The sequence below is a fragment of the Nomascus leucogenys genome, chromosome 8 (genome assembly GCF_006542625.1).
Source record: "Nomascus leucogenys isolate Asia chromosome 8, Asia_NLE_v1, whole genome shotgun sequence".
In the NCBI taxonomy this organism is placed as follows: Eukaryota; Metazoa; Chordata; class Mammalia; order Primates; family Hylobatidae; genus Nomascus; species Nomascus leucogenys.
The window spans coordinates 111,823,731-111,963,098 of record NC_044388.1 but is presented as its reverse complement, the minus strand read 5'-3'; the positions used below and the strand labels follow the sequence as shown (position 1 = coordinate 111,963,098).

Below are 139,368 nucleotides of genomic sequence, written 5' to 3'. Positions count from 1 at the left end.
AACCAAACAACCAGCCATACAAAAAAACCAACCATTCAACAAGCCAACCAACCAACCAGCCAGCCAACCATCCAACCAACCAACCATCCAACCAACTAGCCAACCACCCAACTAACCAACCAACCATTCAACCAACCAACCAACCATCCATCTAATCAACCAACTATCCAACCAACCAACCAACCATCCAACCAACCAACCATCCAACCTACCAACCAATCATCCAACCAACCAACCATCCAACCAACCAACCAACCATCCAAACAACCAACCAACCAACCAACCATCCAACCATCCAACCAACCAGCCATCCATCCAACCAACCAGCCATCCATCCAACCAACCAACCAACCAACCAAGCAATCATCCGACCAACCAATCATCCAACTAACCATCCAACCAACCAACCATCCAACCATCCAACCAACCAGCCATCCATCCAACCAACCAACCAACCAACCAACCAAGCAATCATCCGACCAACCAATCATCCAACTAACCATCCAACCAACCAACCATCCAACCAACCAAGCAAGTACACCCTGGGCCCTACCGCCTGCCAGGTACCAGGAACTCAGGGAAACAGAGGAGGGCACCTCCTTTCAGGGCTTGAGCTCCAGAGAGGCCGGACAAGAAAGCGCAAGCATGAAAGTAACAAAGACCCTGAGATGGCAAAGGCAGCGGGGCCTCTGCACCCAGCACTCAGCACTGAGACCGAGTGATGTAGCCGGGCTTGGAAAGATCTGGACAGTGCCGGCAGGCTGAGGGGACTGCAGGGAGGGGACGAACTGGGCTCTGCGGCTGCCTACCCTCTCCCTAACCTGAGTGTCTGCCTCCGTCAGGGAAGAGGATTCTCCCACAGGGGCTCCGAGGGGCCCGCTGCTCCCCATCCTTCCGAAGAGGACACCATGGGGAGCTTGTGTCCAGACCAACAGGGTACAGAAAGCCCTGGTCCAAGTGCTGCCCCCCAGCCCCCATCTGATGGCCCAAGTGACCTTGAGCAAGTTGCTGTACCCCCTGACCCCTGTAAACAGGGAGGGACAGCCACAGCACACTTTCCCAGGTCGCTGTGACCAAGGCCCCGGCCATGCTCAGTGGAGTGCCTGGTACACAGTTCCCCATCACTCCCCATCAGAGAACATCCAGAATGGGACGCCTTCAAACAGTAAGTACCCCTTGGATTGCCTTGCCCCGTGGCCGTAACAAAGGACCACCGATTCCGTGGCCTTAACAGCATGCATTTATTTACCCTCTCACAGTCATGGAGACTGGAAGTCCAAGATCAAGGTGTGGGCAGGGTTGAGTCCTCCCAAGGCCTCTCTTCTGGGCTTGTAGATGCTGTCTTCTCCCTGTGTCCTCACGGTGTCATCCCTCTGTGTATGTCTGTGTTCTAATCTCCCCTTTGTATATGGACACCAGTCAGATTTGGGCCCACCCTAATTACTTCATTTTACCTCCATGGCCCTTCCTCCCTCCCTCCCTCCCTTCCTTCCTTTCTCTTCTCCCCCCCGCCAGCCCCACACCATCACCTCCCTGTCTCTTTTTCTTTCACTCTTTGTTTTTCTTTTGTAGAGACAAGCTCTGGCTATGTTGCCAGGTTGATTCAGAACTCCTGGACTCAAGTGATCCTCCGGCCCCAGCCTCCCAAAGTGTTGGGATTACAGGCATGAGCTGCTCCTGGCCTTCCTTAGTAACCTCTTTAAAGACACTGTCTCCAAATAGTCATATTCTGAGGTGCTGGGGGATTAGGATTTCAACATAAGATTTTGGGGTCCCACAACTCAAACCCTAACACTTCATATCTTGGTCTGTAGGTCAGGACCAAGCCATGGCCAAGCTAAGGGTCTGGCTCAGAGTCACTTATGAGGTTGCAGAAAGGATGTCCCCAGGGCTGCAGCCCTGTAGAGGCCCAGCAGGAACTAGAGAGTCTGTTTCTGAGGTGCTCGCCCACACGGCCAGTGAGTTGGCACTGGCCGCTGGCGGGAGCCTCAGTTCCTCCCAAGAGGGCCTCCCCCAGGGATGCTTGAGCATCATTACAACATGGCGGCTGTAGTGCGCTCACTCGGCTTCTCCCATGGGTTATCCGAGACAGCAAGATGGAAGCCTTGAGGGATTGCGTGACCCGGCCTCGAAGTCACACCACCCTCCTGCCTTGCCCTGTGGCTCACACAGGGCAGGGAGCCGTCGTGGGCCACCTTGGGGGCTGCCTCCCCATAAGCTGGGGACAGGCCCTCTTCTGCAGGCTCTGTGCAGGCTGGCAAAGCTGGTTCCCACAACATCCCTCTGAGGCTTATGTGTCCTTATCCCCACTTTACAGATGAAGGGAGGAGGCCCAGAGAGGCTGAGATTTTGCCCATGGTGAGGAAGTGGTGGAGCCATGGTGGAAGTGGCAATGGCAGGCTGAGTCTGGAATATTTGCTCTGGGTCACTCTGCACAGCCCTCCATTAATACAGTCTGCTCTTTCTTCGGCAAATAAAACATCTGCCTGACATGGGAACATCTGCCAGGGGAGGCAAAGCCATTTCCCCTGAAGGTGGCTATGAGGATTTGAAGTGACACATTCTTCCACTCAAGCCATCTGGGCACATCACAGACCACCGCAGACTCAGTGGCACAAAACAGCAACCATTTGGTTACACTCAAAGAGTCTGCAGGGAAGGGACAGGCAGGACTTCTCTGCTCCACGCTGCCTGGGGCTCGGCTGGGAAGGCACAGGGTGGTGGGTGCTCCGGTCTCCTGGAGGCTTGTCCATGCTGAGGCCAGCTTCTCCCAGCAGGCACTAAGAGCTAAGAGGAGGCAGCATGCAGGAGGTGGAGGGGAAGCCATAGGGCTTCTTCTGCCTCAGCCCAGAAACAGTGCAGAGTCCCTCAGGCCTCTGTCTGGTTGCAGGACAGTCACAGAGGCCAGCCCAGTTTCGCAGGATAGAATTGGCTTGGCCGGGCACGGTGGCTCATGCCTGTAATCCCAGCACTTTGGGAGGCCGAGGCAGGTGGATCACGAGGTCGGGAGATCGAGACCATCCTGGCTAACACAGTGAAACCCCGTCTCTACTAAAAATACAAAAAATTAGCCGGGCGTGGTGGCGGGCGCCTGTAGTCCCAGCTACTCGGGAGGCTGAGGCAGGAGAATGGTGTGAACCCGGGAGGCGGAGCTTGCAGTGAGCCAAGATGGTGCCACTGCACTACAGCCTGGGCGACAGAGCGAGACTCCATCTCAAAAAAAAAAAAAAAAAGAATTGGCTTGGTCTCCTGCTGGGTAAGTGGGGAGGTGGCTGCAGAAGGGTCTGGGTAGAGATGTCCATGCACCCGAGAGGATGCTGGGCTCCTGTGTACTGCATCTCCTTCCCTGGCCTCCTGGGTGGCTCAGTTCTGTGGGGCCACAGGCCCCACCCCACCCCAGAGACATGGAGAGGGGGTTTGTCATTGAACTTGAAGTCACACTGGCTCTGTCCAACGACCAGCTGAAATGACCCTGGAGGCTTCCATTCTCTCCCGTCCCTTCCCCTTCCCTGGCCCGAACCCTGCAAGGTGGCTGCTGTCAGAGATCAGGCCTCTGGCAAGGTGGCTGGTGTCAGAGATAGGACTCTCTAGGCCTCTACTGTCCTGGCAGCAAGAGCCACTCCCTGCCAGGATCCTGAAGTCAACCAGCTGGATAAAGTCCTCACAGTGACCCCATCCTCGGCCCCCAGTGCCAGCAAGTGGAGGGAGAGAGGGACGGTACTGGAGGGGTTAGGGGTGGGCTTCAACATGTCCCACAAGCAGGGGTTGCATTCTTTCCACCCACTCAACATACCTGCTTAGCACACGCCCTGGGCCGGCCTCTGTGGGCAAAGCGCTCCTTCCAAGCAGGGGTTGGCTTGCTGTCCCTGTGAGAGGTGACAGCATGCTGGCAGTCCTCACAGCCCTTGCTCGCTCTCGGCGCCTCCTCTGCCTGGGCTCCCACTTTGGCGGCACTTGAGGAGCCCTTCAGCCCACCGCTGCACTGTGGGAGCCCCTTTATGGTCTGGCCAAGACCGGAGCTGGCTCCCTCAGCTTGCAGGGAGGTGTGGAAGGAGAGGCGCGAGCGGGAACCGGGCTGCACGCGGCGCTTGCAGGCCGGCAGGAGTTCCGGGTGGGCGTGGGCTTGGCGGGCCCCGCACTTGGAGCAGCCAGCCGGCCCTGCCAGCCCCGGGCAATGAGGGGCTTAGCACCTGGGCCAGCGGCTGCAGAGGGTGTACTGGGTCCCCCAGCAGTGCCGACCCACAGGCACTGCGCTCGATTTCTCACTGGACCTTAGCTGCCTTCCCACGGGGCAGGGCTCGGGACCTGCAGCCCACCATGCCTGAGCCTCCCACCCCCTCCATGGGCTCCTGTGCGGCCGGAGCCTCCCAGACGAGCGCCACCCCCTGCTGAACGGTGCCCAGTCCCATCGACCACCGAAGGGCTGAGGAGTGCGAGCACACCGCACGGGACTGGCAGGCAGCTCCACCTGCTGCCCCGGTGCGGGATCCACTGGGTGAAGCCAGCTGGACTCCTGAGTCTGGTGGAGATGTGGAGAACCTTTATGTCCAGCTCAGGGATTGTAAATACACCAATCAGCACCCTGTGTCTAGCTCAAGGTTTGTAAACACACCAATCAGCACCCTGTGTCTAGCTCAGGGTTTGTGAGTGCACCAGTTGACACTCTGCATCTAGCTGCTCTGGTGGGGCCTTGGAGAACCTTTATGTCTAGCTCAGGGATTGTGAATACACCAATCAGCACTCTGTATCTAGCTCAGGGATTGTACACACACCAATCAGCGTCCTGTCAAAACAGACCACCTGGCTCTACCAATCAGCAGGATGTGGGTGGGGCCAGATAAGAGAATAAAAGCAGGCTGCCTGAGCCAGCAGTGGCAACCCGCGCAGGTCCCCTTCCACCCTGTGGCAGCTTTGTTCTTTCGCTCTATGGGTCCACGCTGCCTTAAGAGCTGTAACACTCACCATGAAGGTCTGGAGCTTCACTCTTGAAGCCAGCGAGACCAGGAGCCCACCAGGAGGAACGAACAACTGCAGACGCGCCGCCTAAGAGCTGTAACACACACCGCAAGGGTCTGCGGCTTCATTCTTGAAGTCAGTGAAACCAAGAACCCACCAATTCCGGACACACCTGCAAAGGTAGGACAACCCCAGGGGGTCCCGTCCAGCTTGGGGGCTCTGCGTCGGCAGCGAGCACCACATTCGGCCCCAACTTAGTCTCCCACAGACCTGGAGCCGCGGGGTCCCTCCTGCGCTTGGCGGCACCACAGGCACCAGCCCAGCAGATGGCGCCAGGCCACTGCCCACAGCGCAGACGGAGGACTGACGGGGACAGGGAGGCTGATGGGGACCCTGGCTGGGCGTCACGTGCTGGGGCAAACCCGCGGCAAATGCCCAGCACACGGTGGTCCTGGGGTGACTGAGCTGTGGCCAGGCCGGGGGCGCAGGAGGGCGCAGAACTCAGGGAGTGGGCAGAGGACCAGAAGCAGCCACGGCCGGGGAGGAAATTGGTGTCCTGGGAAGCTACTTGAGCTGTGCACGCATGGACTGGGTCATGAGGCCAAAACCCACGGTGGCCACAGCAAGAGAGCCCTGGGCGGGCCAGCGGAGACACAGGCCACCAACAGGCGGGGGCGGCTTTGCGTGTGGAGGGGGAGGCAGGAGACTGTCAGATGTCCCCCACCGCCCAGGGACAGGGGGTGTGACGGAAGGGGCAGCCCAAGATTGAAGGTGCCTCCCAGAGATGGGGCATTCGAGCTGGGTCCTGAAGGGCGAGTAGGAGCTCGGAAGATGGAGAAGGGACAGAGAGAGAGAAAAGGCAACTGTAAAGGGGTCCAGGCTCTTGCCCTGCACTGATTTCACAGGGAGTTAGGGGAGGCTGGCGGTTCTGGAGGGTCAGCCAGGGAAGGGCGACCCCCACTGTCTTCTGTGAAGCGTGCCAAGGGGCGGCCTCAAGGACAGCGTCCAGCCGCGAACACAATCAAGACCAGAACCCACACCCGGGGCACAGACGCTTCCACGTGTGTGGAGCTTGCAGATTCTCCAAACCGAAATTCGAGGCAGACAGACGGGACTTGCCCTATAACCCAAGGTGCGTGAAGCGTTTCCCCGACCGTGGCACCTCTGTTGAAGTCAAATAATAAACAATTCCGCCCTGAAATTCTCATTCTCCTGGAAAGGGCAACCAGGGCTTCCCCTTACTGTCCCCTCACCCCAAACCCCAAGTGATATCCCAACCTTGGAAGCAATGGGCAGCAGGCAGCAGGGTCAGCCCGGGAAGCCACCCTCACAGCTAGAGTGGCCATCCCCATCCGTGGGCGAGCAGAGACTGGTGGGGCAGATGGCCGACCAGAGAGTGTGGAACCATCAACACAGACAACGTGACAAGGGGACAGCTGCACCCTTTGGGAATTCAGGACACAGAACCCTCCCGTAGGGAGAAGCACGTGACTGCGGGCCCAGCCTGAGGCAGTGGCGAGTGAGGGCCCCAGCTTTCCTGGAGATTCTATACAGGAACGTGTTTGAGGCCACTCGGGCTGACATGCACTTCTTTTTATTTGTCTAAATCCAGCTTTTTTTTTTTTTTTTTTTTTGGTTCATGCTGAAAAAACAAAATCAGAAAGTACAGAAATGTTAAAAAAGAAAGTAAAATATATTCATCTCTTTAATCCCACCACACACAGATCACCTCTGCAAACATTTATCTGCTTCCAGGACTTCACCCAGAAACGGACATCTAAGAATATGTTTGTGCTGATGAGGGGTCACACTAGACGTGACTCTGTGAACCACTTTTTTTTTTTTTTCTGAGACGGAGTCTTGCTCTGTCACCCAGGCTGGAGTGCAGTGGTGCGATCTCGGCTCACTGCAAGCTCCGCCTCCCGGGTTCATGCCATTCTCCTGCCTCAGCCTCCCCACTAGTTGAGACTACAGGCGCCCGCCAGCACACTCGGCTAATTTTTTTTTATTTTTATTTTTTTAGTAGAGATGGGGTTTCACCATGTTAGCCAGGATGGTCTTGATCTCCTGACCTCGTGATCCGCCCACCTTGGCCTCCCAAAGTGCTGGGATTACAGGCGTGAGCCACCGCGCCCGGCCTATGAACCACTTTTGACTCAGCCTGGGGGGCTGTCTTCTGGGCACAGTTGGCAATGGGTTCACCTGACCCTAAGTTTAGCAGCAGAAGCTTCAAGGTCTGTTCCTAATTCTGTATTATCCTTAAGGAAGGTCCCTTAAACCACAGAAGCCTCAGGCCCCACAAAACCTGTGTCCACCCCCGGCTGCAGGACACCCCAGGGTCTGGATGCAGCCAGGGCCAGCCACAGCCTCACTAGCTGGCAGCTCCTTTAAGGGTATGCTCATTGGCAGCTTTGTTCTGACGGCCACACCCCCCAAGGGACCTCCTTGGCCTTTGGCTTGGGTGACGCTGACCCACATGGAGGGGTCTCTGGCCCAGCAGTCCTGGGACATCCCCTGTATGAAGACCATATGTCTGACATGGCACTTGCCACCCTTTCCGGTCATTTGCCCCCAGCCTGTCCCTGTCACAAGATGGCAGGTGCCTTGAGGGTGGGGGGGCTCTGCTGTGCCTGTGTCCTTGGTACCCAGAGCAGGGTAGCAGCGTGGGGGCAAGTGCGGGTACTCACGCTGCGCTTTTGTGGGTGGGTGCACAGTGGGAAGCAGGGGGCATCTATTCCAGAGCTGGAGCCAGGGGACTGCAGGGCAGGGAGGACGCGGGAAACCCACAGCAAGGAGGGGGGCTGTGGATCTGCTCCTCCCGTTGTGCAGCCACCAGATAGGCCAGGTGTGAGCCCTGATCCATGGACACGTGACCACCCTCACCAGCACGCAAGAAGCCAAGTGACGGGTGACCACCTGGTTTACACACCACCCTCTTTCTGGCCACGGGCGCCGTCTCACGGCGTCAGTGTCCCAGCATGAGCCGCGTGGGACGGGAGAATTCTCTTTGGTTAGTTTGTCTCTAATGGTCCTTAAAACAGAAAACAAAAAATGAAGGCAGGCATCAAGATGCTTTCCATTATCTCAATGTTTATATATTAAAAATGTTTTATTTATTTTTGTGGAGGCCATGTTGCCAGCCAGGTCGCCCAGGCTAGTCTTCAAACTCCCGGGCACGAGATCTCAGGCCGGAATGACAGGTGTGAGCCACCACGCCCAGCCTTATCTCAATAGCTAAACGTGTGGATCTGCCTCACATCTGGAGAGGCAGAGAGGTGAGCCAGCAACAGGGCTATTGAGGAAGGAAGGAGACCTGTTTATTGATTTTAAATTTTTTGTAGAGACAGGGGCCTCACTATGTTGCCCAGGCTGGTCTCAAACTTCTGGGGCAAGTGATCCCCCTGCCTTGGCCTCCCAAAGCAGTGGAATGACAGGCGTGAACCAACACTTCTTGCCTGACACCTGTTTCTTTCGGAATATTTGCCGCCAGCCATCGGTAAAGAAAACAGGCTCTTGGCCCTTTTGCTGTGCTACCTCCTGGTGGCCTTTGCTCGCCCAGATGTTCCTCGAACTCCTGCTCATGTCGGATAAAGGCGGCTCTCTCTCCTGTGGCGGGGACCGGGCCACAGTGGAGAAGGTAGCTGCGCCAGCCCTCAGGGCGGCCCTGGTCCAAAGGACGTGGGCCCAGGAGCCAGCTCGCCGTCCCGGGAGGCCTGCAGCCAATGACGGGCCTGGTGGGCAGGAGGGCCCAGCCCCCTTGTTCCAGTGCCATGAATCTGAAGGGCCACCCACTTTCCGGTCGCCCCAGGGGCTGCTGACCCTGCCTTCCCCTCCTACCCAGCAGCCACACCCAGGAGCGCTCCCCAACACACTCCTTGCTGGAAACCCAGGACAACCGCCAGCCTGTACGAACCAGGCGTGAGAACACTAACACAAGTCCCCTTCCTTCACTGGGGAGGGGGCCTGGGGCTGCTGCTGCTGGGCCTGCTCGTTCTCCGGGGCTGTCCCTACTTCGGCTGCCGACGTCGCCGCCGGCCCACCGGGCCTCGCAGCTACCCACCCGCTCCGTGCCGCCCGGGTCCGCGTGGCGTCGGCCGTCTCACCCTTCTCCGCCCTCCTGGAGGCTGGAGGGCGCCCCCATTCCCGCCGCCGCCCGGTCCTCCCAGCCCCAGGCCTGGGCCACGCAGGGCGCCTTCGCACACGGCCCCGCGAGGACCAGACCTGCTCCCGGTCCCTGGGCCGCCCACCCCCGCCGGTAAGGCGGCTTCCTCGGGGGCCCGGCCCCACCCCAGCGATGGCAGCAGCGCGCTGGGTCGCAGACACTTCAGTCCGGGGCCAGGACCAGGGTCAAGCCCTCTTCTGGGGCCAAACGACTACTCCACGGGAGCGCGCCTGCGCACCGCCCCTCCTCGGGGCCCGGTGGCGCGTGCGCGGAGGCGCGACCCAGGAACGGCTTGCGCAGGACAGCCATCTGCGCCTGCGCAAGACCAGGCGCGGCACCGCGGGCGTTCGCGGGAGGGAACGCTACGGACTGCTCGCAGCGTGCGCACGCACGCACGCCCGCACGCTCTCGGGAAGCGTCGAGTCCGGGACGCCCAGCGCGGGCCCGGAGCAGGGGGAAGGGAAGTGCGGCTCGGTCGGCGCGGGTGGAGGGGGGCGTGAGGCCACCCTACGGTGGCCGTCGAGGGACGGCGCTACGGCTCCCACGCTGGGTCAAACGCCTCCGGCGGCCGCGCCCGGGAGCCCCGTCACCTGCAGGGCGACCCCGGCCGGGGACGCGTGAACCACGCCCTCAGCCGCCCTGCCAGCGCCCCCAGCTGCGCGCCCCGGCACCATGCGGCCGCCCTGCGCACGGAGCCCCGAGGGACAGAGGCGCCCGCAGGTCCGGCCCCTAGCACCGCCGGCCGGCCCCGAGGTCCGGGACGCCGGCGCCGCCGCGGAGAGGGCACCGGGTGAGCTGCGGGCGGGGACCCGGCCTCGGCGGGGGCCGTCTCCAGGGCAACGCGCGGCGCGGGACCCGGAAGTGGCTCTGGCAGGGGCTCTGCAGCCTGGGGGCCCGGCGCGGCGCAGGCCCGGTGCTCACGAGGCGTTGGTCGGGGCCCGGGGCCCGTCGCGTCTCTGAGGCCCGGAGGAGACAGTCCTGGGTCCATGGGCCGGGCCGAGCGGGCGTCTGCAGAAAGACGGGGACCCGGATGGAGCCGCGGGCCGCGAGACCCCGCGGGGACACAACTCCGCCCAGCCGCGTTTGAGTGGCAGCGGCATGGCTGGTGTCCCGGCCGGGGCGAGCTCCAGGCCGAGGCCGGCCTTAAATAGAGCCGCTCTGGCCCCTGCAGCGCGTGGAGGAGACGGGCGGAGGGAGAAGGCGAGGCCGGGCCCCTGCGGGCACCGGAGGGTCAGGCGGCCCCGGCCCCTCCCGCCTCCGCCCCGGCCAGGTCCCCACGGCAGGGCCCCAGGCTGAATCTGACGGCAGGCGAAGCTCTTGGCAGCAGTCGCCTGTAGTGTTACCAACTTTCATGCTCCGATTTTATTTCCTGACCTTTGAGTTCATTCCATCTACAGATTATTTAGGCAAGCCATAAACGGCATTTACTAGGTGAAGCTAGAGAGCCAAATGCCGTGTCTGCTCTTTGCAGCCCAGTCTGTAGGGCCGCTGTCAGGCCCCGGGCCCACCCCACTGTGCACACCAGGCCCAGCCCCTTCCCTCTCACAGCTACCCACAAGGGCAATGTTATTGGCACCCCCATTGGACAGAGCAGGAGCCGACTTGGGGTCAGGTGACCTGCCCAAAGTCACTGCTAGGGAAGGACAGTGCCAGGGTTCAGGCCCAGCAAGGTGACCCCAGGGCCCCCGAGCCGTCCATCTGGCACCCAGCACTTGTCAGGTTGCTGGAGTCATCTGCTCCCGCCAGGCTCGTTCTCGGTTCACCTGCGAGCCCTCGAGTCCCTTTTCGCGGCCTTGTGGTGGCTTCTTGCAGTGGCTTCTTGCAGATGACATTTAAGGGCTTGCGTCAGCCTTGGGTCAGGCAGCTGCAGAAGACCAGGGCAGTAACGGGCAAACTGCCTAAGAGCAGAGTGTGGTCCAGCTAGTGGGGGGCTGCGAGGATCCTGCAGGAAAGAGCCACTCTTGCCCCTTCCATCCGTTTTGGCATTGACCACCTCCGGGGGCCTCCCCTGGCCACTGCCCCGAAGGCCCCCCTTCCCCAGTGCTGCCCTAGAACAAGCAGTTTGGCTTCCCCAGGTGGTGGACCCCTTGGCAGTATCCTTGGGAGGGTTTGTGAAAAGAGTAAGCCCAGGAGTGCCCGCAGATCCCGCCCTGGACTCCATCTATCCGTAGTCCTGGCGCTGGAGTTTGTGTCCGCTTTCGCCTGCTGATTGCCTGGGGAGGGATCCGCATGGTGTCCTCACACTGACGTGGGTTTTGCGGCTCTTCCCGCAGGCCGACGCCTCCCCCCAGGCTCAGCTGCGGGCTCCCAGGCCTAGGTGCCCATGACCCCTACGCTGATCGCCGCCTGGACGCCGCCACCGCCGCCACTGCGAGCTACCGCCGCCACCGGGGCCCAATGCCGGTCATGCCCATTCCGCGGCGGGTGCGCTCCTTCCACGGCCCGCACACCACCTGCCTGCATGCAGCCTGCGGGCCCGTGCGCGCCTCCCACCTGGCCCGCACCAAGTACAACAACTTCGACGTGTATATCAAGACGCGCTGGCTGTACGGCTTCATCCGCTTCCTACTCTACTTCAGCTGCAGCCTGTTCACCGCGGCGCTCTGGGGTGCGCTGGCCGCCCTCTTCTGCCTACAGTACCTGGGCGTTCGCGTACTGCTGCGCTTCCAGCGCAAGCTGTCGGTGCTGCTGCTGCTGCTGGGCCGCCGGCGCGTGGACTTCCGCCTAGTGAACGAGCTGCTCATCTACGGCATCCACGTCACTATGCTGCTGGTCGGGGGCCTGGGCTGGTGCTTCATGGTCTTCGTGGACATGTGAGGGCCCTGGGCGCGAGCTTGATGTATCGTCCTGGCCTGTGGCTGTGTTCTCTCCATGGGTGGGGTCGGCCAGCGCCTTCCCTTCTGCTCATCCCCCAGGCAGTCGCTGCTGCCCGGCGCCCACGGAGAGAAAAGAAAGGGCTGAGACTTCCCTGATGGGGTTGCGGACACCGCCCCTAGGCTGGCTTCCTGTGCCCACCCTCCCCGTGTGCACTCTCGGGGGCGGCGCCCACCTGCCGGTGGTTCCTGCTCACACGTCTTCAGGTCATACTGTGGGGTGGGCCCTCCGTTCGCCTCTCTCCAGGACCACAGCTGCCAGGGACTTTAGACATCACCCTGGGAGGCCCCTGGACACAGAGGGCTGTGTGCCCAGGAGCAAATCCGGAGGGGGGGGCCCTCCTGGCTGCATAGCCCCTTCTGCGTGCCCTGGTCCCAGCCCCAGCCAACAGGACAGGGAAGGCTCCCCTCGCTGACACACCACACTGCCACAAAGCTGCTTACTCTGCCCTGGGCCGCCTGAGGCCTGGCACTGCCTGCGGACCACCCTGTGTGTGTCACCCTGAGGGGTTGTGTGGGTCCTGAGTCCCCAGCCAGCCTTCAGGGTCCCCTTGGATTGCGTAGATGCAGTCTAGCAGGGGGCGGAGAGGGGCTCAGGTGGGAGGGGCCTCAGCAGGCTCCCAGCTCAGGGGCTGGCCTGGGGGAGCCCTGGGAGCCAGGGGCTGACTCCACTGGCCTGTCTGCCTGTTCTGGGAGAGCTGTGAGGATGTCCTGCAGATGCTCTGGATTTCTGCAGCGGCACCTCCATTCCTTTCTGGCTTTTTTTGCGGGGGAGGGCTTTGGGCCTCCTTCTTTGAGGGAACACCCTCAAAGAAAGCCTGGGACATCAAGGCTACAGTGAACTGGGATGGAGACTTTGCGTGTCCCAAGTGTCCGGAGCAGGCGGCAGAGGCCTCAGTGCAGCAAACACAGCCCCAGAGCCTGTGTGGCACCAGCAGCATCTTAGAGCCCCGGGTATATGCTGAGATCCTATCCCACGCTGTCCTCCAGTGACTGGGGGGCCCAAATGATGGCACAGGGGCAGGTGGGCTGGAGGGGCGCAGATGCCTGTGTTCAGGGAGGGCAGCCACCATGGGCCGAGGTCTCACCCAGGACCCCTTGCTCTGCTCCTTGGCCTTGCAGTCAAGGCAACACTGTGGTGGACTGCCCATGGCCGTGTGACTTTGGGGCCGAGTGGGAGGGTGCCCTGAGTAATGATTGCAAGGACAACAGGCAGAGGCTGCCCTAGAGCAGGACACAGGGTGCAGTACTGACAACCCTAGCGTCACCTCAAATCCACGTCCCCACACTCCGGGCATGGGTGGGACTTGTGACCCTGCCCTGTCAGGTGGACCAGTGGCCCAGGAGCCATGAGGACAGTTGTGTGCCACTGGAAGAGAAACTTTTTGAAAAACCCTAAATCAGGTAGAGAAAGCAAAAAATCTTTGGCCGTAAACCGTGCTCTCTAATTTATCGGCAGCTTCTGTGGATGACCTCTGATGAGCCCAGGCTGCGTCCAGGCCCCGGACAGGCGGGCGGGCGCTTCCCTGCGTGGGCCTCATTTCTTGCTGCAGAGAATCTTTTGCACTAAGTCACGCTGTTTCCTCAAAGAAGCTTTGTTTTTTGTTAACATGTTACTCAGAATCACCCAGGCCTCTTGGCTGAGGGTGAAGGTGGGATGGGAGGCCGGAGGGGGCTGGCTGTGCCACTCGTGCGGTGTCAACGCTGCAGGGAGTTGTGGTACCTTGTGCCCTCTGAGCACCTGGCCGCCTGCTGTCCCCGGTGCCCGTGATATTCATCATGTGATGACCCACCTGCATTAAACCTATTTTTTTAATGTGTTGATGGAGTGATTGCTTAAAGCTCAATTGTTTTATTCCTTTTTGAAGGACATAATAATCACCTAGGGCACCATAGAAACCATCTCTTCCTGTAAGGTGGGAAAGTTTTCACAAACACCTGTGATGCTGGGGAAGGAGCCCCTGAGGCCAGGGTTCCCCTTGTGGGAAGCTGCCCTGGGGAGGTGGCCCAGCTGACAGGCAAGGATTTGTCAGCAGGGCAGTCACTGGGACACTGCCGTGCAGGCCAGTGGAGGTTGCATTTGGCTCACTGGCCCGTTCAGAGTCTTTTTTTTTTATACGGAGTTTTGGTTTTGTCACCTGGGCTGGAGTGCATTGACACGGTCTCGGCTCACTGCAAACTCCACCTCCCGGGTTCAAGTGATTCTCATGCCTCAGCTTCCCAAGTAGCTGGGATTACAGGCGCCCGCCCCCACGCCTGGCTAATTTTTGTATTTGTAGTAGAGATGGAGTTTCACCATGTTGGCCGGGCTGGTCTGGAACTCCTGATCTCAGGTGATTCACCTGCCTCAGCCTCCCAAAGTGCTGAGATTGCAGGTGTGAGCCCCTCCACCCAGCCTCGTTCAGTCTTAAAGCTGGGGTGGTGTTTCCGACGCTGCTGAGAGGAAAGAGGTCTCAGGGCTATGAGCAAGCACAGCGCCATCCACCTCGGGAGGATGCACACACATAAAAAAAGATTGGAAGAAAAATAAAACCAAAGTTCTTATTTATCCAAAAAAAAACCGTTTGAGGCCAGGTGCAGTGGCTCACGCCTGTAATCCCAGCACTTTGGGAGGCCAAGGCAGGAGGATCACTTGAGCCAGGAGTTCAAGACCAGCCTGGGCAACATAGTGAGACCCCCATCTCTACAGAAAATTTTAAAATGAGCTGGCCGTGGTGGTGTGCGCCTACGAGATCGAGGCTGCAGTGAGCTGTGATTGCACCACTGCACTCCAGCCTGGTGACAGAGTGAGACTCTGTCTTAAAAAAAAAACACAGTTTGAAGATTGAGAGACGTACTTTTCATACTATTGTAGGATCTTTGCTTTGTAAAGGCTTCCTTAGCTTCTGTGAAGGGAGGAAGTTCACGTTTCTCATTTTTTCACTCGCAAAGGCTTCTAACAAGATGAAGATGACAACGATTTCCTCCCAGGCAGTCATTATGGCCAGAAAGTGTCACTTAAAGGGAAACCAGCCGGGTGCAGTGGCTCACACCTGTAATTCCAACACTTTGGGAGGCCAAAGCGGGAGGGTCGCTTGAACCCAGGAGTTCCGGATCAGCCTGGGCAGCAGGGAGACCCCATCTCTACAGAAAAATATTTTTAAATGAGTCGGGCATAGTGGTGCTCACCTCTAGTTCCAGCTACTCTGGAGGCTGAGTGGGGAGAATTGTTTGAGCCCAGGCCGGGGAGGGGTTGAGGCTACAGTGAACCATGATTTTGTCACTGCTCTCCAGCCTTGGTGACAGAGCAAGACCCCTTCTCAAGAAAATAAAGGAAAACTTTAGATTCCATTATGTAACAACCTATCCATTATAGAGTTTTGTGGAACTGTTTCTCCAAACTTCCGGGGTTTTGTTTTTGACGGCAGAGTTTGTGAAATCCTTACAAAAATGTTTGCCCCTGAAAAGCTTAGGAGGGTGACGCTTGTTTTACCAAACCCAGGGCTGAAGCTTGGTGTGGAGCAGTGCTTCACAGACCAGGCCTCTGATCCGAAGGTCTGGGGGCTCTGTGTGCCCCACAGGGAATGCCAGGCCACAGCCGAGTCCTGAGGTGGGTGCAGGGCCTGGACACGCAGCCTTACCTGTGCACACAAAGCTGGGGCAGTTAGCAGACGGGCTGTCTGAGGCTCGGCCTGGGAGAGCAGCCTGGTCTTGCTTTGCCAGGTGTGGGCTATGCCCTTGACTGTGGTCACGCCCGGCCACGCACCACACCAGAGAGGCTGCACAAGGGCTCCTGCCTTCCCTGAGGGCTTCCCTGGCCCTCCCCGCCCGGCTTCACCCTGGTCTTCCGTGGATTTGGCATGTTTTCCGTTGTTCCTTGCCTGGGCCATCTCCATCTGATAGAACTCCCCGCGACAGTGGCAACGCCTCATCCACACTGCCGTGCACAGGAGCCACCAGCCCATGGGACCACTGAGTACAGGGACAGGTGCCACCGTGACCACTGAATGTCTCATTAGACCCAAGGAAGCAGTTCCCACAGAAGGAGCCACTCATAGCTGGATTATAACAAGGGCTTTTTTTTTTTTCCCGTTTTTCCTTTTTTTTTTTTTTTTTTTCCAGAGATGGGGGTCTCGCTCTGTTGCCAAGGCTGCAGTGGCCACGATCACGGCTCACTGCAGCCTCGACCTCCTGGGCTCAGGCCATTCCCCGGGCAGGGGCATGTCACAGGCTCCAAGAGCCAAGGAGCTTCCCCATGGCCACAGTGTGTGTCTTGCGGGAGCCCCGCTAACCTGGCTCCCCTGGGTGGCTGAAGAGCCCTGTGGGGGATCTGAGGGGCGGTGGAGCTGCTTACGACCGCTCCCCAGCAGACCTGCCATCCTCGGGCTGTGTTAACCAGGCATTTCCCCTGTTTGACAGGTTCTGTTTTCAAAGCTATTCTCCCCTTGAGGTCCCAGATGACCGGCTGAGCTGTGCAAGGGCCACGGCTCCAGGGAAGGCCGGAGCTCCTTGGAGGTTGTCCCCAGGTCCTTTGTCCACAGTGACAGACACCCAGACCAGACCATGCTGCAGTGACTGGCAAGGGTGCCACCCAGACAGGGATCTCCAGGGACCGCCGATGGTGCTGTATGTCTGGGGCTGTCTGTCCTGGGCAGCCTGGGCCCTCCCAGCAGCAGCTGTGTTTCTGCTGGGTTGGGGAGACATGCCAGGACCACTGCTGGGGGACCAGCACATTCCACGGAAACGTCACATTTAGAGCAGCCTGATTTGCTGGTGGTGGGCTCCACATGTCTGAAAACGTAGGAGTGACCTGCATGCCTGGAGGCTTCCAGGGGCTTCCAGCAGTGGTGAGGAGTCAAGGACTGGGAAGGTGTTGAGATAGAACCTAAGCACGTGGCCGCTGCGGCTTCCTGCAGCGATCTCAGGCGGTGCGCAGCTGCTTTGGAGGGAGTTGGGAGCTGGTTAGGAGACAGGATCTATCCTTACGAGGCGGCTGGTCCATACGGCGGCTCCCCTCCCGCTGCAAGTGGTTGCCTGTGAAGGAGGGAAGTGGCCCCAGGGACTCAGGGTGGTGGCCGGACCTGAGTGAACGGGGAAGGACAAGTGTGGGCAGGGAGGGCCGCTGGCTGCTCCTGGGGACGGTGGGAAGTGGAGGTAGCTGCAGACCGGCCTGGAGGTCAGGATCGTGCTAGGAAGTTTCTGGAATCAGAGCTGCCCGGCACTGGCTGGATGAGAGGCCCCCAGTGACAGCAGTGGGCTTGGGAGTCATGGGTTTGGGAGTGAGGAGCCTGGCACCAGAGCTCAGTGTTCAGCTTGGAGGATGGGGGAAGGTGGGTGGCCCTGGACCAGTCCCTGAGTCTGGACCACGGAGAAGGTCTCCAGCCCAAGGGAGGGGCGAAGCTGAGGGGGAGCTGGGCAGGCCGGGAGGGAGGAGTCGGGGGGCTCTGGGGAGGGCAGCCCCTGGGTAGAGACGGGTGGGAGGGAGGCTTGGAGGTGGGGAGCGGCTCCAACTCAGGCTGAACAGAGTGCTGAGTCAGGAAGTCACAGCCAGGCGCGGGGTGTGGAGGAAGCCACCAAGGCCAGCCCGGGGCTGTTGACTTAGTGGGGTCTGCTTTTCAGTCTGTGCCTGGCCCAGGGGGATTGTGCTGAGTGCCTCCCAGAGCCCCCCTTTCCCTGTCGTCCACCACATGGGGACACCAGCTTGGGCACCAGACCGGGGGTCTCTGTTGCTGAAAAGTGGAATCCAAGCCGAGGAGCCAGCAGAGGGCAGGCGATGGCTGGAAGGGGGTGGTGCTGGGGATTTCAAGATCTAAGATGCTCTGTCAAGATGGGCCACGTGCTGTCCTGTCCCCAGCGCAGGGTGGACCAGGTGGCCTCGGAAGGCTGCCCTGGCAGAGCCCCCCTGTGCAGCCTCCACAGGCAAAACCACCCCAAATGCACACACACAGGAATGTCCTCCACCTCCCGCCCGTCCCCAGGGGGCAGGACAGGACAGCAGGGGCTGAGGGGGAAGGTGCCAAGCTCCAGACACAGCCCCCAGCGGAAAGGATGGCAGGGCCAGGCACGGCCCCCACTCTGGACCAGAGCACGCCCTCCCGCACCGATGCCTCGGTGTCGATGGTGATATTGATGCTCTGTGACCTTGGAAGGGCCTGTCCCCTCCAGCGTGCAATCAGAGGAGGGCGCCGGCCCTGGCAGTGCTGTGAGTGCTGATTCAGCATTTTCTGGGGGAGACAAACGTGCTTCGGATCTGCAGAGGCCAGTGCGTTTCTCTTCTTCCTTATGGGTCTCTTTTGGAAAGGGCCCGTCTCTGCCCAGGCCCTCCCTGCAGGCCTCCACTCATGCCCTCAGAGGCGGGGGCTGCCCTGCACCCAGGCCCGGTGAGCCGCACTTCCCATGCAGCAGGCTGCAGAGACCACAGTCCAGAAACACCCCCACCCCCCACCACCGCCTGGCGCGCCTCCTGACAGTTCCCAAAAGAGAGAGCGCCCCGCCGCACCAGCATCCTTGCCCAGGCGGGGCCGTCCGGGTGCAGCTGATTCAGCGGCTCCTGGCCTGGCGCCCCTCCCCCAGCCCAGCTGGGCAGCGTGCCCGGGCATGCCGGCAGCTGTGTCACACGGGCTCTGGCAGGGCTGCTGTGGCGCGAGGTGTGTGGCCCGCACTGCGCATGGGGGCGGGGTGGCAGGCTGCTGCGGCGGGCGGGCTGCCAGGCGCCCCCTCCCTGCGGGGCCGCTCCCCTTCCGTGCAGTCCTTGTATGGCCTCCTGCAGAGAAGAGGCCCCGTGGGAGGTGGAAGGCAGAGCTGGGTCTTGGTGCTCCTGGGCTACCGTCAGCCCCCCAGGAAATAGTCACATCCGAAGCCCCATCAGCGGATCCACCGCCACATCCAGAGTCTCCCCATAGCCCGAGTCAGAGCCGCATTCCTCCATCTCAGGCCAGCCCTGCTGGGGCCACCTGCCATCCTGACCTGGGTGGAGACTGCAAGGGGCAGGTGGGGCGGGGCCCCAGAGTCCCACCCAACCAATGGGGACAGCCGGGGCCAAGGGGCTCTCAGGGCAGCAGGAGGGCCGGGCAGGGGTGAGCCACAGTCCCCAGGGCCCCTCCTGCCAGCTTCACCGCGCCCATGCGCTCGGGTTTGCCTCTAGCTGAGGGCATGGGGCAGGCCTGGGGAGCTGGTAGGCTCTGACCCAGCCCCAGGGCCCAGGGGAGGAGGGTGCCAGCTCCGTTTGGGAAGTGGGCTTTGTAAAGGGGCTTGGTTAATTTATGCGAGGACCTGGGTGTCCCCATCCTGTGAGGGCTGTGGGTGTGGGGTAAATGCAGGGCAAAGAGGGGAGAGGGGTCAGGACTGAGCAGGAGAAGCAGGGGCAGGATCGGTGAGGAAGAGGGGCAGTTGGTCAAGATTGGGTCAGGTAGGGACACGGTGGTAGGCAAAGGCCAGGGGGCAGGTGGGGTGTCTGGGAGGTCCATGGTCAGAGGACGGGTGCGGGTGGGGCCTGGAGATGGCGGTGCTGCCTCCACCCTCCCGAGCCTGGAGGCCTGACAATTGCATCCGAAAAATCCATAGCCACCATCGTGTCAGCAGCACGGTGACCATGGCTCACGACGTGGGGATGGGCATTCATGCTGCTTCCTCAGAATATTAATGACGGTCCCTGCAGAATGCTGTATGAATATTCATATGGATATCAATCAAGCCTGGGCTGGCGGATGGCACAGGGAGAGGGGCTGTGACGGGCTGGGCCCAGGTCCCAGCGGGCACACCTTGGCAGGGTGTGGCCGTATAAGTCTCCGTCAGCTCCAGCCAGGATCTGCCTCCCTCAGGATGGGACAGGCCTGGGCCTGTTGTACGGCCACAGGCAGAAGAGGCCGATGGCTGACATGACATCACCACCTAGTGACTGCCCTCATCCTGGGAGCCCAGAGGCTGGGGCGGGGCTCTTTCCCGAGGGACCCAGAGAAGTTCGTATCGAGTTTAGCGGGGGCACCTGCTGCCTCAGATGCTGGGCAGTGGGCGGTGACGTCCCTGTCCTCACTGGGGTCTGCAGCCAAGGACTGGCCACCGAGGCCCAGGCCAGGCACAGGGATGCTGGATGGCCACGGCCAGTCCTCCCGGGAGCCCCTAGCACCTTGGGCCTGCCCCCAGCTCTCATGGCAGGAGAGGTTTCTTCCCACGCCACTGTCCGACGCCCTGGTGAAGGGATTCGCAGAACGGGAGCACATGGATTTCCAGTTCTTCCCAGCGGGCGCACGCAGGCCAGCACCCTCTCCCTTTCCAGTTCTTCCCAGCGGGCACGCAGGCCAGCACCCTCTCCCTTTCCAGTTCTTCCCAGCGGGCGCACGCAGGCCAGCACCCTCTCCCTTTCCAGTTCTTCCCAGTGGGCGCACGCAGGCCAGCACCCTCTCCCTTTCCAGTTCTTCCCAGCGGGCGCACGCAGGCCAGCACCCTCTCCCTTGCCTTTAGGCAAAACTCGAGTGCTGCTAGACCCTTGGCCCTGCTCACTGCGCTGGGCTGCGCTGCACCCATTTCCTCCCAGCAAGGGTGGTCCCTGGGCTCCTCTGACCTAAACTGCTTCCGAGTTTCCTTCTCAGAACCAAGAGGGGCTGGCTCTGCGCCCTGCCTACCTGTCCAGGGGTGGGGGCTGCCCTTTGAAGCTATCAATCTGGGTTTTAAGTGTGGATTCATTATTGACAACACCATGACATCATGCTGACATGAATTATTTGTATGTTTTTCAAATTGTGCTGTGATAACCCTGGCTGTCTTCCTTCTCCCATAGTGGATAAAAGCGTCTGAAAGAATGCTGCCATCTCCCTTCTCCCCACAGCCTGGAGCTGGGCCAGCCGTAGCTCAGCCACCACCTGTGCTCAGTGCAGCCTGCTTTGAACCCCACCCTCCTCCACCTAGCTGGGGTGCATGCCTGATACATGTATGTGTGCACGTATGTGCGTGTGGGTGTGTGGCATTTGTGTGCCCGAGTGTTTTCTGCTGTCGTGTCTCACGTCCTGGCCCTGCCGCCCTCCACATCCACGGCTCCTTCCCGTGCTCCCTCAGATGTTCCCCCAAATAATGGAGGGACTCCGGCCCCTTGAGGAACAGGGAAGCCCCTGCCTGGGTAGCCACTGGCAGGTGAGTCCCGTGTTCCTGCCGAGAAAAAGTCTGCTTTCAAGACGGGCAAGCACTCCCTTTGTGGTCGCCGCACTTGGGGTCACCAGTTGCTGGGTTGATTGGCAGGAAGAGGTGCAGCTCCCCGGCCGCTTGTGGGGCTGTGCAGCCATCTGCCCCTCTCCAGGCCCAGCTCTTCCTGTGAGATAAGGGGGCGGGAACCCAGGGAGGCTGGGCCTACAGCCTGCAGTAGGGTGAGGCACTGGACTAGCTGTTCCCAGGTCACCCCCAGGGAAAGCCCTAGGCCTGCATTCTGTCCCCAGGTGGGAAGTTCAGGGAGAAGGAACCACGGCTGGGGCTGGACTCGGGGCGGGGGGCGGGGCTCACGATGTCACCTGTGGCGTGGCTGCTGCAGTGGGCCAGGAGCTCCAGATTCCCTGGGTCACCATCTTACCAGGGCCTAGGTTAGGGCCTGGGTCGGGGCCATGGGATCGCAGAAGCAGCACTGGAGGCTCTCCTCAAGGGAAGGTGCCAGGGGCTGGCTGCAGGCCCTGCCTGAGGCAGATCTGATGACCTTGGGCCAGGGCAGCAAGGCCATCTATGGCCCAGACCCTTTCCTGGGGCTTATTCTCAAGGATGTATCCTGGTGGGGGGTGTCTCCAGGGGTCGGTCTGTAGAAGGATGCTAGACCCTCTCTGGGAGCTCCGAGCCTAACATGAACAAACGAAGGAACAGGTTGCTGCCCCACAGGTTCCTGGGGCTGGGTGCAGAGCAGGCCTTCACACTTGCTGAATGACTGTGCCAAGGACCAGCTGAGGCCCCCGGAAGTACGTCTTCCGATGTCCCTCGAGAGCTGTGCTTGCCTCTCACCAACTTACAACTAACCCCACCCCCAGGCCAGGCACGGTGGCTCACACCTGTAATCCCAGCACTTTGGGAGGCCGAGGCGGGCGGATCACCTGAGGTCAAGAGTTCGAGACCAGCCTGGCCAACATAGTGAAACCCCCGAGTCTACTAAAAATACAAAAATTAGCTGGGCGTGGTGGCAGGCGCCTGTAATCCCAGCTACTCGGGAGGCTGAGGCAGGAGAATCACTTGAATCTGGGAGGTGGAGGTTGCAGTGAGCCGTGATGTCGCCACTGCATTCCAGCCCCGGGGGACAGAGCAAGACTCCATCTCAAAAACAAACAAACAAACAAACAAAAAAGCCAACTGCCCCCTGCCCCCCAACAACACACCCCGGAAAGGCAGCCCTGCTGTTTGGGACCTGACCCCTTAAAGTCCTTCTGTCTGTCCTACCTGGGAGCCTCTATCTGCTGCCGAAGGCTTTCCCAAGCCCAGCTCTCACACGTATCCTGCAAGGGTCAGGGGCTGTCCCCTGAGCCTGACTTGGCCAAGGGGCTCTGCAGTGCCTCCCGGGAGGAGGTGAGTCACTGCAGTCGCCCGACCCTCAGGCTTCTCTGGAGCAGGAGGCAGCAGCTGCTTTACAGCTGCATAAAACATTAGAGGGAAATTTAGGACAAAAGAGGAAGACGATTAGAGCATCCAATTTAAACCGAGGGAGGGCATACGCAACCCAAAACGGCACTGCCCTAATTCAGGAGCAGAGGGAGGCACGGGCTCTGCAACCGCTGACAAGAACCAAAATACTCACCCAGTTTTCTTCTGCGAAAGAGACCCAAACTCGCCTGACAAGGCGCCCACAGATGTCCCAGGCCCTGCGGGAGCTGACCTCCTCCCCAGGGGATGATGCAGCCCACACCGTGCCCATGCCAGCTGGCCCAGGGCACAGCAGATGCCCCAGGTCACCATCCTTCCAGGGACCTGGCTCAGAGCCGTGGGATGTTCTGTTCTTTCCGCCAAGACTCTGTGGGCACCACTGTGGCAGGCCAGAGCAAGGCTGAGAAGTGGCAGGGAAGGAGCCACATCCAACTGTGCAGGCAGCTCCCCCCCAGCTCCATCCCTGCTCTCTGCTCTCCCTGGACCAACTGGCCCAGCCTAAGGCCGTGCAGGGCCTGGACAGCGGGGTCTGACCCCAACCTTCCTGGGCCTGGGTCACAACACTCTTGCTTTTGGGTCAGCATCTGCAATGGTGCTTCCTCCTGGGGACAGGGGTGCGGCCCCCTTGGCTGGTCAGCTCTGCCATGCCCCTTGGCTCTTGCTGTCCGCTGGAGAAGATGGTCCCAGGGAAGCAGAGGCTGCCCAGAGACGGGGGCTTTCCATGTGGGGCTTTCAGTGTGGGACCAGATAAGCAGGTCTCTATCTCCAGACCAGCCTTCAGCAACTTCCAGCTGCGAGATGAGGACACCCGGTCCTCACTTTAACCACAGGACCACAGAGACGAGGGGAAAAGCAAAACAAGGCAGGCCAGTGGTTTGGGGACCCTGGCTCTGCCCTCAGGAGCACACTGGGCCTGCCTGCCGGGTTGGTCTGTAAGCCAGTGAGCACTCCCCACCCACCCCACCATGCACCCAGCATCTGAGCTGCCAGGGTCCCCTTTGACCCCCGCAGTGCAGGTGTGTTGGTACCATCGGCCAGATCCACTGTACCAGTCCCTGGCTTAGCCTCCAGTGGAGCAGGGTCTACCAGATGACAACAGACCCGGGCCGGAGAAACTGAGGAAAGTGAGACTGTCTCAGTGGGGCAGAGCTGCAGGCCCACCCAGATGCTGCTTTCTTGGAGGAATTTAGGAATCTCTGAAGCAAATGAATGCTTCAATTATAGAGTAGTGCTTGAGCAGATTAGCAGGACTTGAAACAGGCAGACATTCCTGCCCTGGTCCTGGTAAGGGGAATTAGCATCAGGAAAGCAAACGTGCTCTGCCCAGGGTTTTTGGAAGTGAGGTGGTTTACGTGATCTTTAGCTGCCTGTTCCGTCCTTCAGTTTTGTATGTAAGAAGCACCAGAAAACACCCTCCCCCATGGACACCAAAGCAGGGGCCGTTCTGTCACGGAGCAGCCACCTCCAGATGGCTGTGCACCTGCACACCTGCTGGCACGCCCTGCCCGGAGCCAGGTGAGCTCCCTGTACCTGAAGAAGCGCTGGGCTTGCATGGGCAGGCTGCAGGGGTGGAGGGGGGCGAGCTGCAGGGTGGGGTGGGACACCAGTGCTCACTCTGTCCTGAGACCACATTCCTGGGCATCCGGCACGAAGGTCACAGAAACGGGCAGTGTTCGGCTGCACTTGCTGGGGGCTCAGGGGCTGCTCTAGCAGCAGCAGGGCAGTGCCCCGAGCCCAGCGTCCGGGCAGGCGCTCAGCAGGGTGGCTTCCTGGCCCTACGTTGTTACTAGGGAATTGAAGCCCAAGTCCCTGGCGACGCCCCGCTTCCCCATCCCTCCACTGCACGGAGGCACCGGTTCCTTTGCAAGATGCTCCGGATTGCTCTGGGGTGCATTCCTGGGACCTTGGCCTCCCCTCCAGCCCTTCCGAGCTCCCTGAACCCCGGCAGACACATGGCCATGAAGCTGGCTGGCAGGAGGCCAGGGGTGCAGCGTGGACACCTCGGGGCTTCCTCCCCGCCCCGGAGGCCCCTATGCATGGGGTGTGGGGGCGGCATTCATCCCACTGGGGTGCACCAGGGTGGACAGGCGGAGTGTGGCCTGACTGTGGGCACCTGGAGGAAAGGGCTGTGCTGGCACCCGTGCCGCACCGTCTGCACCCCCGGCCCGGAGGTGCGCCACGTGCCATGTTCCTCTTCTCATGGTGGGGACCTTCCCGCCACCTCTGCCGCCCTGGGATGCTCTTCTCCCTCATTCACCCTCACACCATGGCACCTTCGGATGACCAAGAGCCTCCCTTTCCTCCCAGGGCCAGATGCTGAGCCAGCTCCACAGGCACCAGCAGGTCCCAGGACCTGCAGCTTGGAGCAGAGGATGGGCTGGGCTCAGGGGCTGCCCCCCAGATTCCATCGTGGACTCCAGTGTGCACACTGGTTGCCTGAGATTCGGATTCAGCAGGTCTGGCCCCGGGACCTTGTGATTCCAAGGGCTCCACCTCTCTTAGAGGCAGCTGCTCTGCCCTGGGGATCTTGAGGGACAGAGGGTGGGCAGAGCATCCAGGAGGCACGAAAGCCCAGGAGAGCAGCGAGGCTCCAGAGCCACTAGAAGAAGGTGGAGGAGGGCGAGGCAGCTGTGGCCAGATGCAAGAGATTAAGACCGGACCAGGGCTGGGCACGGTGGCTCATGCCTATAATCCCAGGACTTTGGGAGGCCGAGGCAGGCGGATCATGAGGTCAGGAGATCGAGACCATCCTGGCTAACACGGTGAAACCCCATCTCTACTAAAAATACAAAAAAATGGCTGAGCACGGTGGCTCAGCCTGTAATCCCAGCACTTTGGGAGGCCAAGGTGGGTGGATCACAAGGTCAGGAGATCGAGACCATCCTGTGAATGGTGAAACCCCGTCTCTACTAAAAATGAAAAAAAAAAAATTAGCCGGGCATGGTGGTGGGCGCCTGTGGTCCCAGCTACTCGGGAGGCTGAGGCAGGAGAATGCCGTGAACCCGGGAGGCGGAGCTTGCAGTGAGTTGAGATCGCGTCACTGCACTCCAGCCTGGGTGACAGAGCAAGACTCCATCGCAAAAAAAAAAAAAAAAAAAGACTGGACCAGGAACTGGGGGCGGATTTGGAGCAATGGTTACTCTGAGTGACCTCCAGCCCCTAGTGACCTTGTCCAGCCATAGAGACCATCCCTGCATCATTGACCCCAGCCCAGTCTGGCCCTCACTCCCTGGACACTTGAGAATCCAGCAGCAACTGCCTGTCCCTACTTGGGTGGCCACATCGGCCCATTCATCCCGATCTTCCCTATCCCAGGACACGGCGTGGCCTTCACAGGCCCACCTGCCCGGCCTCAGTCCGAACGCTCCCCACCTCTCCTTCCCTCCCAGCCCTCCTCATTCCTCCTGGTTCCACCTTCACAGCCCCTGCACCACCACGCCCACCCTTGCTGGACCCCAGGGAGGGTACCCAGCAGGTCTCATAGAGCCCTCTCCCCGGCAGCCAGACCTCAGGAGGCTCCCCTCCAGCCGCTAGCTCCAATGAGGCCGAGTCCTGGCCCAGGCTCTTCCTTCGCCACCTCCTGCCTCCTCCATGGCAGACCTGGATTTCTTTTTTAACCAGCCTGCCACCCCTGCTACTAGAACAGAAGCCCCAGATGAGCAGGGGCCTGTGACTTTGTTCTCAAGGGGGCCAAATGCCTTCCTGTCACTCCTGGGAGTCAGGGGTGCTGGCCAGCCCACGTAGCCCAGAGGGACGGAGGGCCTCACCTGCCGCCCTGCTGGCCACTTTCCCTCTGAGCCAGCTGGACCCCAAATCTGGCCCTTCAGGGAACCCACAGAGGCCTCTGCTGTGTCTACCGGGTTCCTGGCTCCTCCAGCAAGTGGTGCCTCCTTGTCTGGGGTACGGGGGGGATGTAAATTCAGCTGCATCAAGGGCCCTGAGCAGGGAGCCTGGTGCTGGGAGAGCCACCGGAGCTCAGAGACAGCTTTCCTGAAGTCCTGAGTTGGGCCCTGGGGATGAGCCGGAGCTCACCTGCCGCTGCAGGGAGACGGGGTCGTGGCAGAGGAGCTGCGGGTGCAAAGGCCCTGTGTCTGTCAGTGGGTGCAAGGGTCCTGTGTCTGTCAGTGGGTGCAAGGGCCCTGTGTCTGTCAGTGGGGGCAAGGGCCCTGTGTCTGTCAGTGGGTGCGAGGGCCCTGTGTCTGTCAGTGGGTGCGAGGGCCCTGTGTCTGTCAGTGGGTGCGAGGGCCCTGTGTCTGTCAGTGGGTGCGAGGGCCCTGTGTCTGTCAGTGGGTGCGAGGGCCCTGTGTCTGTCAGTGGGTGCGAGGGCCCTGTGTCAGCAGCTCAGGGAGAGCCCAGTGTGCCGCAAGGGACAGCGTGGGTGGGGGGACCAAGGCTGAGGAGTAGGTGAGATCAGCAACTCAGGCTGGGAGGGACATCTCTGAGCACAGAGGGACAGTTTCACTACAGGGCAAGCTGGGTCCTTCTGGCCTCCTGGAGCTAGCCCTGTCCCCTCCACGCAGCCCAGTGCCTGGTGTGGACACAGGCCTCAAAGGGTCAGCCCAGCAGGCAGAGGCGGGAGCTGCTGGGATCAGCACGCTGGGCTTTGTGGTGGTCACAGCAGGGACACCCGAAAGAGCTGCCAGGATGGCAAGTGTCCTTGGCATCTGAGGCCCATAGAAGTGCCCTTTGCCCAGCAGGATCGTAGACAGGATGGGGACCCCCTAAGGGGTGGAGGGCCCAGGGTGGTCCGGCCCAGGCTTTGAACCCATTCACTAGAATAACCGTCCTAAAGAAAGAAATGGCAGTAGGGGAGTGACCAGGGGCCCGGGCCAGCTCTGCGGGAGATGCAGGGCCTTGGGGAGTCACAAACACCTGCCTGCATCTCCCATTGTCCTGCAGATGGGCGGAACCGCACCCAGTGCAGCCGGTGGTGGGGGCAGGGCCAGCTGGGCTTGGTCTTGCAAACTGCACATCTCCTAGGAGCTGGCTCCAGAACCAAAGCGGAGGTGGTTTCCCCAGAGCTGCCTCAGGACCCCGAGGGGGTGGTGTTCAAGGTGGACTCCCCGGGGGCCTGCGAAGGCCTGATGTTCTGAGTGGGGCTTTGACTGGAGTGTGGCCTCGGTCCCTGGGTGGACAGGCGGGTGAGGCCCTGTCCAGTGTCCTGGGCCACTCTGCTGTGCACAGCCCTCGTCCCCTGGGCTCTGGGGGCCCCTGGCCCCTCACTCTCCTCCAGGACTCAGCAGGCACCACCCTGGGCTCCTGGGCTGACTTCCTACAGTGGGAGGAGGCTGCCCCCGGAGCAGCCTGGGGGCTACAGGATTGGGAATGTTTTAGTAAAAAAAGGGAGCAATGGGCTCAATTTGAACCCCACGCTGGAGGTACCAGCTAAAACCCCAACTGCAGAAACACAGGGCCTGGCTTCTACTACAAGTATGGGGGCTCCATCCAGGGCCCAGGGTGAGGCTGGTAGGCCCAGCTTAGCCCCCAGTCGCAAGGGCCGGCTCAGCCACTCCACTCTCGTCCCCCTCAGGCTGGCACAGAGCGGGGCCCTGACAAGGGGGCTGTGGGAGCAGCCAGGGCTTTCCTGGAGCCTCTCTCTAGGGTGGATGGGAGCGAAATCAACACACTGATATGTAACCACGTATTATGATGGAAGAAAGGAACGAGCACTCAGAAAACAAAAAGGGGACCTCGCGCAGGGCATGGAGGCGGCGCTGCCGGTAAAATCCTGAGCACTGGGAAGCAGGGGAGACGGCACGGGGACGAAGGCTGCTTGGGAGCTGGGCGCGGCCGACGCACAGCCCCGGGAATGTGCTAAATGCCACGGAGTTGTTCAGTTGATAGTGGTTGCTGTCAGTTAGGTGAATCTCACCTCGATTTAGGAAAAAAGGCAAAAAAAAAAAAAAAAAAAAAGAAGGAAAGAGCCCACCCCAAGTCAGTCCCTGTCTTTCTGGTCCGGAGGCCATGGCCCTGGGCCGGCCCCCGCCGCCCCGCACCCCCACCCCCGGCGCCCCGCACACAATCCCCGCCGCCCCGCACACCCCCTCCCGCCGCCCCGCACACCCCCTCCCGCCGCCCCGCACATCCCCCCCGCGCCCCGCACAATCAGCCCCCCGCCGCCCACGCACCCCCCCCTCCCGCCGCCCCGCACATCCCCCCCCGCCCCGCACAATCAGCCCCCGCCGCCCCAGCACCCACCCCCCCACCCCGCCACCCCGCACACACACCACCGCTCTTCATCAACTCTGCCACATCTTCCCTGTGCTGCCTGCTGGACCACAAGCCCTCTGAGGCCAGGCGTTGGGGCAGCTTCACAGGACAGGGCCCCCTTGGGTGGAGGTGAGGGTGCAGGCCCTGGCAGGCCCGGCTTCCTGTCACCCCCCGACCCCTGAGGGTCCCCCACTCCCTCGTTTCCTTCTCAGCCCATCCGTCGAGTAGGAGCAGCCTTCTCCGGCTGTCTCACTGAGCGCATGTGTCTTCAAGGGGCGTTTATCATCTGCTGCACATAAGCTACAAGGCCAGGGGCCTGGCCACGTCTTCTCCAACCCCACTGTTGGGACTGGGGTGTCTGTGGGGGACCACGGAGGCTCCCAGTGAACAGGAAAGTCCTCCCCCACAGGCAAGCCCTGCCCCAGGAAGGCAGAGGACCGGACTGAAATCAGATGGTTTCTCTTGCCCCCCCGTGAACTGCTCTTCAGACAATGAAAGCGGCTTCCTCCCGAGACAGCGGCACCACTGGCCGTCTCACCAAAGGCTGTTCTGCACCTCTCTTCTGTGTTGACAGGTGAGATGCAAGCGATAGAGTGGGCAGAGAAGCCCTCTGGCTGTCCTCCTGCCGCAGGGGTGCAGGGGCGCACTCTGACTCTGGGCAGCTGTCCCGGAAGTAAAGCCGAGAGAGCCTGTGCTCGGCTGGTGAGAGGCTCCAGGTCCTCCTGGGGTCTTCTTAGCCCAACAGCCCTGGCCAAGGGCTGACCCAAACAGCAGCACCAGGGAGGCACCTGAGGCCCCCCCCGCCTGCTACTTCCCTTTCTGCTGACCGAGCTCCCAGGACGCTCTGAGGACCGGGAAGAGGCGCCAGAACTCGGGCAGGTGTGGGGGAGGGGCACAGCATCCCCCAGCAGCCCCGGGAAACAGGGTGGAGACAGATGGAGCCTAGGCTCCAATTCTGAGAGTCCTCAGGGCACCTGCTCTGTGCCAGGCACCACACTGAGCCAGTGATGAGACAGTGGACAAAGCGGGAGACTGTGCCCATGGAAGCCAAGGGCAGACCAGCGTCAGGATGGGGTCCGGGTGCCCGTTGCCGATGGTCATGTGGCTCTTTCATAAGGAAGGGTCAGGGAAGGCTTCGTAAGCCAGGGATATTGGGGTGGAGACTCAAAGAAAGTGACAGAGCAAGCCTTGGAGACACAGGGGCAGAAGGTTCAGTCAGTGAGAACAGCGGGTGCAAGGGCCCTGGGGCAGAAGGTGCAGCAGAAGCCAGCCTGGCTACAGCTGAGCAGGCACTGGCATGCGCAAGGGTACCACGGGGGTGGGACGTGGGGTGGGGAAGGATGTGGGGCATGGGTGGGGTGGGGTATGAGGCGGGGGTGGGGAGCTGGGTCCTGGTCACCCAATCACCCGGGCTTGTGCTCTGAGCAAGAAGCACATTGGGGAGCTCTTGGGGGTTCTGAGCGGGTGGGAATAATCCAACAGGTTTAGAAGCAGCCCTGTGCTGCTGTGTGGTGACAGGCTGGGGCAGGGCTGGAGGGGAGGCTAGAGACCGGGGTGGGGAAGGGGGCTGTGGCAATCACTGGAGAACAGGGCAGTTGCGGACCAGGAGGGTGGCTCCGACATGACTTTCACACAGAGCTGTTAGGATGGGCACAGACTGGATCTGGCGTGAGACTGGGGTGGGATGTCACCACCTGCACAATGGCAGCAGCACCTGGAGAGCCACCAAAGGCTTCTGCCATCCAGGGGAGGACATGCAGGTGTCCAGGCCAACAGGTTGGTCCTCTGTGTATGGCTGAGTGCCCCCAGGGGCTCTGCAGTGTCGGCGGATGTGGCTTGTGACCTCCCCTTACCCCCTGCCCAGTGCTTTCTGGATGGAAGGGGAAAAATCAAACTACAAGGCCGTGAGAACTCAGGCCCGGGTCCCGGACAGGCCCTCCCTGGGCTGCAGACCCATAGCGGTGCTGCTATGCTCAGTTGAGACTGTGGCCACCAGGCCCTCGTACCAGCCAGGAACCAACAAGATCAAACGTAGGGAGGAGATGCGGAGGATGCACCCAGGGTGAGCTCCACTCAGCCCAGGCCCTGCTGGGGACCCCTGAGTGAGCCCCAGGCTATGCTGTAAAACGGGAATAAGGCTGGGCGCGGTGGCTCACGCCTGTAATCCCAGCACCTTGGGAGGTCGGGGCAGGTGGATCGCCTGAGGTCAGGAGTTCAAGACCAGCCTGGCCAACATGGTGAAACCCCGTCTCTACTAAAAATACAAAAATTAACTGGGTGTGGTGGCGCATGCCTGTAATCCCAGCTACTTTGGAGGCTGAGGCAGGAGAATCGCTTGAACCTGGGAGGTGGAGGTTGCAGTGAGCTGAGATCGCGCCACTGCACCCCAGCCTGGGCAACAGTGTGAGACTCTGTCTCAAAAAAAAAAAAAAAAAAAAAGGAATAAACTGAGAGCTCACCTCATGGTACTGTTGTGAACATTAAATGCGGTAAGGCATACATACTCAGTAGCACGGGCCTGGAATTCAGCAGGGATGCAGGGTTTGCTTTAAACGGTGCAAATATATGTTGGTGTACATACGTATAGACACACAGAAATTGGGGAATTGATTTCTGGGTATCCGCTATCTTCTAAACACTTTTCAATGCTTTCCAAATATCCCTCACTAAAGAAGAATGTCTTTAATATTTAGAAAATAAGAGTGATTAAAACAATCAGTCCCATCCCTGGAGGGCCAGAGGTCCTAGTGGGTAGCCCCTTGAGGCCTGCCCCAGGGCTGGAAGCAGCTCCAGGCATCTGTCTCTGGGATTCACGATTCTCAGGGGCTTGGGGTAGATGTGCTCACTAGGAGATCCTGCAGAGATTGTCAAGTCAGGCTTAGGAACCACCGGAACCCTGAGGCTGCTGAGCTCATGCCCTGGGTGTGAGAGGTGCTCGGAACCCTCCTCCCCCACCTGGTGCCCAGGGCCTTCTGCCTTCACCTGTGCTGAGCAGGTGACACCACTGCACAGCTGCTGTCTTTCCACCTGTCCCTCTCACTCTGCCCCTCGTAGGCCAGGACCACAAGCCCACACACCAAGCCACGTGTGGCCAAGTATCTCCAGCCTGTAGAGTCATGCCTCCTTCCCATAGCAGACTGCAGGGCGGGTTTGGAAGTGGCAGTGGTGGTGGTGGTGGTGGAGGGGGGTTGGGGTGTGGGACCTCCGACTGCATTTAGGTCTAGGTGGGACTCTGTGGGGAGAGCCCAGAGTCCCTGCGGGGTTCCATACTCACCCCCATAGAAGGCAAGCCAGGGAGTGAGCTCTGTGTGTGTGTGTGTGTGTTCTGGACGCAGAGCTGAGTAGAACCTAAAGTTAGGGTCAAGGGCCAGTCTGTGGCCAAGATCAAAGGCCTAGCTTGAGGTTGGAGTGACAAGAACCTGGCCAAGCTTCTGATGATTTGTCCAGGGCATGACCTTGGCTGACTGTGCCAGGAGGGCTGTAGCCCCAGGTTTCTGATCCCCAGAGCCCCAAAGGCGTTCTCTGGGACGCTGGTGGCCATCTCGTTCTCATCCCTTCTCCCAGCGCCTTCACTCGGGACGACGGAGGTGGTATCACTCCTTTCTCCTGCAAGGACCCGTGAGCGTGCTACGGAAATGAGGCTGCCTCAGCCTCTGAGGACCACTGCAGCCTGTCCTGACCTCAGGCCCCAGGTTAGGAGGCAGCTGAGGAGGGGTCTCTGGGTCCTTTCGGGTGTGTAGCCGGCTTTATTTCCGTGCCCTTGTTTTAAAACTACACCTCTGTCCTCAGGAGCGTGGCCTTGGGCAGATGGAGAGCTGCGTGGCCGGTGCCGGAATGACTGCCAACGCGCCAGTGCGCCCGGATCACACCAGGCCTGAAGGCAGCACCAGGCCCAGTCCAGGCAGCTTGCAGTTCCCGGGCCGCAGGGACGGGCGCCTGAGCCCCGCAGAGGTTCGCCCAAGGGCGCTCCCGCACCCGTGTCTTCCACGGCCCGCCTGAGCGTCCAGGGCGGCTGCGGATGCGCGCACTTCCCCCGCCCGGATCCCGGAGGCTGCACCGTGCGGACGCGGCCGCCGCGGGCAGGGCGCGCGCCGGGGGCGGCGTAGGGGGGCCCGGGGGCTCTCCCGGGCTTAGCGAGTCCGGCCGAGGCTGGGGCCCGGGGAGGGGGAGGGGGAGGCCGGTGCTCCAGGTCCTTTCCCGGCCCGTCCGCCGAGCCCCGTCCTCGGCGCCGCGGCGTCCGGCTCCCGCCGGGTGTCCCGCGCAGGGTCGACCGCCGGCAGCTCCGGAAGGAGGACGCGCGGCGGGCGAGGAGCTGCCGCCTTCCCTCCCCCGCGCTCGGGGTTCCCCACGCCCCGCCAGCCCCCACTCGGGACCCTCCCGGCCCCCGGACCCCAGCCCCGACCCCGGGCGCCCACCTGGCTGCCAATGCGCGCGCGCGCGGCCGGCGCGCTGTCCCTTTAACGGCCCGCGGGCACCTCCCCCGCCGCCGCCCCGCCCCCGCCGCGGTGCGGCCGCCGGTGCTGGGCGAGGTCGGAGAAAGTCCATGGGAGCCGGAGCGCCGGGACGCCGAGCACTTCCTGCCGCGGGCGGCGCGCCGCAGCTGCCCAGGCCGGACCGGGCCGGGCGCCCGCAGGTACCGCCAACTTGGCGCGCGCGGCCGCCCCCGGGTTACGCCGCCGGGCGGGGTCGTCCCGCGGGCCGGGCCCGCACTTCCCGCAAACTCCGCGGCCGCCCAACTTGGCGCGGGCCCCCTGCCGCAGTGCCGGCCGCGCGGGGCGGGTGCGGCCGAGTTCCGCCTCCGGCCCGGGCGTGCGCGCGGGAACCGGCCTCGGGAGCCCGCGGAGGGGGGCCGGGGGGTCCCGGCGGAGGCGCCCGCGACCCCGGGCCGGGACGCCGCGCCGCGCGTTCGGGGAGACCTCGGCTCCGGGCGTCCCGGGGCGCTCCCCGCCGCCTGCTGCGTTTCCCTGGATTTCTGGGGACCCACGCGGCCTCCCCAGGGACCCGACTGGCCGATCCAGCCCTCCGGGCGGGGAAGCCTGGGCAGGACTGGCCCGGGGCCAGGGCGGAGGGACCCACCCCTCCCGGGGCATCTGCGCAGCTGCCTGGCCCAGCCGGGCCCGCGCCTCGCCCTCCCGGTCCAGGTGGGCCCGTTCGTGGGTCGTCACCGCCTCCCGCTCCTCCCCCACGCGGGCCCCAGCCTGGGGAGAAACTGGGGTCCCGCCGCAGGGGGAGGGGACTCCGCCTCTTGCCAGCTTTTGTGCCTCTGCGGACCTGAGGTCGGGGGGCCGCAGCCCCTTCTCTAAGAAACTCAGCGGAGCCCGGGGCCGGCCGCGCACCCTGCACGGCCAGGGCGGACCGAGGCCTTCCGACGGAGTTTCCTGCTTCTCTTGCTGGGATCGTGTGGGGTCGGAGGTCAGAGGTCACCTCCCAGCCCTTCTGCCAGGCTCTGGGGGAAGTCTGGTCTTGGACTCTCGTCGTGGAGCCGTTTAAACCTGTGGGTCTGAAGGCCGTGAGGCCCGGTCCCTGGAGTTGGCCTCCCAGGCCGTTCCACTCCCTGCCCCAACCCCCGCGCGGGGCCTCCGGATTGGAGGTGTTTCACCCACGTGCTGGTGGGCCCGTCTCCCTGGGCCGCTGGGTGCCCTGAGCTGTGTTCTCTGCTGCGCGTTCCTTTCTGTGTGTGGCGGGGGTGCTGACCCGGGGGTGCCCAAGGCAGCCCGGACTCCCATCCCGTGGAGCTGCCTCCGGGAGCGCGTGCACCTTGGTGTTCCCGCCCGCCAGCGCGGCCGCCCTCTCCTGCCATAGTCCGTGTCCTTCCAGGTCGCCCCTTCTTCTCACCCACTCCTCTTTTCGTCTGGCAGGCTCCTGACCTCCTTCCCTCCTGTTCTCCGGTGGGACACTCAGCTCACCGTTCTGCAGGGTGTTTTAGCCTGTAGCACCCCCAGCAGGGGCGCCTAGAGTTAGGTCAAGGTTCAGGCAGCCCCCCCCACCCGCCACCTCTCAGCCACCCACCCCTTCTTCTCCCGGCCACCGTTGGAGCACCCCTCTGGTCCTCTGTGGGGCCTTTCCCAGCCCCTCCCTTCAAGAGGCCTCTTGGCATTTTCCCCTGGGGTCACCGTTGGGTGGTAGCTGGGCCAGAGTCCAAGGGGAGGAAATAAAAGGAGGTGCCACCCAAGGTGGTGGCCCCCCGTCCTTTCTGCAAAGCCACTTGGAATGGGCACAGAAAGTGCAACAAGATATCACTTGTCACCTCTTAGTGGCCAGGGATCCTTTCGCAGTGGTCACACCCAGGGCTCCATGGTGCTGGCCCCGGCCTGGCGGGAAGGCGGCCGCTGCGGCGGAGGAGCCACCCGGGAGCTCTCATGCTGGGAGCAGTGGGAGCTGGGCTGCTACAGGCTGCGAGAACAGGCTCTGTTCTTTACCACCGGCTGCTGGAAGGGTGCGCAGGGCTGCTCTGCCCCGGACAGGGGGCTAGTGGTGACTTTTAAAAAATTCTTCAATCCTCCCCGTGTTTTCCAATTAAAGCACGAGGCTGCATTCTTCATGAAACAACAGCGACGATCTTGGTGCTGAGCGGTTCTTCCAGGCCTGCGCTCCTCTTGGCCTCTGCCTCCGGAGTCCTGCTTTCCTGGTTTGTGGGCAGTGTGGTTGCCCAGGCCTGAGGGATGGAACAGGGAACCAAGGTGTTGTCCTTTCCCGGATGTTGAGTTCCCAGGGTTCCACCCGGTGCCCCTTCCTCTGAGGTCTGTGCCTCTGACCTGTGTCCCTGGAACGCACAGGGCACCAAGTGCCCAGGGGCCCCAGCCACTGTCAGTGGGGCAGAGCCCATGTTCCTTCCTCAGCCAGCCCTGTCCTGGCCACCTCCACACACTGTCCCCAGGCTGCCTCTCTGCATCTCACAGCCCCTTGGGGTCACTCCATCCCCTTTGCAGGGTCACACAGTGGGTTCTGAGATCCAGTTGGACTGTGGCCGGTGGGATGAGGGTCCGAGTCCACAGGGGGGGCAGCAGGTGGCACCTCTTACCCCAGGATACACCAGCATGTTTCTCCGGAGAACCAAGGCCTTCTGCAGACCCCAGTGTAACGAACACATCTGGGAACTTGACTATGGGGCCCCGTGACTCTGCTGCTCCTCTGACCCAGTCCACCTTCACCTTGGTAGCACATGTTCCTGCCTCAGTGGCCCAGGCTGACCAGCCTCCCATTGTGGTTCTAAGGACAAGGTAGGCCACCTTCCACTTCAGGGTGACGTTTCTGGCCTGGGCTGAGGAAACCTGGGGCTGGGCTTCCAGGCCTGGCTCGAAGGAGAAGCAAAGCCCCGTGGCGTGAGGCCGTGGAGCGTCCTCCAAGGCAGGGGAGAAGTAGCGCTAGCCCGTCTGGATGCTGGACCTGAGCCGCCGTCTGATGCATGTGGGCAGGTGCGGGAGTTTGTGAGGTCTGACTGGGTCTGGTCTGACTGGGGGCTGATGAGGGGGCTTGGGAACCTGTGTAGAGCTGGCTCACTGGGGCCTCTCACCCCATCTCCGGTCAGGCTCCCCAACGGTGAGTGTCTGCAGACCCAGCTCCCTGGGTCCTGGGCCTTCCCCAAAGTGCCCTCTCCCCGGCATTTTGTTCCTTTCCTGGCACCCTCTCTGGGCACGCCCTTGGTCCTCCCGGAGGTGGGCAGTCGGGCCTTGGGTGGGGGAGCTTGGCCAGTGTTTCTCTACTCTTGTCTCCCCACTGGGCCCCAGTTCAGAGCTGTGTGTGGCCCCCACGCCGGCCTCCCTGAGGCGCCCCCTAATCCCCAGGTGGATCTCGTTTCCCTTTCAGCCTGTCCAGAGTCACCAAGGAGATGTGACTGGAAGGTTGTTTGGGCCTTGGCTCTGGGGGCCGGGGAGTGGGGTTACCCAGGCCAGGGGCTGCTGCTCCACGCCTGCCCCTGCCTCTCACAGGGCAGGGATCCTGGCGACCTGTTTTTTTGTTTTTGTTTTTTGTTTTTTTTTAGCAAGTCCTTGCTGTCACCAGCCCTGGCTCTTGGTGAGATGAGATCATTTGTAAAATATGCTTCCTGGCTGGCTGGGGCTCCCTTACTGTGTCACCTGCAGCTGCCCATTTGCTGGGAGCCCCAGCTCCCTCAGCTGTGGCTTTCCTGCCTTTGCTGTTTACAGTTTGGGTTTTGGAAGCACACACCCTTGTATAGGGTCTCAGCAGGGCGCAGTGGAGGGGTGTGAAGGCATCTGTCTGGAAGTATTGGATGCTTGTCATTCGGGGACATGAACTCCGGGACCGGCACTCACCCCTGTCCACACAGAGGATCAGCCTGGAAGCTAGTCAGAGTAGGGGAGGGCATTTGGGACCCTGACCTAGGGCTCCTGGGGCCCCACCACATCCCCAGTGTCTGCTTGCTGGGCCTGGGTCCTCATTGGAGCACTTGGCAGCCAGAACCCTGGGCTCAGGTCTCCTGGGAGAATGCCCAACCCAGGCTGTGTGACCTTGAGTGAGGAACCCGCCCTCCCTGAGGCCATCCTGCTACAGAGTAGCATCCTCTGCCTCCTCCAAGGAGCTGGAGGCTGAATGTGGGCAGCCCGGCCTTTCCACCTTCACGCCGGCTGGGGCTGGCCTGGGGGCTGTTGGGCCAGTGAAGCCGCTGAATCCCATGTGAGGCTCATTACCCTTTAAGAGGAGGCCGCCATGGAGTCTCCCGGGAGAACGAGAGGCAGGCTTTTCTCCAGACGTTGTTTGCAGGGACCCACGGGGAGGAGAGGCTGGCTCCGGGTCTCTCTAAAGGAATCTCCCCTCCCCCAGTGCGGGGCCCTGGCATCCAGGAGGGCACAGGGCCATGGATGGCCGCGAGCTCCTGGGCCCGCCCAGCTCCTGCCCCTGTGCCTGGGAAGCAGGCAGGGCTGGGGGCGGGGAACAAAGGGGCCTGAAAGTGCCCATATATAGTCACTGGGGTGAACAGCAAGCCACGCTGCAGGGATGTCTCCCAATCCCAGGGCTGGCCAGCCCCAGCCCAGCCACCGGGGCCCCGAGGGCAGCCTGGCCCTGGGCTGGGGGTGGCCTCCCTGGTAGTCTGTGAAGGGGTAGAGCATCAACCTCAGCAAAGTCATGCCTCAAGAAATGCTTGTTGATTGAAAATAAAAGTCCCCCCAGCCCTCCATAGTCAGGCTTGAGTACATTTCAGGAGCTGATGCTGGAAGCTGGAGGCTGGAATCCGGGCTGTGCTGTTGGCCAGAGCTGCCTGGGGTCCCTCACGGAGGGCGTTGGGAGCTGGGGGCCTGCTGAGAGGAGAATTGCTAGCAACCCAGCCCCCACCCCACAAAATGCTAGTGCCCCCTTCATTACAGTGACACTTTAGATGCCCCCTCCCCACCCCTGCTGTCCTGGGGCCTCCTCCCAGTGGGCTGGTGTTTTCTGGAGGAGTTACCCCCTCACTCCTGGGCACTGCCTGGACTCGGGGGGCAGCTGTGGACCTTCCTTGGTTCTTCTGGGGCGGCCTTTGAGGGAGTCAGTGTTGGTCCCGCCTTTGGATCAGAGCAGAAGGAAGTTGTCCCGCATCTTTCTCCTCCCAGGGACCCCTAAGGTATCACCTCTGGCCAGGGCCCCTACCCAGGGCCTGGGCATCTGCCCCAGGGGCTGTGCCTGTCTCCCTTCTACCACCCAGTTGGTGTCTGTGCCAAGAAAGGGGAATTACCATCTTTGCTGAATTCTTGACTTTTGTGCTGTTAAAAAATCAGCTTTAACAGAGATTTGCTCATTTAATTTCATTTCCATTGCACAGCTAAGCGCCTTTGTTAAATTTTGTATATTGATACTTTTTGTTGTTGTCAGCAGTTTTTTCTGGGTTTTTTTTTTTTGGATATAAAGCCATTAGGGTGAGAGAAGATTAAAAAGATACATTACAATTAAAATGTTAATGAAATCCGCATCACACAACTTTTGAAACCCTTTAGGCATTAATCTTGCCTGTGTCATGTCCATTAACTTTGGCTATTCTTATTCCACACTGACCCCTGCTGAGAGATTTGTGCTATAATTGGATTTTTTTTTAATAAAAAAGGAAAAAAAAAGCTTTTAAGAAAATAGAAGTTGAGTGGTCGGCCGTGGCTCCTAAATGAAGAGGGATGGTAGAAGAACATGACTCACTTTGTTGGGGCTGGGGTCCCCCGTTCTGAATGGGGACAAGGGTCGCCCGGGGCCTCCCCCAACTGTGGATGTGCCAACTGGTGTAGAGGTACATGAGTTGGGGGAGCCTCAGAGGAGGGAGGGAGGGCACCCCGAGGCTGGGTTCACCTTCTTGGGGAGAGGCCCCCAGTGCTGGGGGAGGGGCTAACAGGAGCCCCCCACCAGGCGGGGTTGGGGGGGTGACATGGAGGCTCAGGCAGAGCAGAACCTGAAGGGCCTTGAGTTCTCTGAAATCTGTACCCCGCTACCCTTCGCCTGGAAGTCAGGCCTTCGCGGGTGCTAGGTTTCCAGCAAAGAGGGGTGGCTATGGGGAGGGGGAGCCCCCTTGTCTCCCTCCTAGGGCCGTGGGGACCTCAGGAAGACGTGGGCTGTGCATCCTCCTTTGAGGCCCTGGGCCCTGGCCAGAGCCTGGCTCAGATCTGGGTGGGGTCCCCAGCTGGGAGGGTCCCCAGGCAGGGGGAGGCTCTGGGTGGGGGCCTGGGGGTAGCCTGTGGCTGCCGCCCCGCTGCTTCTCCCGGGCTGCAGTGCTGCAAACGTAACCGCGTAACCGAAAGCTGGTCAGGTGGTTGGCAGCGGGGCTGCAACAGACAGATTTCGTGTCTGTGTGTTTTTGCAACACCTTTCTATAAAGGGAAACATAATTTAAAATATGATTACTTAGTGTTGTAACAGCCGCCTCAGCCGCTCCACGCGATGCCGAGATCATTATCAGAGGCTGATATTAACTTGCAAAGAATATTATGCAAATTGCCTGCTGTCTCCTCTGGGAAACCTTCTCCCAGGATGCTGGGGGCTGGGCTGGCTCCCCTCAGGGCTTGCGTAGGTCCCTTTGTGGGACAGCCCAGCCCTTGTCCTTTCTGCCCATCCCACCCTCAACGCCCAGGCCTGAGCCCTCATCTGTGTCGAGGGGACCCTAGGAGGCATGAAGCAGTGGGTCAGGAAAGACCAAGTCCTTTGCCTCCCTGTGTCTCAGTGACCCCAGACCACGGTGCCTCCTGGCCGGCTGGGTGGGGGCCTCAACAAGGCCATCGTGGTTGGGATGGCAGTGAGGCCCCTGCTGATGGTTAACCATGGCTGACTGCGGTGGTCACCGGACCTGGGTCCTCACGAGCCCCAAGTGCCCCCGAGAAAGGGTCCCTGGCCACAGACTGGGCCATGTCCATGCGCAGTGGCTCGTCCTGCTGACTGACCATTGTGGCTTTGCAGCTTCCAGGGGCTCAGGGGCAGCTACTGGGAAAGATGTGGACGGTGGCTTGGATCCAGCATTGCTGTGTGGACTCAAATTTGTGCCCTAGGGGAGAGAGGCAGGGAGTGGGGTCTGAGGGTCCCTCCCACCCTGATGAGTACAGTGTGTCCCCTGCCCCCATCATCCCTTCCAACTGGGCCTGATGTGGGCAGTGGTACAGTTCCCAGCTTGAAGATTCTCCCCAGAGGCTCCGTCCCACTGTAAGGGAGCCGGACAGAGCATGTTTAGAGCAAAATTCCCCTGACCCTGCACAGCCAAGGGGCTGCCGATGCTCTCTCTGAACCAGTGTCCACCTGGAGACCGTACAAGCCCGACAGTCCCCGAATACCGCTCACCTCCGTGCATGAGATGACAGCCACTGGGGGTGCCCATCTTCCAGGTCGCCTCCGGAACTTCTCAGCAGAGTCCCCAGGTCACCTCCCGGAACTTCCCAGCAGACTCCCCAGGGTGGGAAACTGGGCCTGCCTGGGCCATGGCCGGCCTTAGGCCGCAGACGAGGGATGGGGAGGGCTTGCCCTCCCTCGAGCAGCTCAGACCGGGGAGGACAGGGCGCTTGGGGCCTCGTTGGGGATCTTGCCGGTGCCGTCCTGGGCTGTCCTCAGCTGAGCAGCCACTAACAGGGTTGCAGAGCAAGTGTTCTCTTGGGATTCGAGCCCCATTTCCCCCGTGCTGCGGTGGAAGCTGGGCAAACACCGTGGCCTCCCTGGGTCTCAGTTTTCCCACTGTGAGCTCCGAATGGGGTACAGTACCCTGCTTTCTGGTCACCAGGAAGGTCTTGGGCCAGCCCAAGGCAGACCCAGAGAGGGCTCCCAGGCGGCCCCAGAAGCGGCAGGGCCCTTCCCCAGCCGGGCCCTGTGAGGGCTGGCTCGGTCACCCTCCCTTCCTGTGGGGCTGGCCCGACCCCTTCGAATGCCACTCTGGGGGTCCCCGTGGGGGTCTGCCAGCGCCAGGAGGGCAGGGTGTGTATTTGCAGCTGTGCAGGTGAGAGGCCAGGAGGAGGGAAGGGGCTTTTCCAGCACCCTGGGGTGTGTTGGAGGGGGGCAGAGTATCCATCTCCTGGGGCCCCCACGACAGAGGCCACAGGTTTGGTGGTGGGAAGCCTCAGAGAGTGCTCCTGTCCCAGTTCTGCAGGCCCGGAGTCGACACTCTGTGCATCTTCAGGGCTGGTTCCTCCAGAAGCTTTGAGGGAGACTCCGTCCCACGCTGCCCTCCAGCTCCCGAGGCTGCCGCTGTCCTGGGCCTTTCTTGGCATGTGGGAGCATCGGCCCAGTCTCTGCCTCCGTCCTCACACGGCCACCTTCCTTCTGTGCATCTGTGTCCAAACTGCTCCCTTCTATTAAGGATGCGTGTTAGGGTCCACCCTAAATCCAGTATGATCTCATCTTACCTCCTTTTACTAATGGTATCTGTAAAGACCCTGTTTCCAAAAAAGGCCACATTCAAAGGGTCAGGTAGATGCGAACCCCCGGTGTGGTGTGGGAGGGGCAGAAAGCCTTTAGTGCATAGAGGGCACTGGGGGGCTGGCTCTGCGCTTGCCCAGGACAGTGGGAGGAGCCAGGCACAGACAGCAGCCGCTCCTGGGACGGCACCTGGACGGGCGTGAAACCAGTGCAGCTGGCCAGCTCCAGGCCCAAGCTGAGCGGGGGTCGTGGGAGGGAAACCGGGCCACTGGTGGGGGAGGGTTTTCCTAGGAGTCGGCGTTGTCGTCTGCGGTTATGTAAGTTTGGGAACAGGATTCGTGTTAATTATTGTAACCCAGTTTAGGTGGTGAGTCCATGTCATAGGAAGTGGCCTGGAAATGACAGCGTGTGGGTCACAGTGGAGCCCGGGGTGGGGCTGTGGCTGGGTGCTGGCAGGCAGACGGCTGTCGGGAAGCTGGGGGCATGCGACGTCCCTGGGGCCCACACCAAGCCAGACCTCAGGGAAGCCCAGCCGTTCCCAGACCTGGGACCTCAAGAGCCAGGCCCGGTGCCATCCAGACCAGCAGCTGCCCCAGGGCTCAGCCCTAGGCCTCGCCAGGCTCCTGATGATGCAGGAAAACAGAGGCACCCCCACCCCCAAACCCCTCCCAGCTCTGAGTGGGAGGCCTCGGGGGGCGTGTGCCCTTCGTCCTCTCCCCAGCTGCATGGCGTGGGGGTTCTCTCATGGGAAGGCAGGCACTGCGCTTTGCTGCTCTGAAGGCCCATGGAGGGTCCTGGCCACATTCAGGGAGTGGCTTCTGAAGGTTTTTAGAATGTCCAACAAGGGTCCCCAGGGGTGATTTGGTTTTCTCCAGCCCGAGGTGAAGGGCCTGGAGGCAGCTCCTGCCCGTCGGAGCTGCCCTGCGTGGTGCCTGGACTCCGGGCTCTGCCAACCCCTCCCATCGGAGCTGCCCTGCGCAGTGCCCAGCCTCTGGGCTCTGCCAGCCCCTCCCATCGGAGCCGTTCTGCATGGCGCCCAACCTCCGGGCTCTGCTAACCCCTCCCATTGGAGCTGCCCTGCACGGCGCCCGGCCTCTGGGCTCTGCCAACCCCTTGCTTCCACAGTGAGTCCAGGATTGTGGAAGGACCTACCCCACCTGGCTACCCAGCATTGGCAGGTGGGGACTTTGCTTCAGATGTTTAAGAAAAAAGGTGAAAGATAAGTAATTAAACTTACAGAAAAATGGCACATATTGTATAAAGAACATTTTCCCAAACAATTTAAGAGTAAACCTCCCCTGCATACCTGTGTGTCTTGTTCCAGTGTGGGCTGAGGGCTGCCCGCCACCCGCCTGTACCCACCCCTAGCAGCCGCCCCCCAGGCCCCTCCTGGCCTTACACCAGCAGATCCAGTGCAGACCCCTCAGTACAGTTACTTGTTGAGTCTCTTTAAATTTAATTAAAAACTTTTTTTTTTTTTTGAGAGTCTTGCTCTGTTGCCCATGCTGGAGTGCAGTGGTGCAATCGCAGCCTCAAACTCTTGGGCTCAGGTGATCTCCCCGCCTCAGCCTCTGGAGTAGCTGGGACTATAGGTGTGGATCCCCACACACGGCTGATGTAAAAAAAATTTTGTGCATCATCACCACATCTAGCTAATTAAAAAAAATTTTTTTGGGCCGGGCACAGTGGTTCACACCTGTAATCCAGCTACACGGGAGGCTGAGGCACAAGAATCACTTGAACCCTGGAGGCAGAGGTTGCAGTGAGCTGAGATGGCACCACTGCATTCCAGCCTGGGCAAGAAGAGCGAAACTCAGTCTCGCAAAAAAAATAAATAAATAAATAAATTGTAGAAATGGAGTCTTCCTATGTTGCCCAGGCTATAAATTCAAATTTTAAAAAACTTTCTAATTAATTATACATAAAATTTACTGTTTTAGCTTTTTCAGTGGAATGAAGCATGCACATTTTTGCACTGCCCTCAGCACCATCTCTAATACTGTTTAATCTTCCCAAACTGAACCTCTTTCCCCATTAGACACAAACTCCCCATCTTTGCCCCAGCCCCTGGCAGGCACCTTTCTACTTCCTGTCTCTGTGGGCCTGCTTCCAGGACTGCATGGGAGTGGAGTCCCACAGGGGGTGTCCTCGTGTGACTGGCTCATTTGCTCCGCACCCTGTCCCCACGGCTCCTCCGGGTTGCAGGGAGTGGCGGAGCCCGTCCCTCCTCCAGGCTGCGTGATGTACGTGTGTGTGTGCGCCCGCCGCCATTTCCTTTGACTGTCACCCATTGGGAGACCCTGGGGCCACTTGCCTCTTGGCTGTCGGGTGCTGCTGCTATGGACGTGGCGTGCGTGTCTGTTTGAGTCTTGCTGTGTCTCTGGGCTCTTCCAGCCTGGTGTATTCTGTGGCCTTTCTGTGGCCTTCATGACCCTGCCAGTTGGACAGATTTGATAGATGGACCCTCGAGGTAGGTTTGTCTGTGGCCTCCTGGTGATTTGCGTCTTGGGCGGGGACGTCAGAGATACCGCCTCCTTGGACATTGCCCCACCAGCTGGAGACCGGACATTGCATAGGAAGTGTCTGTGTGATGGATGAGTCTCAGAAGCAACCCTCCAGCAACCCCACCTTTGGTGAAGGCCCCAGGTGTGCATGGGGGCAGGGCTGGGCACAGGAGGGGCTGGGGCATGCAGCAGGGGAGGGGTTGGCTACCCAGGACCAGGTCTGGGTGTGGAGGTCTTTGGCCTGGGAACGGGGAGGCTGCAGGTTGGTGAGTGGGTGTTGAGGGTCTCATCGGAACCCACTGCTCCCGGAAAGACGGGTCACCTCCTGGCTGGATCCTTGTCCCTCAGCCGTCCCTGGAGCCACTGCGAGTGAGGGACACCCCCGGCAGGCACCGCCTTCCCCACCTCCCCGCTCTTCCTCGGGCTGTGGGGCTGTAGAGGAACTAGGAGATGGGGTTGTGGCCAGGTCTGGGTCTCCATGCCCAGTGATGAGGGAGAAGTTGGGGTGAGGCTGAGAGGCTTTTTCAGCTTTGACTGCATCTGTCTCTGGACCCCAGAGCTGCCTGGGCCAGCCAGGTTCTTGGTGGACATCGTCTGTCTGGGAAGATCTGCCCTCAACCCAGCCGGGCCCAGGGTCCCCTCAGCAGCAGTCGAGGTGAATGTCATGGGCCGCCGGAACATGGCACCACTAACAGGTGGAAGGGTGGGGAGGCTTGAAACAGCAGGAATTTCTTCTTGCACAGCTGTGGAGGCCAGAAGTCGGAGGCCAGTGTCTCGGGGCCCCCACCTGCCTCCGCAGTGTGGTGCCGGCCGCCTGTGGTGCCCTGGGCTCGTGCCCGTCTCGTGCCAGTCTCGGCCTGGTCTCTGCACGGCGCTTTTCACAGGTGTCCACGTTTTCCCTTCCCAGAAGACACCTCCGGACCTGCCCTAAATCTGGGAAGCTCTCATGTGAACTTGATCTTACATCTGCAAAGACCCTGGTTCCAAATATAGTCACATTCGAGTTTGGGGTGCATGTGGATTTTGGGGAGATGCTATTCCTAGTACAGGGGTGAAGGCCAAAGTGCCCACCTGCCCCACTCCCTCTTCTCTGCGGCTGCCTCCTCTCCCCAACCCAGCCTGGGAAGGAAGGGGGAGGGCGGTGCTGCCTCCCTGAGCAAGGAGATGACCTCTGTGTGCCTAGGCTCAGGTTGAGGTGAAGTGCTGAACGTGCCTGGACTCAAGAGAGCAGCTCCCCACGGGCTCTGACCCCCACCAGCTCCCCTGAGCCCTGTGGCCACTGGCTCTTCTGTTGGGAGTGTGTGATGCCCATAGCGTCTGCTCCAGCAGAGTGGCCCCGTTTCTGGCATTGAGGAAGAGGGCCCTCAGGTTTCTGTTGCGGTGCCAGAAAGGTTCTGCCGTGTGAAGTGCTTGGTCGTCAGGAGATCAATCTGGTCACTTTCACGTGAGTGTAGATGTCTAATGAGGCAGAAGTTATGGCAGTCGTAAAACACGGCGTCTTCCCCCTCACCCTGAAATCTGGCAGGAGTGAGGCAGGCAGCACAAAATCCTAGGCATAGAGAGGGCCATGCACGGTGGGAAATGAGCAGAAATACACTCAGCTGCTTGTAGAAGATGGCGTCTGTCTTTCCTTCTGGGGAGAGGGGAGGCAGTCAACACCAGAGAACGGGGCATCCGTGAGATCCGCTGGCCAAGAGCCAGCCCCACCCGCCGGCGAGAGGGGGCTGTGATCTGATGGTGCACACGCGGGATTGAGGGCTGCACCCCTGTTGGGGTTGGGTGCTGGCAGGAGGGGGTGCTTCGTGGGAGGCAGGTCCGTGGAGGCAGCGTGGGCCTGGCGGGTGGAAGGTCTTCATCAGCCCAGCAGCACAGTGCTTCATGGATGGTGACCCCGTTGAGATGTGGGCCACTGTCACCTCCGCCCTGTGCACACCTTCCCAGACTTCTCACAGGTGAGGGCCACCGGGCCACTGTCACCTCCGCCCTGTGCACACCTTCCCAGACCTCTCACAGGTGAGGGCCACCATCAGCTCCGCCCTATGCACACCTGCCCAGACCTCTCACAGGTGAGGGCCACCATCAGCTCGGCACTGTGCACACCTGCCCAGACCTCTCACAGGCATGGTGGGGAGGCAGGTGAACCTGAGCATCCCGGAGGCCCAGCCCCCGGCTCAGCACGTGGCACAGGCGGGGCAGAGCCCGGAACGGGCCTTGGGGTGGCCTCTGCTTCCCGGGCCTGTGCGGGACCTGAGGCTCCCCGCCCCCTTCCGTCAGGCTGTGGCATGGTCACACCGATGGTCCTGAGGGTGAAGACCCTGGGGAGACAGGCAGAGGGGGCATCCCTCAGCCCCACCTCTTCCTTCTGCTGGGAGTCCTGGGCAGTCCCCAGCAGGTCGTGTTCGGGTGGAGAGTCTTTGGAGAATGACTGGTGCCCCCATTTTGTGAAAGGAGAAATGGGCCTAGGGAGGTTGGGAGGCCCTGGCCCGGTTAGATCGGCCTTGCTGCAGCCTGGCTGTCATGTCAGCTCCACCCTGATCTCTGAGTTCTGCAGGGGCCCTGGGGTTTTGGGGTGCTGCTGCAGGCGGGCTGGACTGGGAGAAGCGGTGCAAAGACAGCAGGGGTCTGGTGGGCGGGTGTGGGGGCTGGCTGCCCTCCCCGCCTTGCCCTCGGCCTGGTGTTGCCTGGTTACCTGGGCCAGGTGCCATCCAGGTAGAGGGAGCTTGGTCAGGGGCCAGCTGCTGTCGCCACTTGGTGGGGATGGTGCCCCGGGGCCCGAGCCGGGACGGGCTGTGTGTGTTCCTGGCCTGGGGGCTGCAGCTGCCCTCCCTGGGCCCTTGGGTTTTCCCAGAGGCTTCGGCTCATCCTCACTTTAACTGCGCTTTCGTAATAATTACACCAAAACCCAGCAGCTGAGAGGCCTTTGCAGCGATTCGGCAGCTGTGATTACAGCCACTGATTTCCAAGAAACGTCACGAGGGAATTCTGTTACAGCCCGAGGTGGAAGCGGACGCCCGGCACCGCCTTCCTGGGCACCCCGCGCTCAGAGAGCAGGTCCGAATGCCGAGTTCCCAGCTGGGAGGACGCGTGGAGGTTGGGAACCACGGTGTGAGCGGGCGGGGCCGGGCCATGGGGAGCCCAGCGGGTGGCTGGCTTCACCTTGGTTGGGGGATTGTGGCGTGCAGGTCGTTCGGTCACTCTGCAGGCCAAGCCCAGGCATGCTGACCCCTGCCCTGTCCTGCGGAGCCCCCAGCGCCCGTCGGGCCTGAGTCCACCTGGCTCCTTCCCCTGGGTTTCCAGCGGCCTGGGCGGCTGGAGAGTCCCAGGGTGGCCACTGAGGGTCCCTTTGGTCTGGCCTTCCTCCTCTGGGAACGGTTTCCTGTGTTACGAGAATGTGGCAAACGCGCGTTTCTTCTCCCCACAGCCGTTTGTGATCCGTGACCCTGGGCCTGTGGTGTTCTGGGATGAAAACTTCCTCCTCTGTCACCTCCGTTAATCCGAATGCGCTTGGGGTGGGAGACAGCGGGAGGGGCTGCCACCTTGGGCCTGTCCCAGGCCTGTGTCCCCCCGACCTACTTTTGAGCGGCTGGGTCCTGGCACCCTAGCACGCAGGGGTGGCTCTGCCAAGGGCCTGATGCAGCTGGCTGGAGTTTGCGCCGGGCACAGGCCGGCCTGTGGTCGTCTGCCGCCTGCTCTCCCTGCATCCTCTGCAGTGACTCCGCTGGGGTCTGGGTGTGTGTCATGGCCCCCTGTCTCCAGGAGACCCCCAGCTACCCCACACTCCACGGCCTCCAAATCACACTCCACGGACTCCGAATCAGATAAGCAAGAGCTCCACGGAGCATCCTTCCCGGGCTGATTCTGTGCGGTCTGTGGGGTGGGGGACGGTGTGCTGGCAGTAGCGTTGGAGTTGTTTTTTTTGGAGCGGGGGAGTGGGGAGATGGAGTTTCGCTCTTGTTACCCAGGCTGGAGTGCAGTGGCACGATCTCAGCACGCAACCTCTGCCTCCCAGGTTGAAGCAATTCTCCTGTCTCAGCCTCCCGAGTAGCTGGGATTACAGGCGTGCGCCACCATGCCCAGCTAATTTTGTATTTTTAATAGAGACGTTTTTAATACCCCACTGCAGTGGGCTGCTGGGCGGATTTTCCTAGAACCTGGGTTGGGTTTTGGATGCCCTGAGAGGTGGCATCCCATGTAGGGGCAGCGAAGGGGCCTGGGCTCAGAGGAGAAGAGCACGGAGATGGGTGCGGGGGCCCTGCTGGGATGAGGCTGTACAGGCTGGGGGTGCAGTGCCGCTCTGGCAGCATCCCTGGTGTGGCGTGGCTACAGGGCCCTGCTAGGAGGCCCCTGTGGTCAAACCGTTGGCTTTTGTGGGGCACAGTAGCATGGGCTTTGGCTGGCAGCCACGCCCTGGGTAGGGACTGTGTGTCTCTGCCAGCTGGGCCGTGACTACAGTGGGTGGCCAAGGGTGTGGGCTATCAGATCAGCCCCAGGCCTGGCCCAGGCAGCCACATGGCCAGCAGAGCCCATCTGTCGCTCTCCAGGAGGGCCCCCTCTCCGTGGGGAACAGCTCTAAAAGCTTTCCCTGGGGAACAGGTGGCAGGGCTAGCGGCTCCTTCCACAGCACGGCTGTGGCCTGGCCCCTGGGGCCTTGGGGTCCTGGAAAGTTGAGACTTCCCCGGCTGCCGCCTGTCCTGGTGGCCTGAAATCTTACAGGCTTCAAGATTTCAGTAACTTTCCTATTCCTAGTAGCAGAATGGGTAGTGGGAGGCCTGAGACCCATCTGGCTTCTGCAGCCACACTCTAGGGCTCTCGTGACCCTGGAGGGCATTCGGGGAGTGCTGGCCACGGCAGGGCCCCAGGAAGGAGCTCTGGGGGACCTCTGGCCTCTCTTCTGCCCTCGGTTGAGGGCCAAGTGGCCTTTCCACTCAGTCAGCCTGTTCCTTCGTGTCATTCTCAGCAGGCCGTGGGGTGCCCATGCCTGTGGGTGAGGAGGGGCTTGCTGCCCCACCTGCTGGCTTCCAGCCTGTGCAGCCTGGGGCCTGTCTGGAGATTGTGGTTCCTTGGCTGCACCTGCAGGGCCCCTGGAGTCCACACACTGGCTTCTGCAGTTGGCATCTTGTGCTTGTAGGAGTGTCTCCTGCCTGGAAGCCAGAGGATGGCACCCCATTGCATCAGGCCTGAAGGTGGCTGGGTGCCAGGCAGCCCTTCCTGGGTGTGGGACTCTGGGCAAGTGCCCTGCCTCTCCCTGGTCTCCCCGTCAGCTCAGAGAGTGCAGTGCCCACCCTGGGGGGGATGTCTGCCCCTTGTAGCCTCTCAGCCCCTAGCCCTCTTGGCAGGAGCTCAAGCCTTCTCTTAAGGATGGGACGCACAGACATACGTGAGTAGATTTCAGGTTATGTGCCCTAAACTAATACCGCGTGCACTTAAAAAAAAAAAAAAAAGCTATGATTGAAGTCAAATTAACATATTTACCTTCAGTGCTCCCTCGGGAACCGTTAGGGAATCGGAGAGGGGCGGCGGTGGCGCGGCATCATGCCGGTGACGGTGCCAAGGGCGCCTGCTCCCCGCGGGGATGGGTGTGTGCTCCTGAGTCTGCCTTAGCTTCCCGTGCTGCCCACAGGGTCGCCTGGACAAGGGGCGAGAGGCCCGGCCCCTGAGAGCCTCAGTTCCTGGAGGGGACCACGCTGGGGGTGCATACTGGGGACCAGGACGCAGCGGTGGCTGTGGTGCCGCACTCGTGATGACACCCTGCCTGAGGGGCTCGCTTTGCTCAGCTCTGATGTGGCTGAGACTCAGGCACCTGACCTGTCCCCCGGCCATTCCCACGCCCCTTTCTGTCCCGCTCTCAGGGCTGGGCTGGCCCCTCTGGCCTTGCACAGGTTTATGGCCTAGGAGTACATTCCCCTGGAGTCCTGTCTATGCACCCAGGTGCGGTTCCAGGGCCAGTGAGCGGGCCACGTCCCAACTCCAGGCCTCAGTTTTCTCATCTGTGCAGTAGGGTAATGGTTTTTCTCCTGAGCTTACTTTACAGATTAAATGGAAAAACCTGTATTAAGGATTGCCATTTAAAGATTAAATGGAAAAGCCTGGGCCTTTAGCTCCTGAAATGAGAGAGCCGGAATTATTTGGAGAACCTGCCCCCAGGTGTGCCCGTCCCCCTCGTGAATTCTGCATTCCGAGGGACTGAGCTTCATGGAATTCTGGCGTCTTCTGGCCTGCAGGCGAGTGGGGCTGGCCACAAGGTTGCGGGGGGTGGGGGTCCTGGGGACCCCCTGCTAGGTGGTGGGTGTGCACCCGGCCTTGGGGATGAGGGTTTGAGTGGGTGCCTGATCCATGCCACTGTCTACCACTGTGGCTGTAAACTCGTGCATGGATTGTTTACAGATAGCAAACCTTGTGATTATAAAACTATGATTGGGCTGGACGTGGTGGCTCTCACACCTATAATCCCAGCACTTTGGGAGGCCGAGGCGAGTGGATCACGAGGTCAGGAGTTTGAGACCAGCCTGGCTAACATGGTGAAACCCCGTCTCTACTAAAAAAAAGTACAAAAAAAAAACCAAACTGTGATTGGACTAATATCATTTACGTGGTTTTCACTCTTAAAAGCACACCTTTGTGTATAAAGCACAAGCCAGTGTTCATCATTGATTCCTTACTCAGTTTTCAAACTACTTTCACTTATCTTTTATTACTTTATAAATAATTTTAAGCACAATTTTATTGCCTCCTTGCCTGCTCCCTGGTGTGGGTGTGGCCGGAGTCCTTGGGGTCCCCTCGCATTTCCTGGGTGACCGCACAGCTGCCCCCTGCTCAGGTGTCACCGCCTGGGGACCTTCTCCTCTGTGAAAGGCCTGTTCTGGGCTCTTGCCACTCCTTCCTCTGTGCGTTTCCCTTTTCTTGATTGATTTGTAGAATTTGTAGAATTCTTTCCATACTCTGACCACACACCCTTTGCTGAAGATACGCATGTTGCAAAGGTCTGTCCTTCTCGGCTTGTTTTTTCTCTTATTGTTGGTCTTTATTTTTCTCTATTTTAATGAAGTGCGATTTATCAACAATGTCCTTTGTGCCCTCTTAGGGTTTTTGTTGTTTGTTTGTTTTGCCAAAGGCAATATTTCTCTTCTGCTTTTTTGTTTTCTTTTGTTTTGTTTTTTGAGACAGAGTCTTGCTCTGTCGCCCAGGCTGGAGTGCAATGGCACGATCTCAGCTCACTGCAACCTTCACCTCTGGGTTCAAGCGATTCTCCCGCCTCAGCCTCCCAAGTGGCTGGGACTACAGGCGCCCGCCACCACACCCGGCTAATTTATTTATTTATTTATGTTTGAGACGAAGTCTGGCTCTGTCGCCCAGGCTGGAGTGCAGTGGCGCGATCTTGGCTCACTGCAAGTTCCGCCTCCTGGGTTCATGCCGTTCTCCGCCTAGTCCCAAGTAGCTGGAACTATAGGCGCCCGCCACCATGCCAGGCTAATTTTTTTGTATTTTTAGTAGAGAAGGGGTTTCACCGTGTTAGCCAGGATGGTCTCGATCTCCTGACCTCATGATCCGCCCGCCTCAGCCTCCCAAAGTGCTGAGATTACAGGCGTGAGCCACCACCAGGCCAATACATTTTTTAAAAATTGTAGTCAAATATACACAACATGAAATTTACCATTTTAACCATTTTTAAGTGCACAGTTCAGCGGCAATAAGAACATTCACATGGTTGTCAACCCTCACCTCTGTTTGCAGAACTTTTTCATCATCCCTGACCAAAACTGCACCCGTTGAACACCAACCCCCCTCTGCCGTCCCCCAGCCCCTGGAAACCTCCGTTCTGCTTCCTGTCTCTGAACCGTCCTGCTCTGGGCCCGCATGTGAGTGGAACCCCGTGGCGTTGTCTGTGTGTGCCTGGTGGCTTTCGCTCGGCGTGATGTCTTTGAGGTTCACCGGGCTGGGGGGTGCATCAGAATTTCATTTCATTTTTGTCATAGTATGGACAGGAAACCTGGCTCAGAGAACATCTGAGGAACTGGGTGTTCAGAGTCACTGAGGAGAGGAGGCTGGACAGATTGTTCGCTTAGTTACAGCACTTCTTCGAGTTCCGCAGGGCCGGGAAACGCTGCCTCTTGGGGTTCTCTTCGCTACTGGACGGAAATCATTTGCTTCTCCTTTGGTTGCATATATGAGACTTAGGATGTCATGGAGTACCGGGTGTCATCGCTACTGAGTTGCAAATCAGGCAGAGGCCGCGAAGGGTGCCTGTTTGCTTTATTTCCAAGTTTTTGATGACTGTTCTTTGCAGGATCTCTTTGTGACCACAAATAACCTTCAGGCAGGGCTTTGAGAAGCAGGTGTCTCCGAGTTTTGTCACAGATGCAGCAGAGGAACAGGCAGCGGCGCTAGGGCCACAGGCACTGAGCACATGGAGGGCTGCGGGGCTGCTCCTGGGCGCTTCATAGGAAAGCCTGGGTTCCGTTTTCAGCAGCCTCTCACTCTAGAGGAGATGACTTTGCTCTTATTGAATCTTGTGTCCCGAGCCTCAGAGCCCAAACCCAAGACCCCTGTCTCTGAGGTTTCACCGACAGGGCCTGTGGGTGTTGGGTGAGTCTCCTCCCCTCGGCGCAGTCTGCACGGGGGTGGCCTCCCCGCGTGTGGAAGGCCAGGCACAGGGAGCTCAGGACAGCATCAGCACAGGTTTCCCAGGGGGGCCCTGCAGGCTCTGCTCCCACAGGACCTGCCACCCTGAACCCTGAACGTGGGCCTGTGCCCCATAAAAGAAGATGCGTCCTCAGGCACAACAGCCCGGGCTTGGCCCCAGCTGCGCGGTCTGTTTGAGAAACTGTACCGTGATGTAGGAGACGGCAGGTTCACACGGAGCCGCTGCCGACGGCTACGAAAGGGAAACAGGCTCGGGGAGACATTTGCTTCCGAGTTCCAAGCCTGGGAGAGTGGACACCCTGTAACGAGCGCTTCAGTCACTTTGCAGCAGCCGGCCTCGGGGGAGCTAGGGAGGGCTTTCCCCCCAAGTATCCCAGCCAGGAGGCTGCAGCCAGCTCGCCCTCATCCCGGTCAGCGCCGGACTGGACCAGAATGTGTCCTGGAGTCCTGGCCACCTCCCTGGTGCCGTGTGACAGCTGTCTGAGGCCAAGTCTGTGTGTGAGGGGCGTTGCAGCCTGATGCACCCACACCTGGGGCTCCCCGCTTCCTGGCCTGCCTCTTTGAAGGGAGCAGAAGCCGCCGTTAAGGACAAGGTGGAATCGGTTCATTTCACGCAGAACCAAGAGCGTCGGCCTGGAGGAGGTCATGTCCTCTACTGGGCCTCACGTCACTGTTTTGTGAGGATCCGATTGCTGTTCCCCCAGCCCCATACGCAACAGTGAGTGGGGGACAGAGGTCCCGGGCTCCCAGAAGGAGACCATGGGAGAACCCTTTCCCTCCATCATCCCCCGGCCCTGCCGACTCCGCCCCGGCTGGGAAGACGCGCTTCCTGCCGCTCTGTGTGAGATGTAGGTACTGAGGCTGAGTGACACATCCCCGAGCCCCGCAGGGGAGCTGGGAACAGAATGTGACCACCCACATGGGCCCTCTGGGAGTCACAGAGGATGGTCGTTCGGAAGGTCCAGCTTTGTCTGTCAGTGCAGTTTAGGGTCTGACTTGGCCGAGGAACAGTCACTATTGAGTCAATATTGAACCAGAGATGGGGTCCTTGAGGAAGGCAGGCAGCCTTGCCGTGACTGAGAACGAGGAATGGTTTTGACCTGCCTGTCTGTGTTAATTGAAGGGATAATACATAGTTTTAAATAACCTCAGAAATTATTAACATCTTTATAAGGAACCTTAATGTTTCTGGAATGAAGAACTTTTTGTTTTTGTTTTTGTTTTTGTTTTGAGACGGAGTCTTGCTCTGGCGCCCAGGCTGGAGTGCAGTGGCACGATCTTGGCTCACTGCAAGCTCCGCCTCCCGGGTTCACGCCATTCTCCTGCCTCAGCCTCCCAAGTAGCTGGGACTACAGGTGCCCGGCACCACGCCCGGCTAATTTTTGTTTTTTTAGTAGAGACGGGGTTTCACCATGTTAGCCAGGATGGTCTTGATCTCCTGACCTCATGATCCACCCGCCTTGGCCTCCCAAAGTGCTGGGATTACAGGTGTGAGCCACCGTGCCTGGCCTGTTTTCTTTTTTCTTTTTTTTTTTTGAGACAGGGTCTTGCTTTGTGGCCCCAGGTTAGAGTGCGGTGGCAGGATCATAGCTCACTGCAGCCTCGAATTCCTGGCTTCAAGGGAGCCTCCTCCCTCAGCCTCCCGAGTAGCTGGGATGACAGGTGTGTCCCACCATGCCTGGCTAATTTTTTTTTTTTTTTTTTTTTTTTGTGACAGAGTCTTGCTCTGTCGCCTGGGCTGGAGTACAGTGGCGCAACCTCGGCTCACTGCAAGCTCCGCCTCCCGGGTTCATGCCATTCTCCTGCCTCAGCCTCCCGAGTAGCTGGGACTACAGGGGCCCGCCACCATGCCCGGCTAATTTTTTTGTATTTTTTTAGTAGAGACAGAGTTTCACCGTGTTAGCCAGGATGGTCTCAATCTCATGACCTCGTGATCCGCCCTCCTCGGCCTCCTAAAGTTAGCTGGGATTACAGGCGTGAGCCACCATGCCCGCCCATGCCTGGCTAATTTTTTAACAAATTATTTGTGGAGACTATAATCTCACCATCTCTCTGGTCTCTCACTCCTGGACTCAAGTGATCCTTCTGCTTCAGCCTCCCAAAGTGCTGGGATTCCAGGCATGAGCCACGGTGCCCAGCCAAGATCTTAATTTAAAAAAAAAAATAGTCAAGGACATGAGGGAGTCTGTGCAAAGCCCTGTTGGTTACTTCGGTGACAGCCAGGGTCTGCTTTCAGGGCAGAGGGAAGGATCACCACTTACTGCTGATCCTGCTTCTGGGCAGACCAGATACTCCGAGACCAGGCAGCATTTTAGCAGACAGAACACCAAATCCTGCTTGGACGCGAATGCAGTACTTGGCAGTAGAGGATGCATAAGCACCTTTAAAACAATTAGGAATAGACCCATCGAAACGGGGCAAATTGTGCCAACATTGTAGCACACACGCGGCTGCTTTTCATACTCCTTATTTCCAGGTATTATGAACCGAGGGAAATAAGTCGACTTTCTGCAAACATTCTTGGGTGGTCCACACGTCCATTGGAGTCTTTCGTCTTTTCCTGTTCTCTTTGGAATTTGAGACCAATTGTGCATTTCACTTTGAGACAAACGCCTCTTCTCCCCCGATGGGCAGAACTGTACTCTGATACAGTTGGATCCACACTCACACCCCCTGTCCACTGCAGCTCCTACTGGGGTCCTCATTTTTTATTTTTTATTCAATTTTTTTTTTTTTTGAGACAGTCTTGCTCTGTCACCCAGGCTGGAGTGCAGTGGTGAGACCACAGCTCACTGCAGCCTTGACCTCCTAGGCTCAAGCGATCCTCCCACCTCAGCCTCCCAAGTAGCTGGGACCACAGGAGCGCTCCACCATGCCCAGTTAGTTTATTTTTATTTTTTGTACAGACGAAGTCTCCCTATGTTGCCTAGGCTGGTTTTGGACTCTTGGGCTCAAGTGATCCTCACACCCCAGCCTCCCGTGTAGCTGAGACTACAAGCACGTGCCACCATACCTGGCCAATTAATTCTTTATGTAGCCTAGGTATTAGTCCTTTGTTAAATGTGTTCCTGGCATGTTTTTTCTACCAGCCTGTGTCTTGTCTTTTCATCCCATTACCTGTGTCTTGTGCTGAGCAAAAGTTTTTAAATTTTGATAAAGTCCAGTTTATCAGTTTTTTCTTTTATGGAAGAACTCTCTGGCTAGCTCCAGATTCTGCAGATATTTTATTCTCTTGTGTGTTTTTTTCTTTCCCCTCTAGTTTTATGTTTAAATCTCCAATTCATTTTGGGGTTATTTATTTATTTATTTGAGACGGAGTTTCACTCTTGTTGCCTAGGCTGGAATGCAATGGCGTGATCGAGGCTAACCACAACCTCCACCTCCTGAGTTCAAGCGGTTCTCCTGCCTCAGCCTCCCAAGCAGCTGGGATTATAGGCATGTACCATACTCAGCTAATTTTTTGTATTTTTAGTAGAAACAGGGTTTCTCCATGTTGGTCAGGCTGGTCTTGAACTCCTGACCTCAGGTGATCCGCCCACCTCGGCATCCCAAAGTGCTGGGATTACAGGCATAAGCCACCACACCCAGCCTTTTTTTTTCTTTTCTGTTCTGCTTTGAGACAGAGTTTTGCTCTGTTGTGCAGGCTGGAGTGCAGTGATGTGATCTTGGCTCACTGCAATCTCTGCCTTCTGGGTTCAAGCAATTCTTGTGCCTCAGCCTCCCAAGTAGCTAGGATTATAGGTGTACACCACTACGCCCGGCTAATTTTGTATTTTCAGTAGCGACAGGGTTTCACTGTGTTGGCCATTCTGATCTCAAACTCCTGGCCTCAAGTGATCTGCCCACCATGGCCTCCCAATGTGCTGGGATTACAGACATGAGCCACCATGCCCTGCCTTTGGGTATTTTTTTTTTCTTTTTGAGACAGAGTTTCACTCTTGTTGCCCAGGCTAGAGTGCAATGGCACGATCTCAGCTCACCGCGACCTCTGCCTCCCGGTTTCAAGTAATTCTCCTGCCTCAGCCTCCCGAGTGGCTGGGATTATAGGCGCACATCACCAGGCCCAGCTAATTTTTACATTTTTAGTACAGACGGGGTTTCACCATGTTGGCCAGGCTGGTCTCAAACTCCTGACCTCAGGTGATCCACCCACCTGGGCCTCCGGAAGTGCTGGGATTACGGACTTGAACCACCATGCCTGGCCTTTGGGTAATTTTGAATGGGGTGTGAGGCTTGGGTGGAGTTCAGCACATTTGCATCTGGACGTTCAGTTGCCCCAGCTCCGTCTTCAAAGGCTGGCTCTTCTCCCCTGAATTGTTTTTGCCTCTTTTTAAAAAAATCAGTTGGGCAAATTTTGTGTGGGTCTATTTTGGGTTTTTTGTAATTCTGTTCCATCGATCCATATGTCTGTCCCTCTGTCCATACCACACAGTCTTGATCACTATAGTTTATAATAAGCCTTGAAATCAGGTAGCCTGATTTCTCCCACTTAATTCTCTCTCAAAATTGTCTTAGCTATTTTCATTTCTTTGCCTTTTCATATATATTTAAGAATGAGCTCATCTATATTTACAAAAGGTCTTGCTGGTTTTTTTTGGTTTTTTTTGTTTGTTTGTTTGTTTTTTGAGATGGAGTCTCACTCTATCATCCAGGCCGGAGTGCAGTGGCATGGTTTCAGCTCAGTGCAACCTCCACCTCCCAGGTCCAAGTGATTCTCCTACCTCAGCCTCCTGAGTAGCTGGGATTACAGGCACGTGCCACCATGCCCAGCTAATTTTTGTATTTTTAGTAGAGACGGGGTTTCACCACGTTGGTCAGGCTGGTCTCGAACTCCTGACCTCATGATCCACCCACCTCAGCCTCCCAAAGTGCTGGGATTACAGGCGTGAGCCACTGCACCCATGCGCCCCCCCCCCTTTTTTTTTAAACAAAGGTTCTCACTCCATCACCCAGACAAGAGTGCAGTGGCATGATCATAGCTCACTGTAACCTTGAACTCCTGGGCTCAAGTGATCTTCCCACTTCCATCTCCTGAGTAGCTAGGACTACAAATGCATGCCAGCATGCCCAGCTAATTATTTTTCATTTATTTCATTTTGTAGAGATAGGGTCTTGCTATGTTGGCCAAGCTGGTCTTGAACTCCTGGGCTCAAGTGATCTTCCTGCCTTGGCCTCCCAAGGTGTTGGGATTACATGTGTGAGCCACTGCACCTGGTCCTTGCTGGAATTTTGATAGGAATTGTGTTAAACTCACCTATCGGTTTGGGGAGACTTGACATCTTTACTACATTGAATCTTCCAATCCATGAACATGGTACATCTCTTTATTTGGATCTCAATTTCTTTCATCAGCATTTTGTAGTTTTCAGCATACAGATTCTATTCATGTTTTGCTAGATTTACATGTAGATGTTGCCCTTTTTTTGCATGATCGTAAATGGCATTTCAAGTTTTGGCTATTGCTAGTATGTAGAAACAATTGTTTATTTTGCAGCCTGTGACCTTGGTTAGCTTATTAATTCTTGGAGGTTTTTTTGTGGATTTCTTGGGATTTTCTACATGGACAATTCTGTCATCTGCAAAAAGGACGGGATTATTTCCCCTCTTCCGTTCTGTGTGCATCTTCTTCACTTGTTGCACTGGATAAAACTTACAGTACTGTGTTCAGTGAGAATGGTGTGAACACACTCTTGCCTTGCCTCCTCCTGATCTTAAGGAGAGAGCTTTAGCTGTAGGATTTTTTGTAGATGCTCCCTATGAAGTATGTGAAGTTCCTATCCTTATTTCTTGGAGAGGTGGAGTGCGGTGGCACATCATGGCCCACTGCAGCCTTGACTTCCTGGGCTCAAGTGATCCTTCCACCTCAGCCTCCTGAGTAGCTGGGACTGCAGGTGTGCCACCATGACTGGCTTTTTTTTTTTTTTTTTTTTTTTTTTAATGAGACGGAGTCTCGCTTTGTTGCCCAGGCTGGAGTGCAGTGGCACGATCTTCGCTCACTGCAACCTCCACCTCCCAGGTTCAAGTGATTCTCCTGCTTCAGCCTCCTGAGTAGCTGGGATTACAGGCGCCTACCACCACGCTCAGCTAATTTTCGTATCTTTAGTAGAGACGGGGTTTCACCATGTTGTCCAGGCTGGTCTCAAACTCCTGACCTGGTGATCCACCTGCCTCAGCCTCCCAAAGTGCTGGGATTACAGGCGTGAGCCACCATGCCGGCGGTCAAATTGTTCTTATTGTTTTCACATTGTCCTTTTGCTATCTGCAGGGTCTGTAATTATGTCTCCTGTTTCATTTCTGATACTAAAATTAATTTGTGTCTACTCTTTTTTGTTTGTCAGTCTTGCTAGATGTTTGTCAATTTTATTGATCTTTTCAAAAACCCAGCTGTTTCATTGATTTTTTTTCCTCCTCTATTCTTGTTTTCAATTTTATTGATTTATGTTCTTATTTTTATCATTTCTTTTCTTCTGCTTGCTTCAAGTTTTTGGTTTTTTTTTTTCTGATTTCTTGAGAGCTTATATGATTGATTTGAGACTTTTCCTTTTTTTTAAATACATCCATTAATGCTATAAATTTTCCTCTCAGCCCCACTTAAGTGGTGTCCCACAAATTTTGGTATGTTGTATTTTTCCTTTCATTGTATTTTCTTTTCTTTTTTTTTTGCTTCTTTTTTTTTTTTTTTTGAGACGAGTCTCGCTCTGTCGCCCAGGCTGGAGTGCAGTGGCGCGATCTCGGCTCACTGCAACCTCCGCCTCCCGGGTTCAAGCAATTCTGTGCCTCAGCCTCCCAAGTGGCTGGGATTACAGGTGCCCACAACCACGCCTGGCTAATTTTTTTGTATTTTTAGTAGAGACGGGGTTTCACCATCTTGGCCAGGCTGGTCTTGAACTCCTGACCTTGTGATCCACCTGCCTCGGCCTCCCGAAGTGCTAGGATTACAGGCATGAGCCACTGCGCCCGGCCCGTATTTGATTTTCTTGAGACTTCTTCTTTGACATATGGATTATCTTAGATGTATGGTTGTTTATTTCCATTTCTAGATTTCCCTGTTACGTTTATGTTACGATTTCTAGTTTGATTCTACTGTGGTTGGAGAACACACTCTGTGTAATTTTAAGTCTTGTAAAGTTCTTGAAGTTTTCTTTCTGGGCCGGAATATTGTCTGTCTTGGCATATGTTCCACAGGCACGTGAAAAGAACATATGTTCTGCTGTTGTTGAGTGGAGAGTTCTGTAATGTCAATTAGATCCTGTTGGTGTTATTTAATTCACTCTATCTCTGCTGATTTTCTATCTAGTTGTTCTATCATTGTTTAGAGAAGGTTGTTGAAGTCTCTACTAGAATTGTGGATTTGTCTTTAGTTCTATCAGTTTGTGCTTCATGTATTTTGTAGTTCTGTTGTCTACATGGACATTTAGGATTGCTGTGTTGTAGTGGATTGATGCTTTAATTATGTCACATCCTACTCTATCTCTGATAATTTTATTTGCTCTGAAATATGCTTTATTTGATGTAAATAAAACAACTCTTGCTTTCTTTTATGTTTGCATAATTTATCTTTTTCTATTCATTTTAACCTACCTATATCATTATATTTGAAGTGAGGTTTTTTTTTGTTTGTTTGTTTGTTTGTTTGTTTTTTTTTTTTTTTTGACAGAGTTTCGCTCTTTCACCCAGGCTGCAATGCAGTGGCATGGTCTTGGCTCACTGCAACGTCCGCCTTCTGGTTTCACTCAATTCTCCTGCCTCAGCCTCCCAAGTAGCTGGGATTATAGGTGCCTGCCACCACACCCAGCTAATTTTTGTATTTTTAGTAGAGACGGGGTTTCACCATGTTGGCCAGGCTGGTCTCAAACTCCTGACCTCAGGTGAGATGTACCTGCCTCAGCCTCCCAAAGTGCTGGGATTACAGGTATGAGCCACCATACCTGGTTGATATAATACATTTTAAAATAGGACTCAGCTATGTGCTATCTAAAAGAAACTCACTTCAGGCCGGGCATGGCAGTTCACGCCTATAATCCCAGCACTTTGGGAGGCCGAGGCGGGCGGATCACAAGGTCAGGAGTTTGAGACCAGCCTGGCCAACATGGTGAAAACCCGTCTTTACTAAAAATACAAAAAATTAGTTGGGCGTGGTGGCACACGCCTGTAATCCTGGCTACGTGGGAGGCTGAGGCAGGAGAATTGCTTGAACCTGGGAGACAGAGGTCTCAGTGAGCTGAGATCATGCCATTGCATTCCAGCCTGGGCAACAAGAGTAAAATTCCATCTTTAAAAAAAAAAAAGTATTCTATCAACCTCTGTCTTTTAATGGGTGTATTTAGATCATTTATATTTAATGGAATTATTGATGTGCTGAGGCCTTGTCTCCTATTTTAGTTTTTGATTCTGTTCTGTCTTTTGTTTCTTTTTTCTGCCCTCCTGTGAGCCACTCGATTTTTTAAATTTCATTTTGGTTTATCTGTATTTTTATTTTTGAAATAACATCTTTATTGAGACAATTTACATGCCATACAATTCACTCATACACTGTACAATTTAGTGGTTTTTAGTATATCGTCACTGCATAACAGCAGTTCAGTCAGTGGACAGCATATACAGTGGTGCCCTCATGAGATTATAATAGAGCTGAAAAATTCTATTGCCTAGTGACATTGTAGCCATCATAATGTCATTGCACAATTACTTTTTTTTTTTTTTTTTTTGAGGCGGAGTTTCACTCGTTGCCCAGTCCAGAGTGCAATAGTGTGATCGCGGCTCACTGCAGCCTCTGCCTGCTGGGTTCAAGCGATCCTCCTGCCTCAGCCTCTTGAGTAGCTGGGATTCCATGCACGCACCACTATGTCCAACTAATTTTTGTATTTTTTGGTAGAGACAGGGTTTTGCGACATTGACCAGACTGGTCTTGAACTGACCTCAGGTGATCTGCCTGCCTCGGCCTTCCAAAGTGCTGGGGTTACAGGCATGAGCCACCATGCCCAGCCACACAATTAATTTTTTAAAAAAGACAAATGTAGTGTAGCCTAAATGTACAGTGTTTATACAATCTTTAGTAGTGTCTAGTAATGTCCCAGACCTTCACATTCTGTCACTACTCACTCACCCAGAGCAACGCCCAGTCCCGCAAGTTCCATTCATGATAAGTGCCCTATACAATTGTACCATGTTTAACCTTTTATCCTGTATTTTTACTGAACTTTACTATGTTTCAATACACAAATGCTTCCCATTGTGTTACAGTTGCCTACGCTATTCAGTACAGTAACATGCTCCATAGGTTTGTAGCCCAGGAGCACTAGGCTATGCCATATGGCCTAACTGTGCAGTAGGCTGTACCATCTAGCTTTGTTTTTGTTTTTTTGAGATGGCATCTCGCTCTGTTGCCAGGCTGGAGTGCAGGGGCACAATCTCGGCTCACCACAACCACTGCCTCCTGGGTTCAAGTGATTCTCCTGCCTCAGCCTTCCGAGTAGCTGGGACTACAGGTGCCCGACACCACGCTCAGCTAATTTTTGTATTTTTAGTAGAGACGGGGTTTCACCATGTTAGCCAGGATGGTCTCGATCTCTTGACCTCGTGATCCACCCGCCTCGGCCTCCCAAAGTGCTGGGATCACAGGCGTGAGCCACCATACCCGGCCCATCTAGCGTTGTTTAAGTGCATTCTGTGATGTTCACAGAACAACAAAATCACCTATGGTGTTCAGACAACAACAACATCATCTAATGATGCATTTCTCAGAATATATCCCCATCGTTAATCAACACATCTGTATTCAGAGTTATGCAACCATTGCCATCAAGAATTTTAGAACATCTTCATCACTCCAAAAACCACACCCTTTAGTAGCCATTCTCATTCCCCCATCCCTCCCTCACCCCCACTGCTCCCGGCTCTAGGCAACAACACATGTTTTTTTTTTTTGAGACAGAGTTTCGTTCTTGTTGCCTAGGCAAGATCTTGGCTGTGTGCGATCTTGGTGCGATCTCGGCTCACCGCAACCTCCGCCTCCCGGGTTCAAGCGATTCTCCTGCCTCAGCCTCCCGAGTAGCCGGGATTACAGGCATGTACCACCACACCTGGCTAATTTTGTATTTTTAGGAGAGACGGGATTTCGCCATGTTGCTTGCCGAGGCTGGTCTCGAACTCCTGACCTCATGTGATCCACCTGCCTTGACCTCCCAAAGTGCTGGGATTCCAGGCTTGAGCCACTGCATCCCGCTAAATCTTTTTTTTTTAAAAAAACGAATCTTTTTAAATGATCTGTTCTGGACATTTTATATAAATGGAATCTCATAATGTGTGCCCTCTTGTGACCAGCATTTTTTTCACACTTAGCGTAATGTTTCGCTTAGCGTAGGGCTCATCTGTGCTCTCTCAGTACTTCATTCCTATCATTGCCGAATGACATTGTATGGATATTCCACATTTTACTTATCCATTCAGCCCGTGATAGACATTTGTGTATTTCCACTTCTTGGCTATTGCAAATGATACTGCCAGGAATACTCGGAACAAGTTTCCGTGTGGATGCGTGCTCTCCTTTCTCTTGGCTGCATACCTAGGGTTGGAATTGCTGGGTCATGTAGGAATTCTATTTGACCTTTTGAGGAAATTCCAGACTGTTTTCCATAAGTGGCCCTAACATTTTGCATTCCCGATCGCTACATCTTTTTACATTTCCACCAACCTTTGTTTTCCGTCTTTGTTAGCCATCCTAGTGGGTATGAAGTGGTATCTCTTTGTGGTTTTGATTTGGATTTCCCTGATGGCTAATGATGCTGAGTATTTTTGCGTGTGTACATTGGATATTTGTGTATAGTATTTGGAGAAGTATCTTTTCAGATGCCTTGCCTATTTTTAAATTGGGTTATTTGTCTTTTTATTGTTCAGTTGTCAAAATTCTTTATATATTCTAGATATAAGTATCTTGTATGGCTGGCAGATATTCCCTTCTATTCTTTGGTTTGTTTTTATTTTTTGGGGGGATGGGGTTTCACTCTATTGCCCAGGCTAGAGTGCAGTGGCACGTTTGTGGCTCACTGCAACCTCTGCCTCGTGAGTTCAGGTGATTCTCCTGTTTCAGCCTCCCGAGTAGCTGGGGTTACAGGCACCCACCACCACACCCAGCTAGTTTTGTATTTTTAGTAGAGATGGGTTTTCATCATGTTGGCCAGGCTGGTCTCAAACTCCTGACCTCAGGTTATCCACCTGCCTTGGCCTCCCAAAGTGTTAGGATTACAAGCATGAGCCACCATGCCCGGCCTCTTTTTACTTTCTTTATGGTATTCTTTGAAGCACAAGATTTTTAAATTTTGAGGAAGTCTAATATATCTGGTTTTTCTTTTCTTTTCTTACTTTTTATTTTTTTTTTTGGAGGCAGGGTCTCTGTCACCCAGGCTGGAGGACAGTGGCGTGATCACAGCTCCAGCCCCTTCCTGCAGCCTCAACCTCCTAGGTTAAAGTGATTCTCGCACCTCAGTGGTAGCTGGGACTACAGGCACATGCCACCACTCCCGGCTAATTTTTTATTGTTTGTTTGTTTATTTATGTATTTGAAACCGCGTCTCGCTTTGTCACCCCGGCTGGAGTGCAGTGGCGCAATCTTGGCTCACCGCAACCTCTGCCTCTCAGGTTCAAGCAGTTATCCTGCCTCAACCACCTGAGTAGATGGGACTACTGGTGTGTGCCACCACATCTGGCTGACTTTTGTATTTTTTAGTAGAGATGAGATCTCACCATGTTGGCCAGGCTGGTCTTGAACTTCTGACCTCAAGTGATCTGCCCGCCTCGGCCTCCCAAAGTGCTGGGATTATAGGCATGAGCCACTGCGCCCAGCCTAATTTTTTATTTTTTGTAGATACAAGGTCCCACTATGTTGCCCAGGCTGGTGTTGAACTCCTGGGCTCAAGCAATACTCCTGCCTCAGCCTCCCAAAGTGTTGGATTACAGGCGTGAGCCACCACACCTGGTCTGGTTTGTTCTTTCCTTTTGTTGCTTTGGACTTTGGTGTCATATCTAACAATCCATTGTTTAACCCAAGATCACAAAGGTTTATCCTGTATTTTCTTGTAAGAATTTTATAGTTTTAGCTCTTACATTTAGGTCTTTGAAATATTTTAATTTTTGTATATGGTGTGAGGGAAGGGTCCTGCCTCATTCTTTTGCATGTGGCTATCCAGTCGTCCCAGCACCATATTTTGAAAAGACTGCTCTTTCCCCATTGAATGGTCTTGGCACCCTTGTTAAATTAATTGGCTTCAGACACATGAATACATTTATAGATTCATCTGTTCCATTGATCTAAGTCTATCCTTAGATCAGCACCACACTGTCTTGATTACAGTGGCTTTATAGCAGGTTTTGAAATTGGGAGGTGTGACTGCTCTAACTTCGCTCCTCTTTTTCAATATTGTTTTGGCTCTCCTGGGTCCCTTGCATTTCCATGTGAATTTTTAGCATCAGCTCATCAATGTTGGCAAAGAAATTAACTGGAATTTTGATAGAGATTGCATTGAATCTATAGATCAATTTGGGACATATTCCTTAATTAACATTATTAAGGAAAACTTTAATAATGTTAGGTCTTCCCATCCCATGAATATGGATATTTTACTTATTTAGATCTTTCATTTCTTTCAACAAAATTTTGAAGCTTTCAAAGTATGAGTTTTACACTACTTTTGTTAAATGTATTCCTATGTATTTTATGCTTTTTGATGCCGTTGTAAATGGAATTGTTTACTTGATTTTATTTTTAGGTTGTTCATTGCAAGCGTAGAGAAATACTTGTGATTTTTGTATACTGAGTTTATATTTTGCAATCTTGCTGTGCTTGTTCATTCTTCCAGGAATTTTTAAGGATTAGGATTTACTTTTGTCTTTTTTTTGAGACAGGGTCTCACTCTGTCACTCAGGCTGGAGTGCAGTAGTGCAGTCATAGTTCACTGCAGCCTCGATCTCCTGGGCTCAAGTGATTCTCCCGCCTCAGCCTCCTGAGTAGCTGGGACCACAGGTACACAACACAATGCCCAGCTCATGTTTGAATTTTTTGTAGAGATGAGGTCTTGCCGTGTTGTCCAGGCTTGTCTCAAACTCCTGGACTCAAGTGGTCTTCCAGCCTTGACCTCCCAAAGTGCTGGGATTATGGGCCTGAGTTACCACACCTGGCCTGCAGTTGCATTAGATTCCAGGAGCTCTAACAGTGTTAGATTTGTAAAGTTGCATAGTATCTGCTAGCCGATGAGGGCACAGCTGTTTTTTTGAGATGGAGTCTCGCTCTGTTTCCCGGGCTGAGGTGCAGGTGGTATGATCTGGGCTCACTGCAACCTCCACCTCTCGGATTCAAGCGATTCTCCTACCTCGGCCTCCTGAGTAGCTGAGATAATAGGCACCCACCACCACACCTGGCTAATTTTTCTATTTTTAGTAGAGACATGATTTCACTTTGTTGGTCAGGCTGGTCTAGAACTCCTGGCCTCAGGTGATCCACCCGCCTCGGCCTCCCAAAGTGCTGGGATTACAGGCGTGAGCCACTGTGCTTGGCCTCTTTAAGAGATTTCATAATATTGTTTGTGCGTACCCTTCCCAGGTAGGAAAAACTATACTTTGTGGGAGGGAAAGGCTTGTCCTGGTGATGGACATGCAGAGAACTTGCAGGCTCAGCCACAGGTCAAATGTAAATCTGGAAAATGGCCCCTCTTCTTATCTCAGAGGGAAGTGTTTGCTTCTGCAATGTACATGACCTCTTTCCTGGATTGAAGAACAAAGATGACCAATAGGGACAGGACTCGAGCCCCTCATTGGCCCTGCAGGCATCTCCACAGGGTCAGCCCACAGAGTCAGACCCCAGCCTCCAGGGCCCCCTCGCTGGCACATTGCTCCCAGGTGCTCTGCACAGCATGGCCGAGACCAGCCCAGGGGTCCTGGGAGCTGCTCATCCCTAGTCCCCGCCATGTAATGGGAATGCGGCTCAAACCACACGTTTAACAGGATAGAGACAGATCGACAGACTTGGCCCACAACCAGACACAAACAGTCCCGGGGTAAAAGGGTTCAACAACAACAACAAACAGAAGAAAACAGTGATGACAAAGTCTGGGTTCTTCTTTCGTGGACGCACGAGAAGACAGGCATGGGGTTGAACATGGGCCATGTACCTCATGTTTCTGGGATGTACCATCAACGTATAATTTTATTTATTTACTTATTTAGAGACAAGGTCTTGCCCTATTGCCCAGACTGGAGTGCAGTGGCGCGATCACGACACACTGCGGCCTCGGCCTCCCAGGCTCAGGTGATCCTCCCACCTCAGCCTCCCAAGCAGCTGGGACTACAGTCATGCACCACCATACTCGGCTAATTCTTTGTATTTTTTTGTAGAGATGGGGTTTCGCCATGTTGCCCAGGCTAGTCTTGAACTGCTGGGCTCAAGCAGTCCACCCCTGCTGGCCTCCCAAAATGTTGGGATTACAGGCACGGGCCACTGTGCCCAGCCTGTATAATTTTTAAAGTGACAAATGAGGCTGGTGTGAACGTACAGAGAACATGCAGTATGTATTTAACTCATTGATGAAGGAGCAGGTAGGATGGTCACTGGCTGGAAGAGTGCCAGCGGAGCCTCTGGGCCTAGGCACTGAAGATGAAGTGCTACCAGATCTTGCTAGACAAGGTCTAAAACTGGTTAATGCCCCCCGGGCCAAAACCTCACTGTCTTTGGGATTGTCTTTTCTATAGAGAGAAATCTTTGCATGTTTCCTGGACAAAAGTTGACACGTATACCTGTAACTTGCCAGGGTCTGGGTAGATGGCAGGTCAAAGGTGTGTCCTCCTAGGTAAGCGAGTGACTGCTGGGTGGTCCCTTGGCATTGGGGGGAAGGATTTGCAGTCATCGTGTTGCTTAGTTGCTAATTTCTTGCTAACTTTTCTTTCTTTTCTCTCTCTTTCCTTTCCTTTCCCGTCCTGTCCTTTCTCGCTCTGTTGCCCAGGCTAGAGTACAGGTACAACGGTGCAGTCTCGGCTCATTGCAACCTCCACCTCCCTGTTTCAAGCCATTCTCCTGCCTCAGCCTCCTGAGTAGCTGGGATTACAGGTGCACACCACCACGCCCAGTTAATTTTTGTATTTTTAGTAGGGATGGGATTTCGCCATGCTGGCTAGGCTAGTCTCGAACTCCTGACCTCAGGTGATCCGCCCGCCTTGGCCTCCCGAAGTGCTGGGATTACAGGCGTGAGCCACCGCACCCAGCCACCAACTTTTCTTAATGGCCTGCTCTGTAGCTGGGCTTGCTTTTCTCTGCTTCATGTGCTTGTCCCCGCCCACCCACCTGGCTTCTCGCTGGTTCCTGAGCCTGCTACACCTCCGATCTGCCTCTTTCTGACCAGGAGGGTGTTGCCACCTGGCCGTGTGAGGGCTGAGGCTGGGGGCTGGGGTAGCCCTGCTGGGTCCAGGTGTGAGCTGCACAGGGTCTTAGCCCCCGAACGTGAACACGCATCCTCTTGGGTACGATCAGCATGGCCCACCCATCCACCTTCCCCCACCCCAGCTGCCTTCTCTCTGCCTGCAGCCCCTTCCTGCGGCCAAATGCCATGGACCCCTCAATGGTCAGGGTTCCTGGGTGAGGGGTCGACCTGGGAGCTGAGCCTGGTGACCTCCAGCATCTGGGCGTGGAGGGAGGGGACCCCTGTATCTGAGGGCTGTGCCTCTGTGTGGTGAGTGCCCGGGAAACGGAGCTGCCACCATGGGCAGTGCCTGCTGTGGGTCCCAATGGCTGGAGGCCGGGGGCAGCCTGGGTTTGGTGACCACTCCAGCTGGGGCGTCAGGAGCCCTGGCCTGTCCCTCCCAAGCAGGCAGTGGGAGACACCGGTAGCCGGCACAGTCTGAGCTCACGGTGGGGGCTATGCAGACCCCGATGGGGTTTAGGGGCGTTCAAGGGGAGGAGGCAGAAGAGGAGCCCCTTACCTGGCATTGTTCCTCCTCCCCTAGCCGCTGAGGGGGCATCTGTCTGTTCCTGTATGTGATAAACCAGTGGGCCCTTGTCCCCACCCTGTGATGGTGCAGAACAAACCATGGCCTCAGGCCAGTGCATCCTGGGGTGACATCCACCCCTCCCCCTTTCACCTTCCCCTGGGCCAACCCCCGACCCCTGTACCCACAGTCTCTCAGGGACAGGCTGTGTTGGGGGGCTTCCTGGATGCAGAGGAGAAGGCTCTAGTCAGCTGGCAGATCCCTGGATAGCCATGTCTGGTGGGAGGGATGAGCAGGGGAGGGCTGAAGCCTGGAGACTGGCAGGCTGGTGGGGACATGCCCAGGGCTCTGAGGGTCCCCCTGATGGCACCGTGCTCACCAGCTGTTTCCCACGTCCTTCACCTGGGAGTGTCCTGCCGCCCCAGCTGGCACCTTTGAGACCTGATGGGGCTAAGCGTGTGGTGCTGGGGTCCAGCCTTGGCCAGGGAGGATCAAGCAGGGCTTGGCCTTCTTGGGCCAGGGACTGGACCAGATGAGTCAAGGCAGGGTGGCAACCCCCACCCGGCCCCAGTGTGGAGCTGACCCTCAGGGAGGGGAGAGGGATGGGGCCTGGGTCTGGCCCTGTCTTCTGGAAAGAAGCACCTGCTGCTACGGTTTCACAATTGCCATTACTGAGCTGTAGAAGTTGGGTGTTTGTATTTATGGTCTTTATTTTTCATACCGGTAATTACCTTTTATGGCTCCGGCTTAAAGGCAGCCCAGTCGGCTCCAGGGCTCCCCCGTGATCCCAGAGCCAAGTGCGGGCCTCCCCGCCTTCCAACTTTTTTCCCTCTTTTACACAAGGTTCTTCGGTGTTGCAAAAGAGCTTTGGGGAGTTTGGGTTTTGTGGTTAAGATTCTCACACTGGAGCATGAGGACAATTATGTGCAGCTTTTATTTGGCCCCCAGGATTCTTACTACATTATCCGTATTTCCTTTAATTTGTGGGATTTCTAGTAAATGGGCTTAAAAATAGGTCTGGGCATGCCGCCAGGGCAGATGCGGGCAGCCGGCATCTCTGCATCCCTGTCTCATGGCAGAGTGGGGTCACCCTGTGTCCCTCGGCCCTGTGCCTCCTGCAGGTCCACCGAGGCGGCTCCCCGTGCGCCCTGAGGAGGGGACAGGGTGCAGCCCCTCTCTTCTGGTCAGGACATCGGGGTGGGTCTCGGCTGCAGTTGAGTTAGGGTGGAGGGGTTGGGGTCCTTTTGACGGGGAGGTAGGGACTCTCCAGGGGACTATGACGGAGGCCAGGCCGAGCGGAGGGCTGGGGAAGCCGGGTGACATGCTCGTGGGCCACACAGACACACACACACAGGCCCAACAGTCCCCATGTAGCCAGCGGCCCTGCCCAAGGCAGACTGTCCTGTCCTTGTCATGGTAAAGAGGACCAAGGCCAGCCGTATGGAGGGTGTCCCTGCAGCCGGCTGGAAGTTCCGGCCCTGCAGCCTGCTCAGGTTCCTTGCTGGGCCGGCTGACCTGGACGAATTGCTGGAGGAGGGACTTGCCTTTTGTTTAACGTCTAGCTGACTTCGGCAACCCCCAGCTCCCTGAGTGGACCACACACCCAAGGAGGCGGCCCGGGTGGGCTTTCCCAGCCAGGGTTCATGGGCTGCTGCTGTCCACTTCCTCAGGAGCGCCAGGTCTGGGCTCTGGGGCCTCTCGCGCAGCCCCCATGCCGGCTTCTCTCTGGAGGTGCTGACCTGGCATGTCCTAGGGCCCTGCTCTGGATGGGCTGGTGCATGCATCTGGACACCAAGCGTGGCTGTGCCCCTTGCTTAGCTCTGCGGGCCCCTGTGCGTGTGGCTCTGGCCTGGGCACCTTTGGCCTTAGCCCTGTGGGTGACCCTAGTCCCGGGGAATGGCCCTGCTCCTGGACTCACTGGGTGGCAGTTTTGCCCCCAGATGTCCCAGCTGAAGCTTCATCTCCAGGGACCCTGTGATTGTTTCTGTGCTGCTCGCAGGGGTTGGGGCCATCTCAGGCTCTGATGTGGGTTCCAGGTCACGCTTCTCCCCTACCCCTGACCCAGCACCTTCCCTCTACAGCCTCCACGCTGCCTCTCTGTGCAGACAGGAGGGCGGGGCCCAGGGGCCAGAGTCACGCCTCCCACACCTGGGCCTCTGCTGCCCATCCAGGGGCAGCGCTACCCACTGGGGTGGGGTGGTGGTCAGGAGACCATGCTGCCCCGGCCCCTGCGTCCCCTCCATGGCTTGGGCTCTGCCAAGGACTTTTGTCCAGTCCCATGCCCCAGCGTGAGGCATTGCCCAAAGTGTGCAGGGGGGGGGCTATTCCGAGTCTCCGGTGCTGTGTGAGGTGAATCTTTTCCTTTTTTCAACTTTTATTTTAGATTCAGAGATACGTGTACAGGTTTATCACCTGGGTGCATGGCGCGATGCTGAGGTGGGTTGCGATTGCGCTCGTCACTCAGGTGGTGAGCATGGTACCCGGTGGGTTGGTTTTCAGCCTTTGCCCTCTTCCCTCCCTCATCCTGTTGTCCCTAGAGTCTGTCATTCCCATGTTTATGTCCGTGTGTACCCAATGTCCCATCTTTCTGAAGAGCTGAGAAAGCCCAGGTCCGAGACGGGAATGTCCAGGGGTGAAATATGGATGGCCAGGGCCCTGGGGAGCCTCCGGAGCCCCCTTCTGAGCAGGTGCCTGCTGCTTCCGCTGGACACCCCTGAGGAGGGGATCCCGGGTCCCCGGCTGGGAAGGGCCTGGGCCAGGCACTGGGAGCCATGGGGACTGGGCAGGACGGGGTGGGGTAGGGATGGAGGTGGCCACGAGGTGCTGCAGGTGTCTGGCCTGTAGTTCGCCCTTTGGGGCAAAGGCAGGGCGAGGTTGGTGACCCCAAGGACATAGCCTGGGTTCCCTACTGCCCAACTCCAGGCAGAGGTGGCACCAGCAGCCCCCTTGCCAGGGCCCAGAGGCGTGTGGCTCCAGGCATCATTGGGCCCCCCTACCCCCGCCCCCAGCGGCTGATGTAGTGTTTCTGTGTCGCTCTGATTTACATGAGAGTTTTAAGCATAATTAGAAATGCAGGGGAGCTTTGTGTCTTACCTCGCCTCGACTATTTATGGCATGATATGCAGATGAGGAGAGCTATGAATATTAACCATGAGAGTGTGCCGCGAAGTCGCCGTCTCTAATGGGCTGGGTGACCAGCGGCGGGGCCCAGCACGCTCCAGACCGCCTCCCATTGCCCACCTCTGACCACCGGTGCCTGGGATCCCACTGCTTCCACAACCCCCGGCCCCAGTGGTGATGATCAGGCCACAGCTGCTCCAGGCCATCAAGAGGGGGTGAGCGAGCGAGGAGGGCGCTTCCCCTCCCGGCCGCTCCGCCTGGGCAGCCCCAATCTCAGCTTCCACCCGGCCAAGCCGGTGCACGGGAGACCCTGCTGCAGCCCCGGGGGAGGAGGGCGACCCTGCGCTGGAGCTGGTGCTGGCTTTTTAAGTTATTAAACTATGCCCGAGGGAGACGCTCTTCAAGCTTACGTTATTTAAATTACAAATATGGGTGAGGGAGATTGTTGGCTCTTTTCAAAACACAGCTTAATTCTTTGGAAACCTTCTAGAATGTTTTGTGGTGTAAGGGAGCATTCCACAGTGTGTGGACCCAGTGGGTCTGCTGGCTGGGGCGGGGCCGTGGGGCGGGTCTGGGGCTCAACAGGAGCCACCCCAGTCCCAGCTGTCCCTCCCCACCCTTCGAGTCATTCTCTTCCTCTGAGCCATCCCTGTTGCCGGTCTGTGCTGTGTTTGTCCCTCAAGTCCGTACCCATAAGAAGGTCAGAATATTCTGCAAGTGAAGGTTAGAGATGAGCGTGTTGGTGGCCAGGGGCCGTGCCTCAGGTGAGCCGTGGCTGCTTGGGTCATAACCCATAAGCACAGGGCTCGGCTCAGTCACACAGGCCCCTGGACCAGACCCCCGGCAGAACCAACACCATGGGCACCCCACAAGGCCCTATCAGACTCAGAGCCTGCTGCTGCCGTGGATGGAGCGTTCACCCAGCCCTCCCTCGAGGTACTGGCTGCTGGAGGCCCACCCTGGGGGTGGGGGCTGGGGACTATGCTGTCCAGAGGCCCCCTGCCGTGTCCCTGGCTTCATCCCCTCTATCTGTGGGCCTGCCCACAGGTGGCCGAGAGGAAGGGCTGATACACAGAATTGTGGATTTGCAGGTCCTGGAGTACTGCCCTTCTCCATCTGGGAAGAAAGCTTCCAGGCAGATGTTCCTTAGTGCAGTCACCGCCGGCTCTCATGGCTGATGCTGGCCCCGGCTTGTGGTCTGGGGTAGAAGCCGCCTAGGGACCTGGCTGAATGGAGAGAGCCCCGCCTGGGCCCAGGCCTGCACAGCAGTCCTCCACCACCCAGGCTGGAGTGACAGTGACAGTCTGAGGGGGCCTGTCAGCCTGGAGACCCCCCGTACCTCTGTGACCCTGAAGCTGGGGGCCTTTGTGCCCCTTTCAGAGGTGGAACTCTCCTCTCTGCCACAGAGTCCTTGGGGCCCTGGCAGGTCAGGGTCATACCTACCCGGGGTGTGTTGGGCAGGGCCAGGCATCCACTCTGGCTCTTGTGACTTAATGATCAGAGACCACCCAAGGAAGGATGATGGCTAGGGGCCTGGCCCAGCTGCCTCCCACATGTGAGGTCTCAGTTTTCTCATCTGTATGTCCAGTAACGGGGAGGTGAGCACACGGCACACGCCATCCTGGCTTGTGTGGGGGCCTTTGGGTTGGGGGGAGTTCTGGCCGCGGAGGGCCCTGGCCCAGAGCTCCTGCATCTCATCTGTGTGGAGCTGGTGGTTCCATTAGCAGCCAGGCCTCCGGGCAGCCCAGCTCTGCTTTCTGGCGTTTTAAAAGTTTAATGCAAACCTGAGGGCTAAGCTGGTGCCACGCCCAGCTCCCTGGGGCCCTGGCACATCCGGAGCTGGGCAGCCTCTACCCCCCAGGGTTAGCCTCTGGGCCCCCTGCCACCCCCTTGTCCTCCCTAGGGCCCCTCTTCTGAAGGTATAGGGTCAAAGCATATCCTCCTGGAGCCTGCACTGTATGGGAAAGGGAAGGCGTCGCTCAGAAGCGGGCAAGGTCCGTGGGGAAGCAGCCCCCAGGCCGTGTTCCTAACACCCCTTGTGCTCCTGCTGACTCCAGAGCAGCTGGCACAGCAGGCCTGCCCCATCCCCATACCTTCTCACGCTCCAGGAGCGCCTTCGATTGACCTTTTAGGAGATGTCCTCACTTAACTAACTGCCAGGCAGTCTCCACCAGGGGCCGGGGCTGGGGGTAGAGGGACTCTCCCCTCCGCAGAACGTCTCCCGTGCCCCGCCTCTCTCCTTCCTCTACCACGTGTTTAATGGCTGTGCATTTGCCGAGGTCCAGAACCTCTTATTAGATTGGTGAAATTAAATCCTGCAAGATAATTTAATTTAATTTAATTTTTCTCGCCTCCCTTCCCCTTGCTGGTGGTGATCCTGCAGAAATTCAGTGCTGCATTCCTCTGGTTTGCTGTGCTGGGCTTAGGAAGTGCTTTACAATCTAGGGGTGGAGGGGGCAGGGTTTCTGGGGACTCTGGGCGAGGCCCTCAGACCATGGAGCTGCGTGGCTGGGCCCCAGGAAAGGGGTTCCTCCTGTTGGGCTGCCTGACTGGTCCCTGTCCCAGTCTTCTGGCCTGGGGGATGCTTTCAGGGGTCTTGTACCTGCCAGAGCCTCTGCTCCTGGGTACTCAATGCCAGGACCCAGGTGCCCTGGCCTGGCACCAACCTTGTAACCTGTGTCCTTGTGTGAATCCTGCCGGGATGACACTCAGGCAGGGGGGTCGTTCTGGAGACGCTGCCCCAACCCCTGTGTGCGCGTCCGGCTGCAGTTCCAGTGAGCCCCCGTCCTCCCCGTGGGCTCCTCTCACCACCAGCAGGTTGCTGGGTATGGGGCTCATCATGGTCGGCAACCCCTAACCCCAGGGCAGGGCAGGCCTGGATCTCAGCCTTCCTCAAGTGAGGCTCTGCAGAGAAGAGACCCCCCCACCAACACCGCAGCCACTTGTATTTTCTTATTCCTGGGGGTGGCTTGTGGGCTCAGAGGAACCCAGCCTCCTCTGTGTGTCTGTGTGGGGTGGGGCACCGAAGGCTGGCACAGCTGCAGGGACTGGACTCGGGCCTTGGGTCATCTGCAGAGGTTTTCCAAAGTGGGTTCCATTCTGAAGGGCGTTTTGAGAGCAAGGGTCGTTGGTGCCACAACTCTGAGGATGGCTGGGGTAAACAAAGTTGGCGACCTCTGATTTTTTGCCTGGCTCTGCAGAACTTTCCATAAGTGAATGAGTGTGTTGAATCTCACCGAGGAGGGGAAACAATAGGAGGTGTTGCTTGGGAAGCAAAGTGGTGGGGGAACTGAGTCACTGGAGAATGTGCAGGGGAGGGTGGGGATGCCCCGACGTCTGAGAACCAGGCTTGGCCCCTGCCCTCCTTAGACAGCCCTGCTCATGTCCCTGGGCCCACCTGGGCCCTCGGCCCCCTCCTCTCTGGCTGCAGCAGGAGGGTCAGTCCCCGCGTGTCTGCTTTCCTGGCCCTGGGGGCGTGAGCCAAGCCTTTATTTTGTTCTTTTCTCCTAAAGTTCAGCTTTGTTCTTGAGCCTTCCAAGAAAGCAACCTAAAACCAGCTCCTGTCCGGCTCTCAGCAGGCTGGGGCGTGGGGCTGCAGCCTCACTGGTGCAGGTGGCCTGAGGACAAGCCAGCAAAAGCTCCAGTTGTCCTCGATCCCCAGGGACTACACGGCCCCATCACCTTCAAAGGGAATAATGGTCCCTTCTCTGGGAGAGCTGGTCTGTCCCCCAGCCCTGGGGCTCCAGCTCCTGAGGTGCGGACGCAGGCCGAACTGGGCTGGGTGCTAAGATGCTCACCAGAATACCCAGCTGAGAGCTGCTCTCCCGCCCAGGTCACAGCAGGTTGCAGGCATCACTGGCTTTCTGTGTGTGAGGCTTCAGCCGCGGGCGTCACAAACATTGTTCCATTCACCCCCAGGAACTATCTGAGGGTAAATTATAACCCCAGTTCACAGCTCAGCGTCTGAGGCTGCGGTGTCCTTACAGGAAGTGGCTGGTGCCCACGGGACCTAGGATTTCAGCCTTGCCAGGAGGCCAGGACCCTCTTGCTGCTGGAAGGGACAGGCTGAGAACCTACATTGTCCCTTGCTCTCTGTGTCAGCCCTGGCTGCTGGCCTGCCCAGCCCAGGCACTTGGGACCCCCAGGAACCTGTGCACTGTGCTAGCATCTGCCTGTCCCCTCTTTTGGTACAAAAGCCCCTGTATGACTCAGACATCCCTAACCCCCTGTCCTTGGGGTGAAGTTGCCCACAACAGAAGCCATGGGCTCTCTGGGAAGCTCCTGGTGGGCGCAGTGGGTCTGTGAAGGGAGCTGTGTAGGGGCCCCTGCCCTCTGTGCTGTGTTGCACAGGCCCCTCTCTTGTACCCCCCCTGCCTGGGCTGTGTCCAGCATTCAGCCCTTGCCGAGCTTATGAGGGCACTTGGCAGACTTCCTGGAGGAGGCAGAAACTAAGTGGGGACCTGAGGGTGGAGGGTGTGGCTGGGAGGGTGACAGCTGGGCCCTGTGTCTCCTGGCCCGATGGAGCCCAGCTCATCAGCATGGCCGAGTGGGGATGTTTCTGTAAACGCCCCCATCCCAGTCTCCCTGAGTCGTCACCAGCCCCTTGTAGGAGGCAGAAAACACTAGGCACGAGGCCACCTCCACGGGCCTTTGCCGGCAGCTTCCCCGCACCTGGATCTCTTCCCATCCCCATTCAGTGGCTTTTTGTCTGGTCTGGAGAAGCTGAGCCCATGATGTGTGACTAGGGAGGAGCCAGATGGCCCTCTCTCTGGTCTCCGGATGCCTCAGAGGGACACCGGGAGTGAGGGGCAGGGCGGTGTCGCCTTGCCTCCCACCAGGCCTGTTCGGGCCTCCTCCACATCCTGCTGCCAGAGTTACCCCGACGGTGGTGGAGGCAGCTGGCCAGGCAGGAGGGGGCTCACCTCAAGGCCTCGAGCCTGGACCCTGCCCCTTCTTTTGGGTGGAATGTGCTCTTCCTGGGGGTCACAGCCGGTGGCAGGGAAACTGAGGCTGGGCAGTCCAGAGGTCTGCCTCAGGGCCCCACGCAGAGAGGGTGGTTATGAGCCCAGGAATGAAGTACATTCTCTGGAGGGGTGCCGGGGCCACCACAAGTCCTGCACAGCAGCCCCTTCCCAGGAAAAGGCTCAATGATGGCCAGACACTGCAGACCCCTTGGGCAGCAGGTGCAGCTGATGTCAGCTGAGAAATGGGTCCGCCAGGAGCCTGTGTGGCCACAGCCAGGAGTGTGCGGGAGGAGCGGGGCGGCTGCCTTGCCCTCTACTGGGACCTCTCAGGCGGGGCTGCCCCTTCCGGCTCCTGGTTGCCCGGCCACAAAGTCTCTCTTTTCTTAAAGTGCCAGGAGGGCGCTGGGAGTGGGATGGGGAGGGGTGCTGGGGCTGGACTCCCGGGCCTGCTGCTTGGGCAGAGGACACAGCTCTAAGGCCCCCAGGACCTGGGGTGCCACCTCGCCCACCCGATGCCTGCCGTTTCTGTGCCTCTCTTCACCCCCTTCTGTACCTCCCCTCCCCTTCCCTGGCTCCTCTAGCTGTCCTGACCCCCTCACCCCCTCCCCCGGCGCCTCTGCCCATTCCCCACCCTCGCTGGAGGAGTTCAGCTCTGCCAGCTCTGCAGACTGTTTGGAATAGTTTAAATGCTTTGACACTGGGGCTGTCCTGGAAGGCCGGGAGGCAGTTTACTGGGTAATTCATATGCAAAACTGCACCATAAATTTCCAGGCTGTCTCAGTTGCCGTGGCACCGGGAAGCATTTCTCCACTACTGTACAGTATTTCTGCCATCTTTGTTTGCATTGCAGTGAGTCATCAAAAGTCTGTCTCGTACCAGCACCCGGGGCCGCGCATTCCTCTGGCACCAACACTCCACTGTTTTTAAAGCCGGGGCTGGGAGCTGGCATTTACTTCGGCTCCCAAATCAAAGGCGGCTATTCATTCCCGAGCCGCCGGAACGTTCGTCTGCATCCGGCCCCTTCATTGAGATGCGGTGCGCTGCCCGGGAGGGCCGGCCTGGGTGCAGCTGAGCTGCGGCCGCGAGCCCAGCGCCCAGGCTCTCTGCCCTCCTCCTCCTCCTCCTCCTCCACCATCTCCTCCTCCTCCTCTTCCACCTCCTCCTCCTCCTCCTCCTTGCCGGCTCCCTGCGCCCTCCCCGCCCCAGGGCTCCCGCTCCGTTTGCTGCATTCGCGGAGCAGCTGGGCAGGCGGGCTGCGTGCGGGGAGCCTGTCCTGCCAGGCGGAGCGGGCAGTGCCGGCCGGCGGCCGCAGCGGCGGAAGGTAGGTCTTCCCGACCGGCCGGCAACTTCTCCGCAGCGGGGGCACTGCGGGCCGCCCCCGGCGCGCGTCCACCTGCCCAGCTCCCGGCGCGGTGGCTCCGCCCTCCTCCCGCCACCCGGCGCCTCTGCGGCCGCCCGCACTTTCCTCCCGCGGGACACAGCGGCCTTTGTGCGGCCCTGCGGAGTTGGGCTGGCGCCTTCTGGGCCGCCCCCGCCCCCTCCGGAGTCCGCACCAGATAAACAGCGGCGCCCTCCCCAGCTCCCAGCCCCGGGGTCCGGGCAGCCCAGCGAGGGCTGGGACCCCTGTAGTCACCTGGGTTGGGGCCGGGCCGTCGGGATTGGCCCGCGTGGGGAGCGAGGCGAGCGGGGTGGGGGGCGTCCGCGAGTGGGGCTGCGACAGGCTTCTCAACTCCTGCTCTGGCGGCGGCTCGGAAACCTGGGTCTGGTCTGAGCCGGGAGAACGGATCGGGCGCGCCCAGGGTGGTCTCTCTGCGCGGGGGAGTAGTGGACGCGGCTTCAGCGGACTTCCCGGCACCCCCAGCCATTCCCTACCTGCCCGGGAGGCTCAGGGGTACTAGGGGACGCTGGCCCGCCTTCCCCGTAGGGGCCCTCTGCGAGGCTGCCCAGAGGGAAGAGAGGGAAAGCAAACCGCAAACTGCACAGCTCTAGAGACCCCTCTCCCTCCCTCCTTCCCCGCTGCTCCAGCGCGGCCCCTCCCGGGAGCTCCAGTGCGGGCTGGAACTTTTTTAAGGGGAGGAGAGTGGCTGCAGACTTGCCCAGAGGCTCCCCCGGCGCCCCCCACCTCCTGTCCCGGGGCAGGTTCGGGCCTGCGCTCCTCGCCTGCTGAGACCGAGTCGCTAAGAGCAGCCCCCTGGGAGTGGTGTGGGCGCACTCCTGCCGGGCAGCACCCTGGGGATCTGCAGCACTGCTGGCCGGGCCCTCTTGCCCCGGTGCCAGGGGGTCTGGGAGACCCCGTGTCCTTTCTCTGGAGTGTCCCAGCCAGGAGGGGTGGGGGAGGGTGCGTGGGGAAGGCTCGCTCTTTGTAAGCCCGTGGCGGGGGGGAGGAGGGGGTGGGAATGGCCCCTTGAGCGGGGAAGCCTTTGACCTGGAGGAACTGACCACGTGCCTCCTGCCCCCACAGATGAGCCCCGCTAGGGCCGCCCCGCGCTGAGAGCCCAGCCCCGCCGCTGCCCGCCCGCCATGTCTCAGATGCTGCACATCGAGATCCCTAACTTCGGGAACACAGTGCTGGGCTGCCTGAACGAGCAGCGCCTGCTGGGCCTCTACTGCGATGTGTCCATCGTGGTCAAGGGCCAGGCCTTCAAGGCCCACCGGGCGGTGCTGGCCGCCAGCAGCCTCTACTTCCGCGACCTGTTCAGCGGCAACAGCAAGAGCGCCTTCGAGCTGCCCGGCTCCGTGCCGCCCGCCTGCTTCCAGCAGATCCTGTCCTTCTGCTACACGGGCAGGCTCACCATGACGGCCAGCGAGCAGCTCGTGGTCATGTACACGGCCGGCTTCCTGCAGATACAGCACATCGTGGAGCGCGGCACCGACCTCATGTTCAAGGTGAGCTCGCCCCACTGCGACTCGCAGACCGCTGTGATCGAGGACGCCGGCTCCGAGCCCCAGAGCCCCTGCAACCAGCTGCAGCCGGCCGCCGCCGCCGCCCCCTACGTCGTGTCCCCCTCGGTGCCCATCCCGCTGCTGACCCGAGTAAAGCACGAAGCCATGGAGCTGCCGCCGGCCGGCCCAGGCCTGGCCCCCAAGCGCCCGCTGGAGACGGGGCCCCGGGACGGCGTGGCGGTGGCCGCAGGGGCTGCGGTGGCGGCGGGCACAGCCCCTCTCAAACTGCCCCGTGTCTCCTACTACGGGGTGCCCAGCCTGGCCACCCTCATCCCCGGCATCCAGCAGATGCCCTACCCCCAGGGGGAGCGGACCAGTCCGGGCGCCAGCAGCCTGCCCACCACCGACAGCCCCACCTCGTACCACAACGAGGAAGACGAGGAGGACGACGAGGCCTACGACACCATGGTGGAGGAGCAGTATGGCCAGATGTACATCAAGGCCTCCGGCAGCTATGCAGGTAACGCGGCGGGGTGGAGCCCCACACCACTTGGCTGGGAAGCGGGGCATGCCTGGGACCGGGGCGGCTCAGGAGGTCACTGGGCCGGAGCCCTGTGGGGCCACAGGGGAGCCCCCCGCCAAGCCTGGAGGGGGTGGCAGAGCTCTGTTCACCACGGGGTTCAGACCTGGTCCTGGATGAGACAAGAACTGGGAGACTGCCAGCCTGTAGGAAGGGTCTTGTCTCCACTGGATAGATGAGGAAATGCAGGCGTCCGTGGCCCAGGGACCTGCCCGAGGGTTCACGTTCCCCATCTGTGAAGGGCCTGGCACCATGCGGTGTACGGGAGGACCCGCCTACTTCCCCTTTTACCTCAGCCTGCGCCTCACCCGGCGAGGTCCAGAGATTCCCCTGAACCCAGCCCCTTTGCCACCACCTCTCCAGGCCCCGCACCAGGGATGGGCCAGGAAGTGCCTGGTGCGCTGAGCCGAGTGAGCGGTGGTCCCCCCTCCTTCCCGTTCCTTTCTTTCAAGGAGGGCTGCTCCCCGTCCTGGGCCCCACAAAGCCAGGTTGCCCTAATTGGAGATTCCTGGTTACAGCCTCTGGAGACTGTTCAGGCTTTGCTGGGCAGAGTCCCACAGTTGGTGCCCAGGATCGGGTGTCCCCGCAACCTGACTGTGTGTCTGGGCTGGCCACCTGGCTGGTCTGCATGCAGGGCCTGTGTGCAGCGGCCTGGGCCTGGGTGCGGGCACATAGTGCCAGCCACGGGCAGGTGGTGGACCCCGAGGGGCAGCATGGGGACTCTCTCCACCCCACCACACATATCCTTGTGCCCTGATGGGATGCCCCCCCGCCCTTCCCCTCATGCAGTGCTGGTTGGGGGCAGAGGGGGCCAGGACCACCCACCAGCTTGGACCCCTAGGCCAGCTGGGTCCCTGTGCAGCATCTGCCACCACAGCCGGGACAGCAGGGTAACCACTGCTTTGGCCAACCTGGCTCCCTCTCCGCCTGCAGGAGAAGCCACTGGCTTGCCAGCAGGTGCTCTGGGCTCCGTGGTGTCTTTCTGAGAATTCTGCACTTTGTTTAAATGTATATTGCTGTGTTTGCATGAATCCCACAGAATGCCAGCTCCCAGGCCACGTCGACCTGGGCTTCACAGCTTTTGTTTTCTTTTAGTGGTAGGGGGTAGGGCTTGATTTTTCCTGAGACCGGGAGCTTTGCTAGCTACCAAATTGGCCCTTCCCGAGGGCAGAGCACACCGGGCTCTGGCTCACCACAGAGGCTGTACAGGATGTCAGTGCTTGTGGACCTGGCTGGCTGAGGCCTCCGGGGAATCCGCCCCGTGTGCGCTTTCCCTCTGCCCCTGCTGACAGCCGCCCTGGGGAAGGCAGGGGACCAGCCAGAGGCTGCTGAGGGAAGCCCCTGTTGGGAAGGGGCTCTGTCCATGGGCTCCAGTCCCAGGGCAGAACCCCAGACAGGCTGGGTACCCCTACAGTCCCTGAGGACTTCCCCCAATGATGGCAGCCAGACAGTGCCCTGCCGACAATGGCAGCCAGACAGTGCCCTGCCGACGGGTTGCCGACAGGTCAGGGAGCTGCACCATGGAGATGGAAACAGACCCATCGTATCAAAACATCTTCCCAGGGTCCTCCCTGCACAGCCCCTGCTGCTCCAGTGGGCCTCAGTGTGTTTGGGGTGATGGGAGCCAGGTCTGGGTGTCGAGTTTGCTGGGAGCACGGTGAAGCCTCGTGACTTGTCCCATGCATCTGCCCCTGGGTGCTGGGTCAGCCTTAAGCCCTCACATCACCTGGACTTCGTGAGCTGGAAGCCCTCACACCCACCTGCCTTGACGGGTTTTCGGGGAGCTGGCAGGACAGCAGCCAGGAAGCAGCTCTGTTGAGTCCCGGATGTGTGTTGGGTGGGGACGGGAGGCAGCTGCTCTGGCGAGTCCTTCCCTCCAACTCCCCCGTACTCAGACCACACGAGGTACAGTCCCTTTGGGGCTGAGGGGCGGGGACGCCCTCAAGGCCATGTTCCTGCAGGGCCTTGTCCAGGCTGTAGGTGCTGCGAGGCAGTCTCTGCCTTTGCACGGGTGTCGCTGACGCCAGCGTGGTGGAAAGTGGGCGGCTGGGAGGCCAGGCCTGCTCCCGCCCACCTACCATACAGTTTGGCTCTGGATGCCACAGTCTGGGTTTCTTGTCATGGTTTTTCTGTTCGGCAAGCCCATAAGTGGGGCAGAGAAAGGGGGTGTGTGATTTCTTGGTTAAAATCTAGGTTACTGGCTGTGACGTTGCTGGCGTCGCTGGGTGTGCTGGGTTGGCAGTGCCATGGGGGGAGCAGGTAGAGGGAGGGGCCGTCCCCTGACCTGGAGCTGCCCCTGGGTGCTGGCTCCCCGTGCCCCCCGTGTCCCGGGCTTGTCCGGGAAACGTGTCCTCACACCCACGCAGGAGGCTGGCTGCTGCCCTCGCCAGGCCGTGCAGGAGTGGAGCCGGGCAGCTGTCTCTGGGCTGGTAGGACTAGCGTGTTCTAAGGTCCCTGCAGGCTGAGCTCCTCCTCCTCTCTGGCCTCAGTCTCCCCACCTGTTGAGTGAGAGGCAGGCCTGAGTGATTGCCGAGGGTCCCGGAGTGCACCTCGGCGTGTGCTAATGCATGTGCCTGTTCCACCCTCTCTCGCATTAAGAACCGTGGACAGCTTGTCCTGTAGGGCTGTTCTCCTGTTTTTGAAATAAGTCAAAATATTACAGATAAAGTTAATTGCCTTTCGTCCCCGGCGCAGCCCCCACCCCATGGTCTGTGTGGCCTCACGGCAAGGGTCTCCATGCAGTGTCTGTCTCGTGCCTCTCCTCCCTCCCTCTAGGTCCTGTGTCACCACCCGTCAGAAGGAGCCGCCACGTTTGATTTATCCAGTGCCTTATCAAAGGACATTTAGGTTGTTTTCAGTTTGTTGCAGTCAGGAGCAAAGCTGCTGAGAAGGCGCCATGCATGGGTGTGTGAGGTTGATGGGGCCGAGTTCAAGCCCCCCACCCCCAGCGAGGCAGGCCCCGTCTCGGTCCCCATCGGGTGGACGCTGGCTCGGGACGCTCAATGCTTCCCACCCACCAGTCCTCATCTCTGCAGCAGTCACTTCAGGGCGCCCTCCTGGGCCTTAAGCCATCACCCCTGCTGCAGGCAGGGGACCTTCCTCCTGGCCCTGTGGCGGGCAGCCATGGGAGACCCCGGAGCAAGATGAGCTGGGGGTGGAGTGCACCCAGGGGTGAAAGAAAAACATCTTATCCACCGGAAGGGAAACACCCAGCGCAGTTCCCCTCCGGCTGATGGGGAAACCTCCCGGAGAGAAGCGCAGGCATCCCTGCCTGGCGTTGTCAGGGGCCTTGCATCTGAGCTAGAGATTGCGAAATGCCTGCCTCTGCCTCCCCTGCACCCCCGTCCCTACCCGCCCCTCCCCACAGGGATGAGTCAGGGGCCAGCCCCTCAGAGAGCGGGAGGTGGGCCAGGCAGAGGGAGCCTGTGCCTCGGGACTTGGCGGTGCTGTGGCCTGAGCGGCAGCCCCTTTCCTCTTTGGGCCCCCTTCCTCGCGTACCCGCCTTCATTCCCCCAGGGTGCGGCCGTGTTCCCGCTGGGGCTCAGGGCTCGGGGGCATCTGAACGTCCAGCAGGGACACCAGGAGCCGGGGCTTCCCTGGCAAGGCAGCCGGCCGGGTGGGCAGCGCCAGCTGGGGCTGGGCTTGGGGTGGGGGCTCCCCAGCTGCGCTCAGGGGTCTGTTCCCGTGGTCTCCTTGGCACATCTGGATCCATAGGTCCCTGCAGCGCAGCTGAGATGGGCATGGCTGCTGCTTTCACCCCAGGGCAGATGACAGCACGGGGCCCTGACGATTATTTCATCATAGTGGGGGTAGCTGTTGTCACCCAAGCTGAGGACGGGCACCTGTGGCATGGCAGACTGCTGAGGTCGAGGGACAGGGAAATGGAGCTCGCAAAGGGCACAGCGAGGGAAGGGGTAGTGCCATGCTGGGGCTTCTCTCCTGTCCTCTGAAGGGGAGGGGGCTGCCTGGACCTGCGTCCACACCCCCTCCTGTGCCTGACGGGGCTTGCCCGGCCATCCCTTTCACTCCCTCAGCAGTGGCTTCAGGCGGGCAGATGTTTAATTGCAGCTGGCAGATGTCACTCTGTGTGGCTGGCGGAGATAAAGCCACGCCTGGGTATTGACACCAGCTTGACACCAGCCGCACACTTCCACAGTAACCCTTTCCCGGCAGGGGACAGCTCTGGCCACAGGGCCTGTGCACCCGTGACAGTAACCCTTTCCGGGGAGGGGACAGCTCTGGCCACAGGGCCTGTGCACCTGTGACAGTAACCCTTTCCGGGGAGGGGACAGCTCTGGCCACAGGGCCTGTACACCCATGACAGTAACCCTTTCTGGGGAGGGGACAGCTCTGGCTGCAGGGCCTGTACACCCATGACAGTAACCCTTTCTGGGGAGGGGGACAGCTCTGGCTGCAGGGCCCGTGGGCCTGTGAGCAGGTGGCCCTGTGCATGTCCGCTTCCCCTTCCCTTCTGGCTCCCCCCACCCCCACCTCTCTGGGGTCCACCCAGTGTCCCCTGTGTGCCTCTCTGCAGGGCATGGGGGTCAGGCACCCGTCCCTAAGCTGGGTACCCACTTCCATGGGGCGGTCTGAACTCAGGCAAAACAGGCAAAGTTGGAACTACTCAGGGTCCAGGAGACCCTCCCATCCAGCCTCAGACCAGCTGCCCACATCCTGGACTCTGGACAGATGCTACTGGGTGCGGGTCCTGGCACACAGCAGCACATCTGTCCTGGCTCTGCCCATCAGGAGAGGCCTGCTCCGGGCCCCGCTCTTTTCAGGGTGACCTGCAAGGTCAGCACTGGCCCCGTCCATCCCTTGGCTGAACACCCAGGCTTGGGTGGGCTGCTCCCGGCCCTGGGCCACAGAACCCAGGTGGCCAGGGCTGCTGGCTAGGGTGGTCTCCGTTGCAGCCACTCACCCCCCACCATTGCCCATCTGGAAGGTACACCTGCCTGGTTGGGGAGCAGGGCTGTATGTCTGCGGCCACTCCCGCCAGCAGCTCAAAACTCAGGACTGTTGTTTGGGGTTTCCAGAGAGAAGCGAGAAGAGGGGCTGAACTTGGGGTTGCTGGGTTTGCAAATCACACCGTCCTCCCCCCTCTGCTGCCTTGTGGCCTGGGAAGGGGGCGTCCGCACTGTTAGAGACCCCCGCCCCCCACCACCACCCAGGGAGCAGAGGGTGCCTTCATCTCTGGCCTGGATAAGGTGGGGCCCAAGAGGAAGCCCCAAGCAGAGATGGGCAGACCGGGGAGTGCCGTTGGCTGCAGGGGTGGGGGGTGAAGGGTTCCTTCTGCTTTGAAGGGCCAACAGCCCTGCAACTCAGGCCTTCTGAGGAGCTGAGACCACAGTTGTGTGCTGCTATGCCCAGCTAATTTTGTGATTATTTATAGAGACAGGGTCTTGCTATATTGTCCAGTGGTCTCGAATTCCTGGGCTAAAGAAATCCTCCCGCCTCAACCTCCCAAAATGCTGAGATTACAGGTGGGAGCCACCACACTGGATCGTCTGTCTGTTTTCTTCAGCATCCTGTACGTGTGGCTCATCTGTGCTGTGGCCGGTCTAGGCCATTGTTCTCTCCTGCCCGCCTTTTCTGCTTGTTAAAGTATTTGTATTGGCCGGGCACGGTGGCTCATCCCTGTAATCCCAGCACTTTGGGAGGTTGAGGTGGGCGGATCTGTTAAGGTCAGGAATTTGAGAGCAGCCTGGCCAACGTGGCGAAACCCCATCTCTACTGAAAATACAAAAATTAGCCAAGTGTGGTGATGCACGCCTGTAGTCCCAGCTACTCTGGAGGCTGAGGCAGGAGAATCGCTTGAACCAGGAGGCAGAGGCTGCAGTGAGCTGAGATTGCACCACTGCACTCCAGCCTGGTGACAGAGTGAGACCCTGTCCCCCCCAAAAAAAACCAAAAACGAAAAGGATTTGTATCCTTTATAAAGTGTGCCATCAGTGAGTTCACTGTACAATCAAGTGCGATGTTGCAATCAAGATACAGAACGGTTTCCTCCTGTAGAATGTTACCCTGGGATTCTTTGCAGAGTCGTCCACCCCACCCTGGCCCCACGGGACAACCAGCCTGCTGCCTCCTGCTGCCCTTTTGCTTCTCATAGGATCCCCGTGCGTGAGACTGTGCAGCGGTAGATTTCCGTGTGTCATGGTTTCTGTTCGTCGTGTGGTTGAATGCATGAGACCAAGGAGCTGCATGAGGCCGCGCTCCCACCAGTAGCCCGTGAGAGCAGCAGGCGTCCCACGGCCTTACAGCAGCCGGTGTTCTCTGTCAGTCTTGATGTTTCAGCCCTTCCTAGTGGGTGAAATATCAGCGACATCCCATTGTAGTTTCAAATTGCATTTCCCTGATGGTCAGTAATGGCTGAGCATGTTTCACAGGTTGAATAAGCCGTACTTTATAATACTTTATAACTTTTATTGTGACGTATTTCTTCAGATCTTTTGTCCATTTTTTAAAAATTGGATTTTAAGAGTTTCCTGTATAATTTGCAAGTGAGTTCACATGTGTACTGCAGGCGCCCTCTCCTAGTCTGACTGCCTTTTCATTATTGTAATGGTTACTCTCAAAGACCAGAAGTTTTAAATTTTGATGAAGATCAATTTATTAATGTTGTATTTTATGGCTAGTGCTTTATGTAGCCTGTTCGAGAAATCCTTGTCTACCTAAAATTCTGTGTCCTGTGTCTGTGTGTGTGTGTCTGTGTGAATTCCTGCCCATCCAGGCTGGGGCAACACTGTGTCTGTGTGTCTGTATGTGTGTGTCTCTGTGTGTGTGTCTGTGTGTCTGTGTGAATTCCTGCCCATCCAGGATGGGGCAACACTGTGTCTGTGTGTCTGTATGTGTGTGTCTGTGTGTGTCTGTGTGTATTCCTGCCCATCCAGGATGGGGCAACACTGTGTATGTGTGTCTGTATGTGTGTGTGTGTCTGTGTGTGTGTCTGTGTGTGTCTGTGTGAATTCCTGCCCATCCAGGATGGGGCAACAGTGTGTCTGTGTGTGTCTGTGTGTCTCTGTGTGTCTGTGTTTGCGTGTCTGTGTGTCTCTGTGTCGGTGTGTGTGTCTGTGTGTGAATTCCTGCCCATCCAGGATGGGGCAACACTGTGTCTGTGTCTGTATGTGTGTGTCTCTGTGTGTCTGTTTGTCTCTGTGTGTGTCTGTGTGTGTGTGTCTGTGTGTCTGTGTGGTGTCTCTGTATGTCTCTGTGTGTGTGTCTGTGAGTCTGTGTCTGTGTGTGTGTCTGTGTTTTCTTGCGAAAGTCTTACAGTTTTTGCTCTGATGTTCTAATGGATGGTTCATGTTGGGCTCATTTTTGCAGAAGGGGTCAGGTAGTGGGAAGGTTCATTTCCTTCCCCTGTGGACATCCAGTCATTGCAACACCAGGTCTCCGCTGAATTCCCTTCACACCTTTGACAAGAATCAGTCGAATACGTATGTGCAGGCCTATTTCTGGATTCTGTTCGGTTCCATTGATCTGTGTGTCCATGCTTATGCCAAATATCCCCCGTCAGGATTACTGTAGCTTTAAGTCTTGAAGTCAGGTGGTGTAGGTCTTCAGCTTCATTTTCTTATTGAAAATTGTTTTGGGCTGGACACGGTGGCTCACACCTGTAATCCCAGCACTTTGGGACGCCGAGGTGGGTGGATCACCTGACGTCAGGAGTTCGAGACCAGCCTGGCCAACATGGTGAAACCCCATCTCTACTAAAAATACAAAAATTAGCCGGTGTGGTGGTGTGCACCTATAGTCCCAGCTGCTGAGGAGGCTGAGGCGAGAGAATCCCTTGAACCCAGGAGGCGGAGGTTACAGTGAGCCAAGATCGTGCACTCCAGCCTGGGCCACAGAGTGAGACTGTGTCTCAAAAAAAAAAAAAAAAAATTGTTTTGAAGGATTATGGTAGTCCTTTGCTGTTTGCTGATCTCTAACTAAAAGATGACTAAAATGTTGATCGATGTTGCATTGAATCTGTAAATCAGTTTGAGAAGAACTGATCTCTTAACAATATTGAGGCTCCGAATCCATGAAGAAAATACATCTCTCAATTTCTTGCCACTGTAATTTCCCCCAGCTTTTAGCATATGGATGTCATTCATATATGTAAGCTTTATTGAGACATAATTCACATGTCATACTGTTCATCCATTTAAAATAATAATCCAGTGGTTTTTTTGTATATTCAGAGCTGTGTGGCCATCACTACGATCAATTTTGGAATATTTCTGTCATGCCCCAAAGAAACCCCATGCTGTTTAGCAGACATTTCTATTTCCCCGTATTCCCTTCAGCCCTAGACAAGCACTAGTCTACTTTCTGTGTAGATTCCTATTCTGGGCACTTCGGTTCAATGGAATCATATGATATACTGTGACTGGCTTTTTTCTTCTGGCATCAGGAATCACCTATGTTGAGAATATGTCAATGCTTCATGTTTTTCTTTCTTTCTTTCTTTTTTCTCAGATCATGTCTCACTCTGTCACCCAGGCTGGAGTGCAGTGGTGCGATCTCGGCTCACTGCAGCCTCCGCCTCCTGGGTTCAAGCAGTTTCTGCCTCAGCCTCCTGAGTAGCTGGGATTACAGGTACCTGCCACCATGGCAGCTGATTTTTTGTATTTTTAGTAGAGATGAGGTTTCACCACATTGGCCAGCCTGGTCTCGAACTCCTGACCTCAAGTGATCTGCCTGTCTTGGCCTTCCAAAGTGCTGGGATTACAGGCATGAGCCACTGTGCCCAGCCACTGTGCTTGCTTGCTTCCTTCCTTTCCCTCCTTCCTTCTTTCCTTCCTTTCCTTACTTTTCTTTCTTTCTTTCCAGGGTCTCACTCTCACTCTGTCGCCTGGGCTGGAGTGCAGTGGCACAATCTCTACTCATTGCAGCCTCTGCCTCCCAGACTCTGGCCTCAGCCCCCAGAGTAGCTGGAACTACAGGCGTGTACCACCACACCCGGCTAATGTTTTTGTGTTTTTGTAGAGACAGGCTTTCACCGTGTTGCCCAAGCTGGTCTTGAACTCCTGGGCTCAAACCATCTACCTGCCTTGGCATCCCAAAGTGTTGGGATTACAGGCGTGAGCCACTGCACCCAGCCATTTTTCTTGTGAAGTCAAATTCCATTGTGTGGATAACGCCACATTTTATTTATCAGTTCAGTAGTGGATGGACTTTTGGAATGTTTCCGCTTGTTGGCTATTTTGAATAATGTGGCTGTGAGCATTTATGTACAAGTTTTACAGACATGTGTCTTGCATGGTTGCCTGCATACCTAGGAGTAGAATTGCTGACGTTACATATTTTTTGCATGTATTTCTCCGTTCTCCTATTTTGTTTTAATTTGGTGTGTTTGTGAATTATATTGTTTATAATTTCATTCTCCAATTGTTTATTTTCAGTACATAGGAATAAAGTTGATTTTTTTTTTTGAGACAGAGTCTCACTCTGTTGCCCAGGGTGGAGTGCAGTGGTGCGATCGTGGCTCACTGCAACCTCTGCCTCCTGGGTTCACTCCATTCTCCTGCCTCAGCCTCCCGAGTAGCTGGGGATACAGGTGCCTGCCACCATGCCCGGCTAATTTTTTGTATTTTTAATAGAGACGGGGTTTCACTGTGTTAGCCAGGATGGTCTCAATCTCCTGACCTTGTAATCCACCTGCCTCGGCCTCCCAAAGTGCTGGGATTACAGGCGTGAGCCACTGCACCCGGCCGGAATAAAGTTGGCTTTTTTGTATGTCAACCTTGTATTCTACAACCTTGCTACCTTTAGTGTTTAGTTCTAATAGCTTTCTGTAAATTCTTTGGCATTTCCTACATAGGCCATCATCCTGTTTGTGAATAAAGACAGTTTTACCGCAGTTTGCACGCCTTGTATTTCTGGATCTCCACTCCACATTGAGTGGAAGTGGTGAGAGCAAATGTCTCTTTGCCATGCTCTCTCGCAGGGGGAACATTCAGCCTTTCTTTGCTACGTGTGATGTCACCTGTAGGTTTTGCATGGCTGCATTTGACCAATTTATAGAAGTTTCTATCTATGCAAGTGATTTTGTGGGTGTTCTTAGTTTTGTTCATATGGTGTATGGCATCAGTTACTGTTCCAGTATTGAACCACCCTTGTATTCCTGGGATAAACCTCAGTTGGTCATTTTGTATTACAGTGTTTACATATATTGCTAGATTCAACTTGCTGATATTTTCTCAAGGAATTTTGCATTTGTGTTCATGAAGGTTATTGATCTGTAATTTTCCTCTAATGTGTTTGTCTGGTTTTGGTATCCGCATTATGCTGGCTTTACGTTCCCTTCTCCTTTATTTTTTCAAATAGTTGATGTAAGCTTGATGTTGTTGAAGTGTTTGATAGACTTGTCTTACCAGTGAAGCCACTTGGGCCTGGGGTTTGTTGCTGTTGTTAATTGTGGGAAGGCTTTTAATTACCAATTTACTGTAATTAGCAGCATTCTTACCAATTACAATTGACTTTAATTACCAATATTACTTTAGACATAGAACTATTAGGATTTTCTCTTTCATCTTGTTCTAGTCATGGTAATGGTCTTTCATGTCATTTATCCATCTCTGAAGTCACTTTGTTATCACCATAGCTTGTTCTAGTCATAGGATGGTCTTTCATGTCATTTATCCATCTCTGACGTCACTTTGTTATCACCATAGCACTTCAGCTTTCTTATATTTAGTATTTGCGTGGTTTTGGCTCTTTTTGTCCTATTACTTTTAACTTACCTGTGTCTTAAAGTGTATTTTTTAGACATGGCATATGGTTGGGATTTGCATTTTTATGCAGTCTAACAATCTGCCATTTATTTGGAATCTTTAGACCATTTACATTTGCTGTAACTTTCAGTGGCTTTAGGTGTACGTCTACCATCTTGCTATTTGTTCATTTATCTTTTCTCCTTCCCTGCATGTTTCTCTGTTGAATATGATCGTTTTTAGCTCCACGATTGCTTACTAGCTATTCCTGCTTCTGCCTCAGTTGTTTAGCAGTTGCTGTAGACCGCACAGTAGCATCTCTCACTTTCCTCAGCCCACCTCAATTGTGCGGTGCCCCTCATGCGTAACTTAAGACTCTTAAAACAGTGTATTCTCAGGTTCCTCCTCCAGTCCTTTGTGCTAATGTTGTCCTGTTACTTCTTCATATGCTATAAGCCTGATGTTATTTTTACCATAAAGTAATCTTTTTCCATTTTTAATAACTTTTAAATTTTACCTATTGTAACATTTACTCTGATGTACAATTTGGAAGTTTAAAAAAAATTTATATTATTATTACTTTTTGAGACAGGATCTCACTCTGTCGCCCAGGCTGGAATGCAGTGGCACGATCTCAGCTCACTCTACCCTCTGCCTCCTGGGCTCAAGCCATCTTCCCATCTCAGCCTCTTGAGTGGCTGAGACTACAAGCACATGCCACCACACCCAGCTAATTTTTGTGGATTTTTTTTGTAGAGACAGGATTTCAGCACGTTGCCCAGGCTGGTCTGGAACTCCTGGGCTCAAGCAATCCACCTGCCTTGGCCTCCCAGAGTGCTGGGATTATAGGCATGAGCCACCACACCTGGCCTGGCATTTAAAAAAATACATATAGTCATGTAGTCACCTCCCCGGTCAAGATATAGAACAATCTCATCACTCTAAACTCATCCTGCCCCTTTGTGGTCATTTCAATCCCCTTCCCCTGACTCCCGGCCACTGCTAATCTGTTTCCTGGCCTGTAGATGGCATTGTATACAGTATGTGGCCTCTTGGAGCTGAATGCATTTTGAGATTCATTCATGTTGTATTAGCATTGATTCCTTTGTGTTGCTGAGTGAGTACTATTCCATTGTATGGCCACACCACAATTTGTGTACACATTCACTGGTTAAAGGACATTAGGTTTTTAATAATTATGAACTAAGCTGCCATAAACATGTGCATACCGGATTTTGTATGCACTTACGTTTTCTTTTTTTTTTTTTTTTTTAACCATATAACCTTCAATCCTACTCTTAGGTTAATTGACCCAATAGAAATGAAAACTTGGCCAAGCACAGTAGTTCATGCCTGTCATCCTAGCACTTTGGGAAGCCAAGGTGGGAGGATTACCTGAGGTCAGGAGATTGAGACCAGCCTGGCCAACATGGTGAAACCCCATCTCTACTAAAAATACAAAAAATTAGCCAGGTGTGGTGGTGGGTGCCTGTAATCCCAGCTACTTCGGAGGCTGAGGCAGGAGAATTGCTTGAACCCAGGAGGCAGAGGTTGCAATGAGCCGAGATTGCACCACTTTACTCCAGCCTGAGTGACAGAGCCAGACTCTGTCTCAAAAAAAAAAAAAAAAAGAAAACTTAAGTGCACACAAAATCACATATGCACATGTTCATGGCAGCTTAGTTCATAATTACTAATGAGTAATTAGTAATTAGTACACAAACTGTGGTGTGGCCATACAGTGGAATACAAAAATTAGCCAGGCATGGTGGTGTGGTGTGTGCCTGTAGTCCCAGCTACTCGGGAGGCTGAGGCAGGAGAATCGCTTGGACCTGGGAGGCAGAGGTTGCAATGAGCCGAGATCACACCACTGCATTCCAGCCTGGGCAAGAGTGAGATTCCATCTCAAAAAAGGAAAAAACTTTATATAAAAATATCTGCCTAAGTGAGGTAAGCTTTACATACAATAAAAGGCATCAGCTTTCCTTGTGTAATTTATTGTCACCTTCATCTTTCAAGGAAGCTTTTGCTGCATATAGAATTCTAGGTTGACGGTTCTTTTTTGCTTTCAGTACTTTAAGGATGTCATATTCTTTGTCTTCTGGATTGCCCAGGAAATCACAGTCATCCTTATCTATGTTCCTCTGTGTTTACTGTGTCTTCTTTTCAGGCCGCTTTTATCTCATGTTTGCAGTAATTTGACTATTAGATGCCTTTGTGTTGCTTTGTATTTATTCTGCTTAGGATTTGTTGAGCTTTCTGAACATGTGCATTTTTACTTTTTTAAAAAATCAAATTTGGGATTTTAAAAATTATTGTTTCTTCAAATATTCTTCTGCCCCTTACCCTCTAGAAGTTAAGCTAAATGTATGTTTTTGTCACTGAGGTTCTGATTATTATTTAGACTTTTTCTTCTATAGGCTTTCAGCTTAGTCATCTCTGCTGTGGCTTCTTCAGGCTCAAGGGCTTTCTTTTCTAAAGTTCCGTTTTGTTCTTTTTCATACTTTTTTAAACTTTTCATTTCTCCCCTCATCCCTGTTTTGTTTTATAATGCTCTGATCGTGTTTATAAGAGCCAGTTGTCAGCTAATATACGTGTGTATATATATGTATATGTATATGTGTGTTTGTATAGATGTATGTGTATGTGTGTATATATATGTATTTATGTGTGTGTGTATGTATATATAAAATAACCTTTATCAGCTAATGCTAGCATTTTGTCATTTCTTGGTCTGTTTCTGTTTACTGATTTTTCTTCTCCTTAAGGTGAGCTTTCTGTGGTTTTTCACTTGTTTTTTTTTTTTTGATAGATGCTGGACGTTGTAGTTGTTACATTGTTGAGCATCTCCAAGTTGCCGTCCTTGATTCTCTCATGGTGGTATTAGGTAGAATTTCAATAATGAGTAATGACGTTGGGCACATTCTCATAGGCTTATCAGCCACTTGGACATCCTCCTTTGTGAAGTGCCTATTTAAATATTTTGCCCCACTTCTTCGCAGAGTGAGTTATCTGTCCTTTTCTTGCCACTTTGCATGTTCTGCGCTGTGAATTGGCATCCTTTGTCAGACACATAAGTAGCTTCTCCCACTGTGCAACTTTCCGTTTTCTTAATATAATTTTTTGTAGTGAAGTTTCTCAAATTTTTTTACAATAGCAGTTTTTATATCCCATTTAAAGAAATTTGTTCCCCCCTCAGGATCACGATGTTCTGTTTGTAAAAAAACAAAAAACATGCTTTGTTTTGAAATCGTTTTAAACTTGCAGAAAACTTGTAAGATACGTACAGAGAACTTCTATATCCCCTTCACAATTGGTAGGAATTTCCCACATCTGCTCTGTCATTCTTTTTACACATAGAGGTTTTTCACTAAATCATTTGAAAGTAAGTTGCAGATATTATGCCCTTTACATTAAAAGGCTGAACTTTTTTTTTCTTTTTTTTTTTTTTTTTTTACAAACGAGGACATTCTCTCACATAATCACAGTTCGCTGTGCAAAATTCAAGAAATGTTATCTCAATCCATCATCCTCATGTAACTACAGACTGTACCTTTTCCCAGCTGTCTCGATATTGTTCTTTAGAGCAGTGGTTTTTTCCCCGATGTGGTATTTAATCCAGAATCACACATTGCATTTTGTGGTTCTTCTCTTTCATCTCTTTATTCTAGAATAGTTCTCAGCCTCTATCTTTTTTGACACTGATCCTCTGAAAAGCGCAGTTCATTATTTTGTAGAATATCCCTCTCTTTAGGTTTGTCAGGTTTCATCTCAGGATTGGGGTGAGGTTGTGCCTTTTGGCTGTAATTCACAGCAGCGGAACCTTCTCAGTGCGTCATAGGTGTCACGTGACACCACTTTGGCTCAATATTGGTGATGTTCCTTTGATGGTTTGGTGCGGGTGGTCTCTGCCAGGTGGTCACTGTTCTCCCCTTTGTGAGAAGAGGCTGTGTAAATATCCTGCGTGTCCTCAGCCTTCCATCCATTAACTCTAGTATTTATTGATGATTCCAGCCGGAATCAGGTACTGCTCTCTGATGGGTGCAAACAGCATTGGTTTTTGTTTTGTTTTTGAGATGGAGTCTCGCTCTGTCACCCAGGCTGGAGTGCAGTGGCGTGATATCAGCTCACTGCAACCTCTGCCTCCTGGGTTCAAGTGTCTCCTGCCTCAGCCTCCCAAGTAGCAGGGATTACAGGCACCCACCACCATGCCCGGCTAATTTTTGTATTTTTTGTAGAGATGGGGTTTCGGCGTGTTGGCCAGGCTGATCTTAAACTCCTGACCTCAGGTGATCCGCCCACCAGGGCCTCCCGAAGTGCTGGGATGACAGGCGTGAGCCACTGTGCCTGGCCCCCATTATGATGATTTCTAACTCCGCAGCTCCCATATTTACTAGTTAGCAGTCTTGTGGGAAAGAGCTTCCCCTATATCCCCCACTCACTGGTTTTATTCCTTCATTTATTGTTACTATTTATTTACCATCAGTGTAGAGTTTTTTGTTTTGTTTTGTTTTAAAGCATTTTCTTGTTGTCTTGTTCAGCAAAGCATTCCAGGCTTCTCCTAGACTTTCTGGTTCCTAGCCCTGGAATCAGTTATTTCTCCTGTAGTGGGGAATTTAGAAACCAGGATCTTGGTGCTAGATTTGTTCGCTGCCACTAAGTGTTTTTGTTTTTATAGCCTTTTAGCAGTCAGCTAGGAGTTTATATGTTGAAGAATTGTGTGTTCATACTGATCCTCTCCAAAGCAATCAACACTCTAGGGTTCTTCCTGACCGTCCTCTTTTCCTTTTTTCTTTTTCTCTTCCTATTTTTCTTTCCTGATAGTCAAGATTCAGACTCTCTTACGATTTATTATTAAAGTCTTTCAGATCTGTAGTACGTCTGGCATGGATTTTTGTGCGTGGTGGGATCCAGGGCTCAAAACTCACTTGTTCCCGTTTTACTTTCCAGTTGACCTACGTTCTCCCTGAGAAGGTCTTTTCCACCGCTGGCCTGCGGGGCCCTTTGCTGTGTATCAGGTGTCTGTAAATTGTATGTGTTTGTAATTGAACTCTGTTCTATACCCTTGATCTCTCTGTTTTTCCCTATGGCAGTACATGGTTTTAAAATTTTTTTCTAAATCTTGCTAAATATTTTCTCTAACTCAGGTTTGAGTTCCTTATGATTTGCCTTGCGTTGGCTATTTTTTGCATTTTCATATGCTTTTCAGAAGTAGATTGCCAAATATCACACACACACACACACACACACACACACACCTGCTGGAATTTGATTGGGATTGCATTGATTCTGTTGATTGATGCGGGGTGACCTGACATTTCTACCATATTGGGTCTTCCAGTCCATGGACGTGGTGTATCCTTCTGTTTATATATTAGGAATCGTGGGTTCATACTGATACTCTCCAAAGCAATCATTTTTTCTTAGGAATATTTTGTAGTTCTCTGCACATCTTTTTTTAAAAAGATTTATTCCTAGAAGTTCTTTTTTTTTTTTTTTTTGAGATGGAGTCTCGCTCTGTCACCCGGCCTGGAGTGCAGTGGTGGATCTCTGCTCACTCCAACCTCCAACTCCTGAATTCAAGTGATTCTCCTGCCTCAGCCTCCTCAGTAGCTGGGATTACAGGCGCCCACCACCATGCCTGGCTAATTTTTGTATTTTTAGTAGAGGTTTAGTAGGGGTTTCACCATGTTGGCTGGGCTGGTCTTGAACTCCTGACCTCAGATGATCCGCCTACATCAGCCTCTCAAAGTGCTGGGATTACAGGCGTGAACCACCATGCCCAGCCAGAAGTTCATTTTTTAATTTGAATTACGTAGTACTTAACTTTATTTTTTTCACATCTGTTACTAATATATAGAAACAAATTGGATTATCTTTGAAGTCTGCTTACCTTGCTAACTCACTGATTTACTCTGAGAGTCTACCTGCAGATTATTTTGAATTTTATTTTATTTTATTTTAGAGACAGGGTCTCACTCTGTCGCCCAGGCTGGAGTGCAGTGGCATGATCTTGGCTCACTGCAGTCTCCACCTCCTGGGCTCAAGCGATTCTCCTACTTTGGCCTCCCAAGTAGCTGAAATACAGGTGTGTGCCACCATACCTAACTTATTTTATTTTTTTGAGATGGAGTCTTGCTCTGTTACCCAGGCTGGAGTTCAGCAGTGTGATCTCGGCTCACTGCAACCTCTGCCTCCAGAGTTCTAGTGATTTTCCTGCCTCAGCCTCCCGAGTAGCTGGATTACAGGTGCCTGCCGCCATGTCTGGGTAATTTTCCTGTAATTTTTTTTTTTTTTTTTTTTTTTTTTTTTTGAGATGGAGTCTCGCTCTGTCACCGAGGCTGGAGTGCAGTGGCGCAATCTCGGCTCACTGCAAGCTCTGCCTCCCGGGTTCACACCATTCTCCTGCCTCAGCCTCTCCGAGTAGCTGGGATTACAGGCGCCCGCCACCACGCCTGGCTAATTTTTTTTTATTTTTTATTTTTTAGTAGAGACGGGGTTTCACCGTGGTCTCGATCTCCTGACCTCGTGATCCGCCCGCCTCGGCCTCCCAAAGTGCTGGGATTACAAGCGTGAGCCACCGTGCCTGGCCAATTTTCCTGTATTTTTAATAGAGACGGAGTTTCGCCACGTTGGCCAGGCTAGTCTCGTGATCCGTCCACCTCAGCCTCCCAGAGTGGTGGATTACAGGCACGAGCTACCATGCCCAGACTAATTTTTGTATTTTTAGTAGAGACGGGGTTTCACCATGTTGAACGGGCTGATCTGGAACTCCTGATCTCAAGTGATCCGCCCGCCTTTGCCTCCCAAATTTCTGGGATTACCAACGTGAGCCACCAGGCCCAGCCTGTTTTGGATACAGACATGTCATCTGCTCATAACCACAATTTCTTTATTTCTAATTTTAACCTTTTTGTTTCCTTTCTTGCTTCATTGAACTGGCCAGAACTTCTTACATATCCCCGTCTCATTCTAAACTCAGAAAAAGCTTTCACTGTTACTCTTTAAGTAGGATATTTGCTCTAGGCCTTACTGTGATACATTTTATCAGATTAAGGAAATTTATTTCATTTCCTAGGTTAAGACGGTTTTCTTTTCCTCCTAAGTGTTGCATTGTAACAAAAGCTTTCTCTAAGCATTTGTAACAGTCCTGTGGTTTTCCTCTTCTGCTCTGTTAATGTGCTTAGTTGCATTGACTGCTTTTCCAAATATTGAAATAAGTTCATATTCCTGGAATAAATTCAACTTAGTTGTGCTGTGGCAGCCTTCTGTTATACATTCCTCTGGATGCAGCTTGCTGATACTCCTTCCCCTCTTTTTGGACAGCTCTCCAGAGCCATGGATCCTTCTCAGTGTTAAAGTCCTGGACAGAGCCTCAGGCAGAAAAGGCCAGTGGGATCCTAGGAGTCCGGCGGGAGGGAAATCGTCCCTTCTGTGGTCAAACCTGGGCAGTGATCACCGGGGGTGCTGCAGAGGACGCCCCTTGCCCCCCGTTCATTGATGCAGAGCACCAGGCCCGAACATCAGGAAAGCTATTAACAGCTGCCCATACACATCAGCTGTGGGTGTTGGTGCAGATGCCAAAACCTCACAGTTAGAGGAGGTGGGAATACAGAGCCAGGGCCTGGAGGCAGCAGTAAAAGCCATGTGGGTTAAATCGGTTCTATGAGTGGCCACTAGCTGTGTGGGATGAGATCATACATTTCTTATTTGCTAATATTTTCTTTAGAACTTCTTTAGGATTTGTGTCACCATGTTCACAAGAGAGATTGCCCTCTAATTTTCCTTTAAGGAAAAGTTCTGTGTTTTCTTGTTCTTTTTTCTTTGTTTTAAAATGAGGCCGTGGGCCGGGCACAGTGGCTCACACCTGTAATCCTAGCACTTTGGGAGGCCGAGGCGGGTGGATCACTTGATCTCAGGAGTTCGAGACCAGCCTGGCCAACATGGTGAAACCCCATCTCTACTAAAAATACAAAAATTAACCTGGCGTGGTGACGCACGCCTGTAATCCCAGCTGCTCGGGAGGCTGAAGCATGAGAATTGCTCGAACTTGGGAGGCAGAGTTTGCAGTGAGCCGAGAGTGTGCCACTGCACCCCGGCCTGGGTGATGGAGCGAGACTCTATCTCAGAATGAATGAATGAATGAAATGAAGCTGTGGAGTAAAGGAGAGGGAAGGGCACTAACATTGATACCGATGTTCTCATCTCTTTACCTTCCCAATATTTTGATATCAAGATTATCTGGCCTCATTAAATGAATTGAGAATTATTTCCTTGTCTTTGATGACCTGGAACAGTTTGTATAATGCTGTGCTGTTTCATTCTTAAATGTTTGAAAAAATGTCATAGGCAAAGTCATTTCGGTCTGGAGTTCTTTGTAGGGAGATATTTATTTAGCTTCATTTTCTCAAGTAGCTGCAGGAATAGTTCACATAATCTAATTTCCTCTTGTGTCAGCTTTGGTAAGAAGTTCATTGGCTCCATCTAAAGTTGAAATGTATTGGCCGGGCACGGTGGCTCACTCCTGTAATCCCAGCACTTTGTGAGGCTGAGGTGGGCAGATCACTTGAACTCAGGCGTTCAAGACCAGCCTGGGCAACATGGCAAAACCCCATCTCTACCAAAAATACAAAAAGTTAGCCAGGCATGGAGGTGTGTGCCTGAGGTCCCAGCTACTGGGGAGGCTGAGGTGGGAGGATTGCTTGAACCTGGGAGGCACAGGTTGTAGTGAGCTGAGATGACACCACTGCACTCCAACCTGGGTGACAGAGCGAGACTCCTATCTCAAAATAAGTGTTAAAGTTCAGATGTATTGACATGAAATTGTTCCAGTACCCTCCTTTTTTTTTTTTTTTTTTTTTGAGACGGAGTCTCGCTCTGTCGCCCAGGCTGGAGTGCAGTGGCGCAATCTCGGCTCACTGCAAGCTCCACCTCCCGGGTTCACGCCATTCTCCTGCCTCAGCCTCCCGAGTAGCTGGAACTACAGGTGCCCACCACTGTGCCCGGCTAATTTTTTTGTATTTTTAGTAGAGACGGGGTTTCACTGTGTTCGCCAGGATGGTCTCGATCTCCTGACCTTGTGATCTGCCCACCTCGGCCTCGCAAAGTGCTGGGATTACAGGCGTGAGCCACCGCGCCTGGCCTCCAGTACCCTCTTTAAGATCTTCTGAATGTCTATAACAGGGATGAGTCTCCTCTGACTATGGCAGATCTGTCCCGTGTCCTGTTTTTGTACAGCCCACAAACTAAGGATGGGGTGTATATTTTTTAAAGGATTCCTTTTAAAAAGCAAGGAAGGGCCGGGCGCAGTGGCTCACACCTGTAATCCCAGCACTTTGGGAGGCTGAGGCATGTGGATCACTTGAGGTCAGGAGTTTGAGACCAGCCTGGCTATCATGGTGAAACTCCATCTCTACTAAAATTACAAAAATTAAGCGGGTGCAGTGTGTGTCACGGGACCCTTGGGGTGTCACTTCACCAGCCAGAAACCTCTGTGGCCGGTGGTACCTTTACACGAGTTTTGCTCGTGCCTGCTGGCCTCATTCCACCCATTCGGCCTCACAGGCTGTGCCAGGCTTGCACTACCGGCCCGGATCCCACACCTCCGAGGGCGAGCCAGGCACAGAGCAGCAAGGAGTGTGTGAGTGAGCAAGCTCCAGGCCCAGCCACTGTGCACAGCCAGGCACACTGGCTCCAGTGGGGTGCGCAGCTGCAGGCACTGGCACAGGCTCCCTGCAAGGCTGCATCTGGACCAGGCATACCTCAAGCAGCTTCTGCTGACACTGGGAAACACGGTGGCACCTGGAAGCTTGGAGACGCCAGGAACTGCAGAGCCCCAAAGAGGGTGTCACAGCCCCAGCTCGCGGACCTCCTGGGTCTGGGATCCCAGCTCTTCTCTCCTCATTGCCCACAACGTGGTGAGCAAGGGGCGTGTTTCAGCCCTGTTTGTGTTACGGCTCTTTCATCTCTTTTAATCCTGCCATTTGGCAGGTCCCGAGTTCTTGTTCCGCATCCAGGAAGAGTGAGGTACACAGACAACTGGAGGGCAAGTAAAGTGAAGAGATGCTTTATTGAGGGACAGTACAGCTCTCAAGGAGACCCTGGAGTGGGTAGCTCCGCTCTGCAGGCAGGTCTCCTCGACATCTGCTCAGCTCTCAGCTGAGAAGGAGACCCACAGTAGGTAGCTCCTCTCCTCAGGCCATCCTGTCATCTGCCCAAGTCTGGCTGAGTCTGGGGTTTTTATGGCCTTCAGGGGGGAGGATGTGCATGCTGATTTGTCCATGGGCAGCCATGAGTGGGCCCGGAAAAGGCACCATAAGTTCTCATTCCGGTCTGCGGAACTGACAGCCTGGGCCCTGGGCTTCAGGCCATCCCTGGCTTGAAGGTAGGGCTTACCAGGACCCACCCCTTTCCATCCAGGAGCCTGTCTGCCTCCTGCCACCATTAACCTGCTCATGATGGCCACACACACCCAGGCTGTTAGCCCCACCTCGGCCTCCCTCTTGTGCTCGATGGTGCCAAACATCCAGAGGGGGCCAAGGCGGCAGGGGCCTGGCGTATCAGCACTGCCCTGAGCGCCTGTACACCTGGCCAGGTTGTGACAGTGCCTGGAATCAGCCACAACTTTGCTCCAAAATCGGAGCAGGTCCTGGGAGCAAGGAGAGGGCCAGGCAGCAGGAGCAGGCACTTCTGAGCCTGTGCGGGTAGGGGGGCTTCCCAGGCCCCCAAGAGTGCCGAGGTGCTCAGGTCTGCAGCCACAGCTGGGCAACTGCAGCTGCGCCTTGGAGGGTGGAACTCCCACCCCTCCAACTTGGAAACGGGCAAGGTTTCTACCTGTTCCCGGCTCCTGCCAGCTCCGTGGAGCGTGCAGCCCTGTCCACGCCTCACCCACTACAGCTGGCATCATGGCAGTGGCTGGTCCAGATGGGCCACTGCTGCCATCACCTGTAGTCACAGCTACTCAGGAGGCTGAGGCAGAAAAATTGCTTGAACCCAGGAGGCAGTTGCAGTGAGCTGAGATCGCACCACTGCATTCCAGCATGGGTGGCAGAGAGAGACCCTGTCTCAAAAAAATAGAAGCAAAGGACAAGTGACAGAAAGTACATGTGGTCAGCCTACCTAAAGTATTTACTCTCTGGCCCTCCCAGCAGAAGTTTGCCAACCCTGTTCTGTAGAACCTGTTGTGTGATAGAGTGTTCCTTGATGGTGTCAATTTTTTTTTTTTTTTGAGATGGAGTTTCTCTCTGTCACCCAGGCTGGAGTGGCTCCTGCCACTCAGCCTCCCAAGTAGCTGGGATTACAGGCACCCGCCATTATGCCCAGTTAATTTTAGTATTTTTAGTAGAGATGGGGTTTCACCATGTTGGCCAGGCTAGTCTCGAACTCCTGACCTCAAGTCATCTGCCCACCTTGGCCTCCCAAAGTGCTGGGGTTATAGGTGTGAGCCACCACGCCTGGCCTATTGTTTCTTATTCTGCGTCAATCTGGATATTTTGTATTAAATTATTTTCCAGTTCACAAATCTCATCTGCACTATTTAATTTTCCCCTAAATAATTCTTTTGAGTTCCTATTGTTAGTTGTTGGATTTTTTTTTTCTTTTTGAGATGGTCTCGCTCTGTCACCCAGGCTGGAGTGCAGTGGTGCAATCTCAGCTCACTGCAACCTCCGCCTCCTGGGTTCAAGCGATTCTCCTGCCTCCACTTCCTGAGTAGCTGGGACTACGAGTGCATACCACCACACCCGGCTAATTTTTTTGTATTTTTAGTAGAGGCGGGGTCTCGCCGTTTTGGCCAAGCTGTCTCGAACTCCTAACCTCAAGTGACTGGCCTGCCTCAGCCTCCCAGAGTGCTGGGATTACAGGCATGAGCCACTGCGCCCGGCTGCGTTTTTTTTTTTTTTTTTTTTTAATAGGATTTAATGCTTTTTGTTGATTCTAGTTTTCTGGTGAAATTTTCCATCTTGTCGCCTGCATTTCTTGTACACATTAAGAATTGTTATTTTAAATACGGTGTCTGCTAATTGTCTGATCTGATGTCCTTTTGTAAATTGTTTTTTTGTTTTTTTTTTTTTTCATCATTAGGTCTATGGGTCCACATCTAACACCTCTTTGTGAAACAGTTTTCTATCATTTGGTTCTGTTTTCTGGGATTCCTGGCCCTGGACATTGTGTGAAAACACGTGAGGAGTCCTAGGCAGCACTACTCCAAGAGGGGTCTGGGGACTGTTGCGTGAAGGTCTGCAGTGAGGGGAATCTGTGCCATCCAGCAGCGCCCGTGCCCACATCCTCCAAGGCTGGGGTGTTTCTGGTTTGCCCCACACGCTAGCCTGTAGCCCTTCCAGGGCCTCAGCTGAAAGCCTGGTGTTCCCCAGAACCCCTCCTCTTAGCTGGCCTTGAAATCAGTCCATTTTCATCTCTCCAATACACAAGATGCCAAATTCTAGATTTCCTTGTTTTTTTCGTTTCTTGGCAGTTGTTTTTGCTCCATGTCTGCCTGCATGCCTGGCTACTTAGTAGTCAGCAAATATCCAAGGGACAGTTCCGTAATTGCACCCTGAGGCCGGCTCTCAGGATCCTGGCCCCCGAGGCGCCCAGCTCCATCAGCCGCTGCCGCCTCCTAGGCCCTGCCGTCTCCATCTGCTCCACCCCAGGGCTGGCAGGTCCCTGTTCTCAGGATCTCAGCCCCTCAGGGTTATAGTTGGTTTTTTGATAATTTTGATAGTTGTTTTTGATGAGGGAATTAGTCTAATATTGGCTGCTCCCTCATATCCACAGTGGGAATCTCTGGGGCATTTTAAAAGTTAAATATATTTATTTTTGCATAGCTAATGTGTGTTCACTGTCTTAAAGACGCGGAAAAGGTCATAGAGTGAAAGCCATTCTCCCCTGGTGGTCCCCACACGCACGCTCTGTCCTCACACACACACACTGTCCTCACACGCACCCTCTGTGCTCACATACACACACTCTGTCCACACACACACTCTGTCCCCCCCCACACGCTGTCCCCATACAGTGTCCTCACACACACTCTGTCCTCACGCACACTCTGTCCCCCCACACATACTCTGTCTCCACACACACACTGTCCCCCCACACACACACTGTCCCCACACACGCTGTCCCCATACACTGTCCTCACACACACTCTGTCCTCACGCACACTGTCCTCACACACTCTGTCCCCCCACACATACTCTGTCTCCCCACACACACTGTCCCCACACACACACACTGTCCCCACACACGCTGTCCCCACACACTGTCCCCATACACTGTCCCCACACACACTGTCCTCACACACTCTGTCCCCCCACACATACTCTGTCCCCCCACACATACTCTGTCTCCACACACACACTGTCCTCACACACACTGTCCTCACACACACTGTCTTCACACACTCTGTCCCCCCCCACACACACTCTGTCCCCACACGCACACTCTGTCCTCACACGCACACTCTGTCCATCTTCCGGAGGAACTCACAGCTGGCACACATCTTGGGAGCTTCCTCCATGTCGGACACATGTGCACGTGTGTGTGGGGGGGACGGGGACTGTGCATTTGTGTGGTTGGGGGCATGCACGTGTGTATGGCGGTGGGTACACACTTGTGTGGGTGCCATCCCGTGCATTGCCCTTCATTTGTCCTTAGCGTCCTGGTCGTCATTCTCGGCACACACAGACCCTGCTAGTGTCTTCGCAGTGACCTGTGCCATGTGCTATGGTAGGTGGGATTGATTCAGCCCGTGCCCGTGGCTGGAGAAGCTGTTGCAAAGGCAGGGCGGGCCGCCTGCTGTCTCGAGGACGTCCTTGGGCAAGTCTGAGAAATGCGTGGATGGATGTACAGCAGGAAAGGGATGCCGTCAGGTCAGCAATAAAAATCATCGCTGGGATCCCTGTCGGAGGCTTGGACCACTTGGGGACTTCTCGAGTCTCCAGGACCAGGCTTGGTGCTGGCAGGAGTGGGTGCTGGGATTTGCAGGAGATAAAATGACAGCACCTGCCAGGCCTGGAGGGAGCCTCAGCTCTAAGGAGGGCACTGGCCAGGAGTGTGGGTGGGGCAGGGTAGGGGCCAGGTTTGATGGGACCGTTGAGCTGGTCGAGAAGCCCAGAGGGCCCCACTGTCTCGGGGACCCCACACGCTCCGAGAGCTGAGCAGGCCCCGGTGCCCCGGTGGGCTGCAGGATCATGCCAGCCCCTCGCGTCGGGTGCAAGTCCCTGGGGGTGCCAGTGAGGATTCTGCTTCTTGCTGGCCCCCACATCTTCCCCCGCAGCTGCACCTGTGAGCATGGGCACGGGGACGCGAGGGACCAGTGAGTCCCTTTCCATCTGGGTTCCCAGGAGACCCAGAGAGGCCAGGATATGCCTACAGGTCCTTCCCTCCCTCCTTCCTGATGTGAATATCCCTTTCTTCCTCCTGGCATTCCCCACTGGGCTTTTCTGCATTTCCCCATGTCTCAGCATCCGTGAAACGGGCTGTGTCTTACAGACGCGGTGTGGCGTGGTAATTGGTGATGGTTTTGCCTTCCCAGTTATGGCATGGCGTGGTTAGATTGGTGGCACCGTTGCCCTGTGGCACATGAGAGAACGGCGTGCCTAATAATTGTGGCCTCTGTGCTTCCACCAAGTACAGTGTGGAAGTCATTTCTGGTCTTTCTGGAGGATGACAGAGGTACTGCCCCAGCCAGCACTGGTAGTTGATGGGGCCTGTGTGTTAGGTGCATGCTGTGTGCCAGGCCCTGGGGACACTGGCCAGCAGGGTGAGCCCCCCTCACTGCCAGAAGCGCTGAGCCCAGAACAGGCTCACTGGCCAGGAGGTAGCCAGCTGGGACCATGGACCCACCCCCAAAGCTGGGTGGAAGGGGCCACAGCAGGGAGGGCAAGTCTCCCCGAGCTGCAGTGACCACACTAAATGCCAGGTCTGCACCAGATGGCCCCACAGCCGGCCCTGGGCTCTGGCCATCAGGAGGCACCTGGGTGGGGAGCTGGGAAGCAAGTTGTGGTCCCAGCCTGGCTGGGCATCGGGCAGGAGGGTGTTGAGTCCACACCTGTGTGCTTTCGGGGGTGGGACACGGCCCCATGTGGAGAGTGGGGTCATCTCCCTGAGGCCTACTGCATGTGGGGCACCCGTTACCTCATCACCTGGGCCTGGTCACCCGTCTGTGGTGCCCCCACATTGCCCCTCACCATTTCCACCTGGGTCCTTGTGCACCTGCTGTGCGCCTGATGCCACCAAGTTCACAAGTGTCCCTCACAGGTTGCTAGAGCTGGTCTGTGCTGAGCCGGCAGCTGCAGAGATAGTGCAGGGCATGTGCCAGGCCGGCCTCCAGATCCGTGAGCAGAGGCCGCCTAGAGTCGTGCAGGCTGCCCCCGTGGGGACAGGTGTGTAGCCCGACCTTTCCTCATTCACAATGGCTCCCTCGCCAAACCCCTCCATGCTGCCCTTGAGGCTTGTCCACACCCCATCCCCTGGTGGCCACCGACCTGTTCTCTGTCCCCGAAGTTTTGTCTCCTGGAAAATATCATACAAATGGGATCACCAGTGTGTAACCATTTGACATCTTCTGTGTAACAGCACGATTTGAGATCCATCCAGGTTGTGTGCCAATCATTTGTTCCTTTTCACAGCCGAGCAGTAATGCGTCATGTGGATGGTTCACAGTGTCTTTGTCCGCGTGCCCATTGCAGGACATCCGGGCTGTGTCTAGCCCGGGGCATTCAAGAGTAGAGATGGGATAAGCGCTACTGTGCAGGCTGTCTTTGGAGATAAACTCCCATTTTTCTTGGGCAAATACCTAGAATTATAATTGCTGGGTCATGAGCGTGTGTTGAACTTGATAAGAAGCCACCAAGCAGTTTTCCAGAGTGGCCACTTTGCACTCTCCCCAGTGAGGTCAGGACGTCCCAGCTGCCCCGCGTCCTCGCTGGCACTTGGGGGTGTTGGTGTTTTTACATTTCACCACACTGGGAGGTGAGACCACATCATCAGGACGTCCCAGCTGCCCCGTGTCCTCGCCAGCACTTGGTGGTGTTGGTGTTTTTATGTTTCATCACACTGGGAGGTGAGACCACATCATCAGGACGTCCCAGCTGCCCTGCGTCCTCACCAGCACTTGGGGGTGTCGGTATTTTTATGTTTCGCCGCACTGGGAGGTGGGACCACGTCATCAGGACGTCCCAGCTGCCCCGCGTCCTCGCTGGCACTTGCTGGTGTTGGTGTTTTTATGTTTCATCACACTGGGAGGTGAGACCACATCATCAGGACGTCCCAGCTGCCCTGCGTCCTCACCAGCACTTGGTGGTGTCGGTATTTTTATGTTTTGCCGCACTGGGAGGTGGGACCACGTCATCAGGACGTCCCAGCTGCCCCGTATCCTCACCAGCACTTGGTGGTGTCGGTATTTTTATGTTTCGCCGCATTGGGAGGTGGGACCACGTCGTCAGGACGTCCCAGCTGCCCCGTGTCCTCGCCAGCACCTGGTGGTGTTGGTGTTTTTATGTTTCGCCACACTGGGAGGTGAGACCACATCATCAGGACGTCCCAGCTGCCCCATGTCCTCGCCAGCACTTGGTGGTGTCGGTATTTTTATGTTTCGCCGCATTGGGAGGTGGGACCACGTCGTCAGGACGTCCCAGCTGCCCCGCGTCCTCGCCGGCACTTGGCGTTGGTGTTTTTACGTTTCCCGCACTGGGAGGTGGGACCACAACGTGGCTTGATTTGCATTTCTCCCGTGGCTAAGGATGCTGAGCGTCTTTTCATGTACTAATTTCCATCTGTAAGTCCCCTGGGGAAGAGTCTGTTCAAATCTTTTGCCCATTCTTGAAACTGGATTGTTTTTAACTGTTGAGTATTGAGATTTCTTTATATTTTTTAGATACAAGTCCTTTGTCAGGTACGTGATTTGCAAGTATCTTTCTCCAGTCTGTGGCTAGCTTGTTTTTTTGTCTTCATTCAGAGATCAGAAGTTTTTCATTTTGACGAATTCTAGCTCGTCAATCATTTCCATTGTGGATTGTGCTTTGGGGGGTCTTGTCTAAGGCTTTAGCTTAACCTAAGATCATAAAGACTTTCGGCAGTTTTTGTGTAGGGTGCGAGGCTGAGAAAGAGGGTGGTTTTGGTGCCGTGTGTGTGTGCGGACGGCCAGTTGCTCAAGCCCCATTTGTGAAGGCTGCTGCCTCCTCCGTTGAACGGCTGGTGCACCTTTGTCAAAAGCCAATCGAGCGTGGCCGTGTGGGTCTGTTTGTGGGTCTCCTATTCTGTGCTGTTGACCTGTCTGTCCACTTACCTGAACCACGCAGGTTTCATGACTGTAGGTTTACAGGAAGTCTTAAAATCAATGTGATTCAGCACTGTTTCTGTCCATTTGCATTTAAGTTGTCTATTTCTATATCATCAAGGACTAGGGGCTCATTTTCTTGTTCTGCATTTTAACAAATGGTATACACTTTTAGGGAGTAGGCCTCCCCGTCTCCCTCCTACCCCCGCCGAGGCTCTGCTGGGCTCTACCGGGCGGCCCTGCCACTTGCCACTGCCGCCCACATCCGCACAGACTCCCCTGGTGGGGCTGCCTGTGCGGTCTCTGATGGTGTCACCTGGGCGAGTCCCCGATGACACACTCTGCCTTGGGGACAGGAACAGGGCTCGCCATCTGGGACGTCCTGTTGTGGTGTTGGCCCGTGGGCAGGGATCTCGGGGTGTTTTGCCTGGGGAGGTTGTGGGGCACCTCAGAACCCAGTCAGTAACGCAGGGAGTTGAGAAAAGTCAGGGTGAGGCCAATGAGACCCGGTTTCCCTCCAGACCTGCACGGGCCCGTCCTTCTGACGTTCGTTCGTTCGTTCTTTCTGAGCGTTGTTATTGTGGTAAAGTGGACATAAGATGGGCCACTGCGGTGACTTTTACGTGCGTGGTTCAGTGGTGCTAAGTGCGTTCCCACTGTTGTGTGAGCCTCAAGCTGTCGGCTCCAGAACTTCCCATCTTCCCCAGATGAACCTCTCATCCCCATGAAACGGTCCCTCCATGTTCCCCCACCCAGCCCCGGCACCCACCCTCTGTTTCCCGCCTCCGTGGACCTGACGATTCTGGGGGCTGCCTGCGAGTGGAGCCCCGGGATGTGTCCTTCTGTGTCTGGCCGCTTCCTGAGTGGTGTCCTCCAGGCTCAGCCGCTCTCTCTCAGGCTCCTCTGGTGTCGCCCGGCTGGGAGCAGCAGGGCCTGGAAGGTACAGCGGGGCTCCTTCTAGGTCCTTGAAGGCCCCAACCCCACGCCCCGGGCTGCGTTTGTCCTTGTGTTTGCTTCGCCCCGTGTGGTCCAGGGAGGCTGCCCACCTGCCTACCCTCAGTAGCTGGGCCCTGCTGCCCAGGAGACTGCTGCTCCGGGCCCTCTTCTTGTGACCCTGGCGCACCTTCCCTGCAGGGGGGTGGTTGTTCACCTCCATGCAGTCAGCTCATTGCTCTTTATGAGCTGTTTCCAGATGTCACCATGCCGAGAGGTTTGGAGGGCACTGTCCTGGCACCTGAGTTTCTTCACAGGGCTGTCGAGGGTGAAGGTGGCAGTTCTGCTGCGGCGGCCAGTCCTGGGGTGACAGGAGGCCACAGGTCCCCCAGTACCCGAGACCCAGGCTCAGGAGGGACCTCGTTGTGACCGGCAGGGGCCTCTTCCTTGCTCACAAGCCCATTGAGGGGCCTTCTGCCACCCTGGGAACCCAGCTCTGGCCCCGACTCATGGGGCCTCTGAATGGCCCTTCCGGGGGCCACGAGGGATGAGCTGTCCTGTCTCTGCCGTGAACAGGTCCCTCTGTGGGTTCTCCGTTAAAGCCCAGTTGTAGCTTGGACCTTGAAGCTCAGCTCCTGCAGAGGGTGAGTTGGGGGCCGGGGAGGTGGAGGCTGCGTGAAGACATTTGAGGCACCTTTTGCAGATGAGCTTCCACTCGGTTTGGGGTATTTTTAGCCAGCAGCATCCAGTGCACGGCAAGGCAGAAATAGAAGAGGTTGTTTTGGCCGTTCTGGTGCTGACAGTCTCTGGCTCTTGGGGAGCTGGGCAGGGGCTGGGGAGGGGCGGGTGTTCCAAGCACAAACAACTTCTGCTGTTTAGAAAAACATCTCGAGACGAGGTGGCTGTGGATGGGGAATTATTTCTGTTGGTGAACTCTTTATGTAAATGCCACACACCGCACTGCTTCTCTGCGTGTGTAATCACAGCAGGCTGCACCGGGGGTGGGGGTGCGTAATTATGTGTTAAAATACCACCCGGGTTGCTTTGCTGTGTTCCCTGAGCGCTCGAGTAATTCTGGGCTTAGCCTGCAGTGCTCTGCCCCTCCCCGGAAAATGCTGCCTGACCCCTGTAGCGGCCGAGCAGGGGCTGTGCACTCTCCTTCGAGGCCCCCTTTCTGGCCTCTGTTCTGCTGCAGCCTCTGCTCGCGTGTCCCTGGGCCTTGGGAAGCTCCCCCTCCTCCTGGGACTGACAGGTGCAGTGTGCACCATACTCATCCTGGGCCAGTGGGTCCCTGGGGAGGGAGTGTCAGGGTGACTCCAGGGTGGGTGGTTTCAGACCCCACATGGTTCTCAGGAGTGGAACCCGTGCTGCCTTCAGTGGGGCGCCCGCTGTGGATTCGGGATGTGGGGTCCTCAGTAACCAAGGTTTCAGCCCCCCAGGGCTGGGTGGCCTGCCCCTCCCTGACAGGCGCTGGGTGTAAAGGTGACTCCCGGTGACTCCAGGACCCTCCCTGCCTCCTGCTGTCCTCAGGCTGCTCCCCAGCAGCCCCCTTGGCAGTCCCCCACACCCCGAGGCTCAGCCACCCCTGCAGAGCTTTTCTGTGACTCTCCAAGGTGGGGGTCATGGAGGGACGGGGAACAGGGACAGCATGGCCAGGTGCACCTGCCTCTGAGCATTCTGGTGCGGCCGCAGGTGGGCTCTGCATGGAGCTGCCTGCCCCGAGCCTGCTGGACGTGCAGGTTCCACCCCACCCCTCCCTCTGCACACCGGAGACCAGCAGGTCCTGCAAGCTGCCCCCCGTCCCCCACCGGGGGACTTCCCATCACACTGAGGCTGCCAAGGGGACCGCGCGGTGCCCTCAGCAAGCAAGGTCCAGCCCTGGGTGGCCTCAGGGCCTTTCCCACCTGCAGGCTGCCCTCGTGCAATCGGGCAGGTGGAGGCTGGGCCATGAGGCCCTCCCTGCGGGCCTTGAAGCTCAGTGGGGTGTGCAGGAGCCCAGGGCAGTGGGATTCCCTAGTGAAGGCAGCTGACTGGGCAGGTGGCCCTCTCAGGGCCTTGCCTTTTGTGCTGGGACACAGGAATGAGGGAGGCGGCATTCCGCCCTCACCTAAGCAGGGTGGCTGTGCGGGCAGCCTACCAGGCTGGGGTGTGAGGAGTGCCGGACTGGTGTCCATGGTGGCATGTGAGCACTGGGGTCCCGCTCAGAGGAGCTGATCTTCACCCGGGAACCCTGCTGGGCTTGTGAGGACCCCTGTGTGAGGGTGGGCCCTGTGAGGCTTCCTGGGACTCGAGGTGGCGGGGGTGGGGGGCAACAGGGAAGTGGGGGGCCCGTGGGGAAGTGGGAGCCCCAGGCATTGCTGGGCAGGATTTGGGGCCAGGGCTGTGTTTCCTCAGCCCCGCGTGCCTGGTGCATGCTGGGTGTCCAGCAGGTGGTCGTCAGATGAAAGGTCTCAGTCCTGGCCCTCCATGAACACCTAGAGGGGCTCTGTGACCCTGACAGCAGAGAGTCCTGCCCGGGGACCCCGGGGTGGCACCATGGGCTGTGTGGCCCAGGAGCCTCCGAGGGGCCCGTCTGTGGCGCGTGGTGCCGTCGGGGTCACGCTGCGCAGCTGCAGGTCCTGAGGATGCAGGGCCCCTGGCCGTCATCTGCCCCAGCAGTGGTTTGTTGGGAACAGTCCCAGACAGCAGGAGGGCTGCCCCTGGTGGCGGTGGCGCGTCTGCTGGCCTGGCTGTTGGCAAGTGTTTATGGAGCTGCTCCTTGTCAGGCCAGCACTGTCCCAGGGCTGTGTTCTTGGATGCACTGAGTCCCCCGTGTCCTTGCCCCTCAGTCGGGTGGCCGTGCCCCACTGCCCCTTGCTGGGAGCTGCTGGGAGAAGAGTTGGGGGCCACAGTACCTGTCACCCCCGCCCAGCTACCCGCCTCTCCTCCACCCAGCAGTTTTTGTGGCCCCAGCAGTGGCTGCCCTGCTGGCCCCGCTAAGCCGTCCTCCATCCTGTCATGTGCTGTACTCTCCCTTGGGACCCCGAGCACTGAGCTGTCACTGCTGCCCGGCAAGCAGGCTCTGCACAGCACCCTCCCAGGAGTCAGCCCTCAGCAGCTCATTCCCTGGGCCTGGGCGGGCATCCCTTGCCTCACATCTTCTGCTCATTCGTTCACAGGAGCTTCCCTGTGAGGGCAGGACCCAGGTGGGCAAGAGGGCACCAAGTAGGGATGGGGCAGGCTGAAGCCAGTCTGACCCAGGCCAGCAGGAGAGCGGCACAGAGTGGCCTCACCTGGGCCCAGGTGGGCAGAGTGGGTCTAACCCAGGCCCCAGGGAGCATGGAGGGCAGGCGGGCAGACACAGAGCAGCCCCCCAGATGCCCATCTGACCAGGTTGGTTCTGGGCCCACAGTGCAAGAGAAGCCTGAGCCAGTGCCGCTGGAGAGCCGCTCCTGCGTCCTCATCCGCCGCGACCTCGTGGCCCTGCCTGCCAGCCTCATCAGCCAGATCGGATACCGCTGCCATCCCAAGCTCTACTCGGAGGGGGACCCTGGGGAGAAGCTGGAGCTGGTGGCAGGTGAGGCTGCCTCCCACCCGTCTATTGTATGCAAATGTCCTTATTTATTTATTTATTTATTTATTTATTGCAGAGCTCTGAACAATGTACTCATCACCAATCAGTCAAAAAAAAAAAAAAAAAAAGAACATCTTAAATTTCCTCTAATTTCCTTTTAGAAGAATGTGTCATTAAGAGAAGTTATTCAATTGAATTAATTTAGCATTTTAATTGAATCCCCTGGGCTGGTCGCACTCCTGATTGGCAGGGGCTGCAATCACAATGTGTTTTAATTTAGGTCACAGATAAAACCATGTCACGTATGGTTGCCAGTCCCCCCACCCCACGAGGGTCCAGTTGCAGCCTTTGGGTAACCAAGGGAGGGTAACGGCCAGGTTCCGAGTGGCAGCTGCAGTCAAGGCGGGATCCTTCTGGCAGAACAAACACGTCCGAGTCCAGAAGCCCGTGGGGGCCGGGCCTCGCTCAGGAATATTTACCTTTTGTGTTGGATTCCTTTGGTGTCATAGTTCCTTGTAGATTTTTACGACTGTTCAAGGAGAAGATGGGGCAGGCTGAAGCCAGTCTGACCTGCGCCATAGGCATCTTCTTTGGTGACTATTGGGCCATTTTCTGGGGATTTCTTCCCAGTTTTCCAGGAAGCCCCAAGCTCGGGCCCTCAGGTGCTTTCCTTGGCCACAGCTGAGCAGTTCTGCCCAGCCCTGTCCTGTTCCTGTCCACCCCCAAAGGCTACACCTTAGGCAGCGTCTCGGGGTCTTCCCTTCCAGCAGGACGAGTGCCTCAGGTGTGAGCCACTGCCTGAGGGTTGCCTGGGCTGGCCTCGCCTTCCAGCTGCCAGGGACTTCGGTCCTCATGGGACAGTGGCCTCCTGGGCTGCACCTGGCGGTGTTGGGCTGCCCTGGCCAGGAGGGGTAGGGGCCCACCTTGCTGTGCCCTGAGCTCCCGCCCTGCCCCGGCACTGCTCCTGGATGGCGAGCGCAGTGCTGGGCTGCCGGGGCTGGGTGGGCCCCTGGGGTTGGGCTCTGGGGCTCAGGTGCCTACGTGGGTCCTGGTGCTTCACATAGGTGTGGTCCCGGGAAGATACTGTCAGTCACCCCAGCTTCTAGCAGCTGTGGCCTGTGTTTGGGGTGTGGGGCTGATGGGGTTGGAGACGTGCTTCAAGTTTATGAGCGCTCCTCAGGAGAGTTCCTCCAGCCCAGACCCTGGCAGGAAGGGCCTGTGGGAACGGTGGGGCAGGAGACGGGCCATGGCAGGAAGAGGCCATGGGCACTCACAGGCTCCTGGAAGCAGGCGCACCTGGACATCAGTGTCCTTCGGGACGTGGCATCTCGTGGTCACTGAGCCTGGCTGTCCCCAGAAAGCAGTCCCTCCCCGTTGTTCCCAGCGGGGTCAGTCCTGCTGCTGGTCCATGCCCTCGCTCACCCAGACCCTGGTGGGACACCTGGGGTGTGGTCAAGTTTCCGAGGGTAAACAGCATAGCATGGACCTCCCTGGCCACGCCTCTGCCCTAGCTGGTTTTCCTCTTCACACATACCCAGAGGAGGTCAGCGCTGGGCCCTGCAAAGCTCCAGCCATACCCTCCAGCCAGGGGATTCCGTCTCCCTCATCGTTGCCTGAGGCTCTTTGGTATCTGGGACGGAGCAGAAAGGCAAAGACATGAGTGTTTCCGAAACCCAGGGCCAGAGCCAGCCCCTCAGAGTGTGTTCCCTAGGCCAGGTGCAGTGCCCTACTCCTGTAATCCCAGCACTTTGGGAGGCCGAAGTGGGAAGATTGCTTGAGGCCAGGTGTTCAAGACCAGCCTGGGCAACATAGGGAGACTTCATCAAAATTAACTGGGCATGGTGGTGGCGCCTGTGGTCCCGGCTACTCAGGAGGCTGAGGTGGGAGGATCACTGGAGCCCGGGAGGTTGAGGCTACAGTGAGCCATGATTGCACCACTGCTCTCCAGCCTGGGCAACAGAGCAAGACCCTGTCTCTAAACAACAAAGTGTGTCCCCGGGGAGGGAGCTGAGGCTGGGGGCCGCAGCATAGCGGAGACAGCTTGGAGTTTGGGGCTCGTTGGGGAGGGTGGGGGGCGCTGTGGCTTTCCCCACCCCCTGCTTAGTTCCATGTGTGATTTGGGACCTGCTGGGGCTGGCCTTGGCCATGGCCTCTCCTGGTGACCAGCAGGTGGGACCTCAAATTGCTCCTCCCCAAAACAAGTCCTAGAAGCTTCCAGTTCCTCCCCACCCTCCCCCTCACCCGTCTGTGTGCCTCTTCGGACCCTAGTGTCCCAGGAAGGCCACGAGCCCTTTTTCTGTTTGGCGGCTGCAGGCTCTGGGGTCTACATCACACGTGGCCAGCTGATGAACTGCCACCTGTGCGCAGGGGTGAAGCATAAGGTCTTGCTGCGGAGGCTCCTGGCCACCTTCTTTGACAGGTAGGTCGGGGCAGGGGTGCTGGAGGGCACAATGGAGCTGCGGAGGATTCTGGCTCCTTTAGCTGTGAGCTATCTGATTGTCCAGGGTTGTGGCATTGAAAGCCCTCTCGCATTCCTGACTTCAGCCATGGCCGGTCAGCCCCAGGACAGTGGAGAGGCTCCCGGGGAGGGAGGGGCTGTCTTTCGTGGCCTTTCTCAAAGGGGCTTGTGGATGCAACCCCCACAACAGAAAAAGTGAAGAGCCACACTTATTCTGTTATGCGGATGGGACGACAGAACCCTTCCTGAGGACACAGCAGCTTCCTCAGACGTCCCCGGAGTCCCTGAGGACAAGGCTCGGGTCACCTTGCAGCCCCATCACCCAGTCATCTTCTCAGCCCAGACGCTTTTCCTTTGTCCTGTCCCTTAGAGGGTGGCTGGGCCGGCTCCTGCCACTGGGACACACGCAGACCAGCCAAGGGTGAGGCCAAGTGGCCTCCCAGTGAGGCATTCTCGTGGGTGGGTCGCCTCCAGGTCCCCTCCCCGTCGTCCTCACCCTGCCTGCCTTTCCTGTCCCTCCACCAGGAACACGCTGGCCAACAGCTGTGGGACCGGCATCCGCTCATCCACCAGCGACCCCAGCCGGAAGCCGCTGGACAGCCGGGTCCTGAACGCTGTGAAATGTAAGAGCTTGGGGTCTCTCGGGTGGGTGGGGCCGGGGCTGGGTTCAGATCCCAGCCTGAAGAGGACTGGGTGGGCCCCGGGGGTGCTCCTGGCCACCTGCAGCTTCCGTCCCCGGGGGCCAAGCATGGTCTGATTGAGGGGAAGACGAGGAGAAAAGAGCAGCTCTCAGAAGCCAGGTCTTGAGGTGTTAACGTTCTTGGTAGGTTTCCAAGTGTGATGAATTCAGCTGCGAAACTATTTTAATATGTGAAATAGATCTAATTTTCCTTTTTGAACAAAACCCCTTATTTACATTTTGTGGTTATTTTGAGCCTTTGCCATCTGTTCGGCCGGCTTCTGCCTCCCGCTCTTGGGCGTGTGGGGGCGGAGCCCGGTCCATCTCCAGGGCAGACCGCCGCCCCCGGCCCGCACCCCAGATGTGGAAGATGCTGACTGCTGCCGGCTCGCACCAGGTGGCCAAGAGCACAGCCTCCTGTGGCCCTCGGCCCAAGAAGCACTATCTTGTTTTCTTCCTTTAAAAAAAAAAAAAAAAAAAAAACCTTGTGAGGCAAATTCTGTTTTAGAGCAAAAAGGGGCCTTTGCGGCCAGGAGTTACAGTCCCAAAACGCGGGGTGGCAGCCGAGGCTCTGGGATGATTCTGGGAGGGACCGAGGCAGACGTGGCCCCTGGGACCTGCCTCTAGGCTTCATACCGTTGGGAGGAATGGCCTGGCCTTGGCCTGGGCTCCTGCCAGAGAAAGGAGGCGAGTGTTGCTGAAGTGATGGCTTCTGTTGCTCCCTTCCTCCAGGCTGGGACTGGGACGGGAAGGGGTCTTGTTATTCCCGAGAGGGGGACCCTCTGACCAACCAGTTCCCGTTAGCCGGTGGGGCTGTGGAAGCCCAGAGAGATTGAACACAGGCCTGAGCCTCACAGCTGGCAGATGGCCAAGGCTGCTGGGCCTGACCAGGCTAGAGACTATTCCAGACGAATGGGGTGGGGAGGCCTCCCAGGCCGAGCAGTGAGAAACGTGACCTCTGGTCTTCTGGCTGAGCCCGGGAGAGCCCCAGGTGGTCACATGGGCCCCAAGAGTGGCCAGGGAGGCTCATCCAGGGCATCATGGTTCTGTGGCCTTGGGGAGGGGCAGGCCTCCCGGCAGGCAGGTGGCTGAGCTCACGCCGCCCCGTCCTCACAGTGTACTGTCAGAACTTCGCCCCCAGCTTCAAGGAGAGTGAGATGAACGTGATCGCCGCGGACATGTGCACCAACGCCCGCCGCGTTCGCAAGCGCTGGCTGCCCAAGATCAAGTCCATGCTGCCGGAGGGCGTGGAGATGTACCGCACGGTCATGGGTTCCTCCGCCGCCAGTGTGCCCCTTGACCCTGAGTTCCCGCCTGCCGCGGCACAGGTGTTCGAGCAGCGCATCTATGCCGAGCGGCGGAGCGACGCCGCCACCATCGTGGCTCTGAGAACTGACGCCGTGAATGTTGACCTGAGCGCCGCCGCCAACCCCGCCTTCGACGCCGGCGAGGAGGTGGACGGGGCTGGCTCTGTCATCCAGGAGGTGGCCGCCCCGGAGCCGCTGCCTGCCGATGGCCAGAGCCCCCCACAGCCGTTTGAGCAGGGCGGGGGCAGCCCCAGCAGGCCCCAGACGCCGGCGGCCGCGGCCCGGAGGCCGGAGGGCACCTATGCAGGGACTTTGTAAGCGGAGCTGGGTGGCTGCGCGAGGGACCGAGTACTAGAGCTGCTTGCATGCGTTACTAATACAAACAAATGTGATCAAGCCACTTACCTACTGAACTGCTACTGTTGCCTGAGAAAAATGTGATTTTTATTCTGCTTGTATTTAAAATTGATGAAGGAAACAAATGCATTCATTATACTGTAAACAATTAGGCCACTGGCAGCCTCCCGCGAGGAAGCTCCCAGGGCTCCCTTTTGATATTCACAAGGTCAGTCTCCAAGTGTAGCTTCCCTCCCCCTTCTCGGGGAGGATGGGAGGCCGCCAGGTCCCTAGTGCCCAGCCCTGCCCCTTCCTCCCTGCCCTTCCTGCTCCTTCTGCCCAGAAGACGAAGCAGGGGCCAGCAGTGGTCTGTGGCGAGGGGGCTGGGGTGTGCGTCACTGACCCTTCCTTCCTTACCCATGGAACCCCTCTGGGGCGACGGGGCAGGGCTCAGGCCCCAGGGCCCTAACTCCTCGTTTTTCCTTCTTCGGAGACTCGGGGCCAGGCCCACCTGTGTGGGGTGTGTGCACCAGTGTGTGTGTGTGTGTGTGTGCGTGTGCAGGGGTGTGGTGAGGGGGCAGTGATGGCTGTGGCCCACCCCTCGGGGGGTGGAGAAAAGGGTACTTTACTCTGCCCCCACACCCTGTCCTTGTTCTGCCCGATCCGTCTCGGCTCTGCAGCCCCTCGGTCCCCTGACCCCAGGGCACCGCTGACCCCGCCTGGCCTCCCACTGTCCTGCCCGGGCCCACTGTGGGACCTGCACAGCTGATGTAGCGCACGCCGCCCTCTGCTGCCTCAGCCACTTTGCGATTATGCTTGTCTTGTTTTTGGTAGGTTTTGTTGTTAATTTAGATCTATTTCATATATGGTTTGGAAACTTTCAGACTCAGTAGAACAAAAACTTTGGGTGGGATGGGTGTCCCTGTCCCCAGCCCACCGTGGCTTGGGGCGGGTCATCTGTGGCCGTCAGGGTGCATCCCCCTGCCACCCGCCCAGGGCCAGGGACCACTCATCTCCTACTGGGGGAAAAAGGGGGTCCCAGGTGGGTGACTAGTATGTGTGAAGCTGAGCTCAGGGCCAGACCTGGGGAGGGGGGACTCTGCTCGGGCAGGAGGCAGCGGCCAGGGCTGGGCCAGGGCGAGAGTGGGTCCTCTCGGTGCTGGGATCCCCGTCTGCCTTAGGGGGTGTGCATGGATGGAGGGTGCCTGAGGCTGCAGGCAGGGGACGGCCAGGACAGGCCTGGGCTGGGGCAGTTGGAGGTGTGGGCACTGGTAAGGGACAGAGGGTTAGGGATCATGTTGGGGGGCCAGGGACAGTGGAGGAAGGGCCCATGGAAGATGGGGCTGTTTGGTTTGAGGCTGGAGTGCTTCCTTTGAAATTTAATTACTGTTTTTTAAGTGGTAGGGCTCACAGACTGTGTGAAGTCCTGTGTGAAGTGCTGGTGTGGCCACCTACCCAGGTGTCCCTCCCTTTTGTTTTGGGGGCCTGTGTCCTTGTCCAGGGGCAGCTGTCCTTCCCAGGTGTGGCCAGGAGAACCCCCCATCCCAAGACTTGAAATGTCTGTTGCTCACCTCTGTCCCTCCAGAACTCGGCTTCCCTATCTGCACGCGCAAAACAAGTGCAGCCTTGCACCCATCAGCACCCCCTCTCGTGCACACACAGGCCAGTGAGCGGCGGCCGATCAGCGCACCCCACTCCCCCAACCCCCACAACCCATCAAGCGGAGGCCGCCCCCCCCCCCCGTGTGCACACAGGCCAGTGAGCGGCGGCCGACCAGTGCACCCCACTCCCCCAACCTCCACAACCCATCAAGCGGAGGCCCCCCCCGCTAGGGGAGGACCACATGCTGCACCCTGGCCTGGGGACCTACAGGGTGTGGGTTAGACGCATTCCCACTGGGCAGCTCCTTTCTGCCCCACAGCCCACGCCTGTGGCGAGGCCCTAGGAGACCTTGCGTGGGGCCGCCTCTACAGACTGCACTCAGCCTCCTGGGCTGCCTCCAGCCAGGCCCAGCACGTGCCTGCCCTCCAGAAAAATACGTTGCTTTCCAGAAGGAGGTGGGGGACCATGGGCAGGCACTGTGGACACTAACCTCGGCCCTTCCACCCATTCCTCAGGGCCCAAGTTCAGGGGGACCAAGGCCTGCATTCCTAGGGCCAGAGGTGGCTCAGCGGTGCAGAGGCATCCAGACCTTCTGCTGAACTAAGAACCACCCAGCCTGGAGGGAGCCTCTCTCTGCCTCTTCCTCCCCTGTCTTGGGCCCAGGTGGGGTTGGAGCCCCCATGGGGCACGCTGGGAACCTGGACCAAGCCTTCCTCAGAGCTGGGAGGAGGCCACGGGGCGGAGCAGGGGTGGGTAAGGGAGGTTGAGCTGCACTTGAGTTCCCTCTGGAGTTTCCTTCATCTGCCCCACACCCAAATTTGCACTTTAATTTGACCATCCCTGGGGGCCTGGCTGCTGACAGAAGGGCTCTCTCTGCCCTCCACTCCAAAGTGGGTGCCCCCCTACCGTTGGCCAGGATAGGGAGGTAGCCGCTGGCCGCTGCCGGAGGTGGTAGCTGCACAGAGGACGCCTGACTGCTGCTCAGGCCTGCACAATGTCCCGTGGCCCCTTCCTCACTCGTTTGTAATCGCCGTCTGTTTTGTTGTTCTGGGTAAGGAAGGCAAGAGCTATAGATAAAACTTAAATAATAATAATTTAATGTGAATGGGTTCTGAGCTCTCCCTGCGCCCCGGGCGGGCCAGGCCGAGCGTTTTGCACTAATGTGTCCCACGGTGGGCGTGAGTCGGGAGTGTCTGCGGACGTGCGTGGCTGCTGAGCGGACCTGCCGTGTGCTCCCTCCGCGTCCTGAATGTACCGTGGGGCGGGGGCGGCGGCCCGGGCTCGGAGGGGCCTTCCAGAGTGCCTTAGCATCCTTTGATCATTTTTCCCAAGGAAACCAATTACGAAAGCCGGACCCTTCCCTCCTTTGTTTACAAGATGACTAATTCCAGAATCCGGGGTTGTCCTGTCCTGTGAGTGTGACCCTGACTCATCCAGACCCTGTAGAGAGAGACGAGCCACTCAGTATTTATGAGATGTCTGCACCTTTATCCCTAAGCCTGACTATTAGCAATACGCATATCCTATATAGAATCTATTACAGAGCTACGTTATCTCCACACCTTTTGAGGAGGACAGAAGGGACTGGACCGTGTTGGAGCTGCCGCCTGGCAGGTGGTGGGCCTGGGACCTAGCCGCCTCTCCTGCCCTGCCCTCCTCTTCCCCAAGGGGATGGGCCCAGGAGGCAGCTGGGTTGCATGCAGAGGTCCAGGAGGGACCGGAGGTGTGACAGATACTGTGAGCCCGGCGGGCCGCGCCTGGCTGGGTGCCTCGGTACTTGAATTCTGTCTTGTTTTCCGCACTGTGTCTGCCCACCCGAGTTCTCTGTTGTCACTTAACTTTGCATTGGATTTGGTTGTTGTACTTTGCCCCTGAATGTGGACGAAGCTGTGGGCAAGAGGTCAGCAGGACCCGCCTGGGTGTGCCGGCACTGGCGACTGCGGGTTGGGGCTCCTAGAAGATAGGAGCCGGCTGCCTGGCCTCCTTTCTCCTCCAGGAAGAGTCATTCTTTGGCAATTGTGTTTTGAGCCAGGAGGAAAGTGGAAGGTAGGGAGGGAGGGCTGGTTGGCCCTCGGGGCTGGTCCCCCTCTGAGGGGACTCTAGTTCCTGACCCTGACCTGTCCTCATTCCACAGCTGAAACTGTAAGCACTGGCCCAGTCCCCCCACCCCACCCAGCTGTGTACTGCCTGGGTTCCCCTCAGGAGGGAAATTTTTATGGAAACATCTTGGCAGCAAGTGGAAAAAGGTCTGTGGCCCATGAACCAACTGAAAACTCCAAGAAACCTCTGTCTGCCTCTGCCAGCAGCGAGTCCTAAACGCAGAATCGAGAGCTCGTAGCTGTCCTCAGCTGTAACTACTGTTTCAGAATGTTGCTGCTGCATGCATTTGTCATGTCAGCCAGCCAGCTCCGTGTGTGTGCACGCGCGTGTCTGTGTGTGTGTGCGTCTGTGCACGTGTGCATCTGTGTGCGTGTGCGCATCTGTGTGCATGCGTGTGCGCGCCTGTGCTTGTGCGCGCGTCTGTGTGCGTCTGTGCGTCTGTGTGTGTGCATCTATGTGTGCATGCGTGTGCACATCTGCACGTCTGTGCGTGTGTGCGCGCGTCTGTGTGCGTGTGTGCGTCTGTGCATGTGTGCGTCTGTGTGTGTGTGCGTCTGTGTATGTGCGTGTGTGTGCGTGTGTGCGTGCGTGCACGTCACCACCGGAGCATTTAGGGTTTGGTACAAGATGTTTCTAAAATGGCAAAGGTTTTTCGTGTTTGTTTGTTTTGTTTCTTTGGAAAAAGAAAAGGAAAGGAAAATTATGCAGAATCGAAAGCATTCAGACCGGACGACCTGCTCGTATTCCGATCAGTCGCTTCCATTGTCAGCATCGTACACATGATTGTGATTTTTATGTCAAAAGAAGCCAAAACTTGCAATACTATTTTTAGCAGACAAAAAAAAAGAACTAAGTATAAAATGTATAAATATTTTTGACTTGAACATTTGGATGGCACTGGGTGCAAGTAGAACATCCATCCTTTGGATGGAATGTTTGGAAAAAAGAGACTTTTAAAAAGGAGACGGTTGTTTTAAAGAGTCTGTTTAGGGGTTAAAGTACTGTAACTCACGACTGTTAAAAAATAAATTTTCCTGTGCTGTAAAGGAAGGTTTCACAGTACCACTGAGTTAGATTTCAGCCACAGATGCTTAGCTTTTTTTTTTTTTTTTTTTTTGTCTTTTTTTTAAGGAGGAAGCCTTTGTTTTGTTTTCCTGAGCCCTCACTCTCTTTTTGTGCTGTTACTCGATAGAGTCAAGACTGTTACTTTTTAGCCATGGCTGACATTGTATCAATAACTAAAACTGAAACATCCAAAAGCGAACAGGGAAACCGAGGGCTTCAAGCGTGCTCAGAGCTGTTTCAGACAGTGGAAATCCATGACAAGCGAACAAAAGGATGTGATCATTAATTGTAAAGCGCTTTGTAAAATTCACATTTACAAAATAATAAAGTCAGTTCAAATCTAAGTTTCCGGGACTTGGCTTGGCCCTGTGGGGTTTGGGGGAGACACAGAGAGCCAAGGTTGGGCTGTTGAAGGCAGGGTGGCCAGTGGTCCCCCAGGGGCAGCCTCAGGACCCCTGTCCTTGTTAGCGGCGTCCCCAGGCCAGCTGTCCACACAACAGGGCAGGGATCTGGCTGTGGGGTTCAAGGCCACCTGACCCATCTCTTGTTCTCCCCAGTGTTTTACAAGGGAAGGGGCAGGTGGGTAGGATGTCTGCAGGTATTAGTGTGCCTGCTAGAGGGGGGCCCTGTCCGGACCCCCAGGCGACCTGCCAGGGTCGTGGGGGTCTCCTTTTCGGGACCTTGGTTTTATTGTCTGAGAAGTGGGGCAGCCCCTTCACCTGCCTCACCTGCCACCCAAAAGGTGTGTGGCTCCCTCTTTCCCTCCCCCTCACCTACCCCCTCCGGGGCCACGTCTGCCCCCAGGTGAACAGAGAGACAAGTGCAGGTGGGCAGAGCTGGGCCCTCGGGGTTGGCCTTCTCTCCAGCTCTGGGGCTGGTGTCCTGGGGTTCAGGCTCCGTGGCCAGCCCCACTCCCTTTTGCTCCTCTGGTGTATTCACAAGGACAGGCCGAATGCTTTGCAATCATGTGTCCCGCAGACCTGGGGTCCTGCTGGGCCCTTGATGGGTGCCTCCTACGTCTGGAAGCACTTTCTTCTGGATACCTTCACGGCGGGCTCCTCACTTCCTGCGGTCCTGTGAGGGTCTTGTCCAGGGGACCACCCCTGATCACCTTATGGTGATCCCCCTCCCTGGCCTCTCTTCCCCTTTCGCAGGGTTCATGGCACCTGCCGTACTGGAGGGAGGTGGTGGATTTATTGGACAGGGCTTCATGGCCGTGTTCCCAGAAGAGGGTCCTCTGGCGCCAGCATAGGGCAGCCCCTGATGTCTTAAATGGAGGGATGTGGTTTCCGTATGGGCCCCCTGGATGGAAGGGCCCATGTGGCAAGGGGATGGCAGCTTGAGGTCACCCTGAGCCATTGCCTCCTACAGGAGCCACATCACCACACTGTCCGCACCAGGAATGCCCAAGGGGTCTGTTCCCCAGTGGGGACCAGGGAACACGGAGTGTTGCGGTCCCCATCCCACCACCAAGCCCAGCCCCAGGCCGCCATGGTAAGTGTGTCCAACTCAACTTCCCTGGAGAAGGAGCAGAGCCCCCAGCTCTCAGGGCCGGCACCTGCATGGCTGGTGGGGAGCTTGGTGAGGAAAGACAGCTTGGATGTGCACCTGCAAGACCCCAAATGCCCCACCCAGGTGGGTCCCAGGCCCCCCCGCAGCAGCTAGGACTGCTGAGGCCTGGGCGGCCCAGTTAGGGGAGGGAGGGACGTGGAGAATGCCCCACTTCGGCCCAGGAATCCCGCCACTCTGGGACGGGGCCTACCCAGCCCAGTCCTTCTCCGCCAAATCGGCCCTGGTTTTCCAAGGAGGAGGGGGAGCCAGGCACCTGCTGCCCATCCCATCCCCTGTCCCCTATCCCCCGTCCCCTGTCCTTCCGGTGGCCGCCTCGCCCTTGCAGCCCTGACAGAAACTGGCTGAGGCATCAGGAGCCTTGCATGGGCCTCCCACCCCCTTTGTCAGTTTGGACAGGAGGAGGGCGCTGCGTCAGCAGGACCCACGGCTTTGTCCCCGGCCCTTTGTGCTTCTGCACAAAAGGGTCAGGAGCCCTGGGTGAGGGAGGGGCCCGGGAGGGAGCCAAGCCCAGAGTCTGGGGAGGGAAGGGTGCCTGCGGGGAGCCCGAGGGGCTGGGTTGGGGCCCTGTGACGACCCTCAGCCACTTTGGGTCTCGCGTGCCTTCTGGCACCCGTGGGATGAACAGACCCCACTCTGATGAGGAGATGAAGGCTCCTCAGGCTGCCAGTGAGAGCACCCCTGCCTTCACCCACCTCCCGGCCTGATTCTGCTGTTACAGAGGGGCTGGGCGACGTCCAGCCCTTCCCTGTGCCTGTCCCACCAGGCGGCCTGTGAGGGGTGGGCTGGCCAGACATTCTGTTTGGCGGTGGAGATAGGCCTCCTGGGGAGGAACCATGGTGGGGGCAGGGAGACTTTCACTGGTAAAAGGAAGGAGGGCGGGGGCAGCAGGTTAGGGGCAGAGGGCCCCTAGCTGCACAGCCGGAGTGGCTGACCCTGCCGCGGGGCACTGTGGCCCTCAGGCCAGGACTCTCTCTGGTCTCAAAGATGGGAAGGTGTCTGGCAGTGGACACCTCAGGCTGGGAGAAGATCCCTGGGGCAGAAAGGGGGTGGGGCGGGTGGTGGGAGGACGGGCGTCATCTGGCCGCCCAGAGGAACCCAGCTCCCATGACCTCTTGATCACTAGGGGCCCCACATAGATCTGAGCACACAGGGGTGAGGGGCAGGAGGTAGACTGAGTGGTGGGGTGTCCACAGGATTCCACGGGCTGTAACAGAGTTGTGGGGTGGAGAGGCTTGGAGAGGGCTGGATCCCCGCCCTCAGGGCGAGGGCCCGAGGCCACACCCTCTCCTTGGGGCTCCCTGGGGATCTGTGGCCACCCTGGAGGGCTGGAGCTGGGAGCAGGTAGAGGAGGCCTAGGGTGGGGTTTGGGGGAATTCCAGGTAGCCCCACTGGAAATGCAGCAGAAGTGAGCTGAGGGCTGGGCTTCCAGAGGGAGTGGGGAGCCGCTGTGGAGGGGCCGCCTGGCTGCCTGGGACCCCACCGGGCTGAGGGAGGCGACTCTGGGTGGGCCAAGAGTGCTGAGCAGGCCTGGAGGTGGGAAGGTTCCTGATGACTGGAAGTCCCCACCCAGCCTCTCCAGGGCCCCTCTCCCAGGCAGGGCTCAGCTGCCTGGGGAAGGCTTGGGGGCCCAGAGATAGACAAGTTTGGGTGGGGTGCACGGACCCCTCAGTGGGCAAACAGCCAGGCTGAGCCAGCAGAGGAACTGGGTCTCTGCCAAGCACCATTCCCACCCGCCCTCGAGACCCAGGCTGGGCAGAGTGGGCGTCCTGAGGTGGCAGCAAGGGCCTCGAGATGAGGCCAGGGCTGGCTGAGGTGTGTGGCTGGCCCCCGGCTCCAGCAGATAAGATGAGGCCACCTGGGGAGGTCACTATGTGTCCCTCTGGCCCCCGTAGTCGGGCAGGTTCTGGAATGGGGCTCCCTGAGCACCAGCGTTGGGTGCCTGCGCTGGCACCAGGAGGCAGCTCTCCCTCGCACGGGAGCTTCAGGGTGCCCCCCCTCCTTCCAAGCCAAGCCCTTGAGGAGCCAGCTCCATGGCGCCCACCCTTACTCCCCTCAGCCCCTCTTCCTGGAGTCCTCTTGAGGGCAAACCTAGGCTCCCTCTCAAGGAAGCAGCTGCTGCCCCGCTGTGGGCTGTACTCAGGAGGGAGGGAGGGAGGGTCACACGGGACAGTCAGGAGGCAGAGGGACAGAGGGACAGACGGACGGACAGAGGGATGGAGGGACGGAGGGACAGAGGGACAGAGGGACGGACGGCCTCAGAGGCCCTGGGCACGTGTCTTCATCCCCGCTCCTCCCTCCCCTCCAGCTGGGAGGCTCCAGCAGCCCAGGAAGGTCCGCAGCTCTGGCTGCCCACCGGGCCCTGTTTCCCCAGCCGTCCCATGTCCCTCGTCAGTCAGCCAGGACCCTTCCTGGAGACCAGGCATTTCCCAGTGACGAAGGGGCTCTGGGACAGACAAGACCTGGTTCAAGGTTGGGCTTGGGGCCTGTGAGCTGGTGAGAGGGGATGTGTCTTTCCAGGCGTCTCAGCCCAGGGGTGGCCCTGGAACTGGGATCCCAGCACAGGGTTGAGGTCTCCTTCCTACCACACCCACACATTGAGGTGCCACCTGTCCCTTCACCTCGCCCCACCCGCACCACGAGGGGCTTCCTCTGCTCTCCTCCAAGGAGGGACAGATTGGGCTGTTTGGCCCTGTTCCTCAGGGAACAGGGTGACATGGAGGTGGCTGTTTGGGAAGGTTGACAGTAGCAGTGGCAGGAGCCTGCACAGTGGCCAGTGGAAGCTTAGGACACTTGTGAGGGAGTCAGCACCAGAGCTGGGGTGGGCACTGGGCTCAGTCTGGCCGTCCTGAAGGCAAAGAATCCTTCCTGGGGCGCCCTCAGACCAGCCTGGCTGCAGCCGGGCAGGTGGAGTTCTGCCGGATGGGGGTCCCTGGGGAGAAGCACTTGGGTGGCCCCAAAAACCCTGCAGGACACCACAGTCACGGCAGCGCCCCTCCCCACTGCCCAGAGGTGCAGCCGCCCAGAGCCCATGAGCGGATGACAACCCACAAACAAGGTCCATCCACCAAGTACAGCATGATGTGCCCTAAAACAGGGATGCACCCCAAAGGAAGGAGGCTTGGTGAGAGAAGCCAGGCTGACAACTCCCTCCTGCAAGGGTCCACTTTGTGAGGTACCCAGTCAGCAAAATCACAGAGACAGGATGTAGGATGGAGGGGCTGGGCCGTGGGTGCAGGATCCAGTGTTTCATGGGGGCAGAGCTTCAGTTGGGGAAGATGGAGGCTTCTGCAGATGGAGGGTGATGGGTGCACGACAAGGTGACTGTGCTCAGTGCCACTGAGTCATGCACTGAAAAATGGCTAAAATGGTGGATTTAGAACATATGTATATAGCTGGGCACGGTGGCTCACGCCTGTAATCCCAGCACTTTGGGAGGCTGAGGCAGGCAGATCACCTGAGGTCAGTAGTTCGAGACCAGCCTGGCTAACACGGTGAAACCCCGTCTCTACTAAAAATACAAAAATTAGCTGGGCGTGGTGGTATGCACCTGCAATCCCAGCTACTCGGGAGGCTGAGGCAAGAGAATCACTTGAACCCAGGAGGCGGAGATTGCAGCAAGCCGAGATCATGCCACTGCACTCCAGCCTGGGTGACAGAGCAAGACTCCGTCTCAAACAAAACAAAACAAACAAAACAAAACAAAACAAAAAAACATATATAGTACGTGGATATATTTAAAGACAGGATGGGGAAGAGAAACCAGTCCCCCAGGAAAGGCTGCTGGGAGGACCAGGCGGGGCAGGGCTTGTGGCTCGTGGCTCGTGGCCTGTGACAAGCCTCAGGCCCCGTGCAGGGAGGCCAGGAGCAGCTGCAGAGGGAGGGCTTTCCCGGCACGTTCTGTGTTTCCCAGCAGTGGCTTTGGGTTCACTCAGGGCCTGCAGGAGAGGAGAGGATTAAGCAGAGGCGCCCTCAGCCGAGCCAACCTGACTGCAACCCTGAGGCAGCTCCCGCACCCAGGAGGGGCCAGTGTCCATGAACGGGCCACACTGGTCAGCCTTCAGGGTTCCTTTAGAAGCTGAAGCCAGGTTCTTGCTGACGAGGGCTAGGCGACCCGGCCAGGGCTGGGGGCTGGGAGTGAGTCTGAGAGAGATGGAGGCTCATTGCTGTAAACAAGTAGCTGAGGGAGGACCCAAGTCCGTCTCTTTCTGGAAGCCTCTGCCATGGGTCTTTCCCCGGTAGCCTGGGTCGAACGAGCTTGGAGGAAGGGTTGACCCCAGGCCCCCTGACCAGGGCAGGGAGCCCCCCACCCCCTGAAACCCATCACTTCCCCAGCAGGGGCCTGCACCTGTCTCCCATGCCAGCCCTGCCCAGTTGATGCCCTCAGAATCCTGCCCCTTCCCCCAGGGGCCTCACTGCTGCCCACCCCACTCCTTTCCCTCCCCACTGCTGAAGCTTTGACCAAGCAGCCCCCCTTTTTGTGGGAGCAGCCCCATGCAGCAAAAACCACGCCCAAACAACACTGGAACACCCGTCTGATGCCACCTTTTCATGAGATCGTCCTGTTCTGTGCCTCAGTTTCCCCACATGTTCAGCCAAGGGCATGAACTGCATCAGGCCCCTCACATTTACTGTGCTGCCAACCCCCTGGGCATCTCGTTAGTGCACAGATCTGGCTCTGGGGGTCTGGCGTGGGCCTGGACTGTGCATTCAACATTCTGGCCACACAGAGTGAGGCCATAAGGGCATCCCTCCTGCCCAGAGAGGACAGCCTACACTCTCTGGTGGAGAGACCTGGCTTTTTCCTCATGCAGCACACACTCGTGTGCAGAGACTACACGGACCCAGGTGCGGACGGCCTCACGCAACACTCGCTGCCTCCGGCTTTGTGGTCTGCAGGCCTCGTCCAGATCGGGGTGCTCCGTGCATCTTTGCTCAGCTTCCCTTTGCTGGGCTCATGGGAACACCGGGGTGGAGGTGTCCTCACGGCCCGCCTGAGAGGCATCCGAGGTCTTCGCCGGAGATGTGCCCGTATGCCGCCCCCTTACCAACACCGGGGCTTACGAATGGTTTCCCTTTGTACCAGATGGATGAGTGTTAAAAAAAAATCTTCCTCTGACCTGTATGGTAGCAAATCTCAGTCAGCAGTCACACTCGCACGTCCACAGCCATCCTGTGCCTGTCCCGGCCACGTGCACGCTTCTCCTTGCTCACCGTGGAGCCCTGTCCTGGGCCTGCAGGCCTTCCCAGCTCACTGGGCCTCTGTGGCTGTCACATTGCTGTGGGGTGGGCATTGGCCCAAGAGAAGTTCCGAGTTTCTGTTTTTATTTATTTATGTATTTATGTATGTATGTATGTATTTGTTTGAGACAAGAGTTCTGCTCTTTCACCCAGGCTGGAGTGCAGTGGCATGATTTCGGCACATTGCAACCTCCGCCTCCCAGGTTCAAGTGATTCTCCCACCTCAGCCTCCCAAGTAGCTGGGATTACAGGCGCCCGCCACCACACTCAGCTAATTTTTGTATTTTTAGTAGAGATGGGGTTTCACCATGTTGGCCAGGCTGGTCTCGAACTCCTGACCTCAGGTGATCTGCTCGCTTGGCCTCCCAAAGTGCTGGGATTACAGATGTGAGCCACCGTGCCCGGCCTAAAGTTCGGTGTTTTTATATCCACTCGTCTTGTACCCTCCTCCAACATGCCAGATATACTTGCTTGTGTTTTTCTCTTTGACGCTGGCGCCTGAGATCTGGGTCTGCTGATAATGGGATTCTGGAAGCCTTGGCTGGTCAGATTGCTGAGGAGGGGAGGATAAAGCACCCTGGGGCCCTTCCTCTAGGGAACACCCCTCCCTGGGGCATGGCTGGGCCGCCCCTGCCTGGCTGCTGACAGTGGGCCTCACTGCCTCCCAGCCTCTGCCTTGCTTATGGTATTTGCACTAAAACCATTTCCCCGCCAGTGGCTCACGCCTGTAATCCCAGCACTTTGGGAGGCCGAGGCGGGCGAATCACTTGAGGTCAGGAGTTTGAGACCAGCCATGGTGAAACCCCATCTCTACCAAAAATACAAAATTAGCTGGGCATGGTTAGGCAACCGGGAGGAGGAGGCTATAGTGAGCCAAGATCATACCACTGCACTCCAGCCTTTGGCCACAGAGTAAGACTCCATCAAAAAATATAAAAATAAAACCATTTTCCATCCACCCAGAGCTGCCCACAGTGGAGGGGTGGAAAGAGAGAGGGTCCCACTGCCGGGGGGAGGGGCTGCTCTAGGCCCATCTCAGTGTCACCAGAGGCCAAGTCACCAACAGACGCTGCAGAGGCCTTGCGGGGCACCAGCAGTCTGCTCGCCCCAGAACAGCCAGGCATGACCACAGAGTCGGAGCTTGGTGACTGGATTCTGCATCAGAAGGGACACGGGGCCCATGACACAGGTCCCAGGGCTGGGGCAGGTCCCTAGGCAGCACCTGTCTGTTCTGGCTTCAGTTTCTGGAATCAGAGTCTTGAGGCTGTGAGAACTGGCAGCCACGGCCGAGGGCCGGCAGGGGCGTCCCACGCTTTTTGTGAGCGAGGCCGGGGAGCCCTACTCCGGGCTGGCATCTCACCTGGCGTGTGAGCGCACCTCCAGTGCCAACCTAACCCAGGTGCTGGCCAGGGGGCAGGAAGCTGATGAGATGACAGTGTCCCTCCTCCATCATAACAGTGGCTGTGGCAGAAAGAGGCCCCCAGGCCTGAGCACAGAGGGGCTGGCAGGATTCTGGAGCCGACCCAGAGGCGCATGTGCCTCCCTGGAGCAGCAGGGCTGGCAGCCTTGGTTCCTGACAGCGCCAGGGGAACCCACGGAGGCTCCTCCTGCTCCTCCTGGTTCTCTGTGTGCCCAGCCCACCAGGCTCCAGCTCCTTGCACCCAGAGGAGGAGGAATGGGGGTCACCTCCCATCGGAGTCCCTGGCTTGGGAACCACGGTGATCAGTCAGGAAGCTTTGAGGGACTTCTGCATTGGCTTTAAAACTCAGGCTCCCTCTGATGGGACAGAGGAGGGGACACCCGGAGACTCCCATCATTCCGCCCACAGGTGTCACCCAGGAAGGCCTGGATAGTCCCAGGAGGTCCCCCACCTGCACAAGGCACCCCCCCTAAGTTGCTCCGGCTTCTGGGAGCACCACGTGAGGGTGCAGGTGGTGGGGCCGGGCCAGGAGCTGGGCAGCAGGGGGCCTGGGGCCCTGGGCAGGCCACCCGTCTCCTCACCCACCTGAAGTAGGCTGAGTATGAATGTCCCTGCCAGCCCTGATGGGCTTCGGGTCTGTCCCTCCACACAGGCGCCAGGAACCACAGGGCCCTGGGCGATCACAGCCTCAGGACCACCCCCCACCTTCTTGTGCCCCCAAGGCAGTGGTCCAGGCAGACCCAGAAACAGCCTAGACGGAGCCGACTCGGGTCAGCCCATGTGGAAACTCCAGGGCCTTCAGTCCCAGGCTGGAGCGTGCAGGAGGAAGAGCCGGCCAGCTCCAAGCTGGGCCACAGCTGAGGGGAGCAGCCGGGACTGCAGGAATGGAAGGCAAAGGCCGGGCCAGCCCCAGCAGAGTGGGGACAGGGGAGGCTCCGGTGGGACTCGATGGGAAATAAATCCCATCACTGACCCACTGCGAGTACACACCAAGCCCTCCCATCAGATGCAGATGAGCCCAGGCTGTGTGCCCCTCCTGAGTGAGAATGCATCCGTGAGTGGCCAGGCCTAAGCCCTCAGGCCATTTAGCTGTCACTGGGTGGCAGAGAGGACTGCGGTGCGCTCTGCGTTCTGCAGTTTGATGGTGCATTTGTACCAAGCTCCGCCTGCTAAAACAGCGTTCCTGGAATGGTGAGGACGGCGGGACTCATTGGAATGGAAATCAATTTGATTAGAGAGCAGTCAATTACTGCTAGGACCGCGGCTGTGATCTGGGCGGAGAACCAGCTCTATAAAAATACGCACAACTTCCTGGGGAAACGCTGCAGAGAGGCGCCTGAGGGACGGGGAGGCTGCACGGCTGTGCCCAGGGAGGCGCTGGCCTGGGCCTCGGGCTGGGAGGTGTGGGGGTCCCTGGGGTGCTCCCCATTTGGCCTTGGGGTGTAGCCCAGCTCCTCTCGGCCTCAGTGTTCACCTCTGTAAAATGGCATGATGCTGGTGCCCACCAGCAAGGTAAGGGGGCTCAAAGTGGCCCTTTTTACAAAGCACGCAGCAGTGCCTGTGTGTAGGACACCCTGGGAAACGTGGGGTCAGGCGGGCTTTGCTCAGGACAGGCGGAAGCTCAGCTGCCCGACACACACACTAGGCCCCCTGAAGGGTTTCGCTGGGGGATTCTGTGCCAAAAACCGAGAAAGAGGTGGATCCAAACACCCCAATTACCCCAGATGGGCCGGTCGAGTGGAGAGGGCCGTGAAGGGCAAGGGACCTGGGCTTACGTCCTGGCCACCCTGAGCCTCAGTCTCCTTCTCTGTATGGGACGATGACCACCTCCCTGGTTGGCAAGAGAGGACTGACCACAGCAGGGTCCCCTTCTGTTCCTCCTGCGCTGGAAGCCAGAACATGGAGGGCCTGAGCCCACGGCCTGAACCCCACACAGAGCCTGGTGCCGTCCTGTGCCGCTTCCTCCCTCATGGGCTCTGGTCAGGGACGCAGGCCTCTCTCCGGCCCAACCTTTGTCACGCAACAGAAGCAAATGGTGCCCGTGGTGTTGCTGTGTGGAGGGTGAACCAGCAGCACGGAATGGGCCCGGGACCCACCAGGCCACTCGGCCTTCTGTTACGATCACAACAAGGAGCCCCTGGGCAGAGGCAGTGCCTGGCACGTGATGGCGGGGAGGGAGAAAGGATGGGGACTAGAGACTCGCCCCTTCCTCCCCTTCAGCTGAGTGTCCATGTGCAGTAGCAACCTGCACACATGTGCACAGCGGCCTAGCAGTCGGGAGCCAGGTGAGCCTGAGACCAGGTCCCAGCTCCATCTCCTGGCCGGGGGACTTTCAGAGTCACTTAACTTGTCTAAGATTTTGTAAAATAGGGTAACGATTGCCATCTTACAGATGTGTCACGGAAATTGGAAACCATGCGTCCATTCAGTATTTACTGAGAAGCTACTGTGTGCCCCGAGCTCCGTGGCTGGTACGTTGCAGATGCCCCACACAGGACCTCCAGTTTTCATGGTTTCCATGGGCCGAGCCACGAACAAAGCATCCACACCTGGAGCATCAGGCCAGATCGGCTGCTGCAAAGATGAGACAGGCGTGACTGCCCAGCATGGGCTTGCGACGGCTCAGCAGAGCCTCAGGGCTGGAAGTGCCCTCAGCTGTTCCAACGGAGTCCCTTTGGTTCTGTTCAGTTCCACAGCTCACCTGGCGTCAGCATGTGCAGATGGTGGAACAGGCCTGGGGCTTCCTTCAAAGGCCAGGCTCGTGGGTCACCATGGTGACAGAGCCGTGGTGCACACCCTCGGCAAAGCAGACCCCATCCTCTCCCTGTCGCTTCCTCAAGTGCTGCAGAGAGATTAGGATTCCCATTTAGCAGACGGGAACATCGTGGCTTCCAGAGGCTCAAAATCTTATGTCAGAGAGGATGTGAAATGGCACACTCACACCCAGTAGAAACGGGTCTTAAAAAGTTAAACACAGGGCGCAGCGGCTCACGCCTGTAATCCCAGCACTTTGGGAGGCCGAGGCTGGTGGATCACAAGGTCAGGAGATCGAGACCATCCTCACTAACACGGTGAAACTCCATCTCTACTAAAAATACAACAAATTAGCCGGGTGTGGTGGCGGGCGCCTGTAGTCCCAGCTACTCGGGAGGCTGAGGCAGGAGAATGGCGTGAACCCGGGAGGCAGAGATTGCAGTGAGCGGAGATGGTGCCACTGAACTCCAGCCTGGGCGACAGAGTGAGACTCCGTCTCAAAAAAAAAAAAAAAAAAAAAAAGTTAAACACAGAATCACCACGTGACCCAGCCGCTCCCTCCTGGCACAACATGTGCACAAATATTCACAGCCACAGCGCGGATGACCCATGGAAAGACTCTGTTAAGGGTGCAGCACACCAACATGGAACATGTATATATACGTAACAAACCTGCACGTTGTGCCCATGTACCCTAGAACTTAAAGTATAATAATAATAAAAAAGAAAAGAAAAAAAAAAGACTCTGCTAAGCGAGGGAAGGCAGCCACAGAGGCGCGTGTTACCCGACTCCATTGATATGAAAGGCCCGAGCAGGCATCTCTGTGGAGACAGACGGTGGAGGGGGGCGGCCAGGACCTGGGGGTGGCGGCCAGGGAGGTGTGGGGGTGGCTGCTGAATGGGGTCGGGGTTTCCTTTGTGGGAGAAGGTTCTGGAACTAGATAATGGTGTTAGTTGCACGATAGCATTATGAATGTACTTAATGCCACTGAATTATACAGTTTGTGCTGGTTAAAATGGTAACACGTGTTTTGTGTATTTTACCACAATTTTTAAAAAGCTAAAAAAAAAAACCACCTCACAGCTAATGAGTGGTGGAGCTGAGATGGGAATCTGAATCAGGTCAGTGCAGCTGTGCCTTCCACCCGCCACTGTCCTGTGTGAGGAGCTGGTGTTGTAGGGGCACTCAGCTGGGCCGGGTGCCCTCACAGGGCTGGCCGTGAGTGGAGTCTGTGGGGCTCAGCTGGGCCGGGTGCCCTCACAGGGCTGGCCGTGAGTGGGGTCTGTGGGGCTCAGCTGGGCCGGGTGCCCTCACAGGGCTGGCCGTGAGTGGGGTCTGGGGGCTCAGCTGGGCCGGGTGCCCTCACAGGGCTGGCCGTGAGTGGGGTCTGGGGGCTCAGCTGGGCCGGGTGCCCTCACAGGGCTGGCCGTGAGTGGGGTCTGGGGGCTCAGCTGGGCCGGGTGCCCTCACAGGGCTGGCCGTGAGTGGGGTCTGGGGGGCTCAGCTGGGCCGGGTGCCCTCACAGGGCTGGCCGTGAGTGGGGTCTGGGGGGCTCAGCTGGGCCGGGTGCCCTCACAGGGCTGGCCGTGAGTGGGGTCTGGGGGGCTCAGCTGGGCCGGGTGCCCTCACAGGGCTGGCCGTGAGTGGGGTCTGGCATGCCCAGGGCTGGCACATGGGCAGGTGAGTGGTGGGCTCCTTGCACAGTTGTGCCCCCAGCGGCCCGGGCACTGAGATGAGACGTGGAGATATGGCTCTGCCCCCACTCCATTCGCCTCAGTGGTGAAGAGGCTCTGGGGGCAACACTGGCCCCTCCCGGGGATCTGACTTCATCCTGCAGAGGATGGCATGGTGAGGGGTTGGCCTGGACTGGGAGTCCAACCCACAGGACGTCATTGGTCACAGGGAGGAGCCAGGGTGACAGGGGCTGGCCCAAGGCTGAGGGCTCCCTGGTGGAGGAGGGGCCGTCCCTGGGTACTCTGGCTTCGGGCAGGGCCTCCTGCCCTCCCTTCCAAGCCAGGGGTGGTCTTGGCCAGGAGGGGCCACAGAAGGTGGAGGGTGGAGGCCAGCCAGCAGGCAGAGAGGAGACGGCTGCAGAGTCCGCAGACCCCTGCCCTTTCAAGCTACCAAAGATGCTGGGTTGACCCCTCCCAGCCCCTTGCAGCCCCGTGCCCCCTTACAGAGAAGGCAAGGGAGCTGTCCCAGGCCGTACTGACGCCTGGGGAAGCAATTTTGGCTCAGAGCATTTCTCTAAGCACCCAGGGCTGGCGGCTTGGAGTCCAGGGTCCAGGGCGGGTGGCCTCTGCAGAGGCAGCCATAGGTACCAGTGAGTTCACAGGAAAGGAACCCCAGGGGGTCACCTAGTGGCCCGGCTCACGTCAGATCAGGGAAGAGGCAGAGGGCAGTGGTCAGGGCGGCAGGGGAAGTCTTCGTGCTGGAGATGCCCAGGAGCAGGCTCTGCAGGGTGTCCAGGACACAGGAGGGGAGGGGGGGCATAGCCTGAACCCCGGGGGGATGCTCAGAGCCCAGGCCTGCCAGAGCCCCACCGGGAGGGGAGGAGGGCCAGGCAGCCACGGAGCTCCTGCAGCCTTGAAGGCTGGGTCAGGAGCAGACACCTCTCCCGCCTGGCTCTGCAGTGCCTGGGTCGCTGCTGCCCTCGGAGAGTCGGCCAGGCCAGGCAGACCCGCAGCAGCAGTGGTGGCGCGCGCTGCTCCCGGGACCGCGCTTTTCCGCTGCCGCACTGAGTTATGTGCTGGCTGCTTTTGTATTTAGAGAGTGGAGCAGATGGTGGGCGCAGTAACACTTTAAATTAAGGATTCTGAATACACATTAAATTCAGATTTAATAAGACAGTTATTGTATGGAAATTCAGGCCCACCGATTATTTTTTAATATTGGAGTCTGATCACCTACAGCTCCGATGGCTGGGATCTCCACTGAAGGCGTGGGGAGAAGTGGCAGCTTGTCTACCCAAAGCCCCCGAAGCCCACATCCTCAAGCTCCAGAGCCTGCCCCTCCGTTCCTTCCTCAGGGCCCAGGAGGCCAGTGAGGGGCAGAACATCACAGCGGCTCCTGCGGAGTGAGCCCCCCACGGCCGGGAGCTATCCTCGGCGGCCCGGCAGATGCTCTGGAATCCACCGGAAGTCGCCCGTTTTGTCCATTTTGCAGGAAAGGAAACCAAGGCTCAGAGGGGAGAAGCCATGTGGCCCAGGCCACTCTCACAGGACCGGGCTGGGAGAGGGGACACCCATCTGCAGGGCAGAGGCTGGCCCGGGAGGGGAGCCTGCTGCCGCTGGACATCCCGGGCCTCAAGGACAACCTTGAGGCCTAAATCCCCAGCCTGTCCTGGCTGGTCGGGGCTTCTTCCGTCTCTCCCAGGAGAAAAGCCTCGCTGAGCGAGGGCAGTGGGGAAAGGGGGCGGGGGCACTTCCCGGCCACAGCCCCTCCCCCAGCAGCAGCCTCCCTGTGCTCCTGGTGGGTGGAGCAGCCTCGGGAAGGGGGATTCCGGGAGCTGGCCAGCCCCCACTCCCCGCAGGCCGGCCCATCTCAGCCCCCACCGCCCCAACTTCCCCTCAGACCAGGGGCTGCAAGCTGCCAAGTGCTCAGACGATTTCTTATGGCCACTATAAATCTGGTCTTTTTGTCCCTCCAGAAAAAGAAGGGGGGCAGTCAGGTCTCCAGACCGGACGAAGCCTGAGTGCTCGCAACCCCCGGCAGAGCCACGCCCGCCCGGCCACAGTTCCTGTAACCGGCAGCTGCGCTGTTTGTAATCACTGCTTGGCAGACATTTATCATCTGCTCCGGGGAGCAGAGAGGCCTCAGTGCGGGCGGGTGGCCTGGTCGAGGGCCGGGCTGCCCCGGGAGCCCCATGGCCTCTCTGTGCCTAGCCCAGGGCCCTGCAGGTGCCCAGCAAGGCAGGAACACCCCTAGCCTGGGCAGGAGGCTGGGGTGCTGGAAGTGTCAGGGGCCTGCAGAGCGTCTAGCCAGGGGCCACCTGCCACCTGGGAGCCGGGTCAACCAAGGTAAAGCCCTGCCTTCCTCCAGGAAGGGGGCCCTGGCATGGGGCCAGGCTCAGCACTTTCCTCTGCCCCTCTTTGTTACCTCCAAGAAAGGACCTTGGGATGAAAGAGCCGGGAGATCCCAGAGGGAGGTGGCTGCCCTAGGTGAGAACATCAGGACCCCCAGGGCAGGGGTGAGCCGTGGCAGGGGTCTCCCCTGTGGCCAGTTGAGCTCCAAGGGTCTGTCCCTCATCCTCTGGGTAGGGTGGCCACAGGGAACACATAAAAATACTTAACACCCCGTGAAATTCTCATTTCATACTAACAACAAATCAATCTCTAGTATATGACCCATCCAATTTGGGGGCATATTTCTATTTTAAAAAGTCATTGTTTATTTAAAATAGAAACTTAGGTGGGTGTTCTGTGCTTTTCTGGAGAGCTTCCCTTACCCCATGGGGTCTCCCCCAGCTTTGTTCCCCGCCAGACCCCCGCTCCATCCTGTCTGGTCCTCTGCCTCGTCTCTGCCATGCGGCCTTGGCCACCCCGACCCCTCTGCTGAGAACACCTTCCCTTTTGTCGTGGCCGCCCCAGCAGGGAGCCTCTTCGGGCAGGGCGAGTGGTGCCTCTTGTTCATGTGACAACGCACTCGCAACTCCAACAATGTCCTTGTTCACAGCCCTCGTCCTGGTTTCCAAGAACTCGTGTTTGCATTTTATTTTTCCAGACTGGTCTTACTCTGTCGCCGAGGCTGGAGTGCAGTGGCTTGATCTCCCAGCTCACTGCAACCTCTCTCTCTGGGACTCAAGCGATTCTCCCACCTCAGCCTCCTAAGTAGCTGGGACCACAAGTGTGCACCACCACACCCGGCCAATTTTTTTTTTAATTTTTGGCAGAGATGGGGGGGTCTCACCGTGTTTCCCGGGCTGGTCTCGAACTCCTGAGCTCAAGCGATCTGCCCATCTCAGCCTCCCAAAGTGCTGGGATTACAGGCGTGAGCCACCATGGCCTGAACTCGTGTGTTTAGATTGGTGTCCCCCACTTGCTTTGCACACAGGGGCTCAGGACTGCGTCTGCCCTGCCGTCCCCCTGGGTTGAGCATCAGGCTGCCCCTGCTCCCCTGCCCATCACAGCCCAAGGGCTGGATGCCACTGGCTCTCAGAGCCTCCATTTCCCGGTTCCTAAGGTGGGAAGGGCAGTGCTGGCCTGAAAACTTGGCTTCTGGTGACAGTGGCAGGAGCCACCTCTGCCTGCTTTTCTCAGGGAATGGTGGGCAGCCCATGGAGTCACGGGAGAGACAGGAGAAGGAGGCCCAGAACCCCCAGAACAGAGGGACCTGCATGGCCAGACCCCGACAGACTCACGGCGCAGGCCACCACGGAGAATGGGCCCAAGCCCTGGGAGGTGCCAGTGGCCCTGCCTCTACCCCCAGGTGGATCCCAGGGCTGAGGTCTGTGCCCTGCCACGGGGAGCCTGGGGAAGCTGCTGGGACCTCTGCTTCCAGCTAGAGGCACACGGCAGAGAGGGCCCCACATATAGGGGCACCCTGAAACTGGCAGGACGAGGGAGGAGGGCAGGGGTCTGTACATGGCATCTCTGGGTTCTTGGGGATATCAAACAGGATGGGGCTGTGATGTGACTGTCTGACTTCAAGACGGGAGAGGAGAGGAGAGATGGGGAGAGAGGGGAAGGGGAGGAGTTAAAGAGGGGTGAGAAGAGGGGAGGGAAAAGGGTGGGAGGGGAGGGGTTAAAGAGGGGCGGGGAGAGGGGAGGGAAAGGGAGGGGGGAGTTAAAGGGGGGTGTGGAGAGGGGGGAGGGAAAGGGAGGGGGAGGGGTTAAAGAGGGGCATGGAGAGGGAGGGAAAGGGCGGGAGGGGAGGGGTTAAAGAGGGGCGTGGAGGGGAGGGAAAGGGCGGGAGGGGAGGGGTTAAAGGGGCCTGGAGAGGGGAGGGAAAGGGCTGGAGGGGAGTTAAAGAGGGGCGTGGAGAGGGGAGGGAAAGGGCAGGAGGGGAGGGGTTAAAGGGGGGTGTGGAGAGGGGAGGGCGTGGGGAGGGCAGGTCGGGGAGCTGCTGCACCTGCAGGGGCCAAGGCTGGCTCTCTGCTCCCTGTGCGACCCCCCGAGG

At 57.1% G+C, this 139,368-nt stretch overlaps 2 protein-coding genes across 6 annotated transcripts; both read left to right on the top strand.

Moving 5' to 3' along the window:
* Nucleotides 1-7,915: 7,915 nt before the first annotated feature.
* On the top strand, nucleotides 7,916-13,819 carry TMEM250 (transmembrane protein 250). Its single transcript, XM_004088854.2, has 2 exons — nucleotides 7,916-9,908; nucleotides 11,392-13,819. Exon 2 carries the CDS (start codon nucleotides 11,516-11,518, stop codon nucleotides 11,933-11,935), a length of 420 nt encoding a protein of 139 aa, XP_004088902.1. The 5' UTR covers nucleotides 7,916-9,908; nucleotides 11,392-11,515; the 3' UTR covers nucleotides 11,936-13,819.
* A 19,478-nt stretch (nucleotides 13,820-33,297) lies between these two features.
* Nucleotides 33,298-117,656, top strand: NACC2 (NACC family member 2). 5 transcript variants are annotated; one of them, XM_030818165.1, is made up of 7 exons: nucleotides 33,298-33,415; nucleotides 79,248-79,672; nucleotides 80,033-80,189; nucleotides 112,558-112,722; nucleotides 115,033-115,138; nucleotides 115,703-115,800; nucleotides 116,973-117,656. In XM_030818165.1, exons 2-7 carry the CDS (start codon nucleotides 79,307-79,309, stop codon nucleotides 117,479-117,481), a joined length of 1,401 nt encoding a protein of 466 aa, XP_030674025.1. In that variant the 5' UTR covers nucleotides 33,298-33,415; nucleotides 79,248-79,306; the 3' UTR covers nucleotides 117,482-117,656. The 5 variants fall into 5 exon arrangements, with proteins under 5 accessions (XP_030674025.1, XP_030674021.1, XP_030674022.1 ...); XM_030818161.1 differs by having other exon boundaries at nucleotides 33,334-33,415; nucleotides 79,248-80,189; XM_030818162.1 differs by lacking the exon at nucleotides 33,298-33,415 and adding an exon at nucleotides 77,492-78,107 and having other exon boundaries at nucleotides 79,248-80,189.
* The last annotated feature ends 21,712 nt before the right edge of the window (nucleotides 117,657-139,368 follow it).

Excerpts from the sequence above, each read along its gene's own strand:
- TMEM250 (XM_004088854.2), top strand. The coding sequence starts at position 11,516 with ATGCCGGTCATGCCCATTCCGCGGCGGGTGCGCTCCTTCCACGGCCCG.
- NACC2 (XM_030818161.1), top strand. The coding sequence starts at position 79,307 with ATGTCTCAGATGCTGCACATCGAGATCCCTAACTTCGGGAACACAGTG. Across the intron at positions 80,190-112,557 it reads GGCCTCCGGCAGCTATGCAG|TGCAAGAGAAGCCTGAGCCA; the intron begins GTAACGCGGCGG and ends CTGGGCCCACAG. Across the intron at positions 115,139-115,702 it reads CTGGCCACCTTCTTTGACAG|GAACACGCTGGCCAACAGCT; the intron begins GTAGGTCGGGGC and ends TCCCTCCACCAG.